A 124,568-nucleotide genomic window follows, 5' to 3' on the forward strand; every position below is an offset into this window, starting at 1 on the left:
CGAAAAGGCCCCACAAGCTCATCTTTGATGATACCAGCCCAAACCAGTACTCCACCTCCACCTTGCTGGCGTCTGAGTCGGACTGGAGCTCTCTGCCCTTTACCAATCCAGCCACGGGCCCATCCATCTGGCCCATCAAGACTCACTCTCATTTCATCAGTCCATAAAACCGTAGAAAAACCAGTCTTGAGATATTTCTTGGCCCAGTCTTGACGTTTCAGCTTGTGTGTCTTGTTCAGTGGTGGTCGTCTTTCAGCCTTTCTTACCTTGGCCATGTCTCTGAGTATTGCACACCTTGTGCTTTTGGGCACTCCAGTGATGTTGCAGCTCTGAAATATGGCCAAACTGGTGGCAAGTGGCATCTTGGCAGCTGCACGCTTGACTTTTCTCAGTTCATGGGCAGTTATTTTGCGCCTTGGTTTTTCCACACGCTTCTTGCGACCCTGTTGACTATTTTGAATGAAACGCTTGATTGTTCGATGATCACGCTTCAGAAGCTTTGCAATTTTGAGACTGCTGCATCCCTCTGCAAGATATCTCACTATTTTTGACTTTTCTGGGCCTGTCAAGTCCTTCTTTTGACCCATTTTGCCAAAGGAAAGGACGTTGCCTAATAATTATGCACACCTGATATAGGGTGTTGATGTCATTAGACCACACCCCTTCTCATTACAGAGATGCACATCACCTAATATGCTTAATTGGTAGTAGGCTTTCGAGCCTATACAGCTTGGAGTTAGACAACATGCATGAAGAGGATGATGTGGACAAAATACTCATTTGCCTAATAATTCTGCACTCCCTGTACATATTTTATGAGGTTTTTTTACTCAGAAGTACCACTGCAGGACTTGGTTGTGCATTAGCAACAAAAAGTTTAATTTGAGCCTGAGAGGGTTAAGATCTTTGGTTAATGACGAAATCTAGCAAAACCAAGACGTGATGAAAATGTTAACTATGAAAATCTGTATGCTAACAGTCACATGATGATGCTAATATTTATTTGAGGTGATAAGTATGTCCCAATTCATAGGCCGCATCCTTCGGAGGACGATTATGTCACAGCCAAGCGTCCCAATTCGAAGGCTGCTCCAAATCGATTACCGTGGATTTGAAGGATAGATCAGGTGTATCCTTCGTGGCCCAACCTATCCCAGAATTCATAGCTTTTAGCTGAGGCTCTGTACCATACCTGACCATACCGTACCCTCAGTAAACATTACAGCATGATGTCAAACTAAGAAATATAAATACAGCCCATTTACATTAAGTGCATTACTTATCTAATTAATCTCTTTAACCTGGAGATCCCTGTCAAAGGGTGAGGATGTATCTTCAAATCACACTTTAAGAAGTTCTCACACTTTAATTCACAGCTTGAGTTTTTTGGGCTGCTGCCATTGGGGATATCATTTGTGCTCCTTTTAAAAAAATAAAATAAAATAAACTGTTAACACTTACATGTAAATAATATATATTTATGCCCATATCTATGAATGTTCACAGGTTGTTAAACTCAAATTTCTGACTTTTAGATCAGTTCAGATAGAAAATATTTAGTGTCCTGTTACCTATCAGAGCATGTTCTACTTGTATTTGGTGTTTTATATCCCATGCAGTTTTTGTTGCATCTGTCCCTGCTGTTTTCTGCATGGTGAGATCCAGCTAGCCTTTCTGCTTTACCAGCTGGAAGCCTTGTATTTACCTTCAACACTAGTTGATGCTGGCTTGTTTGTTATAAATTTCTCTACTAAAAATGTCGTCTCAGTGATTTTAAAAGAGAGATTTTACTGAATTAAGAGGAGGTCTGAAGTCCTGCTTTAGGGCAATTTACTGTAGCAATCTTTCTCAGATTGCTGGTTATTGACTAAATGCAAATCACTAGTCCTTATCATCAATCACCAGCTAGCTACAGTGCTAACAAAGTAATATTTCTGTGACCCCAAAATATTTTAAACAAATATACTAAATAAAAGGCTTCCAAAAAAAGAAAAGAAAATTCAACTCTGCTATTAAATTTCTTTCTCACATAGTTCACCTTGGACGTGTTCTGCTGCAGAGTGAATCTGAAGAAACCCCTACACATGACCATGTTTTCATATTCAAGCTGATCTGGTTGTGCAGCACACCTCTGTGTGGTCCAGACTGGAGCTGGAAAACTGCGACTCCATGCAGTTATTTTGCTGCTTACACTGATCAGAAAACATTAAAACTGGGCCACATGAAAGAAAAACATCAGAACTGGGACACTTTGAGCTGTAGCGTGTATGTATCCTAAAAAAGCCTGTAAATTCTGGGAACACGCCACATTACATGACCTGACTCTAAGGTAAGGCGATAACATACATAAGGTCATATCGCTGCTTTGTTGATAACAACAGCTGACATGTACACATCCTCACACTGACAAATGGGCAAAATGTACAAAGTAATGCCAGTTATGCTGCTCCAATAGAAAGCTCTGTGTGTGAAAGCTCACACAGAATATTCAGGCTGCGCTGAGTCCTTATGAAGGCAGGATCAAAGTCGCTCCAACAGGCTTTCATTGTTTCCATTGGAGTTTTCCTTTCACTGAACGATTGCTGTAAACAATGCCACGAAAATGCAATAAATCTGTTACTCCTTCCCTCTTTTCTTCTGCTCAGTAGAGGATTTCCAAATCAGTTCTTTAATGATCTGAGCTCATTACGAGCTGTTAACGGTGTAATTTATATTGTAAAAGATTCTCTTGCTTAGTGATCAGTCAAAGAAACACAGTGTTATTAGCTCCGTTTTACGCCTCTGATTAAAACCAGGGCCATCATTTTCTGCAGTAAATGTACGATGCCAGCATTTTAAGTGGATTAAAACACTTACAGAGTGTTTGGTGCCACTCAAGTAGAGGTTTTCACACGCAGAGCCATGCACTCTTAAATGAATTACTTCGCACATCATAATGGCTCTTTATAAAGAGTGTGTCACCACCTGCAGCTGTACCAAAAGAATGAATGAAATAGAGGTTTTCAAGAGTGGACGATCCAAATTATTGTACAATCTCTGACCTGTTAGCCAGTACTTGAAATAAAACTATTTGTCCCTCACTCATAGCTTTTTTTTGTTTTGTATTTTAGTTGAGAAGCAGATATGGAAGCAGATTGTCAGGCACTTGAAAAATGTTTAATTTAAACTTTCCAAACTTTATCTTTGTTGCTTATGTAGCTGTGAAGGGCTTGGGCTGACTTAATGAGCCATAACTCTGGGGAGAATTGCTTCCACACTCTGAAAAAGTATATTTTGCTTTCATTCAGTTTTAACTTGTAACCAAACTTGACAGGATACAGATTTTCTTTTTCTTTTTTTACTTATTTATTTTTTAAATTGTCCCTGCCTCGGTTGTGTAACCAATCATTATCCCTGCTACCTTTCACTGTCTGGTTCCTCCAGTCAGTTCCTCCTGTGCCGTTTTGATGCATGCTTCACAGTAACACAGATCAATAAGAAATCTGGAGTTTGGTGCACCAGCTCTCCCCAGTGCCTCGAAGCTCGCTGATGATGTACAGACGATAATGAAAGGTCAGTCGCTAATCGAGTCGGTCCGCAGAGATGGCAAGTTCGTGCCACGTCGGACCCCAGAAGACCCTCTGAGACAAAATGTAAAAGTATAACGTTATAGTTTTGATGGGACTAGCGTTGAACTCGTGTAATAGAAGCTGAGCCCTGTAGCTGAAAGAATCCAACTAACACAGCAAAGAAAAAAGAGTTGGAAACAGTTGGAAAACTGATACTTTTCAGGATGTTCAGACCAGAAGAAATTGTTCATTTAACTGAGTAAAACTTAGCTACGTAAAACAGATGGAGCCCTAGATTTATAATTGTGTTTACAAGCTCCTAAAGCTGTAGCTTGGCATCTTTGAATGAGTTTAATTTGAGGTGTCCATGTATCTCTGAGGAGGAGGATAGCAGAAGGAAGCGAATATTATCTGATAAGAGGATGAAAACATTCACATGCTGTTTCTGTGACCTTTTAAAGAACAAATAACACATTCATATTCTAACAAACTAATCTTAATTTCATAAGATTTGCTTACCTTAATACGCTTCAGAGTTTACTACTGCAGCTGCTTGATTGTGTATGACCTGTAATTCACCATAATTTTAGTTTATCTTAATGAATTTCTGTTTTGCAGATACTATTTTGTCAAAGGTTGTAGTCCTAGACCACATTACACACAAAGACTGTATATAAAAATGGATGTGGCTGCCATGGCAACACGCACTGGTACATGAAGTCATGTTTTAAAGCTCTGTCTTGATGATTTTGACAAATACCATGCTGGTATTTTGAAATCTGACTTTACAAGTGAGTGGTGGATCTGATTAAGAAATCTGGTTTACTGCACACTCTCACGGTTGCAACTTGTTGGTTACAAAATAGCTAAAACCTAAAGACTACTTCAAGCTTGCAATGGGCGTATATAACATCATCCTTACCCTAGTGAGACTAGGCATTCGAGAGGGGTTCAGAGTAGAGTCACTGCTCCTCACAATCAAAAGCAGGCTTTTGAGGTGGTTCAGGCATCTGAGTATGATACCTCCTGGATCCTCCGGTGTGATGTGAGGCAGGAATTTTCTACCAGGAGGAGGCAGGTAGAACTCGGAAAGACCCAGGATCTGCTGGAGCACATATATCTCTCCGCTGAGGTCTCAGTGTGGTGTTGTTCCTATATCATTGTAATTGGATCATGTTGGGCCTGGATCAACATCGCAACTGGCCAGTTGCTAGCTATTAAAAACTATCCCAGTAAATCCCCATAATACAGATGTTTTTACACGTCTATTGCTTGGAGTTTCTCAGTTGCTAACATGATGTCAGAGCACAAACTAATTTGCCGTTTTACACTGCTTATCAAAAAAAGTCATGAAAAGTAAATGTCATTTAAATTATTTCTGTTCATGGAGATAAACATGTTAAAATATTCTAGAGGAAATGACGTCAAGTTAAATCGTGAAGAACAGAATACGCGATGGACGTGGTTTTTACGTTGTTTCCTGTAATTTGTGACGAGAACATGCACATTGTGATTTATTTAACGAGTCTGTTTCCAGCGCACTTTCTCACATTTCCTTAAAATGATCAATCTTTTTAACCTCAGCCACAATAATTATTGCATTCTTTTTTTATTCCATGATTAGATTTTTTTCAAAACTCAAATTAAAAACAAGAATGTGATACAAGTGCCACCGTTTTTTGTGAAAATGTAATTATGCTTCATGCTTGAGATAAGGGCATTTTCGCTCAAACTGCAGTGATGGTGAAATCACGCTTAGCACCGGCCTACTCTCGTTTAACCCCGCTCTGGTCAGAGTCGAGCACCACTCATTTCATCTCGGTGGAATTGCCCCATTAAAACACAGCTTGTGGCAAGTGTCAGCGAGAGGTGCACTGTGAAAGATGAGAGCAATAACAGAAGAGAAGCACATCACATTGCGTCAGTAGTCAACCCTCCAGGGAGTGGACTAAATTGATACGTCGCCCAAAGCTCTGGGGGGTAGGAAATGTTCAGTGTGACGTCATTTAAAAGACGTTCTCACCTGAGTTGTTTAAAAGTAGGCAGGGGCGCTTATGAATGGGACACCTGCCCTGCAGGATATTACATGTGTATATAAAAATCACCACTGGGTGCCTGTAGGCATACAGTGAGATTTGCGCTGAGGCCATGGAGGATTACAGTCACATTAGAGATATCCTCTGGGCTTCACTTGTAACCTGTGTGAACACTACAGGTTACAGCTACTGTGAGTGCTCGAGCTGGCTTATACTGCAGTATTGCAGTAAAGCCTAAGCCATAACTTTATTTTAAAAGATAAAGGATGGTCCAAAAACATGACATTTACAAATCTTGTCAGCGCATGTTCACTATTTTTTTTTAACTGCAGTTTGCCAGAAAGTGAAACGAATGATTATAAATGATTAATTTGTGAGTTATGACTCTGTGCCCTGCTTCTTCCCGCTGACACTAAATCACAGAGGAAGAAAAGCAAAGCTAGGTGCTGATTAATTCAAACATTAATTCTCCTTTACAACAAGCCTTCCAGTCAGCTTTAAATAGGCCCATTGTTCAACTGAAATCACTAGACACAATTGTCTTTCCATAGCAGCGTGCTTGTCAATGAGTCACCAATTAATTGGGTGCATTCTGGAGGGCTGGCCAGTGGCAGCTAGTTTTACATCACTCACTTGTATTGCAGATCTGTTTAAGCACAAATATCTGGACTACATGCAGGTTACTGGACTTTTCCTGGTATACTAACAATAGATCTGATAAGTCATTAATTTTCCTGAGATATATCTCTTTAAACTGCAACAAACATCGGGGGCACGTATTTGCCCAGGAAGGATCCACACTGGTCGGCGGTGGTTGTCAGCCAGCAGTCAAAATGATGAGGCAGAAGTCAGCCTCTTCAGGATGAAGAGGTCACAGCCATGCTTAGAGGTTCAGGAGAGCTAATTAGACTGAATGAATGACAGGGGACCTGAGGGGGTAAATGCAATTATCAATAGATTGGACGACAGAGATTTCTGCTTATAAATGCTAACATGTTATAAACCCTCACCCACCTGAAGTTAAACTCAAATATATGTACTTCTTTGTCCGCAGAGTTGAGAAAGCAGGAAGCTTGCAGCACAAACAGCTCTTGGCTCATTACCACACTGCACACGCTCCAATGATAGTTAGTCCAATATGCTTCCTTTCTGTCAGGGAATTTATGGACAATATGACAGCTGCAGTAACTATTTGAAAATTGCCCGCTTGCTAAATGAAATGATAAGCCAAAAAGCTGCAGTGCATCGGGGTAACAAGGATCACCTGCTCCTAAATATACACAACTCTGCCTCAGCAGGTGCTGCAAGATGAGTCGGACTGTCACTTCAAGCATGTCTGCAGAAACAGTCTGAATAGTCATTATAGTGTGTTCAGCTTTTTCCCAGAAAGGGAGCAATAACCAGAAGAGATACCGCTCCCGCATGTTTCATGTCTGATTGTTTGATCCGGGATAAAAGACGCACAGGAAACCCAGACGGCTGTCTCCGCTTGGCTTGCTTCCAAAAAAACGCAGTTGTTTGGAATCTACTGGGAGTCCCTTAATGTCTGAGCAGTGTATAGGAAGGATGTCTGGAGGAATTAAAATCTGAAGAAGAGCAGAGCTGACACTAGTGTCTGCAGGCACAATGGTGATAGAAGCAACAGGGGATGAACAAAACCCTAAAAAATTACAAAATAAAAATTAAAAACACATAACGCACGAATCGGTTTGAGAGCTAAAACACTTGTATAAACACAAGTAGGATTAAAGAGGTTGTGATTTAAATTAGTCTGAGATTTATTGCGGAATGAAATAAACTGAATAAATCTGTATAGATAGAGACAGAGATATTCTGCCGGAGGATTCTTCCTTTTAGAAGGGATTTTTTCTTCCCACTGTAGCCAAGTGCTTGCTCATATGAGGTCATGTGACCATTGGCGTTTTGGCTTTATTACTGTAGGGTTTACTTTACCTGGCAGTTTAAACTGAATTGAATTGAATTGGTTTGAGGAAAAATCTGTATTTCCTAACCAGTTGGTAGTTGTTCGGCTGCTCAGAGTCTCTTTCTTTCCTCCCCTCTGTATTGGTTTGTGTATGTGTGTGTCTTGGTGGGTGGGTGTGTTTTTATTTTTGAGAGGCGGAGCATGTTTGAGGTCTCCACCCTGCTTTTCACGCACCTGTGTGACACAGCAAGCTTGGCACAGGGTGCTGCACTAAAACCATTTTTGCGATTCCTTTCTTGCTAGTAGATTGCTGTGATTGCATGCAAACCACAGGTGCCTCTGGCTATCTGCTATCATGACCAAAACAACTGCAAGGTTTTTGGTGTTGCACACTTTTTGTGACCCATTTTTACCAAGGCTACTATTTTTCCCCCAGTTCTTGGTAGTTATTAACCACTCTCCTAGCCTTTTGTGACCAGAATCTGATGTAGGTTCTATCCTCATTCACCCCAACTTGACAGCAGAAATGCCTCAATAGCTGATTTGCTATTGCTAAGCTTCACCTTTGCTAATCCAGGCCACAGAAGAGAAGCTCTCAACTGCGTTTGTGGTGGTAAAGTATGTTTAATGCAATGATCTAACAAATAATGCGGCTTGTCATGCACTCAGATGTTCAAACAATCTGCCTTGTGTGCTACTTTACCAAGTGTCAGTGTGACCCAAGCAGTCGGGGAAGGGACTTTACTAATCATGGGGGCTGGCTTCATACTCCACCCTCATCCAAATATGGGTGGCTCCTGGCTCTAAAAAAGAAGTTGATGAATGCCTTAGATTACAGATTTAATAACAAATAACTGATGATGAAGTGGTGAAGGGCATTTTTGTTGCCACAGCACATTTATGATCACACACTGGTGACACATCAAGGGCACTTCTTATCTTGCACAGGGAGACTTCGTCTGGAGCACCTGGGGATCGAACCAAAAACTTTGTCTGTTCTACCTGAAAGCTAAACTTTAAAGAAAATGGCAAACAAACATATAAAAAGGAAGCAACTCTTTTTGTGTTGGGATTGGACACAAATTGAAAGTGAAGTAGGGGATGTATAATTATCCAAAAGATACGCAATTCTGTGTCTACCTAGTGCATTATACACAACAGTCGAATGCTGCTATTGTTGTCAGTTCTGTTTATGCTCTACTGCTGAGGTATTCTTTCTGAGAAAAGCAACTCCAAGTGCCACTGCCACTTAGAGGGAATTGGGAACAAGTTCAAAGCCATTGGGGAAACTTTGGTCTTGACCCCAGAAAATCTGCATGGGACAAACACCCTTGAAAACCAGCGGGGTGCAAGGAGAAGCAGTATATTCAGGAAGGGTGCAGCTAAAATAGATTTTCAAGTATAGACGTGTTGAACTGGGAAACAGTGCTTTGTTACTGAGCTCTGGGTGTCACAGGAAGCTATATTAAAAGCAACATGAAAGAGAGAAAGTTGGTTAAAGTACTGAAGAACACAAAATATTTCCCATTAAATTTTTGGTACTATAAATTTGCAATCATTCATGGCCAGTTTTAATAAGATTAGAAAGGAATATTTCAGATGGACAGCTCAGGTTTATCCGTTTGGAGACAGAGTGCTCAATGGCTGCCAACTGAAGGAAAAGAGGAAGACCACAGAGGAGGTTCATGGATGTAATCAAGGAGGACATGCAGAAGAACAGGATGAGATGGAGGCAGATGATCCACTGTGGCAAACCCTAAAGGAACTAGCCACAAGAAGAAGGTTCATTTCCAGTTTCCTATTGGCTGCTGCTGGGTTGGAGATTAACGGTCAGAGAAGAGAGCTTCAAAATCTGCTTAAAGAGGCACATACAGTGGGGCAAAAAAGTATTTAGTCAGCCACCGATTGTGCAAGTTCCCCCACCTAAAATGATGACAGAGGTCAGTAATTTGCACCAGAGGTACACTTCAACTGTGAGAGACAGAATGTGAAAAAAAAAAAAATCCATGAATCCACATGGTAGGATTTGTAAAGAATTTATTCGTAAATCAGGGTGGAAAATAAGTATTTGGTCAATAACAAAAATACAACTCAATACTTTGTAACATAACCTTTGTTGGCAATAACAGAGGTCAAACGTTTACTATAGGTCTTTACCAGGTTTGCACACACAGTAGCTGGTATTTTGGCCCATTCCTCCATGCAGATCTTCTCGAGAGCAGTGATGTTTTGGGGCTGTCGCCGAGCAACACGGACTTTCAACTCCCGCCACAGATTTTCTATGGGGTTGAGGTCTGGAGACTGGCTAGGCCACTCCAGGACTTTCAAATGCTTCTTACGGAGCCACTCCTTTGTTGCCCGGGCGGTGTGTTTTGGATCATTGTCATGTTGGAAGACCCAGCCTCGTTTCATCTTCAAAGTTCTCACTGATGGAAGGAGGTTTTGACTCAAAATCTCACGATACATGGCCCCATTCATTCTGTCCTTAACACGGTTCAGTCGTCCTGTCCCCTTGGCAGAAAAACAGCCCCATAGCATGATGTTTCCACCCCCATGCTTCACAGTAGGTATGGTGTTCTTGGGATGCAACTCAGTATTCTTCTTCCTCCAAACACGACGAGTTGAGTTTATACCAAAAAGTTCTACTTTGGTTTCATCTGACCACATGACATTCTCCCAATCCTCTGCTGTATCATCCATGTGCTCTCTGGCAAACTTCAGACGGGCCTGGACATGCACTGGCTTCAGCAGCGGAACACGTCTGGCACTGCGGGATTTGATTGCCTGCCGTTGTAGTGTGTTACTGATGGTGACCTTTGTTACTTTGGTCCCAGCTCTCTGCAGGTCATTCACCAGGTCCCCCCGTGTGGTTCTGGGATCTTTGCTCACCGTTCTCATGATCATTTTGACCCCACGGGATGAGATCTTGCGTGGAGCCCCAGATCGAGGGAGATTATCAGTGGTCTTGTATGTCTTCCATTATCTGATGATTGCTCCCACAGTTGATTTTTTCACACCAAGCTGCTTGCCTATTGTAGATTCACTCTTCCCAGTCTGGTGCAGGTCTACAATACTTTTCCTGGTGTCCTTCGAAAGCTCTTTGGTCTTGGCCATGGCGGAGTTTGGAGTCTGACTGTTTGAGGCTGTGGACAGGTGTCTTTTATACAGATGATGAGTTCAAACAGGTGCCATTCATACAGGTAACGAGTGGGGGACAGAAAAGCTTCTTACAGAAGAAGTTACAGGTCTGTGAGAGCCAGAGATTTTCCTTGTTTGAGGTGACCAAATACTTATTTTCCACCCTGATTTACGAATAAATTCTTTACAAATCCTACCATGTGAATTCATGGATTTTTTTTTTCACATTCTGTCTCTCACAGTTGAAGTGTACCTCTGGTGCAAATTACTGACCTCTGTCATCATTTTAAGTGGGGGAACTTGCACAATCAGTGGCTGACTAAACACTTTTTTGCCCCACTGTACATGCCCTTCACATCATGCATCATCCCACCACCCAGTGAGACAGAATAAGCATGTAAGCAGCAGTCAGTCAACTCCTACGCAAATGCATGTTTGTAACTGAGCCTGTCCAATCACAAATTGTGTGATCACAGCAAAATGGTAGAGCAAGGGGCAGGTGTTTAAAGGGCTCACAGCTCGCGGCATGACAAATAAAGCTTAATGAGCACATGCGAGGCATGAAATCCCAGCACAAACATGGAGAAGAGGGAGGTGCCTTTATGCCAGACAAAAGTGCAGCAAAGATAAGATTCATAAAAATCTTTCCCCCCGCAGTAAATATCTGTGAATACATTTTGAAGCAAATCAATCAAACCTGAAGTGATGCATTTAAAATCAAAGAGGTACACAAGCTGTTCAAGGCTTTTAATTTTAACCCCCTGAACTTGCCCGTGTAATTCATCTCAGAAGTTGCCATTTAGAGAAACACTTATTGATTTGGTTCTTCTAAATACTTTTCTGGTGCTGGCCTTTGTATTGATCTCATTCAATGTTTTGGAAGTTCTGGCAGAATATCACGAGTGAAATCAAGCTTATCATAGCAAGATGATGTCAGAAATGAATGCCTGTCAAACCTCTCCATAACTTTTTATATAAATTGCACTTCCAACAACTTTCAACGTTTACACTTCAGCAAACCTTTGGTGAAATTCACTTTTATTCACCTGAAGTGGAACAAATTTTCTTTAAAGGCTTTCACATTAACAGAAGCCTTGAGCTCAGATTTATTATCCAGACTTTGTCGACATTTTATCGTCTTTCATCATTTGAATTTTAGGTAAATATGCTAGTGCTTTTCATTTTTGTTTGAATTTAGCATAACATGATCACTTCAGCGTTTTTTCCGTTTTTCCAGTAATACCAATACTTGATTCATACTAACATTTACTTTATTATTAGTAGAAGCAGTGTTCTTGTTTTTTACACTTAATTTTTAACTGACAGTTCAGCTGCTTTCAATATTTGTCTGTTTAAAGATTTCAGCTGTCTCTCTATTCTCTATTTTCATACTATAATACATGAGCTTTCTGTGTTCATTGTCTGGACCATCTTAATTTGTCATTTGGTGACTTCCTGTTTTACTCTGAAAGTTAGTTTTCCAATGAGCCTTATTGAGATTTTACTTCCTGCTTTTGTTTCTTGCCTTCCCTTGTAGTGGGTGCAATACTGTAAATGTTGGTAGTGAGCCAATACCAAGTAAATACAGAGACAGTACTGCTGATGCTTTTAACCTATAAAAGTTAAAAGTAGGGGAGAGCTACTACAGATAAGGGGACGGTCTGCTTGCCTTCACCCCGGAGAGAAGGGTTACATCGGTTTGCCCCTCTGGGGACGAGGGTACTTGGACCAGGGATATAGAGTATGTTTGGGGAGCTAGTTTATTGTGATGGTGTTGTATTTATTGTTGCTCTTTTTTGTTTGTTTTCTCTTCTGTTTTGTTTTCTTATCTCCATACAGGTGATCCGGGGTTTTGTTTTGGGGTTTTTTTTCCTCTTCCCCCCTTTCTCACCATCTCTTCTCCCCTCTATTTTTCTTTCTCTCCCTCTCTTTCTTTCATTCTTTCTTTCTCCCTGTCCTATTCCCCAGTCATGTCTGTCCCGTCTGTAACAACAGAAAAGAAAAGAAAAGAAATACATAATTATAATAAAGGTCGATAAATGGGCCAATATGGCAACTCCATGATGATCCACTTGGTAAAGTAAATCCACTAGGCATCTTTCTTAGCCTTCAGACAACAGTTCTGATGGCTAAAGATCCAAACTGGACAGGCAGAAAAAGTAGGAAAAAAAGTAGGGGAGAGCTGTGTGTCATGATGGGGGAGGCAAGAGATTAATTTAGGGTGGCATGTGCAACCCCATACCACCAGTAGATCTGCCTCTGTTTACGACTGCATTTAAAAAAAAAAAAAGAAGTTATGTTTGTTATTTAATCCAAATAGTAAATTTTTTAAAATGTATGTGCATTGCACATTAGTCAAATAACTCAAGCTTTTTTGTTTAATTTTGATTCTAATAACTTATAATTGATGAAAGTACAAATTAAGAGTCTCAAATTATTACCTAAGCTCGACCAAAAAAGGGATTACACAGAAATCTGTAACCTCTGAAAAGTATGTTTATTTATACAGTCGGTGCTTGGTTGAGGTTCCCTCATCATGAGTTACTGCATCAGCCATGGAGGCATCTTGCAGCAGTGCTGGGGGGTTATTGATTTGATAGTGGCCTTCATCTCATCTGTATTTTGGGGTTGGGAGGTTCTGATCTTCCTCTTGAGAATACCTAATTCCCTGCGGGGTCCAGATCAAGCGGGTTGGCTGGCCAATCAAGCCTAGTAACATTATTAGTTGTTCAAACTATTTGGTAGTAGTGTTGGCAAGCTTTCAGCAGATGGGAGCATAAAGTGCTCTAAAATCTCCTGGTAGACGCTGTGATGTACGTGATAAAACACTGATGCACCAGTAACACCAGCAGATGACACGGCATCCCGAATTACTGCAGACTGCAGAAACTTCACCCTGGACTTCAAACACCTTGGACTCTGTGCCTCTCCACACTCCAGGACCTTGAGTTCCTAATAAAATGCAAAATTTACTTTTAATCTGGAGAAGAACTTTGGACTTGCGATGTTCTCTCTGGCTCAGCAGTGCCTCAATATTAGGAATGTAACAGCTGTAGCATCTTTTGTGTAGACGTCTTTGCATGGTGGCTCTTGATGCACTGACTCTAGCCTTAGTCCACTCCCGTGAAGCTTCCCAGACTCTTGAAATGATTTTCCTTGATAATATTCCACATTTATTGCTACACCCTTTCCTCTCCAGCTACAACACATCATCGTCATTTTGTTTCTCATAAACGGCTGCGAATCTTCCCAAAGAGACACCAATGGAGCTTTTTCATATCTTCACACTATGTTAATTTCTCATAAATCAAACATCTTGTTATACCAAGAAAGAACAGAAAAGGTTTTACTTGCAAACATTGTCTAAACAAGCTCATTTTCTTTAGCTGTTAAAAATTTGATGTTCACGTGACATTTAGCAGCCTATTATTAATGCGGTTATTACTGGCAGTATTTAAAGCCCCTGTGTTTTGTTCATCATAGCATCTGATGATCAGTTTGAGACACTGTACAGTAGCTTGCAGTGCGAGTCTGCCTAGCTGTCTATTCCAGAATGCTTCTTTTTTTTCAGACTCATTATAACGATTGGCCTGTGGCAGCGAGCCACAGTGCAGCTGGGCAAGAGAAAATGAGTCTCTTTGAAGTTCCCTCTTTTGAATCGCAACACAGATCGTTGTTGTTGTCTTGTTTCAAACCTGGAGCCTGCATTGAAACCATACAAAGAGATTGCACTTATTATAGCCCAGCAGCCTGTCCATACTTTGCTCTTTTTTAAAAAATTGAAAAGTAATATGAATTGACAGGGTCACCCTTTAATAAATATAACAGATCCTCGTGGTCAAACCCGTGTGATTCATCCCTGTTATTTTTCTTCTTCTGCCCATAGTTGCAATGTCTGTTTGTGTCAGTGTTTCATGTTATCTGATCAGATATATGTCACTGTGCACAACACTGCATTCACTAAATATGTACATATTTTTTTTCCGTCTTTTTTTTAACCCAGTACATCTCAGGGAAAGATAGAAGAGCTGGGTTTCAGAATTAGGAAAGCTGGGATTCATGGAGGCCCCAGAGGCTGCTCTGAGGGCAGTTTTGGCCCATTTCTCATGGCCATATAGGTTAGCGAGGAAAGGGCTGATGTTAAACCGATCCTGATGGATGCTGGCGGTCGGCATCAGGCTGCCAGCCCGGACAGCAACAGGAGCCCATCTGTCTGTCTAATGTCAAATGAAAAGAGATGCTGTGCTGTCACTACTCTCAATCACGTCTCCCTGAGAAAAAACAGTGACACTAATGAAGTGAACCACAGATACACAGACACAACCACAGACCCCCCTAACCTCAGAGCTTTAGAACTGATCATTCCTCAGTTATGGTAAGTCCTCAATTAATGAGGTATTTATTGTGCCTAACAGTGACTTACTGAGACGCCATTAAGAGACTAGATTACCTCCATCAAGGCTAGAAAATGAACACTTTTACCTTAAGGCTCACTTGACAGTAAGTAGATGTCATTTGTTTACATTTAAAATGAGAGTGAAAATATAATGCTCTATTTAGTGTTTTCACAAGACCTTTTTAAAGGAGGCTGCAGTTAAAAAGACATCTCAGTGGTGTTCTGTTTGAGATCTGGTGATTGTGGACACCATCTGAACTTTCTGTCATGCTCAAGAAACTGGTCTGGTTTTTAATGGTTTTTTAAATATGATTCAACATGGGCACAGAACATGGGCACACTGTGTTCATAAAGGGATGGGCGGGGATAGCCTCAACTATTGACACAAAGCAGGATGGATCAGAGCTTTTATTTTGTTTGCACAATTTCTGACCATATCATCTGAATGATGCACCAGAAATCATGACTCATAACAGCTGGCAACATTTTTACAATCTTTTGCTGTCAAATTTTAGTAAGCGTGTGTGAACTGTAGCATCGGTTTCCTGTTCTTAGCTGACAGCAGTGGCTCCCGCTGTGGTCTTCTGCTGCAGTAGCTCATCTGCTTCAAGGCTTGATGTGCTGTGTGTTCCAAGATGCTCTTTGGGAAACCTTGGTTGTAAGGTGGTTATTTGAGTGACTGTTGCACTTCTATCAGTTCAAAAAACTCTGGCCATTCTCCTCAGACCTCTGCCATCAACAAGGCTTTACCCTCGAGACAACGGCTGCTCAATGGATATTTCATTCTCAGTAAACCCCAGAGGTTGCTTTGTGGGCAAATCCCAGTAGATCAACAGTTTCTCAGATACTCAGACCAGCCATAGCCTATTTTGCACCAATAACCATGCCACATTTAAAGTCACTTAAATCACATTTTTTCACCATTTCGAACTTCAACAGGATACTTTGACCATATCTACATGCATTAAATTGCTGCCACATAAATTGACTGATGTGATATTTGAACACATGTACCTTAAAAAAGTGTCTGTTTTATATTGATGCAAATGCAAAATAAAATGTAACTCCTTTAAAACGTACTAGGAGGCATTTCAAGAGGGCTACTAAGATGAGACTTGGTTCTAGAGTACTCTGGCAACTGAAGAGGTCTCTATCACATATATACTGTCTGTCTACTGTCCCTCATTTTAAATTCATACATAGTCATGTCTACAGTTGTACACAGTTACTGGGTCACCTCACAAAAGGGATCCAACCACTGCAAAAACTTGGGGAAAAAATCTAAAACGCTAGTCTTGCTGTCAGAATGAAGTGATTTTCATCCATTACACTCTTTATGATATCAAATGACCGACTGTTGTGCATGACATCCATTTTTGGTCCCAATCCAAAGCCAGTGCCCTATGTCTTTGAGATCAGGACAATGTGCAGTCTGAACCTGGCGGGAAGCATCAGTGCAAATCACATTATCACATTTAACAGATTTCTTTCCTGATGGGAGTGATCTCGTCCAGGATGACAATGCCCCCATTCACAGCGTGCGAGGTGCCAGTGAGTAGTTCTATAGTACAAAAACAATGTGATTCACATCCTACAGCCTTTACAGTGATCACATTTTAACTGAGTTGAATTGTAGATTTTGGGCCAGCATTTTAGAGAGACTTTGCTTTCCACCACCATCGCTGAAACACAAACGGAGGGAATATGATTTGAAAAATGGTGTGTAGCTCTCAACTGGTTTTCAGTGACCTTACTTGTTTGTTTTGCCTTCATTTTTTTCACCTGCCTTTATGTTCATAATGATTAATGTAGTGGCGCTTTATCTTTAAATAAATGCCCGGTCAAATGTGGGATGCTCACACTATCATCAGCACAAGGGTCAGAGCATTTTGAACGGTTGGATAAACAACTTTGCTGCTAATAATGTGTGAAACTGTGAAATAGAGTGGTCCATGTTGTGAGTTTATTACGACACATTTAGATAATTGACTGGTGATTTTTTTTTTCACACTCGTTAAACTGAGGTGTGATGGAGGGGAAAGGCATCACAGACGCATTTGCCTCTTACTCATTAGGGCACATACGGATCAAATGACAGCTGAAGACGACAGCGCTACTGCCTAAAAAGTCTGCTCGCCAAGTTGAGTGATGAGCTAAAATGAAAGAGGAGGCGTGTAAAACTTCAAATAAAGCCTTTCTACTGTCAAAAGACAACACAGTCTACACTGACAAAGCGCTAGTTCTTGCAAGAGCAGAAAAACTGAGGAAGATGGTAAAATGCTGTTTTCATAGACATATAAGATTGGTTAAGCCCTTGCATGAGACCTAACAAAGTGGCTGTTCAGTAGGTATACAACTGGAAACAATAGAATGCTGTGGATACAGTATTAACTGCAGGATAATATTTATATGTCTACTGGATATGTGGAAAAGAATGAATGTAAGGCAGCACGGTATACAGCCTGCGATTTCCCAACCATTACCATGTGATTCTTCTGAATTTATACTCAAAATATTGATACAAAGTATCCTAACCTTATTTAATTGTATAGTAATAATACACTATTAGAAGTGCAGGCTATATGCTTTTTATTTTATGGATATATAAAAAAAATTTGCCAAACATCAGCTTTAGTCTCATTTTTGTTAGCATTAGCCTTCACATAAATAACTGAATGTTTTAATTTCTCTGGAAAACATCAGTCATCTGATCAGATAATAATTAAATGTGTAATTTTTACATCTCTTTCTCTTTTTACAAAGTTAACACCAAAAGTAACATGTTTTTTTAAACTATTGGGCAGGTTCGGCATATTTCAGCGATCCAATGCTATGCTAATGTCTGTTACAAGTGTAATAGATTGGTATTAAATCTTCTCAGCTAATTCTGCTCAGGAAACCAATTAATTTTCTAACTCTATTGAAGGTTTTCCTTTAAAACTCAGCTGACATATAACCAGATCAATGCTTAGACAGAAGGACAAATTTTAACATTAATGGTTATCTAGTTTCTTTACAAAATATCGTAGGCAGAGAGTTATTGTCTTACATCTGCACACTTAGTGTAATGAGGATCAAATGTGAAATCAATGCTGAATCTGAAGCAGCTGGGATGTAACACCTCCTAGAGGAGCAATGTGGGCGACAAACACGATTTTCCAAACCTTGATCCTGGTGTAAGAAAACCTGCAAGTAGCAAAGTAATATTTTTGGGTAGTTAGAGTGCCTGTTTGCATCACTGCAAGGGCTACAATCAGAAAACACATAAAAAGCTCAATCTAATATGTACCATCATCACAGAAGGTGGCTGGCAAGTGGTAATAAGAAAGGCTTTTGTGGGAGACATAAAAAGCCAAACATTTCCCCAAGAACCTTCACATAGTTTGAAGATTAAAAGAATTATAACATGAAGGGAGAAGATCCTGAGGCTCTTCTATGTAAAGCACGGTGCTGAAGTACAGTGCATTAGCATCCTTTTAATTAGGCATAATTAGGGTCAAAAATGAAGGCGGCTCTTAACCTCACAGGTTCATCATCACAATAGAAGATGTTCTGATAACACTAGTTTCATTTATGGACAAAAAAAGATTTTGTATCAATATTAAAATGAAAACTACACATGTACAGCTAATAATCATTGAGAATTTTGTCTGTGAAAAATGAAAAGAGGGGACTGTTGCTCAGACTTAGACAGGAGCTGTTGCTGCAATGCTTTTCACAGACTGAAATCTCATCAGTATAGCAGCCAGGGGGGACACAATTTGGAAAGGCTGTTGATGGTCAGTGACCTTGAAAACTTCAGCTGGAGCCAACTTTTTTCTTTTTTTTTTAAGCTGACTGCTTGGCTGACTGTCCACACATTGTCCAAGTCCGCTGTTGCTGAGCTCCATAGAAAAAGGGACTCTCAGCAATAGGCTTACTGCACACAGAGAGAAATGCTGTGACGGGCCACAACAGAAAGAAACTGACTTCACTGAAATAATATTCAATATTATTAGGGCCAGTTTGCATATATGCTATGCAAATTTATTCCAGCTAGAGGGTAATACAGTCACGACAGTGGGTCTTAACTCTGGCAAAATCAGATAAATTGTAACAGAAACATGGCTGCAAACAATTCTGTTGACTTTCATCAGCAATAAAATAAAGTGTGTTTTTAGTTTTACCTAATGTTTATTAAAATTCTATGTAGTGGAAAATAATAGGACACCAAAATGGCCAAAAACTGTAGCTGCTGTAATAGCCTTGTTTTGTGACCACAAGGTATTCGTTTTATTCAGAAAGAACAAGGAAAATGACAGCTTGAAGACAATTGATCTGTGTAGTTCCACTGACTTCTAAGACATTTAAAAAATGAACAGTGTTAATTGAGCTTAACACTGTTCAGATGTTTAGAGAGGGGTGTTTGGATTGCAGCAAGGATTTTCATGTTTGATGTTACAACCTAAACTCTTCTTCTTTTCACTGTAACCTCACAATTATTGGACTATAATGACTAAACTATTCCCTGTCAAGCTATTCCCTTCAGGACAGGGAACAGCTTGACTTTGAAAGGTGCAAGCCAGTGCAGAAAAGCTCGATAGACGAACTAGAGCAATTAGAGAGGCCAATGGTTATGAGGTAAAACACTTGAGATCCACTCCTCTATCAATCTGTTGTGACTTAAAATTTATCAGACTGTTTACTTTCGGGTTTTCACTGTGCATTGGGACACTACAGTATAATGTAAGGGAGGTTTATTATAGGATTAGGCTTGAATGAAGACAGCTGCTTACTATTTGTAGTTTGCCTATTACTAGTGTACCCTCTGAGATTTGCACTCCTGAATTGCAACAGAAAACAAGAGGCCACACAAGCAACTGAAAATAGTCTGACTGAGGTGGACACAGAGTATGAAAACTATTACTAGCCCAAGTAAGATAGAGGAATGCATATGGTTAGATGGTGATACGGCCATAGCATTTTAATCCTTAGTTGGAATTGTAATTAGTGCTGACTGTTTTCAGGAGCAATTCAGTATCCTAGAGCCATTTAGAGCCAGCATCAGTTGTCCCATTAGAGTCGTGCAAAGACCATTTGGAATAATATTGTAAATTTGTGTGCTTACAGACAAGGATTAAGTGTGAAGGTATCTTGGTTGTACAGCATTCAAACAGATTCCTGTGATAGGGAGGGGTTAACTGGAAAACTGGTCTCTGGTTGTTTGAAGAAGAGAACCTCAGATTTTTTAGCCTGCTCTGAAAGCAAACAAAGAATGAGGATGTTTAAAATAAATAATACAGCAATGTTAACATCGCCAGTTCAGCTTGTGGGGTTCTGCAGCTAGAAGATATTGTGCAGTTCACACATGTATAATGAAAGGGAGAAAAGAAGGAGTCAGTAACCATTATTTATAGTCAGCATTAGCCTTGGAGGATGAAATTAAAAGGCAAACACAATGTGTGGGGCCCGCAGCTACATCCATTTGTATGACCAGGCTCCATGTAAATGAATTAAAATAACTCATTTTCTGAAGGTAGCAGCCTGGAATAAAAATGACATCATTGACTCGCTGTAAACTGCCATGTACCGGTCGCTAGAGGTCGTCGTTTACCCCTACCAATGACGTAAGCCTGACGTAGTAGGAAGTGTGCTAACGATCATAACAAAATTGCAGCCAAGCTGCAACTGGCTAATCGTAGTTAATGTAAGCTATGGCACCAACAGGCAAAAATGCAATGACTTTTCATTAACACTGAACGTCTATCTTCTGGAACCGCTGTGGTGTGGCGTTTTCAACATCCAAAACACCGAAAAAGTAAGTTGTATTGATGTCGTTGGCTCACGCTAGTTAGCGGGTTAGCTTTAGTTAGCCTATAATCGAATAAACACTACCTGCATTTCGTTTCTTACGCTCTTATTCTTAAAGTTACACATATTAACTTCCAGTCAAAATTTACGTGGAGATTACAATCTGTGCGTCTGAAGTATAAGGTTGTTTACGTTCTTTTTAAATTGCTGTAACTATTAGACGCCAAACTCTGTTTTAAAAGCTTTTAATTTAAATGTAAATTTGATTGCTGTTGAAATGTACAACTATCTGGCAAAGTAATAACCTCAAGCCTCGAATAAGCTGACATTTCTTGTAAATTCGGCGTGCCTGTAATCAATATAATTCTTTATTTGGTGGGATAAGTTGGCTATATTTCACCTGACCTGTAATCAGTGGGGGATGGAAATGATGAGAACGAATGTTTTCTCTGAAATTAAATCCAAGTGCAAGCTGTACAATCCGAACTTCACAGAAGACCAGGAAGTCTCAGAGGCTTTTTTTGAGTGAGCTTGTAACGTGTGTGTAGTCTGCCAGAAATCTGAATATGAAATGACCCCTTCTTTTTACTGTTTTCATGAATGCCTGTAGAAAACATCTTTTTACTTTCGACATTGGTCAGAGAAGCAGAAGTTGCTTTGGGGCTGGTCTGTGAAGTGCAAACAAATCAGTTTCATTTCCACTCACACTTTTTTTTTTGTCCTGTACTTGTAACATAAACAAAGGGGTTTCTATGTTTCAGGTTAATTATAAGTGATCCTTGAAGACCTGTCCCAATGTCTTCCGGCTGTCCACCTCAATCACCTGCTGTGGCAAAGTCTGAAGTAGCGGTAGAGGGAGAATGCCCGCTCCTGGCTGCCACCTTTGCCTACTGGGACAATATTCTGGGACCACGGGTGCGCCACATCTGGGTACCAAAGGGTGACCAGTTGATGTTCCTCAGCGATGGAGAAGTAACATTTTTGGCTAATCACACACTCAATGGGGAGATTCTGCGTAGCGCAGAGTGCGGTGCCGTGGACGTGAAGTTCTTTGTGCTGGCAGAAAAGGGCGTCATCATCGTGTCTCTCATCTTTGATGGCGAGCTCAAGGGGGACAAGAACACATGTGCCTTGTCCATTATTCTGCCTCAAACAGAGCTGTCCTTCTACCTCCCCCTGCACACCATCTGTGTGGAGAGGCTGAAGCACGTTATCCGCAAGGGACGCATTTGGATGCAGAAGGTAGCCTTGACTTACAGGCATTTGGCCTTAGTGTGCACTGAAGAATAGGCAAAGTATTATTCTTTATACTCATAAAACCTGCCTTTCAGCTTTAATTATTACATTTAAAGGAGTATTAACTTATCTGTCACATTTGTTGTACCCATTTGGGATTTCAGTAACATTGCCAGAATAATAAAATTGTATCCTCCAAACACAGAGGGGTTGCTTAGTTAATTAGGTCTGAGGGATCCTACAGGGGAAGCTAGTGAACAAGTAATAATAGCGTTGGATAGAATGATTTAACACACCAGTAACTGGGAGAGAAAAAAAAACGGCTTTAAAATGCATCACTGGAGTAAACATTCAGTTGGTTGGACCTTTCTTTTGGCTGATGCACTTGCTGTTTTTAGAGCTTTGAGGTTTCCTGGAATACTGAATGCACTGATAAAGTGCTAAAAGCAGTCAAAATCTGGTCAGATTTTTAACCTTGTGTGTCTTTCTATGTAGGTTGGATACTTCTTGTTCTTTTCTCTCCTTTTTTTCTGTTAATTTTAGGGTTACAATATCATCTCAGTGCTGAGCTTAGAAATTGTCCCAATCATGGAGCTGCTGACCTCTATGAAGACACATAGTGTACAAGAAGATATAGATGTAAGTAACAATTTTTCAGTCTATTAATACCAACTGCACAGTAACTAAGAGACAGTGAAAGATGTCATTCATTTTGCATTAGAAAAACTGGTTGGCATTGTTGGCATCATTAAATTACATTTAAATAACAAAATCAAGACAGAGCCAGTAGTATTTTATCCTATATCATGTTGCCAGTAACTGAAAGGAGCTTGAATTCCAGCAAGTGAAATTTATTGACAAAACATGAGGAAATTGTTTGTCTTTTTGTGGTTTTTCTTGTTCAAATGACTTCTTTTTCCAAGAGGTTTAACTAAACAAGGTTCTCTCCCTGCCTAGATTACCACCCAGTGTGATTCAACACATTTGCTCCCTTTTAATATGCAAATGTAAAAGTACAAAGAAGCTCCCCAGAATCTTTCACTGTCTTTTTTTTTTTTTTAACCCTCCACTTTCATTACAATGGCTTGCAGATATGCCCGTCAGCACTTTTGTCTTTGTTGTAGGCCAATTTTTAAAATGACTCATTTGTTTCGCTCCTGCTGAGCAGATAAAAGACACGGTGCTAAATGATGATGACATCGGGGACAGCTGCCACGAGGATTTCCTACACAAGTAAGCAATCCGGTACAGGCAAATGGAGACAGATGATGAACAATGCCCATTTAACACCCATCAACCTTCAAATGATGAGTAATGGCTCTTCACTTAGCTGAAGTTATCTCCTGAGAAAGGACGAAAAGCTTAATCGCTCTTTAGTGTCGAGAGTCTACAAAGTCCATTCTAGCAATGAAGCGCCAAATTGCTCAGAGTTGAACAGGATTAGCTCAGTATCCTGTGACGACGACACGAGCATCTGGAAAGTGGAACTTATTTGCTGGGATCTGATATTTATAGCTCAGGCTTTAAGAAAGAACACACTCACTGTGTATTACTTGAAATAATCTCAGGTTTAGAAGTAATCCTTTTTTATGAGCAATCAAACAAGTCAATTCAAAAAGGCTGGAATGTGAGCCGAAGTCGATGAGTCAAAAGGTTTAAGGCCTCATATTTTTAGCGGGGAGGGATGCCGTTCCTTAGTCTCAGTTGTTATTCCTAAAAACTTTTCGTTTCTAATCAGAAGAATTCTAATGAAGCTAATTGGTGCTAATCTGCATGATGTTGTCTCTGTGTTTCAGGGCCATCAGCTCTCATCTGCAGACGTGTGGCTGTTCAATCGTGGTTGGAAGCAACCCGGAGAAAATAAACAAGGTAAATGTGCTGGATTAGTGGCTCCACACAGACGCAGCATCTACATAATTTTAAATGTTTTGAAGCTTGTTGTTATGTTTGTTTGTTAATGAGCCCCTCTTGCACTTCTTTTAGTTTCGCATCAGTATTTTGATTTTCAGTCGGGTTACTTCTTCAAGTCTGCTCTTTTCAGACTCTTTCAAGTTTTCCTCATCTTCCTGTGTTTCATACTCATCTGAAAATGAGCCTGCGTTTTATTTTTTCCCCTCGTCAGTCTCTGCAAAACACTTCAAAAACTGTTATTGCGGTGTGACGCCTAAAATCTATCAGTCGTCCTTGAGATGCTTTTACAGCTCAATTGGAGTCAAGTAGGGAGGCTCGCAGTTATCTAGAGAGGTCAAGATGATGTGTGAGAAAGCATTGTATCAACTTAGAGATTTCAGGGGGTACAAGGCTGTTTCTGCAACATTAAAAGGAACCGAGTGCGCTTTCGCTTCTATCATTCTTTTGTTATCATTGGTAGAGGTTTGTGACCATGACAGTCTTCTCAAATCTGGCCACTGAGCCAAACTCGACTATAAAGAACAGAAGGTAACCGAGAAACTAATTATCTCTGTAACTGAGATCTGGCTGTGCTTTGTTGAGAAGAGAGAGCTTTACTAAATGAAAACCATTATGAAGGTAGCGCTCAGCTACTACTTGATTCTGAGACCATAAGAAACAAAATCATCTAGTTTAATGAAATGAAGACTAAACTGTGCAGATGCTGAGCGTCACCTCATTATTATTGTCAAATGTGGTAGGAGCGTCTTATTGTGTGGATGGTTTCTCTATAAATATGGACGTTGAGAATAGTTGGGATAGAGGAAAGACACAGGCAGACAAATTCAGAGAAACCTGATCCAGAGTTCCCCTCAGGCTGTAGCAGAGGTTTACATTTCAAAACTGACCTGCAGCATAAAAGCATCTCTTGGGAGTGCTGAAAATGGCTGTGCACTCATCATCCAACCTAGGTGAGCTTGAACAATTCTGGCAAGAAGAAGAGTCTTTTTTTTTTTTTTTTTTTTTAAGTGAATTGATTCAAAAGTGAAACAAAGTGTGAAAAACTTAAAGTATGAAAACTTTCTCCATACAGTGTGTTTGAAAAACCACTTTAAATCTCCAGGTATCTGATTTAAAGAAAGATTAGTGGTGCACAAATATAGCAGCTCCAGTTTTTCCCAGTGAATATCAAAAGCACGCAATGCATTAATTTGTAGGTTTCTTGTCTCGAGGCCCAAACTGAACACCAATTAATTAAAGATAAAGCTTTTGTTGCATAAATTCTTCAGTAAATAATCAGACCCGGTTATCTTCAGGCCTCATTAGTTAGAAAGTCAGACTGTGGGTTGATAAATCTGACCGTCTTTTACAGATTGTGCGGACTCTCTGCCTCTTTCTCACTCCGGCTGAGAGGAAGTGCTCTCGCCTCTGCAGGGCCGACGACTCCTTCAAGTATGACACTGGCCTGTTTGTTCAGGGTCTGCTCAAGGTAGCCACCAGCTCTTTCTCATTATACAGTACACTGTGGTTAGAATTAGGATCTGGCTATTGTTTTGTTTTGTCTGCTGATTTGATGTCGCCCTTGTTTGTTGCTCTGACCTAATTTCTTTTTCATATCAGGGACGTAATTCAATAAGACTTTCCCTTTACACTGCATGAGATTCATCTGCTTTGAAACATACAACCAGTGTGACCATGCAAAGGAAAACATGGAGAAGCTACATATTTGGTCATAATTGTGACAGACACAATTTTAGGTTATGAAAGAACATATTCAAAAAGAAGCCTTTACTTAAATATTTCATTTATAATTGAAATGGTTCAGCTTCTCTGTAAGCTATAAAATTAAAGTTTTAGACTCTAAACATTCATTTTTTTTTAACTTTTTCTCTGCTCTTGGATCTATACGTCAGTGACAATTCCAAATATGGTAATCTCAGGTATATCAGGTGTACCACCTACCTGCTGTTTCAATTTGTTGTTTTGTGTCAATCAGAAAAAGCTGGCTTTAAAAGAAGGAAGATGATTAAAGAAGCGCTACGATGGTTTGTTTCTGACAGAGGATGAACTGAGGGACTGCAGAAAGTCTTAGCATAAGATTAATGAGGATTATTTTGAAATGTGAATTGTGCAGAGCTATTCAAGTCCAAAAATAAAAATAAGGACTTGGAAATGAGTATAATAGATCTGCTTTTATGATAGTCCATGGAAAAGATTAAAGTTAAAGGCGCCAGACACATTTTAAAGCCGTTTTGTGCTCATTTTTTAATGTACAGAAAGTTTAAAAAAATACAAAAACCATCATAGTCATAAAGTCATGGAGGGTTGCTAATGTATATTGTAGAGCAAATGCAAAATCTGCATCTTATACATTACTGAAACTGACCGAGAGAAAAACGACTAAAGCTTCTGTGTTTCTAAAAGTTAAATTATGTATTAAAGCTGATCTGCATGTTGTATCTATGGATATGATTGTTCTTTACCAATGTTTTGCATTTTACTTTTATGTGCATCAGAATTTCTAATATAAAATTTTTTGCAAGCACCGAGTTTAGCTTTTGTGCTCACAGGTGCAAACAGGAGCAACTCTTTCACCTTTTTTCCGCTCTTAGGACTCGACCGGCAGCTTTGTTCTGCCCTTCCGCCAGGTACTCTACTCGCCCTACCCGACCACACACATCGACGTGGACATCAACACAGTGAAACAGATGCCGCCGTGCCATGAACACACATACAACCAGCGGCGCTACATGCGTTCTGAGCTAAGCGCGCTCTGGAAGACGGATAGCGAGGATGACATTCCTCCAGATACAGTCATTCATACTGACGAAACCTTTACACCTGACCTGTAAGTGATACTCATATATGTTGTGTTTTTACAGACGTACTCAGTTAGGCATCATATAAGCCTGAACCTGCCAGCTCTGTAATATAAAGACAGTTTAATTCCCACTACCATTGCGTCACAGATTTGCATTCTTACATGCTCCTTTTGGTGACAACTATAAATGTTCAGGGCTTGTGTGAAAACAAGCATGTAACATTTAAGTTGAAGCTTCCTTACACTATACTTAAAAACCTCTAAAATGAAAAGCACTAATGCGATAACCTCTGTGCTCTTTTTCTTAGGAATATATTTCAAGACGTCATGCATAAAGACGCTTTGGTCAAGTCATTTATAATTGAGGTAAGAATCTAACAAAAAAAATCATCTCTCATTATATATAAACTGCTTTAAGATGAAGATATTAAAGATGTCTGTCTTCGTGACATATTGATATAGTAGCCCCATTAGTAATGTCATAATTAAATGCAGAAAAGCAGTCCTCTCTTTGCTGTCATTTAAAATAAAATAGAAATAATGATCAAATAAGAAAAGGCTCCTGTGGTATGAAATGATTTTCGGTGACCGTATACATTGCTCCGTGCTTTATCTTTCCTAAGATGAACTCATTTGTGACTGATTGTTATATGAGCCAGTCTGCAAAATCTTTCCTGTAATTGCTTAAATAAATCACGTTTTTGCAGGTATGTGTCATCTGATTTTGACTCACAGTCAGCTCTGACTCACAGAGATGAAAATTCAGCTTTCACTCTCCAGCTGTTATGTAGGAGATTTGTACATGGCATCTACTTAAAATATCAGTGAATTTAACATTACACACAGTTTTGTTTTGTTTTTTGTTTTTTTTTTGTTTTTTTAAATAAACAATTAACACAGAAAAAATTTGGTTCAGTTTTAATTAGATTTGAGTCATAGAAATGTTCAAGCATTTCAGTTCATGAGCATGAAAACAGAGCAGTCATTGACTCAAACTTATAATTAGCAAAAGCGATGCTGAAGCAGATTTACGGTGTATGCTATTAATTAATACTTGTTTTATAATCACTGAGTTGCTGGTTTTTAGAGGGTTGTTGTGTAATCACCAATTAGAAGATATTTTTGCAATTATGCCACAGCTTCACTCACAGATGGCTGCATGCAACCACCAGAGCATAGTTGTAATTTTACTGCTGTGTGTATTATTGTGAAGTTAAAAGTGGTCGAGTCACTGTCATAGCTGGTGAGAAAATCCAGATCAGATGTGTGCCCGGCTTTACGGCAAATATTTGAAAGCCGAGTGGTCACACCCCATCATTTGTTCACCTGAGAGCCAACTTAGAGCTGCTGTTAGGAATCTCCCCCCAAGACGGTAGCAACAGCATGATTGTTTCTCAAGGTTAGCACAAAGGAAGGGAGGAGTGTATTATTCTGCTCTTCTTCCAGCAGAGCCGCGGATCCGACTACTAATTGACATCCTGTCTCGTACCCAGGTGTTCATGCTGAAGCCAGGCCTGTCCCTGCGGAGCACCTATCTGGCCCAGTTTCTGCTGCTGCTCCACAGGAAGGCCCTCACTCTGCTCAAGTACATCGAGGACGAAACGTAAGAGCTGTCACTAATAAGTCTTTAATCCAAATAAGAAAAGAGATTACCGTGTGGCACTCAGAGACACTGCACCACAGGAAGATTCAAGAAAATCCCCAAAAGGAGAGCTGATGATTTCCTTGTTTTTAGCCATTGTTTTTGATTCGACTTTGCATTCTAGCTGCTCACCTTGCTTTGACCCACCATCACCGCTGGGCATCCATAAAGCACACAGCAAGAGGTACCCTAAAGCCCTGTTATCAAAATAGTAGTTTCAGTTATTGTTGTCTCCAGGGTTTGGCTGTGCAGTAGTGAGGGTGCAGCAAGCTTGGAGGGACAAATTACCAGAAAGTGGATAATTAGGATCTACGACACATTTGATGAGTTTTAGTGAGGACCCAAATGAAACCAGTCTCAGGGCATGATCGGGTAGATGGACAGTTGGAGAGGAGAGACGGTACCACGATGAGCCCACACCCTCAGAGTACTAAACCAAAACTATACAGAAGGAGAAGTGTCCCTTTATCGGTGATGTTAGATTGAAAAACACAGGAATATAGGCAGCTCAGATTCAGCTGACTGCAGGTGTAAGCCTACACTTAAATCAAGATGAAGAGGAGTGTGTCAAGAAACGCGCAGAGTGGAACATAAGGTCAGGGGAACATGGGGGTTGGCTCTTTGCAGGAGAAGTAGTGCAAAGAATACAGACACTGTTCTGCTGAGCAGGAGGCAAAACAACTCCTGTGATCAGATGAGTCATCCTTCACACTGGTCTCAACAAGCAGGCTATGATGCATTTCCCAAGGAATCTATAGGTCTGAGTGCTTGTTTTCCCCAAAGTGCTGCTTTTGGAGGGATTTTTTTTCTACTATGCATTACGTTCACCCTTTTGCCCATGAGCAGAAAGCGCAAACATTGCTGCTGTTGGCTTAAGCGATTACATCTAGAGCTCATCTGCATATTGTTATTCTACAACAGGCAGCAATATATATCCCCAGCTTTCAGGGGATACCAGATGCTAGTCAAAATAATGTATTTTGCGACCTTCTACCTAAGAGTGCTTATCTTCCTAATGTGTATTCGCAACATCTAACACATAAAACTGTACTAGTGACATCAGAAAACCTTCCTTAACAGCTGCTATCCTTTCCCCAGGACTGATAGAACATGGAGATTATGTTTTAATAACATAGTCACTAGTAATCTGTTTTCATAATCTGCCATTCTGTTTTGTTCATAGAGTCTGTATAAAGGATGGCTGTAGCAGCAGTGACATATCATCCAATAGTTTGTGAATTGCATGTAATGAAGATGAAGCTTGTCTGCGGACTGGAAACTTATGAGTTGTGTCATATCGTCAACCAAGGCACAAGCTTTACTTTGCAGGCAAATGTTTTCCGTTTCCAGTTTGCGTGGCACTTTCTCCAAGTTTAACTGCGGCTAAGTGATGCAAGTATATGATTAGTGTTTGCAGACAAGTCAGCGTCTTGCCTGTAAACTACTGGCGACTATGACGACCTGCTAGCAACCGAAGCCAGGGGATCACTGACTGGTCTCTATGCCTAGCAATTCGTTTTGTTGCAACCACTTGCCAACCACTCAAGGAGTAATGATTGTTGCCTCTCGACCAGTAGTTGCTAGATGGTTGCTGACCGGTCTGTTGGCCCATGCGTCTTGGGCGTGAGCATCCATAAACCGTATGTGTGCACAGCAATGGCACGGACACCTGTTAATTGAAATTTTGCTCAACAAACACAGAGCACAGACGTTTTGGACTAGAAAATAGGCAACATTATCTGTCTGATAGTTGGTTAAAAATGCTCCAAAAGATGCCACGAATACAACTGTGGGCAGCCTCCCTGCTCCGCAAAGCTTTCAGGCCTCCTAGTACTGTAATCTTTAAGCCTTTTAATTTCAAGCTAACCCCTGTATAGTTTACTGTTGTCATATAAAGGCCGTTATTGTTACTTTTATTTATGTATTTTTGTACCATGCTATAAACCCACCTATTTCTGCCTCATAAAGTTTGGCATTTAAATATTGAAAGATGGCCGTATCCACTGCGATGTGACGCTTCAAGCTGAGCATTTTCACTGTCGCCATCTTGTTTGTGAGACGAGTTTTTAAAACTAAGGATGCATCTGCATGTGAAAATGCGCTCTTATTGGCTAATGACTTGTGACAAGTTGCTACTCTGGATAACCCTACATTGCTAATAAGAAGAAATGTGATAAGAACTTTACTCATCCTGAGGACAATTTTTGTGCCTTTTTAAATAAAAGCTGTAAAATATAAATAGAAAGGACGATTAAAAACAAGAGGCAGATTAAAGAAAAAGTGGAAATGTAAAAATGTGCTGTATCATAAATGCTTGGCTAGTGGTGTAAATGGGCAGAAAGTGACAGACTTTTCATAATATTGATGCTGTTAGCAGCAGATGGAGGTAAGAGATGGCAAAAAGCAGAAAAATGAGATAATTGTGTAATCCACCTATCCAGTAAAGAACAGATGAAACTGTCTAAACAGTGTAAAGTACTGTTGAGCACATGATGAGTTTCAAACTGTTTATAAATGTCCCCCCTACAGGATGGGGAGGAGTTAAGTAGTCTTAATAGCCACAGGCTGAAGAGATCTCCTGTAGCACTCGGTCCTGCACCTCGGGGCAATGAGCCTTTTACTGCTTCTGCTTCTGACACTTCTAATGACTGTAATTTACTAAATGAACTTCATGTTTTATTCAGTCTGACCTGAAATAACTGAGTGCATAAAGTCATCAGGAAAATATTTAAAGAGGAAAAGAGCTCAAGAATGTTTTCTGATTTTTATACAATTTGAAGTTTTATTTTCGGGGCTGTTTTTGGAAACCAGAGGAGTCACCCTCTATTGGCCTGAAAAAATGCAGGTTTAAGGCAGTTTTCAAACCCAGAACTTGGTACTACATCGTTTGTACTGTCTATGGTAGAAGTGTGTGAGGACTGGGCGCCAGTTTAGCTCATGAGCCGGCGACCATAGGCCACAAAGACCAAATGCAGTGGCCTGACCTTGATTTCAACCCTCGACCCTTTGCTACATGTCTTCCCCCGCTCTCTTTCCCCACCTTTCCAGTCAGCTCTCCACTGTGTTATCTGTTGGAGGCACTTTTGGGCCCAGCTTTAAAACAACAGCCACTTATTGCTTTACATAAAACATTATTATCAGTGTTGAATTAGACATTTCTCATCTTTTCCAGTTATTTTCCAGAAAAGTTGGAAAGTTGTTCTGTATAACTGGTACCTTCACATTTACTTCACTCCATTTATATTTAAACAGTGGCCCAACTTTTTGAAAATTAGGTTATTTGGAAGCTGCTGAACACTGATGAGTTTGAATAACTTCCCATCTTCCATTTTTACCCCATATCTTCAAATAGTGTGCCTGTATGCGGTGGAGAGCACAACATGTTTGTCCTGTAGTTAAGCAGCAGTAAAATGTGTTTACATTGTGATAGCTCAGCTGAAGGAAAAAAAAAAGATTGATTCACTTTTGAGGCAATTTGTGCCCTTCCTTGAATATAGTGCATCAGAGCTTTAATGCAGATCCAACAAACTGTGACAAAGAGGGCTGAAACATGAATAGAATACATCTTATGCATTTAGAAACCAAAGATTCCTGCGGTGTACTACTCTTTACACCCTTGAAGACACAAATTTTAAGTGCTGCCACACAAGAGTGCGAAAAATGGTGAATGAAAAAATTTTATGACATCTGCACATATGTATCTGCTGGGGGCGGTTAGTAGAGATATGATCTTTTTTCTTCTGCTGAAGAAGTAATTTATCAGAAAGAATACTGAATGCTTGCTTGTGCCAGCCTTTCCAATATTAGCATTGGCTTTTCTCTGCAGAATGTGTTTTAAAAGAACATGATTTATTAATAAAGAGAGGAAAATAATTTCAGCTATAATATGTGTAAGGTGTAAGGAGGAAACTGGGGAGAGGCCGACTTTGTAGCCACACAGCGTGATAAATCTTCAGCATCCTCCCAGAAGGACAGCTTCCCCATCTATGTAGTGCATGAATAATGTTTTTGAGAGGAAATGGTGCACAGACATTGCGTTACCTTCACAGGTTACCACAGCTAAACCTCTGAAAGGGCTCTGGAAATTGCATTTTCCTCCCATCATCATAATCAAAACACTAAATGATGTTTTTATGATCGCCATTTGATCCCTGAAAATAATTTCTCGTATCTCTTTTACCTCCCGGCCACAGAAATGTGACACTAGTCCAGGTTGCAAGGTGACCTGGTGGCTTATGGTGGCCTCGTTCCATACTAAAGCTTTAATTAAGGCAGCGCGTGTTTGAAACCAGTACTGAAGCTTTATGCTCACTATATGCTTTAATTACCTCCCCCTTTTGCTTGGTCAAGAAAATAAATAAATAAAAGGGGACATAATTGTATGTCCAGTCACACTCTGATCCCATCAGGCTTATTTCACCCATCTCTGGTTCGTGTCCAGAAGCGCCTTCTTAAGCCCTTCAATTCATCTGAGACTCTAAAGTCCACCATATTCCTCAGGCTCGCTGAATTGTTTCATGCCTCCCACCCGGTGGTGACCTGGTCATCGCTCCATCTGGGCTTGACTCATCTCCTTCTGTGCTCCACAACAGTTGACTGACCTTCCCCAACTCCCGTTGCTTCTACAAATAGTTACTTTGATTTTTGCTCCCCTCCTGTCCAAAATGCTTAAACTGAGTCCAAATGAATTATTTTGAAGCCTACTCCTTCCAATGCATAAAAACCGCCCAAACATATCTCACTCCAGAGACGACACTAACTACACAAGCAAAACCATAATTTGTGGGCTCGTGTGAAAGCATAAAACCGGTCTTGTTTATGGTGCCGTCGACAGCCTGAGGTCTAAGGGCATACTATTTTACAGGTGCCTTGACAAGGCTGTTTATGCTCAGGTAGCGTGCTTTAGCAGCATACATAATTCATCATGGCATGGCATTCCTGTGCACAGCTGCAGCCCGACTAAAGGCTAATGCAAGTCCCCCGACCCTGAGTTTTATAGGTTAACAGTTGCATTATACTTCAACGTGTCCACGTCTCTCTCCGCAGGCAAAAAGGGAAGAAGCCATTTCGGTCTTTGCGCAACTTAAAGACAGACCTGGATCTGATGGTGGAGGGAGACCTGAACATCGTGATGGCCTTCGCTGAGAAGCTGAGGGCCGGACTTCACTCGTTTGTGTTCGGGAAACCGTTCTACACGAGCATGCAGGAGCGAGATGTACTCACGAGCTTTTAACTTTCACTCGCACTTTGTATCGTTTTAGGTTGGTGACTTTGTTACATGAAAGCATGCGCGTTGATGCAAGGCTACCATCATGTGCTGTGTCTGTTTCTGCTTTACTGAAAGAAGTAGTCTTCGCCTTCCTTTTACGCCTTTATCAGACTGATTGTTGCTGCTGTTATGAGCCATCACTATTAAACTTGTGTTATATTATCTTGATCAAGAATACTGTCAGTATGTTTTCAGTAGGCTGTTTCTCTGTAGGATGGAGTATTAGTGTTTTCTCATCCTTCTGTTAATAGAAGATCTGCATTAAGTTATTGTTAGAATTGGCTTAGGTGTCCACCGGGATGTTTACAATTTAATTTAAAATGATATTTATTCAAACATGAGTTATTCGTTTCTTCCCTGCCTGCATCGTGCAACAGCCTCCGCTGACCTTTGAACCTCTGACACTTGCCTTTTTTCTTTTTTTAATTATCTTTGTTCAATTAATGTGAGCGGTGTCGATTGCCTGACTTTACAGAAAGGTTATGTAATCAAAGCGCCCATATTTCAGTATGGACAAAGACAAAATGAAATCTCCTCGTAATCCCTCCTGACAGACTCAATGTGTGTGTTTAGTTGCCATTACTGAATGCATTTCCCAGTTGTATGTAAAATAGATTTTTTTTTTTTATTTCCTTCCACAGTAACTGCCTAGTTATTGGATTGTTGGAAATGCCCAGCTTTACTGCAACCCTAAATTTGCTTTTGTCTTAAAATCTTGTTTGCGTGGCTCTGTAATAAGCTTACTCGATGTTGCGCCATATTACATTTTTATTATATTTTTAATCTTAAACTTTCTTTGTACTTGCATATTGGAATTCTTTTTTTATTTGTCTAATTGTACATTAACTTGTGTACATTAGTTCATGAATAATAAAAACAGTAATAACAAACAAAGAAGTATCTGGTTGTAAATCTTTGCCCTTCCAAGTTCCTCAAAAATTAAGGTCTGAAAGCTGAAGGTCCCTGATAGGTTTAAAAGCTGAGATGTTTCGTTTTTCATGCTCCTTAACAAAAACAGCGTTAATAAGTTTCAGCAGTTTTTATTTCAATACTTTTGGTTAATTTTGCAAATGTGTATTTATGTCCAAATGTATTTTACAATGATTAGCTTATCGATATATTTTCATTTTCTATTTCATATTAACCTTTAAAGAGACAAAGAAATTAAACTCTTCTGCAACTGACTGGGTAAAAATCTGAAGCTGAAGCTTTTTAAGGTGTCTGTTCTTGCAGAGGACTTTATCAGCTTCTCATCATAAACTCGATGCTTCTCTTAGCTATGCTGTGCCGTGCCGGGCAACTACTAATATCTGCCAGACATATATATCCCATAAGCTTTAGTGTGGAATTTCACAAAATAGTGTGCAAACACCTGGTGTTCCCAGGAGATGAAGCTGGTGCATGTGCAGAGCCGGTTCTGTTTTGGCAGGATAGTGTGCAGCAGCAGACGTGATAATATGGCTTATGGCTGGGGACTCCAGTCACCCCAGCCATAAACTGTTCAGACTGCTTCCATCAGGAAGGAGGTTCTGCAGCATCCGGTCCCGTACCAGCAGACTGAGAGACAGCTTTTTCCATCAGGCCATCAGACTGCTGAACACGTCATAGACACCTCAGCTTCACTACTGGAACTTCAACATTATGCACTCCACACTGTATATAAATGCCACTTGTTTTGCACATATTCAACTCTGTATATTTTATATATTTTATTATTATTATTATTATTATTATTATTTTATTTTATTTTTTTACTATTTAATTTGTAAAAATTAAATAGTAACACACACACACACACACACACACACACACACACACACACACACGTAGGAAAATATTTAGTATACACATCCAGAAATGCATACACTATTATATATTGTACATATATTTATTAGTTTCAGGTTGGCCATTCTTGTATTTTGCTCGTTTGTGTTGTTGTGTTTGCACATCTCTGTTGCTTGTGGGGCTCGCACACAAGAATTTCACTCGCATGTGCTGTGCCAGTGTGCCTGCACATGTGATGTGACAATAAAAAGTGATTTGATTTGATTTGATTTGATTTAATAAAAAAATAACAATCTGCAGGGTCCAATTATTACCTTTCTTAACCATGTATCAATTTCAGGGACATAGGGTGTGGGGGCCTTCAGTCTATCACAGCTTTGGGCACGAGGCAGGGTACACGCTGAAGAATTTGCTGAAGTCCATCACAGGGCCAATACAGAACGACCAAAAGCATTAATGATCATGTTCACACCTACAGCCAATTTAGATTCACCAGTTAACGAGACATGTATTTGGACTGTGGGAGGAAGCTCGAATACGCAGAAAGAAGCCACACAGACATAAAACGAACATGCAAACTCAACATAGAAAGCCCCCAGCTGACCTGCAGATTCAAACTCAGGACAGTGCACTGCAGGAGGTATCATTCCTGCAGGAGCCTCTTACACTTTGGGCCCTTTTTGTCATACTTTTCATTTATTGACTTTGCCTCAGTTTCTGCTGGAAAGTAGAACATTTGCAGTTCTTGGCATTATTGGATGGATAGTAATGAAATGTCTTGCAAAGTATTACGGCCCCCGATATGCTGGCACCATTAAAATATTGGATTATGACCAATGAGCTTGCAGCTGTACTTGTTTTTAGATCGTTTCCAAATGTGTGCATCATTGTTTTGTTTAAAGCAAAGCTGAATATAGCTGAGAGTGCAATCCCATCTATTGGGAATGTATATGCACCATTGATAGCTGGGGCCTCTCTCATCAGCAAGTTTTACAACTGTGCTTTTGGAAGTGCTCCCAAACATCACTATGATTTTTACTGGCAAGCTCAGTTTGACTGACTGATGACCACGAGAGTCCTCGATGTAACTGAGTGTGCCAAGTGTACTTTAGCCAGTCAGTAATTGATTTCCTGAGATGAAGTGGTTAATAAATCCAAGTTATAATATCAGGCAAAGTGTTCACAATGAAATCTGATACTCTGATGAGACCGAGTGGAGGTCTTCAGTATGCAAAGAGAGCCGCACCGGACCTAAGACCCTGAGAATACACATGGCTGATCAATCAAGCGGATACAGTAAACACCAGTGGGTCTGTGTGTTTCAAGATGTTCTTGCTGAATAACATTAATGACATTTGAATAATGCAAAACTGCTCAATGGTGTCAGAGAATGAGGCCTGAAGTGGAGGCCTTCGTAAGCTAAGTGCAGCTTCTTTTAGATTGGACCATCTTTAAAAATAAAAAAATCTGCTTTTTGTAAACCATTAGAGGAAAAAAAAAGACAATTTTGAAGTTCATAGCCTTTCTGTAATTGCCTCATGCAAGAAAAGTCTAATTACGTGTCCTCTAGAGAGCCTTGAACTGCTGCATGTTTAAAAACAAGAGGGTAATGAAGCAAAAGTGAAGGAGCTGTTAATTACTAATATAGTATTTGTAGCTGCGATACCACGGACATCCTTCAGGAATTCAGGTGAAATAACACTCACAAGACAGGAAAAAGGATTTGTGTGAGATGCGGGTTTCCGTTAAAGCTACGGCAAAAAATAGGCTGGTCTTGTGGGAAGGGCTTGATTGGCAGGGAAGAGCTTTGAACCTGATGTTTGCAAGCTTTGCGGTAAAGCGACTCCCACGTGTTCTTTGGGGAGGCTTTGTTGTTGTGACTGGAGGAAGGCTTGACAACATCCTCTTACATTAAACAATACCCAAGAGTTCAGGCAATTCCTGGAGATAACAAAGAGTTGTGGCCTGTACTGTTTTCTGGTGTTTTTGAATTTTTATTTTATTTTTTAATATAACAGGAATCAAATTGCTTCTTGTTTTTCTCTTTTAGTATTATTATTTTTATTATTGTTGTTGTTATGGCTCCCAGGCTAGAAGCATTTTCATCAACTTAAGGTTCAAATATTATTAACAATTTCATAATATTGGTTAAAATGGAGGAAGCAATTCTCCAAGAAGAAGTGAAGACCAGCACGGTTTAGTTATGGGAACGGAAACTGTCAATATTTCAAAACACTTTGCTACAAAATGATTTAATTTTGCCATGAAATTTTGAATAATATTCATGATCCCTACAGAAGCAAATGTATTTGAATAAAGTGATTACATTTTTGAATTGTTCTAATTTATTATATTTATTATAACTACTTTATAAACAATCTGCTAAACACATAGATTGACTGACACATAATGAACATCGGTATAAAAGTCTAACATGGGAACATGGCAGATTTCTTCGGACCTTCTAATTCACATTCAGAGTCCCTGGACAGGGTACATAAAGCTATACAATACAAGAAAGGTTAAATACATAAAAACATAAAAACAAAAATTCATCACACTAAATTGAATTCTCCCTTTTCAAAATTCAGAGATACAGAGATCAGAATACTCTTCTAGTGCCTATAATTTAGCTTTCAATCTCTGGACTGCAGATACAAAGAAGGGGAAACAGTATAATCATTTAAACTAGCTCTTCATCATGTGAACTACCTGCTGCTTGCTTTTGCAATATTTTTCTTACAACATCCCCAAACTGCTCAAATGTCAGTCATTTTCTACTGTGCAGATATTGCCATAGTCTATAAGAGCAAAAATATCCAAAGTTAATATAACAACTTGGCAGAAAATTACATATATTCCTAGAGAATGTCTTACTTTAAACATTCTTTGTAAGTTTGTAACAGAAAAATGTTATAAAACCATTTTGGGACCATTTACAAATCTAACGAAGAGAATTGTTGAAAGGTCTGGAAGAATAAATATGAAGTTGTTATAATTCTTTTGACTAAAATATTTCACCATCCCCAAGACACAGAATTAGCATAGAGGAGCTGTGCTGCTCAACACACTGTAATATAATTTAGAAAGAATTTCTTCAACCAAAAAATCTAATTAAGATTGTGGGACAGGCTGAATGTATAGTGTTGAAGTCTTGGCGTGATCAGCCTACACATTACACGTTCTGTTTTGATGAGATGCCAGGAAATAAAGTATTAGTATACTTCTCCGGAATAGCCTGCACTCAGCTGGCAGTGCACTATACCTGTTTATAACCATCTAACAATGTTCAAATGTTGACTAAAAACACAAGCAATGCTGTTAAAGGTAAATTCAAGTTGATTGTAGTCATATCAGCAACACAGCTGATAGGAAATTGTCTGCCAATTGTTGCCAACAACACACAACAAAGGGTGTAACACATCACTCCCTAGAAGCAGTGCAGTGTATCAGTGTACCTAACTTTAAAGTGCTTTTAGTGCAAGAAGGTAGAGCCCAGATTACAGAAGGAAACAACATAGTGCAAGAAGTGTAGTTAATATTGCAAATACATGATACCTGAGTATATGTTTCATGGCATTCTGAAGCAATCTGTGCAGCTAAACTGAATTAGCAGGAGGTTCAGTGCATATTTAAATGCACTGAACAGCTTGAAGGTAGGTACCATCCGTGAAGAGTGATGTTCAAGTTATAGTTCACAAAAACAGAGGACTAGGCAACTGGAAAAATAAAAATACATTAAATTCAATATTGTATTATTATTATTATTATTATTATTATTATTATTATTATTATTATTATTATTATTATTTTTGTTGTTGTTGTAGTGATTAAAAAATGAAGAACAAATTCAAGATAATGAAAACTAATCCGAAACCGACAAAAATAAAGTCATCATTTATGAAAAATATAAGCATCTCTGATCAGTATGTGCTCTTTGTTTAATACTCTAGCAACTCACAGACTAATGTGTGTATTATTTTAATGCATGAAGTAATTTTTATGTTACCGTATATCGATTTTATGTAACCAATACGACGTCAAACACCATTGTCACAAATACAATCACGCTGGGAGGCAGGAAGAATGTCTGTCAGCTGTGTGTCACGCTCTCATCTAATTGGTCAGAAGCTGCCTTGGCTCTTTTTTCCTATTGGTAGTTTTTGTGGCCGGTCTCGTCACAACAGGAAGAGATGCTAACTGGTCGTCTGCCTGGCAGGTAAATAGTACACACCGGGGATGCTAGCTGTGGTCATTTCCGACACTACTAAAGGACAGAAACTCCGGGCTAACTGGAGCAAAGATGAAAGCCCATTCTTTACTGAGGATATTAAGGTATGTAAGGAACACCAGCTGTTTTGTTTTGACAGTTCAGAAAAGGAGAAGTTGGAGGGCGCGGCCTGCTGTCATTAGCATGCTAGCTAACCTCAGTGCTAACGTTATGATATTGAGCGGCTCTTAAATTAATGGCTTAATACGTCATTAGCAAAGAAGGAGGCTGACTGCAGAGGACAAATCAGTAACTCAGACTTTTGCTACGAATGTTTAAAAAGAAGATAGGAAGATAAGCTAAATTCAACAACAGTTTTTGTTTGTTGTAGGTAATGCTCAGGAAATTGCTCAAGACTTGGGATTAGCTAGGTGTGTGGTTAGTTTCAGGTGTCTCTGGATTCCAGATTACACTGAGCTGGAGTGAGTAATCGTTTCACACCTGGCCTTCTATAAAATGATGCAGCGATGTCCTTTTATGTATGTCATTACCTCTGTCAACAAAGGCAAACTGACAGACAACTTCCCCATTATTTTTTATTTTTTTTGCCACGTTCGGTTCATCTTGCAGTCCGACATTTATTTGGGTTAAACGTCTTAATTGCTCTTTGGTTACCTGTGTGCGCTAATATAATGCTGATAATCAAATTAATGCACATATTTTGGGGCTTTTAATCTGCCAGTCATCTTAGCTATGGATTCTCTGTATAGCCTTTTTCAACTACGGCAATGGGACAGTGCGCCTCGATTGTTTGTGTACCTTTGTTTTTTTGTTGTCAGAATCCCAACCACAAGCTAGCATTTATAATCCCTCCTAAATAAAAATAATGATGTTAGGAACAGGTGCATCTGTGGCTGATAATTCATGCCCGCATGCTTATGAGTTACTTTTATATCAGTAAGTGAGTATTTTTTTCAGTCTATTTAGAAGGTTTGAATTGGACATAAAAAAGTACTGTGTAGTTATAACAGGGTTTTGTACTTTTATTTATCCACTAGGATATGAAATTGTAATGAACGCTCAGTGACAGTAGACTCACTAAGTATAGAAAGAGACTTAAATTGCACTTTTTTCTTAAGACATCCCAGTGTGTTGTACATTTGCTCATTGTGTAAAAATGTGTATATGTTTATAATGCACCTCTTTAATGAAGAATAGAAGGGTGTCGTCCCCCCCCCCCACCCATGTACTGAATTATGCAGTAGTTCTGCTCAGTGTGCCCATTGAATGGTCGTTGGCATGAAAAAGTTAGTTAACATAATTGTTGTTTACAAACTAAAGACTGATGGGTGTTGTTTACTTCAGATGATGACTTCTTGCTGTAATCTAGTTACCATTATGAACCTAAAGTGAAAACACTGAGCTTGCAGAAAACAATTATGAGTCAGTGATTGCCAACGCTGATCTTTCCTGAAAGCCAGCATCTCATATCATGTGCTAGATTGTAAAACCTGAACTTGCCTTACAGGAATGGATACGTAGTCTGGGTATTTCCAGAATACAGTTTTGTTTTTGTTTTTTTGTTTTTTTTTAAAACATATGATTTAAACATCATGATGGCTGATGATCATTCAGACTTCTGTGTTAAATTAATGCTTCAGACAACCATGCAAAATGTGATTTACTCTTAACAGTGTAGAGTCTATGTTTTAGCTTTGCAAGTGGTTATATGTTCTGTGGTTTATCAAGTCAAGTTGATCCCTTTTTTTTTTCATTTGATTTTAAAAATAGCAGCGAAAGTCGTAGTTGTTCTAGCTGGAAATGCATGTCAGAATATGGTGTGAGTTAAAGTATTTTAGAGAGGTTTGGCGTTTTAATGTATTAACACTTTGCTTTAACATGAGAGTGTAAATCTCACACCAGGAGTGATATGAAAAGATGAGAGGGGAGAAGAAGTGCTCAGTGCATCATCATAATGTAATGCTATGATGACTTTAATGTGATGGGAACACGATCATTGAGGAAATTGTATGTTAGAAGGAAATTTTTTTTAATATCACTTCTCGATTTAAAAGGGAGCCACTGAAGAGAAGCTAATATGAGAGAAATATAATCTCTCTTTCTGTTCGCTGTTAGTACTCTTTCTGTGTGTTTTGGATATACAGAAGAGTGAGGTAAGCTTTATGATAAGGAATCATGGTAGGCTAGCCAGGAAGTAAGATTCTGGAATGTGGGCAGGTTTGAACACAATGACCTAAAGGATCTTTTGCCCATTTCCTTATAATTTGCTTCAGAAGAGAAACCGACAGCCACAGCAGGATTAGCATCTAGCAGGTCCATATGAGATCAGAAACGTCCGTTAATTTAAAGTCTGTCAAATGTGACAAGCAAACACATGTAGTTACATGTAGTATCTGTCAGAAAGAAACTTTTAGAAACTGTGTTTTCTGTTGGAAATTGTGCTGGGATTGTTTTCATCTCACTGGTTTTACAGCCAACAATGTTTGGGGTGGATTAGATGAGGATTTGTGTTTGTGTGTACAGTATTGAAGCCTTTACGCATGGGGTGACTGAGATCACAGCATACACGGGCACACATGAGCCTTTCACCAGCCTCCTGTCACTAATAATCATTGAAGCAAATACAAATAACTGAACGAGCCACAACATGCAAAGTAGTTACGCATTTTCCTAATTATGATTGTGCGTCATGTTATGCATACTGTACTGTACTGTAATGTACTGGAAATATGCATTATGTGACTGGTTTGAAATCTTAAAAAAAACCTTCACAGTAAGCTAACTATATACTAATAACTAATGCTAATTTTATTATTTTCATGCTTTGGGCTTGCCTGTCTGTACATGAGTCCCAATGGACTCAGACAGTTATGTTCTAATGTGTGAAAATGTCTGCTGCATCTTTGCTTCATGTCTACAGGGATGTGAACTATAACTTGGAGGGATATGACCACAGGATATAAGATGAAACAAGCAATGATCCTTTTGCCCGCCAATCTTGTTTATTATTTCTCTTTTACAGAATCATATTTGCAAATTAATCTGCCAGATTTTGTGATGCAAATTTTATGCCAAATATGATGCAGCCCTGCCAGTGTAGACATAGTGTAGTTCTAACATGTAACTTGCTGTGTCGATGCAGCAGTTTTGATAACGCACATTTATCATTATGTACGACACAGTTTGCAAAATAGTTAAGACACTATAAAATGGAAATAAAAGCAGAAAAGCAAAAATTTTTGACTTATTTAAACTCTATATTAAAGAATTTTAAAGGAAAACATATTAGAGCCAGAAACTTAATTATTATTGTTATTATTATCATCGGGGTTTTTTTTTGTTTGTTTTTTTTTTTAATCATTTTGAGTGTGGTGCAGTTGTGACAGACATATTTAGTGTTTTGCATTATTGCTGATTTTAGCAAGACTGTAAACAGGATCTTAGTTGCTCTTCAGGACTTCCTTTGTTGTTTTTTCACAATGAGTCTAAACTTTTCAGCTCTTAATAAGTCTAGGCATGCAGTTCAGACTCATAACATCCAGAATATAGTTTGAACAAGTTTCAAGCCATTGCCTACAAAAGACATCTGGATGCCAGTATTTCTTTAAAACTTCCAAAGCTTGTTCAGAATTTATTCTTCACGGATGTGCAAAATGTTCATGTAGTGACCACTAATACCATCCCGTGCTTCCACAGATGCTGGCTTTCAAATTGTGCACTGAGAAAGTGGAAGGCCCCTCTGGAAATCTGGAACTCTATGTACCAAAACAGTTCCTGTGATTTCCAAGAATAATTTTAAGTTGTTGACTCACCCCCCTGAGGAGGCAGCTGTGCGGATGCAGAGACGTTTCTAAAGGGGAAAAAAAAAGTTTAATCTTGTATTTATCTGCATGATGGTTATAACAAGTCACTATTAATAGCATTTGTCTTTCTCTGCAGTGATGTAGTTCATTGCATACTTAAACATGTTCATGTGCCAGTGAAACTAATTTGACATTTGATCATTTCAGTTTTAGACACCTGACTGCGAGCCTGTAGCCATGGATGGACATGCTGCCAAAACCAATGAAAGCACCTTCCCCAGCTTTGTGGATCTGGATAATTTCCTTACCAAGCATGATTCCAACTTCATCTGGCTTCTTGTTGGTCAGTAGTTAAAAATTTTATGGAGACACTTAATTTGTATGTGTTCCAAATATTGGCTTTGCAGCAGTAATATTATTTCAGTCAATGCATCTTTATGAGAGTGCAATTTAATTCACTTCACTGCACACGAAGGGCATTTTTTTGGCCTTTATACTCGGTGTTGAATGCATAGCAATGATTCAGCTCAGTTTACAGTACGTTTATGTGTTCTCTTGACATGTTGGACATTTTGCTGTACTGAGCTCTAGGACTGAGTATAGTCCTAGATAAATGTTTTAAAAGCAGGTGTCCTTTGAATTTAAGCTTAATCCATGTCTGGATTCAGTCATTAAGGAATATATACCCCATCTTTTTATAGAGAAGAGCAGGTTCACCTGAATTTGCACTAAAGCAGGTGAAATGGAGTGTATATGAATTCCATCTGCATTACCAATTATAGTGCCTAAGGAAACAGAGTACTTTCAGGTGGGGTTCCTAATGTGTTACTAGTACTCATGCTGTGCTGTTGCAGAATTTGACCCAACAGAGATTAATCAAGCATTGTGATTATATTTGAAAGTGTTGGCCTACTAAATTGTTATGTTTACAAGCAGACAGAAGCTTCTGTAACTCTTAAAATTAATTTTACTGACTGAAATCATGTTCTTTCTTTCCCCTTTCAGCCACCATTCTGTCCTGTGGATGGATTATCTATTTAACTTATTACAACTCACGCAACATTGGCCTCATTCTCACCCTCATCATCAACAGACTCTACAAGGATGGCTACATTCACATCGGTGTGTTCATCAGGAGCTCTGTCGCACAGTGATGAATAGGGAGGAGGAAGCGTTCAGTTGAAGGCGTTAACTCAATCTGCTGAATATTTCATGATGAGCCAGGTTCTCTCAGTGATTATATCCACAGCATCTGAGCAAACAATACCAGACTTTCTAAACATGGGTGACACAATCCACAATCCAATGAAACCTTACTTAGTTTTTAGGATGTGAGCTTCTCTTTCAAAAACGCATATCAATTAAACACAAACTTGAACCTGACTGACAGCATGAATGAGAAATGCAAAATGACAACAAAGGCAGCATGAAAGTTTAATGAGAAGAGCAAGGCGTAGTTGACATCTCTTTGCCAACATATGCTGGTACAAACTGAGCAGTCACCCTTTTGTTTGCGATTGACTTTTCTATCCAGATAAAGAGAATGTATACTTTTTACTGACATATTTGTGTCAGGTGTTAAGCAGGTTCAAACATGCCTCAGGTGTGTTTCGCTATCATTTAGCTTCAACTCAATCCTGCATGAATTTACAGGAAGGCATTAGCCTTTGTGGTTCTGTGTGGATTTTTGGAGCGAGTTAGACATTGTCTCGTCAGTCAGTGGAAAGGAATTTCACCAGTGTGAGGAAGCTTTACATTGGATGATAATGCATGAAGCACTCAGGTGCTGTCGCTCTGTTTGCATGAAGTAATTGAAACTGAGAAAGACATGTTATGAGCCAAAAGAGATTATTAACAGGAAATCAAATTCATCCTTCTCACTCAGTGACAGACTCAGACCCACTTGCTGATTTAGATCGTAATTAAGATTGTTTTTGGGGTGTTTTTTCTCTCTCTCTTTGATAAGAGTGAAAGTGCGATTAAATATCCCAGCAACACCCATGCTGCTGTTATTGTACCAGAGCTTTTATAATTCTGTAATTGCAGTTTTGTAAGGCAAGGCAAGGCAAATTTATTTGTATAGCACAATTCAACAACAAGGTGATTCAAAGTGCTTTACAGAGACATTAGAAACAAAAACAAATAAAAAGCATGATTTAAAATTGATTAAAACAAACTAACTAACTAAACACACACATTTCACACCTGTTCGCGCGATCTGAACCCTTATCGTAAGGGGAGCTACCAGTCCTTCTGTGGACGAGCTACTTTCTATTTTAAATTCCCTGAATTTAAAATCTCTAGACCCAGTCTAGACCCAGTTGGGGAGCTACCCAGAGCTCTAATCCCACACCTGTTCGCGCGATCTGAACCCTTATCGTAAGGGGAGCTACCAGTCCTTCTGTGGACGAGCTACTTTCTATTTTAAATTCCCTGAATTTAAAATACTCTCTAGACCCAGTCTAGACCCAGTTGGGGAGCTACCCAGAGCTCTAATCCCACACCTGTAATGATTCATTTAACTGGTTAAGCTTGAATTGAAGACATTGCAATCAAATCCAAAGAAATTTGCAGGATGTTACTAGTACGGTTTAATAGTAAAACCAACACTTTATGTTGCCATTTTAAAACATGCTTACACTGTTCAACTTTGCCTTTGTGCACAGGCTCCTTCTCCTTCTCTGTTCTGTCAGGGAAGGTCATGTTCAGAGATGTCTACTACATCAACCAAGACATGTCTATCAGGTAATCTGACCGATGTTTCTGTTGTTGCTTCTCCTCCATCCGTCCCACTCTTATCTTATAATTTGCATGCTGATTGTTGTTTGTGTGTGTTACAGGATACAGGATGGCTTTCTCATATTTCGTTGGTGGAAAATGTATAATCCAAAACAGAAACAACATGGTGAGTAGAGAAGTATTTGATGACTGCTTAGATTAAACTTTTAAATGCATATGTTAGTCCACCACAGAAAAAATATATGTATATATTGGAAATCTTGGGTTATCTATGTTTGACTATCAAGATGCAACTTTTCTAACTGAGTTAGTTTCATGTGGCAACATCACCTTGAGTTCTGAGTTGTCTCTGTTTTTGCATCAGATCCCAAGGCAGAGACGAGGCTTTACGTGACTGTCAACGGCTTTGAGTTCCATGTCTATAACCGGACTGACCTCTACGCACGACTGCAGGAGACCTTTGGACTGGAACCCACGCTTCAAAGGCCCAAAAAAGATGAAGAGAGGGGGCGAGAGGACAGAAACAAGACACTGGAAAGGTATAACTACGGCATCATCGGGCAACTTTGCTTTTTATCCAGTGTTGAAATTCTTTGTAAGACATGAGTCTTATTTGAAGTTTCTAAGTTGTTAATTGCTCTAGTTGTGTTACCTTAAAATCAAATAAAAATGCCTTTGGATGATTTGTCAGTTTTTAGCTATATCTGAAACAAAAAGAACACATGCAACAGTCTAAATGCTTGTTTACCTTTTTAAAAAAAAGTGTATATTTTGTTTTTTAATTGTGATAATATTTTTGGGAGTACAGCTTTTTATATTTTCTCAGCATGTCTGTATGGTTTCAGTTCAGCAGAACAGAAATGAGTGAAAGAGCACATTCAGTGGTTGTGAATGATAAACAGCTGCTGAAAAAGTTGCATAATGTCACACCCTTTTCTATCTGTTGTTACCAAGTGGATTAGAAGTGCAGACAGAACAGAGCTACTGTCGTTTCCTGCTGACAGTCAAATTAGTTGAACTGACTAGAATCACACCTCTACTTAAAGATTGTGAAACTGTCTTCTGTTTCTTGTGTAGTGTCAACATTAAAGCTGAAAGTCAGGATCCCTCATCATCTTGGCGGTCCCTCATTCCCGTCATCAAAGTTAACATCAGCACTGTAAGTACCTAAGAACATCTCAAAACCTTTTAGAGGCATGTAATACAATTTAATAAAAAAATAATGTGTGTTTGCTGTCTTGTAGGGCCGCTTAGCATTTGGGAACCACTACCTTCCACAGACTCTGTGCATGAACTTTGAGGATGCCTGCCTGACGTATGCCACCAAACCTCCCTCCAGCCACTTGGACCAGTACATGCACATTGTCAAAGGCTCACTGGAGAATGTGCGGGTCATGCTGGTTCCCAGTCCTCGCTACCTGGGCATGCAGAATGACGAGTGAGTTCAAGTCATCTAACAAAGATAAGCACATAAACAGTATTTCTCTGTTTACAGTGTTGTTGATAATAAAACTTTTTACCTCAAAGCATTTTTAGAGGAGTTGTAGCCCAAAAAATAACTCGGCTTGAAGAATATCCTATTTCTTTATTTCCACGTATTTCTTTAAGCATATTATAATGACTAGTGCTAGTTCTCCGTAGTGCTTCTCATCTATCCTGCCGCATGCATATCTATGGTGTGAATCTTAAGAACAGACAGGATGAGACTGGGTTTGTATTTTTCATCTAGTTTGTACAAAACACAAGTAGAAGATTTTTGTTACCTTGGAATAATTTTATTTTAATGACTGCTGTTTTTTACTCAATTACGCTGCCAAGTGAATGTCGCTCTTTCAAGTACACTGAGACTGAATTGCATTGCATTAAAGATCATGGGTTTACAGTATAGAAGAATAGGCCACAGAGTTCCAAGTCTCTCTTTAACATATTTGCCCCCGAATTGTCATTTTGTGAATTTCTCATCTAGACCCCCCAGACTGATGGGAGAGGGCTTTGTTGTGATGCAGTCCAATGATGTTGACATCTACTATTACCAAGATGAACCAGGTAAGCTCATGCATGCACACATCCGCTGAGATTTCTGTGCTAAGACATTAACATGAATAACTGATAGCTGCTGACACTAAATGTAAAATTTGCCAGCCAGTATGCTGTCTCTATTAAAGTATATTCTTGATTGTTTTTAGTGCAGTTGTGTATTTTTGTTCAGCCTTCTGCTGATACCCAGGTTTTGACGTTTTCACTGTGTATGTGTCCAGGTCTGGTTCCTGTCGAGCAGGAGAGTGGCGAGGAAGCAGAGACGAGCAGTGAGGATGATAAGCTGCAGGACCTGCCTCCTTGCTGGGGTCTGGACATCGTCTGTGGGAAAGGAACTGACTTCAACTATGGGCCCTGGGCAGACCGGCAGAGGTGAGCACAGATGGACAAAACAAAATCAGCATGAAACCTGAACTAATAGGTTTTTAGAGTACAAGCTGACAGTTGGAGGTATTAGTTTTAAAGACATCTCTGTTTTTAATTGTAGTTCATACAGGTCCTGCTCAGGATTTTGTCACTGTAATACCACAAACTTATTATTGCACACACAGAATTTCCTTGGGTGAGCTGCCCAGACATATTAATCCTGGCTCAGTTATACTTTCAAGCATATTTACAGTGATGTGGTATGAACTGGAGAACTGGAGCATAACTCCTTTTCATGTGTTGTTGAGCTCACCAAGGCTACCGAGTAAAAGCGTCATCAGCTGCACACCAAGAAGTTGGAGATTGTCTGTGGAGGCCATCACAAAGTACTAGGCATTAAAAACGTCTGCAAGCAGTAGGCTGCGCACTGATGTTGTGTCCATCTCTTTATTGCCTTAAATCTCTGAACATTATGTGAAATCCTTACTGTTCCTGTGTACACATAAAAAGCTCTTTGTTGCTTGGTTGCTGAAGTTGTTTTCAGGGTCGTTATGCACTTCCATATTTTAGATTTCATTCCAACTAAAACATGAATGAATGTGTTTGAGATGATGACCTATTGCTCACGAACCAGGAAAGAAATTAAATCCAGCTTCAGTATTTGCAGAGGGCTGGCTTCTGGAAGGCAGCCAATCAAAACTGATTGGGTTTGGTTTTGATTGATGACAGAAAGAAAACTCCTGATTTACTGGACAGTTTAGTTTAGAGATGTGCCAGTAGAAACTGGTTGAAGGGGGGGGGTGTCATCAAGTCTTTTATTCTAACACCCCGATGGTATGATTAGTTCACACTTGTAAGTATTTAGACTTGGCTCTATAATATGATTTTACCTTCTTCAGGGACTGTCTGTGGAAGTTCTTCCTGCCTGCAGACTACCAGGCCATGAAGGCAACTGAGGTGGCACAGCCGGGAAAACCCAGGCAGATCCAGGCCTTCGAGCTTCGCATGAACATCATTGCTGACGCCACCATCGATCTGCTTTTCACCAAAAACAGGGTGACTCTTGCTCTCTCTCCTGTCTGCTTTTTTTCCCCCTGCCAAACTCTTTGATCTGTCTTCGTCTCCCTGCTGTTCTCCTCTCCTCTTTATATCTCACCATGTTTGAGCTATTGATATTGGTTCATGTTTTATGCTTTTTCATATTTTCTTCCTGGAGCAGTGCAGGGATCTTCACAAAGCATGTGAAGTGCATACTAAATAACACCATTAATACACGTTGAATAAAAGCCTAAAATTGCTTGAGTCAGGAAAGATTGTCATTTTATTACATCTTTTGAACACATTTCTCTTCAGATTAGGTGATGTTTTTCTTTCTTGTATTTTTATTCTCTGAAGCGCCCACTCATAATTTGACAGCATGTATGATATTGCTGCTTGCTTTCTCTCTCTTCTGATACGTCTTCATCCCTGTTACTAGGAAACCAATGCCATTCATGTGAATGTAGGTGCAGGCTCTTACCTGGAAGTCAACATCCCCATGACTGTGGGAGAGAATGGTAAGTGTGTGTTTCACTGAAATAACAGCAGTAGACCAAAGTATGAGTGTTCACATCAGCAAATATCCCCCTGGCTCAAGGTCAGCCCTGGTTAATGTAGACGCACGCAGCAGTTTTCTCATCATGTAGTAATCATCTTTTACACTTAATAATGGCTGAACTGCTACTGTGATAAGCAGCTTTATCAGATCTCACTAGAAGTTCATTTAAGTGTACAGCGATGGATTCTTCAAGCTGCTTATAGTATGGCTAATGATGAAGATGAGGGTATCTCTGTTTTTATTATTATTTCAGATATTTATTACCATTGATATTCATCAAATTCATTTCTCAATAGGGCTGCCAGAAACGATTATTTTGATAGTCGACTAGTCACTGATTATTTTTGCGATTAGTCGACTAATCAGATCATGCATCTATTGGACATAAAACGTACAGCTTATTGCACCAGCATGCATCTGCTCTTATATAACTATCATTAGCTTACAGCTTTAAGTGTTTAAGGAATGTGCTAACTAAAAATAAAGACAAAATGATAGTTTATTAAATGTTAATTACATTTGCAGATTGTTTCGGTGGAGTTTAATAAACTGAGCCGTCTGCTCCTTGCGATCTAAAATATAACAGCACAGTATATTCTCGAGCATCTCACACTTCTGATAATCAGTTGTCTGCTTGACGTTTATTCAGCTGTGTAAAAACTACAACTTTAATCTCAGCCAAACCGATTTACTCAGGAACAAATAAAATACTGAAAAAAGCCAAACAATAACATTTGTAAGTTATCTAAGTGACATATATGTTTCACCTGAGTAGCGAAAGACGGCAGTGGGTTTGAAAACGATTTGCCGGGAGTCCGGTGTTTTCACTGGCTCTAGTGAGCCTTGAACCCCGGCTAGCTATCGAGCTGGTGGGTAACAGACATCTCCGAAAACGTCGGAGCGCTTTTGCAAATACGTGGTGTCTTGATAAACTGAGCAGATATTTGAGGTTTACACAGCTACATTCTCGCCTGAAAATATGTTAAACTTTACTTTGTGACCCAAAAAGAATAATAAGAGTAATATTAAAACTAACTAGCTGTCGCCATTGTTGACAACTGTTCTGGGCCGCGCTATGAATTATGGGACACAGCTTCTTCTTCGGGGTTTAACGGCAGCTGGCATCCTTGTACACGCAGTGCTGCCATCTTCTGTTTCAGTCCGTTATTACACTCTTAAATCCTACTACTCATTCCTGCATCTTTTGTGATCTTACAAAGCTTCAAACAACGCGTCGACTATTAAATTAGTCGTAGACGATTTTAATAGTCGACGTAATCGTGACTAGTCGACTAATCGTGGCAGCCCTATTTCTCAATAATGTTTAAGTGTGCTAAATTTAATTTTGCAGTTTCTGCTGGCAGTTATTTAATAAATCATAATTTACTTTTTTCCTAAACATGATTTTTTTCTTAAAGTGAACCAATGTAGTAAATTGTGCAACATCCTCCATATAATTTAAATTCAATTTAGGGGCTGTAATGATTTAAACTATTAAAATCTTTGGTACGTTAGTGTGTAGAGTGTAGGTTTACTATTATGGAAATCATTCTTATAAATTGCACTGTAAAAATTCTAAAATTACATTACGTGCACTTTTGTTTTGTGATATTACTCAGCTTACTAAGACCTAGAGATTGTTTTCTTTTCCTTTTTCTGTAACTAAACTTTTAAATACAAAGTTTAGTTACATAATGCATCTTATTACAACACTAATCTTATGAATGATTTCACAAATATAAAAATAGTTTGAAAAACAAAATGAAGACATTTAAACGAGAGTAAATAACAGTTGTTTTAACTCAACTCCTGCTTCCTTATTTAGTAAATGACTAATCGCTTATTAAAGATTGCTGAATGATTGCCTAAAGTGATCACTTATTGGTGTATGTGAGGTTAACCATGCAATGCTAAGCTGCAACTACTCAGCTCCTCTCTTCTGTGCGTTGCACACAGACTGAGGCTTGCCAACATTTGTTAAGTCATGGCCTGTAAGGAACATTGTTAACAACTATTTGCTTTAGGACTTGTGTAACTGTAAAGTTAAGGTTTTATCATTCAGAATCATTGTTTTGTACTGAGTAAAAAGGACAATCAGACCTGGCCACGTTGAAATCATAGAGTTGACCATGAACTCCTCTGTATACCAAAGTATTCTAGAGTCAAATGTGAGGCCATCAAACAGCTGGGTCATGCAACAGGACAGTCATTCCCACCACAGTTGTAAAACTACAAGTTAAAAAAGAAAAGAATCAAGGTTGCAACGGCCCAGTCAAAGTTCAGACCTCAGCACGACTGAAAAACTGCATAAACGAATGACAATGAACTAAAGCAACATTATAAAACTCCTCCACAGCCAAACCTTTGTCTCACCTTGAAAGCACCCATAGTTTTTGAGATGTAACGATTTGTCACACAGAGCAGATGAAATTATGTCAGTGCTCACCTCTGTTCCCGGAAGTTAACATAAGCAGCTTTGGTAAATAACAGTGTTTCCAAGAACTTAACCGTAGGTCTAGCTTTTGAAAGATGATTGCTTTTGCCTTCAGGATACTCTCCCACCATCAAAGGTCAGCTGCTTCATGTGGACACCACCAGCAGCATGCAGTACAGGACCCTTCTGGAGGCTGAGATGTTGGCTGTAAGTAGCAGGCAATCAGCAACGAAGCTTTTCATTTGACGTTTTGGAGAGATTCTCGAAAGTTATTACATTTCCTTCAGCATTCAAGGAGAGCGGAGCCAAAGCAGACACCAGTGTTGCATACACACAAGGCGCCTCAAAGGTTAAAATTTGTTTTGTCTTTCCCATTTTTTTATTTTTTAGTTCCACGTGATAGCCAGCTACCCCCGGGTATGGAACATGCCCCAGTCGTGGCAGTGTGAGATTGAGGTGTACAAGGCCACGTACCATTTCATCTACGCCCAGAAAAGCTTCTTCACTGGTGAGCAAGATTTCAGATTCTTTTATTTGGCCATGTGCGTATTGACACATCAGGAAATCCCAAACAATCTTGAAAGAAATGTGTCTACGAGAATCACTTTTTCTTTTCCCTTTCTTTTTTAGATTTGATCCAGGATTGGGCGAGTGACAGCGCCCCCGATATCTACTCTTTTGTGCCGTATTCCTGGAAGTTCAAGATCCTTTTCCATCAGTTTGAGATGATCTGGGCAGCAAACCAACACAACTGGATTGACTGTTCCACCAAACAACAGGAGAATGGTAAGACAGATCCACCGAACAGCTGATGTTCATTTTAAATGAAATGTTTTCAAGAAATCACTTTTAATTTGTTTAAAAAACATCTTGAGCAGTTGTGCTTTCTGGAGGTGCTGCAGCCATTGAGTAACTGTCACTTTACGGGTCGAGCATTCATTCTCGGCAAGTTAAAGTAGTTAAAATGAAATGAAGGGTACTGTACGGTTATAAAAAGATGAGATTGATAGGGCGTTTTAGATGCTTAATTAGATAAGCCTAGAAGTTTAAAAACCTCATACTGAATATTTACTGCAAATGTGTTTAACGATGTCCTGTACCTTTCTGCGTGTGTCATTTTAAAGGAAGTTATGTGTATTTGAAATAACACAGAGCCTTTGTAATAACAGTGATACAGTTCTACAGTGTGTCAAATAAACCTGCTGTTTATGCTTGTCGTGTCTACGCTGTGAGATAAGTATAAGAAAAACATCCAGGTAGAGCACGAAGGCAATCGACGCTTTAGTACCTCTTTAACGTTGGCAGCTAATGTCCAAGGCATTTTAACTCTATTAAGTCATGATACATCTTACAGTATATGTATACTCTACTTAATCCTAGGAGGACAGCAAACTAATCAATTGCATTATTGATCTTCTATAGTGTACCTAGCAGCCTGCGGCGAGACGCTCAATATAGACTTCACTTTGCCTTTCAATGAGTTTGTTCCAACCACCTGCCATACCCGCTTCAGCTTAAAGGTGAGTGAATCGGTTTATAGTTTATTCCAAAAATAAATATCCAATAGAGAACAATTTTTTTTTTTATGTAGTTGTAAAGGATTTTCTTGTTTAAAAAACATTTCAAAGCAGTATTTTATAGATACAGATTTATTTGCTCTTTACTCACAAATGTGACTCCAGAAGATGTGTAGGTGCATTAATGTTCGCGTACTTTGTCCTCCTCAGGCGGAAGATACAGACATGCGACTTTCCCTGCCAGAGTGCCATCCGAGCCGCTGCCCCCTGCTCACCCTGGCCAAAGACTACCAGAACATGAAGCTGCCCCCAGACATGTTCATGCCGGGGGAGAATCAAGGAGCTCCTCCTCCCAAAGCCGCCAAGTCGAGGTGGAGGAACATCACCCGCGCAGAGTGAGTTAAGGCCAGGAATCATTTCTCTCTAGTTGTGGGGGAACAAAGTGAGTGCGTTAGCAAAGAGTATGATGACTCACCACCGTAACATCTCTTACTTCTGAGGTAAAAAGATAGTAGGTGGTAATTTCAAGTAAGAGTAGCACTAACCTGCACTTTTCATGCTGTGGTCTGATCAGTTGTTGCTGCCATGTTGGTTTGAAGTGACATGAAGTAGACTTTGTTTTAATGGAGCTCGTTTCTACTCAGAAAAGGGACCTTTTGAGAAGCATGAATACATCTTATGCAAGATGAAGCTGCAGTTGTGTGCCATTTAAGTCAAAAGTAGTAAATACAGACATTAAAAATAAGCCTTGCACTGTTGCAGTCATATCTTGTTATTTCATGAACAGTAATTGTAAAAGCGTGGATAGCTTACAGATATCACATCTCGCAAACCCTCCGTTTTTTTTTTGTTTTTGTTTTTTTTTTTGTTTTAACCCCCGAGGGTGTTTCTATTCTCGATTTAGGAAATATCACCACTCTTACTTGCATATCTCGTGTTCTGAGATATTTTAGGGTGTCTTGCATGCACATGTTTAAGGGCTGCACATCAAATTTTTAGTGATGTTCAAAGCAGAGTAATGCGCGGGCTGTTCCAAAAGCTTCAGTTTGTATTTCTTGAAGTAGGTGATGGGGGATTCTGAGGTCTCCTTTTTTTTTCTTTACGCCATTTCTTTTTATTTATTTATTTTAGTTTATTCACTGCATGAATTAAGATTTGAATCCAGAAATGGCGTGATACATGTTTTCCTTTTTGTTTTGTTTGCTGTGGAACAACCTCAAAGATTTTATACCCACATTTTTAAAAAGGCAGCAAACTGTTCTTGTCATCAACTGTTATCCTTTTCTCTTCCCACGGAGCTTTGTTTTAATACAGTGCCTCAATTCTTACCTGCATCTGGTCACAGCACTTGTTTCCAAAATGATTCTACCTTCTGTGCAGATGTTGTTTTCTTCTGATGACATAAAGAAGTGGGGTGCTGCTGCTGTACTATCTAAATGTTCTTATATGTGTAAGCCTTACCCAAGCATTGTACTGGTCTGAGGTGGAGAGGAGAGAGCGGAGCGGGAAAAGAGAAACTGCGATTAATGGTCAATCTATTGTTTCGTGTACGGCCACAAGCTGTGGGTAGTGACCGAAAGAAAGAAATTGCTGAAATGAGCTTTCACCAAAGGGTATCTGTGGCTCTCGGTTAGCAGTAAGGTGAAGAACTCGGTCATTCGAGAGGAGCTCAGAGTAGAGCAGCTGCTCCTCCACATCAAAAGGAGGCAGCTGAGGTGCTTCAGGTGTCTGAGTACTATGCCCCCCAGATGAGGTATTTCAGTTGTGGCAAACCTGCCCAGGATACACTGGAGATATTGTCTCTTGGCTGTCATGGGAAAGTCTCTGTCCAGTTAGAGGGGTTGGTGCAGGTGACTGAGGAGACGAAGGTCTGGTTAGACTCCTAGCCCCACAAAGATGTATGTATGGATGTGTAGCAAGGTTTAAAAGCTAACTTACCTATTTATCAAGCTTCAAATTTATCTTGTATTGTGATATTTTGTACAGTAAATGCTTTACTTGTCAAAACTCATCAGGTTATGTGTTTTGCTCACATTAGAGCTGTGTGAGATTAGTGTTGACAAACTAGGAATTGAGCCTGGGCTTGTTATGCAAATGTGTAAACCACTCGGTCAGTGGGAGTTTAAAGAGATTGTAAAGATCCTTTGCTATTTAGGCAGCACATGCACATGCCTTGTGCACTGGGTACATGATAACCAACATCCAGATCATTTATTATACATGACCCACAGGCGCAGCACTGTCAGACACCCAATAACCCCCTGGGAGGTTACGATCGAATACTTTCTGAGCCGGCACGCTGTGTGCTACCGAGAAATCAGGCGTGACCTATTTGCTGCGTCTGCTGTGTCCTCGGATGAACGGGTCATGAAGCAAACGATAAAGTGTAAAATCCATCTGAAATGGTGATAAAGCATTATGACTGTGCTCTGAGTGTCCGTGTTTCTCGTCCTTACATCAGATCTGGTTGGGTAGATTGCTGGAGTGTGCCCAACTTTTTGCTTATCATTGACTACACCTGGCACCCCATTTATCCCCAGAAGGCTGATGAGCAACTCAAACAGTCATGTAAGCTAACTGCTCAGTATGAGTTCTTTAAAATCTGTCATCATTGTTTACATTCGTGTGTAGATACTGTTGTTTTACCTCGCTCTGATTATTTTCCCAGTTTCTGAGATGGAGGAATCCATGCTATCGGCTTTGCGGCCCCCAGAACACACCTCAGTGGCTCACACATCTGCTTCAGCGCCCCACAGTCGGGCAACCACTGACCCCTCAGAGCTGCCCCCTGACAGACTTCATGTGGAAATGGAAATGTCACCAGATTCTCAAATAATTCTCTATGGGCCTTTGCTCCGAGCTCTGATTTCCATCAAGGTACCGAAATTCTTACTATGACTTACTATGTAGTCACTGAACCAATTTATTAATAGACACTTCATAACATAAGCACCAAGTAAGCATAAGAGGAATGAAATCATGAAAAAGTTGCCCTTTTTTTTTAAACAATTTTCTAATCCCCCTCATATTTTGTTCTCACAGGAAAATTATTTTGGCGAGGATGACATGTACACAGACTTCGAGGAAGCCGTGTCGAGCCCTGTGTTGTCCACTTCTACTTCCTCGGGCCTTGGCTGGTCTCCACTGGGAATGGAAGACAGCGAACATAAAGAAACCTCAGACATCCATCCCCTTGACCTGCGGCCCTGGGACATCACCGTGCTCATTAACCTCTACAAAGTTCACGGCCGGCTGCCAGTGGTAAGACTGATGACACAAGTAGTTGAGAACGAGGGGTGGGGAGCAGAGTTAGTGCACAGAATATGGTTATGAAGCATTTGCTCACTGCAGTGGGAAACAGTCAAGTGTAAGACGAACAAAATAAGCCATTTTTAAAGTACAGTAATCAGTTACTAAATATTGTGTTTTAATTGGTAAAAGAAAAATGGAAGAATGTAAATTTGCATCAGGTAGACAGATTGTATACCTTCGATAATATACATTAATTATCTTTGATCAGTAGGTTTCCATCAGTGTGTGTCTGTGCTGATGACTCAGTATGTTTGCTTACTGTATCTGGGCTCTACAGCACTGCAGCAGCGAGGGTCCCGAAGCTCCATCCGGCTTCTTGGAGCGGCTGTGTTTTGAGATGAAAAAGGGCTACAAGGAGACAAAGCTTCAGCTGCTCCTGTCCCCTGTTCACATCTTTGTCAGTGACAACTACCAGGTATTAGACTCACCTACCTGCTGACGCTGGGCTCCTGTGATTTATGGAGTTTCCTAAATATATAAGTATTAGACTAGATCTGATTGGTCTTAGACACTTCTAGTCCCATCTTTGTGTATTTCCAGCAAACAATTCTTCTATTTCACTCCCTCTACGCCTTTCAGTGACGCAAGGCACCTGCATCTTAGTGCTACACTATTTTTGGACTCCCAGACCACATTCCTATTTAGAGGGCTGTCCTGCAGGAGAGCACAGAGTTACACTTTATCATGTTAATGCAGCTATAGTGAGTAAACATAAATGAATAACTGAAGTTAAAACAGCATTAGAGCACATCTGCTCAACTTCTCAGTATTTCAGCTGAACCTTCAGATTGTTTTTATACAAGCTAAGATTAAGTATCGTCACAACAGGCTAATTCGATACATTAAGTAGATCTTAATCACTGGTTGGTGAATACTATGCAACTCATGTCTACCTTTGTGGTTTTTAAAATATTTTAAAATATTTACAGAAAATTTATATTGTTATCGGGATGATAGATGTCTTATATTGGGATATGAGATTTTGGTCATATCGCACAGCCCTAGTGTCCACACACATATATGTTTGTTGTTGTTGTTTTTTTTTTTTTTTTTTTTTGTTTTTTTTTTCTTCTTCTTCTTCTTCTTCTTCTTCTAAATATAGATATACAGCTTTAGTTTAAGAATCTCTGCCCTCATGAAAATCCAAACACCTTTGTCAAGTTCTGTCAAGGAAACAACAGGTGATGATATAACCCCTAAGAAATGTTGGCCTATTGGCAGCCTGATGGAGCAGTAACACAGTGCAAAGTCTGATGTCAGATAAGGAGAGGTGTAAGTCTTTGTTTGTCATGTCCACATGTAAATGCAGAAACTGAGTTTGTGAAAATCTCCACACTGGAAGGTGTTTTTCAAAAGCTGTTTACCCAAATGTGGACAATAAACTGAGACGTCCAGGGTGGTGGTGTAATTTACTTTTCTCATACTAATCACATTTGGCCAAAGTTCTTTAACTTAAGCAAATTCTGCCATTTCTTCACTCTTTCCTTTAAACTGACAGCAGTTGTGTTTTGTAGTATTTTCAGTGCAATTTTGCTATTAACTTGAATTTATTCAGATATTACTTGAAACCACTTAAGTCAAGCAACTATATGGCTTTGCATTTTAATTGAGTCAGCAATAAAAAAACAAACTGACTTTTTTTTAAAAATTTAGGCTGAAAGGGCAATTCAGTCCTTCAAAAACCATAAAAGCTGCTGTAGATGTTGCATAATGTGAATCGCGCTTGCTATAGCCGCATATTTACATAAGCAGCTGCATATTGTGCAACTGCACAGAATTTGTAATCTTTAGCTGTGTTAGATCCTATTTGCTGCTGAGTTAATAACTTTCACTAATCCTCAACAGAGAATGTGTTTTCATCTCCCTCCCTTGGCTAGATAATATGCACTCTTTAAATCTGGAATACGGAAAATCTGGAGGCTTATTAAAGAACGTTGTCACAGGTTACACGTTAGGGGGAAAAAAAGCATCGTGTCATATCAATTTATGATGGTTTTGTAAGTGCAAATCCTTTCTTTTGTGACAGCGTCCCACAGCTGATGGGGTGTTGAGAGACGGCCACCTGAGTCTGTCTGGCCTACAGATGAGGGCCCATGCCATGTTCTCCGCTCAGGGCCTTCCTCTGGGCAGTGACACACTGGAGTATGCATGGCTTATTGATATGCAGGCTGGGGGGCTCACTGGGAGGGTCACTGTTCCACAGGTGTGTGAGTCTGTTTTATTAACTGGAATTAAACACCAGTACAGTAGAAATCAAACCCGCGTTTGCAAATTTTAAAGAAATGTGCAAATTTTTACTTAAAAGCTTGTCAGAGTGTGCTGTGCTGTAATGTTTTTCATGCTTCAAACCCCCGTAATCACTGTATCTATTTTATTTTCTTGTTACTGTTTTTCGTGGTGATTATTTAGGTGGCCAGCATGATTGAGTGGGCTAAGACTTTCCTTTTCCACGTGTTCTCCCGGGAGTTCCAGCTAGAACAACCCAAGCCCTCTGTCATCTGCCAGCACGGTGTTGATCGTCGCATCTGCGATGCCAAGGTGCAGCCAGACAGCATACAATGAAATACTGCGTGATATTTGAGACTCATTTCTAAACACATTTTCACTTTCTCTGCTGTCAGGCTCCGGTTTGAACTAGTTAGCAGTCGTGTGTCTGAATTGCTTACTGGAAGCTGCTAAATTAGATCATTATGGCTGCTTTTTGTGAGATTTGAATGCTGGTCCGAGCTGTCCTTTGTGAAATGAAATGTTCAAATGAGACCAGAAAATAAACTGAGACCACTTTGAGCCTTTCTTTAATGATGCATGACTCAGAAAGTGCACTTTTTCTCACAGAAAAACAAAGTCTGAGAAAAAAGTCTAACCCGTATCTATTTATCTGCTTGGAACAGCTGTACATACACAGCACCATGATGTATAAAATGATGGAACATGTCTCACAAAGTGTCTTGTCTGTATACGAATACTAACAAGGATATTTTTGAAAATGCTGCCTAAAAGCCCTCATTAGTGTCTAAGCCACTGTGTCTACAGGCTGTGCAGCAGTATTTAAAGCATAGTCTAACACTAAACAGCAGCTTGGCTTTTAGTAAAGGTTCAAAAGTTTCTGCTACTAAATGATGGTTGTCTTTCAGTTGAGCTGCCTCCCCGGTCACTGTCGCACATCCGAGGAGCTGAAGTACACCATGACCCGCCTGGCCATGGATGGAGTTGACCTCTTCATTGTCGAGCATGGCTGTGCTGCCAGTATCAAGGTAATGAGCGTAAAAAAACCAAAACTCTGAAGCTATAACTGTTTAACTTCAGAATGTTTCTTTTTCTATACTTTTTGAGGATCTTCTCTGTTTTCTCTCTTCTTCCCCACCTCCAGACGGGCATTATTCGTGTAGCCAACTGTAACCTGCACAACCAGGCAGTGGGCGAGGGCATCAGCGCTGTGGTGCAGGATGTAAACATCCGGCAGTACATTGAACAACAACACGCTGAAGTGACCAGGCTGCAGCCGGCTGGACAGGGTCAAGGTCCGGGTCAGCCGTTGGGTCTCGGTCAGCCGCCTTTGCTGCGACGTTCTGTCTGGCTGGAGGCGGGTGCAGTCAACCTGAACCTCATCACGGCAGATATTGCCCTGGCTGCTGACCACCCAGCCAAATGTGAAGTGCAGAGGCAATTTCTGGAACTGCACGATGCTCAAACCAAAAGGTAGAAGAAAACAAATCTAAGCATTTTGTTTTCCAAGCCACTATTTAAAAAAAGAAAAAAGTTAAATTTGTTTTTTTTATCTCAGCTTTCCAGCAGTGCGGTCACTAGCACCCATGAGATAAATGGGAGACCAGTAATAATTGCAGGTTTTGGAGAATGTAAAAGCTGACATTTCTTTTCAGAGGGGGACTGACTCACACTTTGAATCACACTCCTCTAGAATGTGTCACTGAGACAGTTGTGAAGCTATTCAACTCATTTACATGTTGTTCATTGTATTTCGTCATTTACAGTATCCTGACTCATTAAACATGATATCAGACTAGAGTTTTGGTCACTTGCTGTGATTCTGAATGGAATAATTAAGAATCTGTTAAGGAACCAGTGCTAGTGAAGTGCTTTGTTTTCAGTCTTATATTCCAGCATGTGTATTATTACTGTAGGTAAATGTTACAGGTACATTTTATTGTCAAGGTCCCAGTATGAATGACTGGATAAAATCAGGCGTACAGCAGGGAAAGAAACCCCCTTTTTTTTTTTTTTTTTTTCAGCTAAGAAAGAGAGCCCCAAAACTATTTTTCTTATTTACTCAATTTCTCTTATTTTATTCACTCCTCTTTTCCTCAGACTCTGGTTCCTGTGGCCAGAGGATGCCAGCATTCGGAACAAGCGAAACAGGAACCGCTGTGGCTGCCTCGGTGGCTGCAGGTTCTTTGGAGGTACCAACATGGGGCTGGACTTCTTCAAGCTAGAAGATCTGATTCCCTCCTCCTCATCTGCATTCTCTTCATCCAGCACCGAGTCAGACATGTGTTACGGCCAATCTTTGCTACAGCCTGGGGAGTGTATCATTACAAAGGAAACGCCCAAAGTGGATGGTAAGATTTATTCTTTATTTTCTACTATCAACAAGAGTGACTCTCCTTTTAAGGAAAAAAACAAAGAATAATTGCAATCTTTTTAATTCATAAGCAAACGAAATGGAACCTCTCTGACTAAACAAGACCCTGCAGGAAGAATGCGTTTCCTTTTCTGTCCAAGGTTCGATGACTGAGGGTGTTTTAGATAAGCAATATGTTGATGTACATACATTTTTTAATCCCTCTCATTTAGGAGGGAAGGCGGTTGGACTGAAAACAGACACACACTCTCCTTGTCTGCCTCCTGAGCTGCCTGAGAGACATGGTCAGCAACACCTGAGTCTCCAGGTGCCCCAACGATCCCACAGCTCGGCCTCTTCCTCTGAAGAAAACAGCTCCTCCAGTGCTGCCTTACCCTTACTGGCAGGAGAGAGAGATTCCCCCTCGCCAAGCACAGAGGAACGCGTGTTCCCCATGAATGGCAAAAGCCCTGCTGAGTGAGTAGCACATTCATGCAATTTACTGTGGTCCAAAAATTCTGAACCCCAAATATTGAACTCTTCTAGTTATGTTCATGTATTAGATATAAAGTGTTGAAGTTTTCCCTCTATATATTTCCTGTCATGCCTCCTGAATGCTGCATTTTCCCCGGTTTCTTTGCAGCACCCTAGGGGAAGTCCCAGAAGTATCACCGGTCTCACCCAACAGCTCCCAGGACCGCTCCTCAGTGCGCTCACCCCTCTGCTCTCCTCTCAAGCGTCAGTCCTCTGTGCACTCTGGTCGGCTGGGCAGCACCAAGAGCCTGTCGGCGGCCGTTTTCACAGATAAGCCGCCACCGGTGTTGTCTGGAGGCGTGCAGTTCAGCAGCGAGGTTTCCCGCAGCGATGAGAACGTCTTGGATTCCCCCCATCAGCGTAGAAGCTACGGCTCCTTTCCCTTCACGCCATCAGCGGACTCGAACACCTTCCATCAGTACCGCTCTGCCGACTCCAGCATGTCAGTGGCCGACAGCGAGGCCTACTTCTCCGCTGCTGAGGACTTTGAGCCAATCAGCAGCGCTGACGAGGGACCGGGGACTTACCCAGGACGCAAAAAGAAGAGGAGGCAGCAGATGCAGCAGCCTCAGCAGCCACCGTATCACATGGAGAACTACAGGTCAGATGAGATGATGACATACTTTAGAAAATGGAGCTTGCAATATTCTCCAAATGTCGCTAAGCCCCAGGGAAGCTTGCAAAAGTTCTCAAAGTTAAAGAGTTTGAAAATTTGAGAGCAAGAGCATGGTCAGATCATGTACAAGGTTAAGCATGGGGATTAAGGAGATGGTAGACTGAAGACAGCTCACAGTAACATCAAAGAGTCTCTCATTTCTCCTCTCTAAGAGCAGATGAATTAATGACCTGTTTAGAAAAGTTCTGACCTTGCTGCATTTCTTTCAAAGTGCTGCCCCTTTTAAATAATAATAATGAGCAGTTGTAAAGAATTTATATATTGTACATGTTAAGATTCAAACTCTGTTGAAATACACCAAGAGAATGAGTGGTTTCACTTGAAGTTTGAAGGTAGCTGGAGTTGGAAGCAAATTCAGAGACCTTTTAAAAACAAGTAACTAGAAGACCTTCAATCTTTACAATGATTGTAAAATGGCTCGATTCAACTATGAGTTAAAATACTTGAACCGTGTTATGCAATTTTTATCTTTAATACCAAACTAGTTGCAAATATCAATGTGTAAAGCAACTTGGCCTGAAGCTGAATACGGTGCAGCTTTATTTTATTACTGCGATTCAATCATACATGCACGGCTGAACGTCATGGAGGGGATTTGAACAAATGAGATGTTTGATCCACGGCAGCCACTCACTGCAGGTATGTTTCGCAAATTGGATTTCGCTCTCGTTCTGAAACTACCTCCTCATTTCTCTGCTGCCTTAAATTGCCCTCGCATTGATTTCAGCACGCTTTTTTTGATTGATACAGCGTCCACGAAAACATAAATAATCAATTCGCTCTCGTGAAAAGTTTCACTCGTGGAAACTATGAAAGCATAAAGCTGAATTCAAGAGCATAAAACTGCACACAGACGTTCTCAACATTTTGGTTCACAACTAAGCTTTCAAAGGATTTTTGCTTTTAGATGAAATGAAAGACCGTTTTGCACCAAAACACTGACATCTTTTTAATCACTTGACAAATTAATTTAAGTCCTTTTTATTCATATTTTGTCCTGCCACAGCCGAAGCTCCATCTACCACAGTGTTGAGGGTCCCCTCACGTACGTTCTCAATGGGGAGCTGATCACTGAACCACGTCCTCTGCCGATGCCTCCTACACTCCCTCCACTGCCGCCTCAGCCCCTGCCCAGCCACACATCTCAGGCCTCCTTTGTCTCAGCCCTGGCAATGGAGGAGGAAAGCTCAGTGGAGGCAGAAAAGATGGCGGAACCGGGCCCGGTAACTCGACAGCCTCACGTCATGGCGTGTTACCAGAACTACCTAGCCCACTACCAGGTAAATTCTTTAGCATTACACCCCTGATGGAAAATTCGTTCATCTATAGCCTGACATTATGATTTGATTATTATCCCTATATTTAACTTTACCTCTGCTAGGTCTCAAATTGGTCTGTCAAACAACCCACCAATAAAAGAACCTCAAAGTCTTCGCTGCATCGCCCCCTTGATCTGGACACGCCTACCAGCGAGGAGAGCTCTGGCTCTTTTGACCAGCTCTCCATCCCAAGCTTTAAGGTCTTTATCTTATAGTATTAGTCTTCATGTAGTGAGATTACTGACTCAGTCCACATGTATTATTTCCTCTGTAATGCTGTTAATGCTGGCATTGTGCCTCTATGTCCATTATTCACTCAGACCATCAGTTTAAGAATGGGCCTGTTTCTTATACATTACAGGTAATAAAGCACGGCCTCTCAGCCAGCTTGCTGTTAGACAGAGGTGTTCAGCTGATGGGTGAGAACAACAGGTATTTGACCTTCATCATTATCAGTTGAAAAATTCTCATAGGAACGTGTGGGCTGTTTTTTTTTGGGTTTTTTTGTTGTTTTTTTTTTGCTTTAAAATCATAGATTTTTCCAATAACTTTTAATTATGAAGTTACTGTATTGCCGCTCAGCTTCATGGCATTGTTTTCTTTTTATCAGCCAGTAATGTGTCAGCCACCATTACTAATTATACTCTACAACACACAAGTTGCAGTCCTTTGAGGTTGCAGCTTCTTCTATGTTTGCTTTAAGCTTTCTTCATATCTCTACAGTACCCCGTATACACCCCTGGATAAGAGGGCCATGGAGAACACAGATGAGGACACAACCACAGATGACTGGTCTCTGGAGCAGCCCCTAGCTCAGACCAGAACCACTGCCATTGTGGAGGTGAAAGGAGCCATCAACGTGGTGCTCACACCTCTTGTGGCTGAATCCCTGGACAGGTAGTTACGACGCTTATCAGACAGAGTTAGCTGGCCTGGAACATTTCTGTTGTCAGGCTGCCTCATTAGCCACATCTCCTTTAGAAATGGGTTTTTAATACTGGTCTGAAAAACCAGATTATAACGATAATCTCATGACTGCCAAAAAACTCTTTCTCACACTGCACTTTCTTAGTTTCCGGTTATTTTTAGCCTGAGGCTAAGATTTGACCTTAAGCCAGTTTAATCCCTCTGCCCAATGAAACTTGGATCTAAAATTCTGCTGACAGAGCTTCAGAGTCTGGTTCTTTTCTTGATTGTTTAGCAGTGGGAATCTTTAGTTTGCCAGAGGCCAGCAGCACTGGGTTGGAAATGTTCTAAAAGACATTAATCACTTGTTCAGTTTGGAGCCTTTACAGTTTTTGCAGATAGATAAAACTTGTATCAACTCTTTCTATAAAACTAGAAGTTTTCTAATAGCTCTGTGTACTTGGTTTGTTTCAGGTACATCGAGTCCATGGCCCACTTTGCAAGCATCCGACACCCAGCAGCTATTCTGGATGACCTGCACGGGAAAGTCCTCAATGAAGCCTATCAGATCAGCAAATCTACCGTCACTGAGTCTGTAAGTACAGCAAGTCACAGCGCAGAGCAACAACAGCTTAACATTTAAAATGTTGAGAGATTTAATAAAATCTCTGCCTTAGCTTAAAAGTGAGTAGAAGCGGGGTTTATTGCCTGTTGACTCTTGTCCCTCTATTTTGGGTCTGGATCCGCACAGAGCCAAACAGGCAAGCAGGAGCATAAGCTGTCCAAGACGGAGGGCACGACCCCTGGTTCCCTAAACATCTCCCATGGCCAGACAGACCTGTCCGTCAAACCAGATAATGTGAAAATCAAGGGCCTCCAAGCCAACGTGTCCATCCCCAAGGTGAGACCTGTGACCCAGAATAATGAGAGGCCAGTGGCTGTCCTAAAAAATATGCTCTAGCCACAAGGGGTCGGGAGCAAGCACAGAATCATGAGCACTACTGCAGATCCCTTTTATACTGAAACAATGAATATGCAGTAGTTTCTGATTTTAATGTGGAGTATTTTAATAACAGCTTAGTGTTATTTAGCTGCTTGTTTATTATTTTCATTTTACTGTGGAGCTATAGATTTGGAAACATGGCCCTTTCCGAAGTTTCAGACGCCATTAGATTATACAAGCATTTTACAATTCCTCTGAATGGAATGTGTATGACTACTTAAATGACTACTATCATACTTGTTATTCTGGACACAAGTATTTCTGAATGTTTGATTTTGAAGAGCAATGTTTTTCCCACACAGCATTTAACTTCAAGTTGGATTTGTGTTTCTTTCTCTTGTTGTCTTTTATGTGCAGGTGAACCTTTGCCTCCTGCAGGCCTCTGTAGAGGAAGGGTCACCATCTTGCTCCAGTAAGAGTGTCACACATGTGTCTCTAGTGGCACTATGCTTTGACAGGATTGCCACCCAGTTCAGGATGAACAGGTAATGCCTCCAGCTCTTGTCATGACATTGTATGTGTTTGTGTGCTTACAGTCTTACAGTGACTAAGCTTTTTGGAGTGTGTATGCCCGGGGCAAATATCCTCGTTTGACACGCTCGGTTTGACACACTCCATCACGTTTGGTTGTTGGATTGCTTTAAAAAATAAATAAATAAATAAATAAATAAATAAATAAATAATATATATATATATATATATATATATATATATATATATATATATATATATATATATATATATATATATATATATGTGTATATGTATATGTATATGTATATATGTGTGTATATGTATTTATTTATTTATTTTTAGGAGTGCTAGGTCAGTAAGATTTAAGAATTCAACCTAATTCAGATTTTTTTTGTTTGATTAAAAACAGGAGATGTGCAGAGTATGAAATCAACTAAATTTACATTATAAAGATTTTTAACATGCACATTTTCCGCTGGTGCTTTCAGGGGAATTGTAGAAGAGACTCCCAACACCACAGAGCATGGCCGACCCTCTGTCATGTTTGAGAAGTACGCTTCAGCCACTAAGATGCAGCCTCAGTCTTCGGGCTCTTTGCGCTCCAACGCTGGCATCGAGAAAGGCAAAGAGATTGCTGCAAGACTTAATATCCACCGAATCCACAGCCAGCTCCGAGGCCTGGACTCCACAGGTTGGCTTTGCAGAACAGAAGTCTTATTTGAGCATCACTCCAACCTCTTTGTTACAACGCTGTGTAACGATGTGGAAAGATTTGCTCTTATTTGACCTTCGCTATCAAGATTCGCTGGATTTTAGCACATGTTGTTTTTATAAGGTTTGTAGCATTTTCTAATAGTTGTGTTACTTCTTCTTCAGCTGTAGATATTGGCACATGTGCTATCACAGCAATTCCTTTTGAGAAGTCCAAAGTTCTCTTTGGCCTGGAGGAAATGGAGGAGTTTTCACTGGTGGATGAAACTGATGCCCAGGCAACAGCAGGCGATCTGGGCCGTTCTGCCGCATCTCTGGAGAAATGGGGCTGGATCATGTTTGAATGTGGCATTGAGAATCTCACAGTCAAAGGTAAGTCAATGCAGGCTCCTTAAACATATATCCTGACTAAGTTTGCTCCTGGAAATCTGAATATTCTGATTTAGATGACGGCTTTTCTGTAGCCATTTATAAATGTGTTACACTTGTTTTGCAGGGGGCCGTCAGTCAGGAGCTATTCTTTACAATGCGTTCGGTGTGATGGGGCGCTCAGACGCAGGAGGGAAGACAGGAATGTCAAAGTCCAACGGTTCAACCGGCTCTCAGACAGGAAGCGGTTATAGTACTGATATGTCTGATGACAACCTCCCACATGATGCTGTCAGTCCAGCCTCTGATGTTAATGAGCACTCAGACTCAGACGACCAGGTGAGAAACCAGAAAGTCTTCTAACCTGTGAAGTGGCTAAAAAAATGAGCATAACTCTGATGGCTTTTTGGTTACGGTGAAACGACTAATTGCCATGACAGTAAGATATAGGCCACTGCACAATAAAGAGTGATACCAAAGTGGTTCTGGTAATAAACAGCATAACAGGAAGTTTAACCAAAATCATAAACTGTAACAATAATGCATTTGTAAGGGGGTTGAAGGGCAGCTGCATTGAAAAGATGAGGTTACTGAAGAAGTGAGATATTCATCTAAAAGGCAGAAGTGTGAGAAACAGCAAGACACAACATGTTCATCTTGCTTGAGCAGGCAGGCAGAATTTTCACAGCCGACAGGTGTTTCCAGATGTGATGCTTAAATTTTTCTGCAGAAGCATGAAACAGCCCGAGGACCGAAAAGCGAGTGAAGCTGGCAAAAAACGCATCAGTCTGACTTTGCTTCAGAATCAAACACTGTTTTGCAGTGCCATCAGCTCCGATCTGGCAAAAAAGCAAACAGTAGGATCCTGTTGCACCGTTTCTTATGGAAGACTCGCAGGAACAAACAAATGCTGTGAAAAACATGTATCTACAGTTTGTCCCCCACGCTCTTGATGAAGAGGGAGTGGAGCACTGTGCAGGTTCCTCACAGGGGCTTTATTTCTGAAAATAGATTTCAGTCAGAATCATTTTAATGCTCCGAATCAAAGTCAGATAAGTGTTCATTTCCATATTCCTCGCAGGATATGTATCATCACTATAGAATTTATCCTGAACAACTAGGCAACAAGCTAACAGTGTCATAAAAAAGTGCAAAAGCTCTGCTGTCTTTAATGGACAACAGTCTGATTCAGATTTGTTTTGCTCACATGAAAGTTAAAACAATAAAATTAATGTTCAGATATGTGCAAAAAAAAAAAGTCAAACTTATTTCTCACCCACGAGAAAAAAAGATACAACAACCTTGCATACATTTTATTGAATCTGAAAAATGATCTGTGATAGGAAATGGAGCTCTACATGGAGGAGAGCCATAAATCCATTACCTCCTGTTAAATCCTCTTCACTTCTGCTCTGCAGGACGAAGGGGTCGAATCAGACGACCTGAAGAAAGACCTTCCTCTCATGCCCCCACCGCCTGACTCCAGCAGCATGAAACTGACCATTAGAGAGATCTGGTTCAGTTTTGCTGCTCCCACCAATGTGCGGTCTGCCTCACAGGCCATCTCCAGGTAGGGCTCTGTGATGCCTATATGACTATACACTGTACAGAAAAGCTGTATTAAAATCACACCAGCTCTTTTCTTTACGTCAGCCACTTTTCATCATCGTCTGTCTGAAGCACGATAAACTGATTAGTCATTCTCTTTTAGTTTTAAGTTGAGTTGTGAATTTCCTCATTATTTAGCCTACTGTGCTTGGCATCTGCACTAGAAAATAAAGAAACAAAGCAATTCTTAACCACTTGCAGTTGCAGGCATATTAATTTAAATGCAGTGCCTTTTAACCTATAAACTTTGCAGAAGTCTGATTATATTTTTGGTTGTAATGAGCAGTGGTTATTAAGGTGACTGTTGTGTCTGTGTGTGTTTATAGGCAGTTGAATCTTCTCAGCACAGCCACACCTGCCATTGGCGCCTGGTTGGTTCCCATTGACCAGCTCAAATCGTCACTTCGGAAACTGGACATGGAGGGCACGCTACGTGTTTGTGCAGTCATGGGCTGCATCATGACCGAGGCTCTGGAGGTTAGGAGCACATATGTGTATACATCAGGAGTGTAGGGTCTCCTGGTTGAATTGCTATTTCAAAACATTTTCTTAAGTGAGCTTAATATAATGGAAAAAACATTTAAAACAGTTATAATTCCCAGCAACAGATGCTTTTATTTATTTATTTATTTATTTCTCAATCCCCAACAGAAAAAGAGCATCCACATCCCGATCAGGAGCAAGTACAACCGCGTGACCAAACGAGCCCGCTACCTCCACGAGAACCCCTCCTGCATGCTTTGTAACATCCTGCACCGCTACCTGCAACAAGCTGACTACTCCGTCATAGAGGAAGCTACTATGGTTAGTACGAGCCCTTCTCTTCTGTTGCACTGCTGCAGGATCATAACATGATCATGTGTAGTGTAGCCTCAAACGTCTCTTTTCTCTTGTCTTCTCTGCATTATTTAAATGAATCTGTTGTGAGTGTGAAACAGTGGCGCTGATCTCTCCTCTCCTTTTACCCCAGAATGATGGGGTTCCAGCCCTGGTCACTCTAAAGAAAGGTTTGGTAGCATTGGCCAGGCAGTGGATGAAATTCATCGTGGTAACTCAGGGTTTCAAGGCTATTGGTCTGATGAGGCCCAACCAGCTTACCAAACCCAAGGAGCCTCAGCAGAACCAGGGTGACACAATTTTGGGACTGGACAATGGAGCTGCTCTGCAGAGTGACACCAGCGCAGATGGAGCTGAATTTGAATTCGATGCAGGTGGGAAACTACAGCTTTCACAGTGCTAATAATATTGTGAGGCACCCATCTGTTGCCACAGATGGGCTGTGAAATTTTTGACCTTTACTTTGTCAGTGTTTGCAAAGATGTGTTATAGACTGATACCACTAGTTTGCTGAAAGGAGCTCTGGGGTTGAGTGACAGACTGTTCAACCTCTTTAAAGGATTTTTTTTTTCAGAGTTTTATTTTGTGTTGTTATTTTTAAGCCACAGTGAGTGAACACACGATGTTGCTGGAGGTAGCATGCAGCCGCCCCCCACCGAAGGAAGCCAACTCTGGTCCTGTGAGCGGAGTGGAGATCATGAGGAAACTTTCCAAGTCGCATACACACAACGAGTCTGTGCTCAGAATAAAGGTATGAGTTTCGGTTTTATGTCATGCATTCGTATACAAAGCAGGCTGTAAAGATGGACGATGCACAACTGATGGACGTACTTTCTTGTAATGAAAAAAATCTTCAGAGATTGTGGATTTCACACGTTTGGATTGTCGGTTGGATGAAATGAGGAATTTTAGGTTGTCGTGAGAGATTCAATGACTCTCTGAAGAGAGTCATTGTTTTTTGGTTTTATTTTTTCTGACATTTCAAAACCCAAGGTTGCATAATGATAGTCTGGTTTACATAAACACTTTGCAAAGGTAGTAGCTCTCCACTGCAGACTGATTATGCTGTCTTGACTGTGGTATGAAGGTGATTCTGCTTTTGGAAAGCCAGGAGGGATTAGAGCTTAACACTGAGTGACGAGGTGACATTTTCCTCTCTCCTAAATTAAAGTGTGATGTGTTTATACAGTATTTTTTTTCTTTTTTAGACAACTCGGCTCTTTTGTCTAAAAAGTATTACCTCAGCTTTAGGTTCAGCCATGTTCATAATGTTGCCAGACGAAGTTTATCCCACCTGTCGCTGAACTAGAACGGGCTCTGGCAGCTTGAGGAAAAAATTATATAGTGTGAACACAAACTCCTCTCAGCAATCTGTACATTTGTCATACCCAGGGTTCGCATCCCTACCAGTCGCTGAGCTACACCAGCGGTGACACAGCAGCTGACTCACCCGCCCATGTGAGCCGCGCAGGCCTGCCAGCCAAGGACAGCCCCAGGAAGGAGAGCCTTCTGAGCAACCTGACGGGCAGCTTTCGGAGTCTGCACAATCTGCTGGAGGGCACGCCCCAGAGGAACGAGCCGTCTGCCGCCACCGCAACCAAGAGCAGCTCGCTCACTCGCACAGGTGCTCGCGCTCGACTGCTATTTTGTTGTACCGCTGCTAACTGCAGTATGGGGAAGGTTCTGGTAAAAGTCGATCATTAGCTTGAACTTGATTTTCATCACAGCTTCAAACAATCTAGTTGCATTTCTGTTCCAACAGTGACCTCTGCTGTTCAGCAATGTCAGTAATGAATAAACTGCGGCGTGCTCTTAAATCCGCCACCAGCTCACTGTGAACAAATATGTAGAGAGAGAGAGATTTGCACTTAAACCCAAGAAGGACAAAGATGAGAAATAAAAGCTGTAAAAAATAGATTAGAATATGTTTTTAAGGTGTGAAAGTGGGAACATTGTGGAAACACCTCCTTATACGCATTATCCACGTGCTGACTGTAAAAGATGAATTATGCATGAACAGCAGTCAATCCAAGTGTAATGTCGAGGTTTTTGTAGTCTGTTCCGTGATGCAATATACTCTCAATCTCTCCTTGTTTAGGGACAGACATGCTGACTGAGCACCCGCTGCTGTCGGAGCCCTCCTCTGTCAGCTTTTACAACTGGATGTCCAACGCTGTGAGCAACAAGACGGGGGCTGGAGTCCAGGAGTCTCCGGTCAACCGCTCCCAGCACAACAGTCTACAGACAGGTGAGACACAATGAGCTTAATAGAGGATGATTTTGTTTTGCTATATAATGCTCTATTTTATGCATTTTTGTTATGATGATATTGGAATAGATAAAACAATTATTAACATATTCACTCTTGCGGTAACAGTTCAAAGTTTTCTGTAATGTTGTTTCAGTAGCCTCACTGGGTTCTTCTGTCAACCCCTGCTACCAGTACCAACCACTGCCAGATAACAGTCCAGAAGGAGGTCAGGGCTAAGTAGTCATTGAGTGCTGTGCTGATGGTGTTGTTGAACTAATTAGCTGACTAGCAGCTAGTTTGTGATTTCCCCCCATTAGTTTGTTAGCCATCCAGACCACCTTCATATATACTAGAGAGATATTTTTGATTTATTGCAATGAAAGAAAATTGGAAATTGCATCCCCTTTTTGGTTTGCACGATTTGCAAAATTAGCACAAAAGTCTGCAAAATTCGTAAAAAAAAAAAGACAGAAACCAGTTTGTTTTACAAAAGTATGGCATGCTATTGGAGACTAAAATGAAATGAGAAAAGGCTCTACACAGTTTCTGAAGCCTCAGCTCTGAATATCTGGCTGTTTGTTTTTTTGTTTGTTTTGTTTTGTCTTTTAGTTTTTTTAAGCCAGATGTGACCTATATTTGGATGAGGGTGGAAGACATGGCCTCCATGATCTTATATGTACGAGTCGTTGTTCTCTTAAAAACTCCATCAGGCTTTACTGTCTCTTGCCTCTCCAAAGTTGTGAATTCCCACCAATTAGAGTGATTAATTTAAATTCATCATGCTAGTCTCTTCTTGTGTTTAGTCTTGTTCTTATAAGCCTCTCAGACGGTTCTCACACCTGAATTCTGGATCGTATCAGAAAAACAAGGCGGGGCCCAGGCCCCTGTTGCCATTTCTTACATGTAGTACACAACAGATATCCAAGTCAAGTGTTCTCACTACTGGAAATGCTCTGTGTGGTTTAGATTAAAATGCTGCCTGGGCATGCAACATCCACTTGGTCAGTGTGAATTCATCATTGTCTCAAAGTGCAGAACACATGTAGGACTGAAATGTCAGTGATGCGACTAAAAAGCGTCCTCTGATGGATGTAGTAGGAGCCGGAGTAAAGATTTTTACTGAGGAAGGATGTAACGATGCCTCTGTTCGGGTAGATAAGGGGCTGTAATCCAGGTGTGCCAAGATGAACCCGTATAACAGTTATATATAAGATACAGACAGACGCTTTGCCCCCAGTGTGTCTTGTCTTTTTACCTGTACCACTGGTGCTATTTCAGGTATTTTCAAAACCTTCACATTGCAAAGACCAAATTTCTCCTTGTGGGACAATTAAAGGATTATTATTACTATTCTATTTTTATGTGGTACTAGGACTCCTTTTTGTTTTGTGAGTCTTGAAGTCTATACACCTCAAGTCATGTGGTAGCCTGTTAGCCTCTCTCAGCGTGAAGCTGTGTAAGAAAAGCTCATGTTGTTTCCTCACTGGTACTTTCCTGCAAAACACACTCTCAGTTTAGTGACCTGAAATTTCTCTTATTCCTCACAACACCGCTCTATCCCTCGCTCTGTTACCCTGTACTCCCACTCATCTTCTAAGCTACAAACTGCAGCACTCTGCATTTTGTTTCACTCTCTCTTAATAGCAGTTTATTACTTGGAATCAGCCATGCAAATGACTGAAAAACATTTGTTACCTTCGCAATTGTGGATACATTTGTAAGTGTGTAATGATCGGATTTGTGCCAAAGATGATTAAGTTCGTCGTTATGTAGTCACCCAAGTGTGAGCCAATGACAGCACAGCAAATTAGCTGCAGCAGTTTCTCACAAACAAATTAAGTAAGTGTGATGTGGCTGTTTACAGTTGCAAATTGTGCATTAAATGGCTGTAAAGTTCCACTTAACGTTCTCTCTTGCTGTCTGTGTAATTCTTTCCAACATGTTTTTTATGAGGAGCTGGAGTGGTAAAGTGCTCTGCTCTCTCACTGCTGCTTGTACGTGTGCCGGCTTTTCTTAATCCACGTGGATCCTAAACCTGCGCTAAACACCCTCAGGTGGGACGTGTAACCTGCCCACCATCCCTTCGGCCTCAGATTTCAACACAGTGCTGTCCAGTGACCAGAACACCCTCGATGGGACCCACTCCCAGCATTCCCAGCACAGCACGAGCCAGGACGACATGGCCGACATTGAAGAGGGGAACCAGTGTCCAGCTGCTGTTCAGCTGGCTGATGCTCAGGTTTGTCTCTAAATCTGTTTTTACACTTTATAATTAGACATGAATTAGTCAGGTAGTTTGTGTGATATCTGCTGCTCACTGATAAGTTTTAGAACTGGTTCAGAAATTGGTTTTTAAATTAGGCTTTTTTATGTTGATGCCGTTAAAGCAGATAAAAGCTAATTCACACTGATTTGCAATTAGTCCGATTTGTTTATCGAGTTAGAAAAAGCTGAATATCGAGCGGGTCTGTTGATAAGGAATCATTCTGTGTTAATATAAATGTCACCTGTCTCATACCGTTCGGCATTCATTGGGCTTTCCATTTCCTTATTTCACCGTTTTATTTTAATTTCATACGCAGATGTCAGACGGATAGAAAGCTTTTAGTTAAGTGTCTACAAAAATATCTTCTTTTCTGTGCGTTGATCGTCTGTTTTCATCCCCTCAGGTTGTTTTTAAGCCTTTACTGAGCTACACAGGCATCCAGGCCCAAGATACCACTCCGCTTAGCTATAAGATGTATTTTGGAGAGCACCTGTCTTTTTCCGGCAACCTCGAGTGCCTCAGAGCAGACATTGCCGACTCTGATACCACCAAGGAGCGCAAAAACAAGCGATCCAGGAGGTAAAACTGTCCTAAAACACGACAGGCACATGTTGCATTACCCATCCCTGCTTTTTGGCTTTTTGAAGCCTTTTTCCTTGGTTTCTTCTCTTAATGAAATTATCTGCTAACCCTTTGTGCTTCTTCTATATTAAGGCAAGGCATGGTGAACCTGCCTCCCCTTGAGTTCAAGCCAGCGTTGCTGATTGAGACTTTCAGTGTGAATGCCGTGGTGATGGAGAAGTCAACCAGCGCTCCTCAGGGCCCCACCGCAGCCCCGCTCTCCTTCCACGACCTCAACCGCCGCCACTACAATACATTCCACTGTGACTTCACTACAGCCTGCCAGGCCATCAGCCAGCGCGTCGACATGGCCCTGGTGCGCCTCATCCACCAGTTCAGCACCATGATCGATGATATCAAGGCCACGCAGACCGACATCAAGCTGAGCCGCTACACCGCCGGCTCGGCCTCCCCGACACCCACCTTCAAGGCCCGGCCGTATCGCTACTTCAGGTCGTCGGACTTCAGCCGCAGCTCCCGTGGAAGCCTGAATGGGGCGGGCCGCAGCGGAACCCAGACTCTGAAGAGCAAGAGAGGAGTGGGTGGAGGATCAGGAGGGGGAGCCGCAAATGCTGGTGGTTTACCTCCAAACGGACCTCCATCGGGCATGGACACGCTGGGAAGAAGGGAACCGAGAGGACGCAGCTCCCTCGGACGCTCAGAAAGACGCACCTCCAAGGTAACGATGATCATGACAGGACAAGATGGGATGGGACACAATGGATAGAAAGTAATGTGTATATTTTGAGGAGCCAAACATAATGAAGACTTTGCGCAGTAACTGTAAATGGCTGTGATGAAATTAAATGAAAACCTCTTGTGCCTTTTCAACGGCTCTGTGAGGCGCACCTGTCCAGACCAGTAGAATCACTAAATTCACTCAGCAGCTGACATTTCCTCCACACAAACCCTAGAGGGAGCCAGAAGATTATAGGATTTTCTCAGAACAGACAGTAGTATCTTAAACACATCTGTGATGTTTCAGTAAGAAATATTTTTTTGTTTTCAAAAAAACAAAAAAGTTTTTAACTTTAGAAATCTTCTTGCAAACATGTTTGACTTGGTGAAAGTTCTTTTGTTTCAGAAGTTGGAATATGAGCTTTGAAGTTTGAGGCACTAAGCACTTTTTAAATGAGATTTTTATTAAAGTAAATGATGTATGAGATACATTTGAAGTATTTTCCACTCTTGGGGAACTCTCCTGAAATAACTGAGTCACCTCCCTGACACTTATTTCACAAGTGTCTGTTTTTAGCTTTCATTAAGTGGCTCTGTCGTGACAGCTTACTGCATCATAACTATACTGTCAGAGTAAACAACGGGGTAATAAAATAAGGAATGAGTCAGCAGGCCTGTTTATTTACCCTTCAGCCCCACGATGCATATTGTGGCACGTCTACTTTCTGTTTCATAATCTGGAATATTGCGTAATGCCCTCAGGTGTCACGGAAAGGGTCCCGTGACGTGGCCGACCACATGGCGATCCAGATGGATGACTCGGACTCCATCACAGTGTCAGAGCAGAGCGAGCCATCAGCAGAATGTTGGCAGAACATGTACAAGCTGCTCAACTTCTACTCCCTCATCTCCGATCCCACTGGCATCCTGGAGAAAAGCTCCCCGGAGAACTGCCTTTCAGGTGGAAAAAAGCTTCCAGCACACATCCAATTCCACATTTCAGTTGTTTAGCTTAACTGTGTCTTTTTCATTATGCTTTACTCTTCGCTTTATTTTTAGAGGTTGTTACTGTCTTATAATCTGCACACTATGCTCTGCAAATCTGACTGACTTCCTTCATGATCACTGTTTTATAAACACCTTTTCATTCATTTCTCCTGTTTGTGACACGCCTATTTCAGTTTATCCTACTAGAATATTTTACTGCTGTAACAGAGGAGGCTATGAAGTAGTGACCATTCCTTCGGAGTGGGAGGATAAACTTTCCCAATTTAATAAAAAAAAAAAAAAAAGTGGTGCATCTGTCATCACCGATTTTATAAGTGAAAGTACAGAAGCAGTTTTTAATGTAACGTGTAAATCTAAATTCACAGAGACGGGACGTCACACCTCAGAGCCGTTCTGTAAAGTGATATTTGAGAATGAGCAGCAGGACCCCAACACGCCCAGCAAGCCTCCCGGTGCGGGTGGAAGGCGACGCAGCCTTGTGAGCTCCGAGCCTCAGCACGTCACGCTCATCGTGTTCGGCATCGGCATGGTGAACCGCACACACCTGGAGGCGGACATCGGCGGGCTGACCATGGAAGCAGAACTGAAGAAGATACATGGAAGTTTCACCCTGAAGGAGAAGATGAAAGGTTAGGCAGGGATTTTGACAGAGATAATGATTTTTTCCATCTTTTTTTATGGTAGGAAAGATCCGATATGAAACTTTAGAAAGTCCCAAAGTAGATCGATGCAGGTGTGCAAAAAAAGGGAAGTTCCTGGTCAGTAGAAGTTTGGTTTGTTTGATCTGATCTCTTTTTTGGTGTTGTTGTGCCTGCAGATATTCTGCACCAGAAAATGACAGAGACGTGCGCATCGGCTCACATAGGAGGGGTAAACATCGTTCTGCTGGAGGGGATAACTCCTGACATTCAGTACGTGCAAACTCTCCTTCTGTTCAGCCTGTCGATTAAATATTTTAGCAGCTATTTAAAAAGAAACCAAGCGTTTTAATCGAAGTGCTTTGTTCCTGTCTGATCTTAACTGTATTGATCCTCACTCTCTCTCATTGTAATGTTTTTTTTTTCTTTTTTAATAATTCAGCAGGTGGTAGTGTTTTTCTTTTCTATTAGTTTGAATGTTTTCTTTAAAAATGTGTCGTTTTTTTAATTCTTAATCACAATTTTGTAAAGTGAACAACTTTTGCAAAATGTACTCTTATCAAAACAGTTGATTGAGTGTTTAAGTATAAACTCCATAAACACCTTTAAAAGCCCTCTAAAACATGGTTGTGTTAGTGCTCAGTGAGAACTATTTACAGGCTCCTGTCCAGCCAGTTAATTTTATTATGTTTTCTTTTTACTGCAAGCAATTTCCTCAAAAGGTAGCCAACCTAATCAGGTTGCAAGCCTTGTATTTATGCTTTTAGACAGGCCAGTGTGTCTCCACACTGTTTTGATTCAGTTTATTACATAAATAGATGGCTTACTTAAGAAATCCTCCCACTGTGAAAATAAAACTGAGACCTAATACTGTTTCCATAATGTACCTGCACACTCTGCCTGTTTTTAAATTTATGTGGCCAAGACAGTAGCATTCTCGAGTTGTTACTGTGATTGCTTATTTTGGCTCTTGTCCTTTTGACTCAAGCAAAAACAGTGTGCGAAGACAGCAGGTCCCAGTGCAGAAGTAAAACAAAACAATGGTGTCTGACATATCAGTGGCTTGTCAGAAGTTGTTGTTTTAGTGTTGCCTCCTAGATGCAGTTTAATTACGAGTATGTTCAGCTGTGGTTCTCTGAGCTGCCTGAGCTCATCTTTGTGTTTTAACTGCTTTGTTAATCCAGAGCCTTATCATAAATAACGTCTGAACTTCTAAAACATTTTAACAGTACATTTAATGTGAAAAATTGCTCTGACCTTCAAGTTTCTCAAATTATTTTACACTTTCTTCTTCTTCTTCTTCTTTTTAATTTGCTTTCTCTTCCAACTACTTGCCTAGACTGGAGGATTTCCCAACATCTCCCACCAGCACTGCTAAACAAGAGTTTCTGTATGTTTATGCTGCATTTTAGGGGACTCATTAAACCAAAAGCATAACTTCCTTAAATGTACATCCATCATTTGTTTCAGTCATCTGTTTACCACATCTGTTTTCAGTGAGCATTTACAATGATCTGTCCCCATTAAGTTTGTGTAAATGAAGCAACTGCCACCTGTGGATTATTGTTGCTGACTTTTTTTCTTCTTCCCCAAAACATAAAATCATCTGATTTCTTTCTCATCTCACTTTTTTTCTTATAAAATGTCAGAAAAATAAAAGCGAGTCAGTGCAGTATCTCTTTGTACCAGTGAGAAGCAGAAAAACTAAATATTTGAGACGCTGAAGCCAAAAAATGGTGTCTCATTATCTATTCAACTTTCTTGTATTTGTTTACAGCATCCATGTTCTCTTCTAATGTCATCAATCTGATAAAAATCTGCAGTCTATTAATATTTAGTCGACACGATATCATTTTCCTTTAGCTGAGCCAGCCAGGCTTGCAGACCGTACATTCTTTGTTATTCATTCATAGCGTCACTACCATAACCGCTCATTACGTCCCTAAAAAAAACAAAAACCAAAAATGCACACACAAATAATTGCAGTCCTGAATTTGCATGGTGTTTCACTGTTTGGTGTCTAACCCCACCTTCATTCATAAGTCTACGTCTTCTCTATGATTGAGTTTTTTTTGCTCCGCTGCTTATTCCGGCTTCCTCTGTGTTTACAGAACGGTGGTCAAATGCAACATCGCCAAGTCTCAGGCCTTGTACAGCGCCCAGCGGGGTCTGAAGACCAACAACGCTGCTGTCTTCAAAGTGGGGGCCATCATGATCAACATTCCCCAACACCCGGCTACGCTGCACAGTATGATGGTCCGCAGCTCCCATCAGCTCTCCAAGCAAATCTCCGACCTCATCCGCCAGCCTTCTAATGCGTACGTCTGCTTCACCTATTCAGCTTTTCTCACAGCTTTTTTTTCCTCCCCACTTCAAAGTAATCAATTTCAAAATGTGCTCAACTTGAAACCATAAATGAATCCACCATCCAACACGTGCTGTCTCTGAAGTGTAATGTTTACTCATTCAGTTCGTAATGTCTACTAAACAGACACGTTACTACAGCAGGTCCACACTGTCGCCCGCCTTTAAAACCTGTGTGTGGTCTGTTTCCATGGTAATATGCTGAATTATGTTAATATATTTTAGAGATGGCACGATACCACTTTTTTATGTCCGATACCGATACCGATATCATAAATTTGAATATCTGCCGATACCGATATGAATCCGATATAGTGTTTTTTAATCAACAAAACTGTTTTTTAAATATCTTGCTGCATTTTGTATAAGTTCATACTCAAGTTTAAAACAACAACTACACTAAAGCTATTCTGTTATACCTATATGCAAAAAAAAAAAATATTTCATAGTTCAGCAATACTGATCAATCTAATAAACTTAAACCTACACCATCCTCCCTATTCTGGTATTTTAAAGAGTACTTAGCATAAATATTAAGCAACCTAACTAATAGGGTTCCAACTCCCAGCAACAACAAAAATAAATAAATAAAAAATAGGGAACCACCCCTCACGCGCCACCTCATGATGCTTAATCGACGTAATCAACCTTAATTTGATGCAGTGTGAAAAAAAATGCACAGAAATCAATTATTTTTCAAGAAATATTAAATAGATTCAACATCTTTCTTCAACAAAATTGCAGACTGCACAGATGGTACCTTCCCAAAGGAAAAAGTACTATACCTTACTAGGGTATATTAGACTTAATAGTTACTATATACAGTAATTGACTTCTATTCATTTTACATCAAATTAAAACTTTGGGTGTCAGATAATTATTTATTAAAAGCTCGACATTTTAAATGAGAATAAGAAAGAAAAGTATGTCTTTGTGCCCCCTTTTCCCTGTTAATGCCCTATCGGCCCCCCTGGCTAAACTTTGCTAGATCCGCCCCTGCACAGTTACCAGCGTCAGCTACGTAGAAAAAGATCCTGGAGTAGAAAGTAAGATTAAATACATTCTAACAACAGCTGATCAAGCTTAAACGTGCTGCTGTTGTTCAGCCGCTGGTTTCCTCTTTCTGGTGCAAAGTGGGCCAAAAGCAAACTAGAGACACGACTGGCGACAGAAAAGCCGATCAGCTGATCGTTAAGCAGTTTCATGATTGAAGTAGCAGCAAGAAGAAGCAGTCGCTCCATATATCGTTTGTTAAGCTTAACGCAGGAATGCTTTACAAACATTCAGAGATGGACTTACACACTTGCTTTACTTCTCTCGGGGATAACTTTGTCGGAGATGAAATGCCGGGTTGCTAGCGAAGCTCCACATGCTATCCAGACCACAGGTCCTGCATGCCACAGCCGCTCTATCACGTGATGCATACTGCTCCGACGTGCTAACGTTCTGAGGTGAGTTACAGGCGTGTTGCAAGTTTTGTGAGGTGCTTTCGTGATATTTAATGGATCGGATTACATTTTTTATTTTTCTCCGATATCCGATCCAGTAATTTAGGTCAGTATCGGACCGATACCGATACGTAATATCGGATCGGTCCATCTCTAATATATTTATAGAGTTGTAGGTGTGCTTTGGGTATTAAAGAACTTGTCTATAATTTGATTTTCGCTGGAATGGAAGTCAGTATCTGCAGAGTTGTGAAAAATAACACACACATAACTGAATCAAAGCATTAGCAGTGACTTTTCCATGTGCAGCTTCCTTCAACGCAGTTTACCTCATAAGGCTGGGTGGATAAATCAGAGGCGCTGCTTCCCAAATCCAGTCCAGACATTAACATATTACATCATCGCTTGAACATGTAACTATGTAGCACTTTTCTAGTCTCACTGACCAATCAGTGATTTCCACACACATTTATAAAACACACACACATTTACTTTCTACTTAAGCACTGTATCTACCCACACACTGGCGGCCAATTTAGAATCATCAGTTTAATTAACATGGACATTTCTGACTGTGGGAGGAAACCCACGCAGCCAGCCACCCTCCTGACAACACAGCACACATAATAATAAACATAAACTCTATCAGTATTCCACTTTTGAACAAAGTCTCATCCTATGGAAGTAATGAAATCATCTGAAAGAAAAACAGAAATATTAACAAGAGGAGATTATAAAAAGAATCAAACACGGTATTGGGGAACAAGGCGGCATTTATAAACACATAGCAAACATTCATTAACGGCTCGCAGTAAAAGAACGTTTAAGAAGGGATTTAAAAGGCGGTAAAGAAGTTGATGGATGTAAGTGGGATTAAGGCTATGTAATACTTTAAAAGCCAAAGTTGCGGCTAAAGTAGAAAGTCATGCAATCCTGACCTCATGAGTAATTGTTTTTATGTTTTTTAACAGCCAACCTCCTAATAGGGAGGACACCCCCACCCCGCAACCCTCTGACAAAGCATCCAGCATCAACCAGACCCCTGTCGAGGCCAACGAGTTCCCTCAGCTTCCCGAAGGCCTGGAGAAGAAGCCCATTGTCCTCAAGTTCAGCGCCATGATGGATGGCATCACCATTGGCGCAGCCCTGCTCCCATCACTGAAAGCAGAGTACAAGATGGGCCGCATGAAGAGCCACGGCATGACGGGTGTGTGAAAATATATCTGATACAAACTTCTGCAATATTTATTTAAAATAATCGTTTTCCTCCCAGCCTTTTGTACCAATTTGCTGAGGTTAATGAGTCATGATATTCCTTCTCTCACCAACTTGTCTTTAGGAGCACAAACCAGTTTCACGTTTGAGTTGCCGAACCACAAACTTTGCTTCCAATCAAAAGTGTCCCCGGTGGACATGTCCCAGCACACTATGTCGCCATCAGCCAGCCTCACGCTGCCGCCGGTTACAATGTCGGGAGAGTACATCATGGAGGATCACGATAGTCACTCAGACCAGGGCTGGGCACCAGACGACTTCCCAGCAAAACAAGGAAACTACCTGCAGGGCAACTACCTGCGATGTGTAGCTGAGGTAAAAAAGTTATAGCAGCAGGTGCTTTAAGTAAAGGCCTGTTGATTTACAATCTGCATTTTAAATCTTTAAAGTTTTGTTATTTGTAACATCTAACTGATCTTTGTGTTCACTGTCCTCTCTCGTGCACAGATTGGCTCTTTTGAGCACAACCTGACCACAGACCTGCTCAACCACCTGGTCTTTCTGCAGAAGGTTTTCATGAAGGAAGTGAACGAGGTCATTCAGAAAGTGTCAGGTAATGTAACGTAAACCTTCTGGTTTTTCATTATTATTCTAATTATTATCTTTTACATTTTTAGAGACTTACCAGAATCACAAACACGTTACAGTACTGTATCCTCTATGTGCTGCTGCAGCAGCCGAGCTTTCCTCTTGGATCAATAAAGTTAATCTAATCTCAGACATCTGGCTTTTCCCCACAGCATTCTGTATCCTACAGCTGCTGCTTAAGTTGCTAAAAAATCGTTTTTCCTCAAATATCAATGCCCGATGCACTGCTACAAATCCACCCTTGTTTATTTCCACATTATTGATAGTATTTTGTTAAGCTCACCAAGCTTGATAGTAGTAGTGGTAGTTTTTTTTTTTTTTTTTGCCATTTTAGAGAAAAGAATAACGATGGAGGCGCACATTAAAGAGGAAAAGCTGCAATTGAAGACTACAGCAGATTAATACTTGCACATCTGCCTCCCGTCCACATTGCCACAATTCAGCTATGTTTTATCCAGCTTGTGTGTGACCTGTAAGGTGTGTGTGTGTTCTGTTCTGCCAGGAGGAGAACAACCCATCCCACTCTGGAATGAGCACGACACCTCAACAGATGCAGACAAACCCAAAATCCTGCTTTATTCTCTCAGCCTCAGGTTCAAGGTATCTGATGTTCAGTTTGTTTCAGAAATGCAAAATTATTCTCTTTGGGAGAAGCTTTGTGTTGTTTTGAAGGGATGAAACCAGTTCAAGTTTTCTCTGTGGAGATTTTATTGTTGTCTTCGTGTTCACAGGGAATCCAGATGACAGCAACCACTCCCTCCATGCGAGCCGTGCGCTTTGAGACGGGCCTGATTGAGCTCGAGCTGTCCAACAGAATCCAGTGCAAGGCTCAGGCTGGAGGCAGCAGCAGTTACCTGAAACTCTTTGGAAAATGTCAAGTTGACCTCAACCTAGCCCTTGGACAGATTGTCAAGCACCAGGTACAAATGAAATCCTGCACGTATTCTCAAGCAGTTCGTCTTACTCAGCATACAGACACAGAATCCTCACTTCTTAACAGGTCCCGTTCATCCCGTGCTTTATCGTATCAGATGAAGTCAATTCAATTCAATTTTATTTATATAGCACTAAATCACAACAACAGTCGCCTCAAGACGCTTTATATTGTACAGTAGATCCTACGATAATAGATGACTATTTGATTCCTTTTCTCACTTTCACTTTAAAGGTGTATGAAGAAGCTGGCTCGGATTTCCACCAAGTGGCATACTTCCAAACTCGGATTGGTCTGCGGAATGCTCTGCAGGAGGAAATCAGTGGATCCACTGACAAAGAGGCTGTTCTCATCACCCTCAACAGGCCAGTGGTTTTCGCTCAGCCCGTGGCATTCGACAGAGGTTAGGATTCCTTTTTTTTTCTATCTTTGGTGTATAGGTCTTTTAAAACATGGGCTGCATGATATTTAATCTGTGTTTAAAGGTGATGATTTTTCTGACGTTCAAAGTTTCTCACAGCTTTCTTGACTGAAGCAGGATCAGAAGCCTCATTATGTACAATGCAGTACAGCGGGTGATACGTTATCCTTGAAGTCAGACTTTTCTTAACGTGGCAGCTTTATTGTTAAAGTTACTTTGGTAATTAGAGTGGGCATGTCCTTTATGAAAGTGTGTGTGTGTGTGTGTGTGTGTGTCTGTACACGTGTAATAAAGTTTGGTAAATGGATGTGACAGCTTAAAAGCTGTGACTATGTGAGGAAAGAACACAATGTAATGTGTTGTTGGATCCTTATCAAACCTGTCTGGGATAATTTGTTCCAAGTGATTACGTTTTTGCTTCTTTTCCATGTGTTTAAAAGTTGCTGCTACTAACTGATGTTGCAGTTAATGTAATAAACTCAAAACATCTACAGCTGGAAGCACCTGCTGAACTTCAGCTTCTGTTAACATTTTGTCAAACTCCCATTATACATTATTCATTGTTAGTGTGTCTGAATAATCTGACCCATCAAACACTTTGTAGAAATTTTAGAAACATGTCTGTCTGTTAAGATGACTCCGTCAGTCTTACTTAGTCTGGTTTAATAAGACTCAGACATGTAGCTGACATATTTAGGTGACATTACTGGAGAAAGACTTTCTGTTCCTATTAATGTTGTTGGGTAACACTGAACAATCAACAGTATAAAGTATAGGTTTTAATGTTTTTATACTGTGTAACATTATTTCACACTTTGATGCCAATTCCAACACTGGTGGGTAAAGTGGGATGGGTGTGTGATTTTATTTAAGCTCTGGGAAAAACAGATTTTCCTTATTTAGATCCATATTTGGAGTTTTTGGTTCTTTAGCATCTCAAAATTTGATATAAATTACTTAAATGACATGTTAGATCTTATTTAATGTTTATTCATCCCACCACTGTGCTCTTCTGCAGCTGTGCTCTTCTGGCTAAACTACAAAGCTGCATATGACAACTGGAATGAGCAGCGTATGGCCCTCAACAAGGACATTCACGTGGCCACAAAAGAAGTGGTGGATAAGCTGCCAGGCATTCAACAGACCTCCGCCCAGGCATTCAGCACCCTCTTTCTGCAACTGACAGTCAATGACCTGGGTATTTGCCTGCCAATTACCAACACATCTCAGGTAATATGCTATGACTGAGTCTCCCAAGTGTCATTGGTCAGTCCCTTTGAGCGTTAGATTGTTTTCTTATAAATAATCTTATATATTTTTAAGTTCGGTTTAGGATATAAAGTGCACAACTTATTTTGTTTTGTAAAAGTTTTAATATATGCTGACTTGAAATACACACTTTGAAAAGTTATAAAAAACAAAAATCCCCAACAAGGTGCTCTGCTTGTGGCTCTATGGCTTGCTTCCATCACTGCTGCTTTTTTCAGATCATCCAAATTTGAATGTACTGATGAATCTACTAGTATACTGATCGCTAGTAGATGCCACAATCTGCAGTAGTTTTCAACTACTACAAGTTTTGGAAGACATTGATTTCCTATGTCTGCAAATACTCACTCACCTAGTGTAGCAGTAGGTAAACTGGAAATGCAGACTGCTTGCCTTCAAAGTAAAACTAGTTTATGTTGAAACATGTTGGTTACAGTCATAAGACACTGTCTTTACTTTGAAGGCTGCTGATTCCACCAAGCAGCAGCCAGCAACTTGCAGCAAAAACACTTGCTAACTGGTTAGACAATCCACATTTTTCCCTGGCTTCGGGAGATTTCCAGCTCAACACCAACCAGTCTGCAGGCATGTGAGACTGATGCCAAACTAACAGCCTTAAGAACTGTTCAGTGATGTTGAGCTACTCTTATCAGATCTTATGTCAGTGCCTCCTCAACAATTGCTGTAAATCTGTATACAGTCCCAACAGACAGGCTTCCTCACAGTTACTTTAAGTCAACATGTGCATGTGCATATTGGGTGTCCTATTTTTTTTTTTTATTTTTATTTTTTCCTTTTCCTTTCTCTTTTTTTTGGAAGTGTGTCCTATATTTTACTGTACTCATTCATCATAGTTTGAATTATCCTTATTCTACTTTGCATGCTAGGATTGGAAAGATTTCAGATGCAGACAGTTATGTTACACTTATTTCCATAGAGAGGACAAGAACCAGTTACGGAGGGCACAAACTCTGAAGCTGGGGCCAGCTCTTCAGCAGGCCAGCAAAGAAATGCACGAAAAGTAACCAAAAGTTTATTACATCTCTTGGGATGGCTTGGTGTGAGGTGTTGACTGATACTGAGTGACGCTCTTCTATAAAACCTGTCACACTGCAGTATACTGCATCATAGGTGCTTTGTGGTTTTAAAAAAAAAAAAGCTTCTCTAACGGCGGCATAACAAGTAGTGAAGCTCGGGCTGGTGTTTGAGGTGTGTTTTCATAATAAAAGTTATGCCTGTTGGTATCCAGAGTATTGATTATGTGAGTGCTTTTAAGTTATGTACGTTTCTATATGCGAGACTAGATTAAGAATATAGTTAGGTGCAGTGTTGCACATGGTGGGCTCTCTCTACGCTTGTATGCATGTGGTATTTTGCATTGGCTTATATCTGGGATCTTGTAATAGCTGCCCCAAAATTGTGGTCTGATTATTTTCATCCAGCTGATTGAAATGGGCTAGTAAATAGTTCAGATACAGATATATGTATTTTCCTAATGATAATGATCAGACTGCTATTCTGGGACTAATGTCAGGTTAATCAAATTCATGTAATTTGGATGTGTGGGTTTCTGTTTGTTTGTTTTTTCTTCTTTAATCACTGATTTTCTGCATTTGAACTTGAAATGTACTGAAGAGCTTGGTAACACTTCACTCAGAGATAGATTTATGTCAGTAGCACTTAAACTTGTTCCCTCGAAGGTTTTAAAGTGGACCTGTCTTGTTAAGCTTTTGACTTATTTTCAGGTGGACTTGAATATTAAACATGCTAAAATAACAAACAAAAAAGTTTCAGACCTTTTGGATCTTTATGATGCCCAGTCTTTACGATACACAGTTCTGGCTCCACTCTTTCACCTGCCATTCAAACCTTCCGTTGGTGAGTTTTAGGCCATAAGAATAAAGATGCATTAAAGAGACGGTGCAAAGGGTGTTAAACCAGCTTGTGTGTGGAGACAGACTATACAGAGGCCAGAAAGATGTAAAAAGGATTATTTGTTTTGTACCGTGAATCATGTATAATCTAGAGTCCAAGCTAAAATGTTTAGAGCTGGAAATAAGCATAGCAAATCCCCTTTAATGTGCAATAATTTGCCATTGTGCTATTGTTCTTAATATTTGGTTAAGTTGATGACAGCTGTACAGAATGAAGTGTTGCCAACGCTTCCTTTTCCAAACAAATGGAGGTGGTTTGCCTTTCCTTGTACTCTCCCCCCTTCTCCTCTCTCCCTTGAGGCCAGAGTAACCTTTCTCCCTGCCATTCCACCAGGCCAATCACAGCATAGATTTTGACACGGGCTCTGCGCTGGTCCTGACCATCGAGAGCACACTGATCACCGCCTGCTCCTCCGAGTCCCTGGTGAGTAAAGGACACTTCAAAAATTTCTGCATCCGCTTTGCCGAGGGCTTCGAGACCTCCTGGGACGACTGGAAGCCTGAAGTCCGGGGAGACATCGTCATGAATGCTTGTGAGTGACACAGTTTATGCAAATGTTTTTATCTAAGTGTTGCAGAAAGCCATTTCAAATACAAATTCTGTACTGTGTGAGCCCGTTCACATTTGATTTGTGAGCTAGTGGGCAGAAGAAGACTGTCAGTGTGTCTCTATAGAGATCATGAAAGATATTTGTTTGTATGTACTTGTGTGCAGGTGTAGTCCCTGACGGTACATATGAAGTGTGTTCCAGGACTACAGGGCAGCCCTCTGCAGGCAAGTTCTTTTAACTGTGCTCTGGTCTATTAAATATAGATCACACCCTAGAGCTGCACAATGATATTGAGACTGTGTGGAAAATTTTATTATTTATTGCATTAATTTTCCCAACATCATCCACTGTTTTCCCTCTCACTCCTGGCTTCCTTTTCACCAAAACAGAAAGCAGCAGCGCTGGTACCTGGACTCTCAATGTGCTTTGGAAGATGTGTGGAATCGCCGTTCACATGGACCCCAATATCGGCAAGCGCCTCAACGCTCTGGGCAACACGCTGACGTCCCTGACGGGCGAGGAGGACATAGACGACATCGCCGATCTGAACTCTGTGAACATGGCAGACCTTTCAGATGAGGACGAAACCGACTCCATGTCACCCACCACGCACATGGTCAGACACCGCTCAGTTCGTTTTTTATTACAGTTTAGTTTGAATTCGGAAGATTGCTAAAGAGTAATTGTGTATTTCCGCCACAGCTGGATTCAGTCGTTCTTTCACAGCCTGACTTTAACGAGACCCGAGCAGCTGTTGCATCAGTCAGATCAGATGGTCTCCTTTAGAAGTTAGAAAGTTCTCAAGAAATATCTAAAAATATATATTTCCAGTGTTGAAAGTTGTGAAAAGAAAAACTCTAAACTGAAGTGGGAATATTCAGCTGTTGAGTTTACTGCCAGTCAGTATCGCAGGTTCAGAAGAAGAAGTTCAACATTTAGGGAAATGCATCTATTCTCTTATTTTGCAGCTGGTAATATGAGAAGATAAGTACCACTGTGGTGTATGTAAATTAGATAACAGACTGCAGCAGCAGCTGTTACCTTAGTTTGATGCAAAGACTGAAAACAGGGAATGTGTTGATAACTAAAGCTGCCTCTAAAACAAATTGGTTTGGGTTGTCTGGGGGGCTGTTATGAGTTTCTGCTGGTTTCCAGCAGCCTCACAAGATTGAGGTCACAGCTCCCAGCTAAGAAACACCCAGGCACGTAACCCCTCAGTAAAACAGCAAATTGCTGTTTTTTCTCCTCTTTGGTTTTTGCACAGATTAAACAAACTGATAAAATGTGTTAGTTTGGGTTCTTTAGGACTGCCTATATTCTCCTTCACTAAGCTAACCAGCTGCTGTTCATTGTGGTGTCGCAGGTAAGCTCTACGATATCTTCTCATCGTGCTGTCGACAGGATAGTGTTTGTGGATTTCTAAAATGTTGAACTATTCCTTTAATAATGCATCAGTCCGTTTGAACAAATCCTACCTGGCTTGCATTTAAAAAAAAAAAAGCTTCAGAAGGCAAAGTCTGACCCAGGCTGTTCCACCTTTCCATTCACCTGTCCCTGCTGTTATTTACAGACTCCAGAGTTCAGCCCTCGGCTGACCTTAAGGAAGCGTCTGGTAAACCACATCCTGGGCCTCAGCCCCAGGCCTCAGAGCATATCTGTCCCCATCGACTACTTAAACTGTGCATCTCCTTGCCTACCAGGCAGTGGCAGAACCCAAAGACCCCTCTCCTGGGCTTGTGTATGTAGCCGCCCGCAGTGTTAAACTTTTCTCCAGGCTGGTTGAATCACTTACAAGGTCACATTTCAGGCACTTGCACTTAAGTGATGAAGGCTGTGGATTCCAAAATTCTGAGCTGTGTTATTTGCTTCCACTGCCCTCCTCATTAAGCTTCAATGATGGGTGAAAAGAAGTAGATTAGTGGCCCATAATTCCCTTTGGCAATAAAGCTTTGTTTCCTTCTTTCACTAGGAGTTGTGGTGGTGGTGGTGGTGTCTCTTATTTGTGACATGGCTCCTGGTGTGTGGATAATTCTACAGATAAACTTCTAATGATTGAATCACAAAAATGCACCTTTTAATCAGAAACTGGGACATCGGGACGATGGATTCTTATTGCACAATCTGTTGATCAGAAAGTTTGTCACAGTTGTCAGTCAGTTTAACCACATCTGTGTGTTTCCATGTGTGTTTGGTTTCCTGCTTTGGTGCAACAGGAGGCGGTTGACCCCAGAAGGCCCATGGTGTCAGGAAACCAGATAATTGATGCTCGTGGGAGGAAGTTCACAAAAAGGGTCATTGACATCCGAGAACTGAATGAGCAAGCCAAAGTCATCGATGACCTCAAGTAAGACTCCAGCTTTTTGTAACTGTTCTGTTTAAAGAGTTGCAACAACTAAGTGACTAGCCGTGTCCTCTTCTTACGAACGCAGGAAACTGGGGGCCAGCGAAGGAACCATCAATCAGGAGATTCAGCGCTATCAACAGCTGGAGTCTGTGGCCGTCAAAGACATCAGGAGAGATGTCAGAAAGAAGCTGCGTCGCTCCAGCATGAGGGTGAATACCCCGTCTCTTTACCTTCCCCGAGTAGAAGTGCATTCGCCACAGCACCTTAACTTAAAATAGCATGAAATCATGCTAGGGTGTTAGTCATGTTTATCCTTTTATGGACCCGTTTGTAGCTGTGTTTGTTCTTTCCCAGGCGGCCTCTCTAAAGGATAAGTGGGGTCTTGGCTACAAACCAAGCTACAACCGCTCCAAAAGCATCTCAGCGGCAGCAGGCCGGCCACCTCTAAAAAGGATGGACAGACAAAGGTAACAAAGAAGGGCAGCAGGAGGCACCTTCCCTGGTATCAGATTATCATAGAAATGACACCATTAAGGGAGCTTCACTGTAAACAAACAGGACCATGTGACCTCTGTCTCACTTCTCTGCTGCTGCTGCTGCTGCTGCTGCCATTATGTTTTTCAAACATTTTCCCATTATCTTGCTGACAAAGAGGGACAGAGTGACTCACAAATTAGAATGTAGTGAAGAGGAAGTGCTCATTGCATTTTGTTTATAGTAATTATGCAGATTATCTCAGGATTAATGTAGTATTGATATTCAGGCAGTTCAGACCTTTCACAGGAGAAAAATATTTACTCTAGAGGGGTCAACAAATGCTCAACAATGACTTGAAATGAATCGTACTAATAACAGGCCGGGCTTTGACAAGTGTTGGCTGATTAAATGCCATATGTTCTGAAACAAAATCAAATAAAAATGAGATCCTCACAATGTTGGCTTCAGTTCCAGAATCGGAGATGTGGATGCAGATTTCCCAGATATCCGTGTGGACGTGTCCTCTCCGGCACCACGGGTCACCTTCAACATCCAGGACACGGTAAGCCTGCCTTCTTCATGTGTCAGATATCCATTGCTGTAGCACATTAATAGATTGCATTGTACCTCTTAATTGATTTATTTATAAATTAAAGCATTTCCAAACAAATCAATATTCTGTTTTTTGTTTTTTTAGTTTTGTGCAATTTTATATGCGATCATCTGCATCTCATCCATCATTTACATGTTTGTTTGTTACCATAACTGATCTCTGTTACAGCTGATTTGTACAGTATGTTGCAGTAGAAACAGAGGGATGAACTCTTGTTTTAAAAATAACTCTTCTGTCCAATTAAAGATTAATAATCAGGCTTTGGAGTCTGCACCTGTCAGTCCAGGAGATATATTCAAGGTATATGGTCCAAGAATAAAATTTAAAAAATGAAAATACATAACCAATGCTGATCAAAAACTTCTGTTTCCTTCTCTCCTCTGTGATTACCTTGACAGTGCTGACAGGATTTTGAATATGCAAAATCAAAACAGGATGATAAGACGGGAACTTTTGGCTATATGCAGTAGACATTCATTTGCATAATAAGTTAGATTTTGATTTATTACTGGTGCATGAGGATCATCCGGATTTATAATAAAACCTACAGTGGGGCAAAAAAGTATTTAGTCAGCCACTGATTGTGCAAGTTCCCCCACTTAAAATGATGACAGAGGTCAGTAATTTGCACCAGAGGTACACTTCAACTGTGAGAGACAGAATGTGAAAAAAAAAATCCATGAATCCACATGGTAGGATTTGTAAAGAATTTATTCGTAAATTAGGGTGGAAAATAAGTATTTGGTCACCTCAAACAAGGAAAATCTCTGGCTCTCACAGACCTGTAACGTCTTCTGTAAGAAGCTTTTCTGTCCCCCACTCGTTACCTGTATGAATGGCACCTGTTTGAACTCATCATCTGTATAAAAGACACCTGTCCACAGCCTCAAACAGTCAGACTCCAAACTCCGCCATGGCCAAGACCAAAGAGCTTTCGAAGGACACCAGGAAAAGTATTGTAGACCTGCACCAGACTGGGAAGAGTGAATCTACAATAGGCAAGCAGCTTGGTGTGAAAAAATCAACTGTGGGAGCAATCATCAGAAAATGGAAGACATACAAGACCACTGATAATCTCCCTCGATCTGGGGCTCCACGCAAGATCTCATCCCGTGGGGTCAAAATGATCATGAGAACGGTGAGCAAAGATCCCAGAACCACACGGGGGGACCTGGTGAATGACCTGCAGAGAGCTGGGACCAAAGTAACAAAGGTCACCATCAGTAACACACTACAACGGCAGGGAATCAAATCCCGCAGTGCCAGACGTGTTCCGCTGCTGAAGCCAGTGCATGTCCAGGCCCGTCTGAAGTTTGCCAGAGAGCACATGGATGATACAGCAGAGGATTGGGAGAATGTCATGTGGTCAGATGAAACCAAAGTAGAACTTTTTGGTATCAACTCAACTCGTCGTGTTTGGAGGAACAAGAATACCGAGTTGCATCCCAAGAACACCATACCTACTGTGAAGCATGGGGGTGGAAACATCATGCTATGGGGCTGTTTTTCTGCCAAGGGGACAGGACGAGTGATCCGTGTTAAGGACAGAATGAATGGGGCCATGTATCGTGAGATTTTGAGCCAAAACCTCCTTCCATCAGTGAGAACTTTGAAGATGAAACGAGGCTGGGTCTTCCAACATGACAATGATCCAAAACACACCGCCCGGGCAACAAAGGAGTGGCTCCGTAAGAAGCATTTGAAAGTCCTGGAGTGGCCTAGCCAGTCTCCAGACCTCAACCCCATAGAAAATCTGTGGCGGGAGTTGAAAGTCCGTGTTGCTCGGCGACAGCCCCAAAACATCACTGCTCTCGAGAAGATCTGCATGGAGGAATGGGCCAAAATACCAGCTACTGTGTGCGCAAACCTGGTAAAGACCTATAGTAAACGTTTGACCTCTGTTATTGCCAACAAAGGTTATGTTACAAAGTATTGAGTTGTATTTTTGTTATTGACCAAATACTTATTTTCCACCCTGATTTACGAATAAATTCTTTACAAATCCTACCATGTGGATTCATGGATTTTTTTTTTCACATTCTGTCTCTCACAGTTGAAGTGTACCTCTGGTGCAAATTACTGACCTCTGTCATCATTTTAAGTGGGGGAACTTGCACAATCGGTGGCTGACTAAATACTTTTTTGCCCCACTGTACTATTCCCTTAGCTGCTGAGTGTGAGAGTCAGCAATTCATCCCTGCTTTTATTTAGAATGACCTCAACCCAAGAAAGTTCTCAGAAAATCAATTGTTTGCAGAATAAAAACACTTTACAGTTGAATTGCTGCTTAATGAATTATAGTTTCACACCCCACACACACTCATCCTGTCTTGAAACTGCATAAAATAATCCAGCAGCTTTTTTCTTTTTTTTTAACCTTAGTATATTGAGTGATTTCTAACAACTATGCATGGGTGGCCACTGAGTCACAGTCTGTCGGCTTTTGTTTGTCACAACAGCAGGTCCTTAATCGCCCCCAACAATACCAAAAACTTCACGAGGATAAAATAAATAATACGTTTAATATAAAGTCACCAGTTTACCTTTTAAAATGCCACAATCACAAATAATAACTCAGACATTCTGGGGAAAAGAATCCATTCTCTTTAACCCCACATCCCTGAAGCGGCATTTGTGGCTCATACTGTGAAGACGGCAGTCATGTGTGTTGAGGAGAATAATAACTATATAAGAAAACTTGCTTATTATTTGCGGGCGTGACTGCAAACATAAACTGCAAACAACTTTCATAACTGTGGCTCCCAAACCTTTTTCAGACAATCCTCTCTCTTCAGAAGCCACAAGAAAGTTCCCTCCCCCTACCCGACTGTTTTAATTACTTATTAACAATTTTTTTTAAAAAGTCCAAGTGAAATTTTAGGGTTAAACAGGTGGTCACAGGCATGTGTGAACGTCACATAATCCATCATAAAAGATGATTTTATTTAAAAAAAATCATTTATTTTTACTTAATTTTAACAAAACCAAGAGATTGAAGTCTTATAATGAAATGGTGACCTTATTATGTAGTTGCCAAGCAACCTGTAGCCACTTAAAATATTCGTCAATAGCGTAATCAAAATTCCTTTGATGACATGAGTTATTTAATCTCCCAAAGGAGTTTTCGTTGGGTTTATTTGCTCAGCACTGTAACTGAATGGTGATGAATCTGTTGTGCAGTTGTGTTATTTTCTTGGTGAGTGTAAATCTTTCTCTTTTTTTTTTTTTTCAATAAAATCATTAACGGTGAAATTGATAACAATAATCCTGATATTAATTAAAAAATTATAGTAATCTCTAACTCTTTGATGAAAGAACAAGACTTGCTCAATAAATCAATACCACATTCATATAAAACTCTATATTGTCCTATAAGGAGTATTTGTGTCGCAGATGGATTATTTCTAATTTAACTGATGCTCACCTCTGTCAGTGTGTTTGGGATCTGTTGACCCTACACAAATGGGCTTTGTCCCTGGCTGTCATAAGGATACTTCTACACTTTCTTGGGCATTTTTCTGTTGTCACCATCTTGAGACGGGGTATGTCATCTACTCATCCTCATCTTCTTCCTTTGTTTCAAGCTGTCATTCCTCTTCACAGAAAGTGCATGACCTCTGAGCTCCTCGGTGAACCGTTGCAGGCAGTAGTGTTCTGCCTCTGGACCTGCAGAAGTAAAAGATTAAATTTGATTTGAGGAGTAAACACAAATTTCAGAACTGATCAGTTAAACTAATTAATAAGGTCCAGTCTACAGAACACTACTTCCTTTTTTGGGTGGATTTCTGCTGAAGACATCAGCTCCAGCTCTCAGATTCCCTGGATCGATGTCTCCACGTAGGAACAAATTTAGACAGACATTAAACCATTTCCTGTGTGAGTTTGACCTTTTGTCCTTTTCTAAAGTTCCCTGAGGAGTCAGAGGGGGACCTGTCGACAGTCTCCATTGACGATTCATCCCATCCTCATCACCTCCATCTCCATCCCCTATCTGTTGTCGATGGTCATCACTCAGTTTTCAGTGCCCCCGCCACCCCTGCTGTCTTCTCACCCACACTTCCCTTCCAGCATGACGACATAAGGCGCGATGACCTGTCCTCTTCCTCCTCGGAAGACTCGGACAAGGACGACTTCGAGCATGACAGACAGCAGAGCTATCGAAGGCCTGTGTGAGTTTATTGCGTTTGTCAGTGCAGGCGTACTTGTTATGACAGTTAGGAAAAGAAAGCGCCATTAATTTCTTTTTTGTCTAAAAAAGAAAAGCTTTTCAATTTTCAGCATTCACTAAACGGTGCTGTCCTCCCTGATTCTCAGCCAAACGTCTCAGAGAAAGTCCTCGGGCTTTTCTGCTGTGAGTCAGTTGTTCAGTGAGCGCTGGCCAGGCACTCCTGCCAACCGCAGCTTCAGTGGCCCAACGACGGAAAGAAACATCGACTTTGAGCTGGATGTCCGTGTGGAAATCGACAGCGGGAAGTGCGTCCTTCACCCTACTACTCAACAGCCCGAGCACGAGGATGTTTCTTTGAGGAGGTGCAGTAAAAAGTTCATTTCTCAATCTGGGAAATGCAAACTCCTATTTAAAGTTGGTCTCACATTTCCTCCCAAATGTAGTATTAAGCATAGATTAAATCAGACTCTATATTAGCAGAAGTACCTGAACAGCTGTGATGATTTATCCTCACTGGACAGAAGAAATGAGACATTCTATATTCAGATCAGTAATTTGGGTTTTATAGGAGCTGTGAGCGCAGCCTCCGAAACCTGGACCAAGAATCTCCTCCCAAGAAGAAGAAGCTCCAGCCCAACTACCCCTCTTCCAGCCATCTCCTAGCTGGAAAGAAGTGTCCCTCCACTCTGCCGACTAAATCCAATGACTTGGAGACTACAGTTTTCTACATTCCAGGAGTGGACGTGAAGGTCAGATTCTCCTACATCATCCAAACTGCCAAGGGTTTCTTTTGTGCTTTAAATAATTATTTTTTCCTTTATTTTTCCCTGCAGTTGCACTACAACTCAAAGACCCTGAAGACGGAGTCACCCAACGCCTCGCGTGGATCCTCTCTCCCTCGCACTCTCTCCAAAGAGTCAAAGCTGTATGGTATGAAAGATAGCGGCCCTCCAAATCCTCCCAATGCTGTCCAAAGCAAGACTAACTCGCTCCTACCTCCCCCGCCCCCACCTATTCCATCAGGTACTGAGCATTCCCTCATTTAATTGCATGCCCTTCTACCATCCATAATCGCCGCCGACACTAGAGTGCCACGCCTCTTTGATCCGATGATTTAAATCTACACGTGGACCGTCCAAATCAAATGCATGCGATTCCATCCCTTTTTATTTTTTTATTTTTTTAAAGGCATGGATCTAGAGGGGCACCCTTTGATCAAACGGGTTCATGCATATTGATGCGCCCCACAGAGGGAGAGACTCAAAAAGACAGTTTAAAAGAACCTCTGTTAATATGATTCCAGTTTATTTGAAGTTCAAGAAACAAACTTTTGAAAGTGCTGTTAGAGTGTGGAGATGACTTTAACTTTCATGTGTCTTTGCAGCTAAAGGTAAGAGCAGTGGAGGGGTAAAGACGGCCAAGCTGTATGCCTGGGTGGCCCTCCAGACCCTGCCAGAGGAGATGGTGATCAGCCCCTGTCTGCTGGACTTTCTGGAAAAAGCACTTGAGACAATTCCTATCACTCCAGTGGACAGGAACTACACAGGTGTGTTTTTAAAACCAGTCCTTTGGGACAGTGTTCTTGGAGGAATTGTGTGTCTTGATATTCATAGTAAACTTCTTCTGATGCCTTTCCATCAGCTGTGGCATCCCAGGAGGAAGACATGGGTCAGTTTGATACAGTGGAACAGCTCGAGGAATCGACCACCTCCCTGGTTTCCTCTTCAACGTCGGCATACTCCTCCTTCCCCGTGGATGTGGTTGTCTACGTCAGAGTCCAGGTACTGATGAGCTGTCATTCGTGCAATTTCTTCAGAGCTGCTTTGGAATTTAAGTCGACTGTTTATATAAATAATAATTAATGTGTTACATGTAAGAAAAAACTAAAAGCACAAGGAAAGTATTATGACAAATAACAATTACAAGTCATAAATTTACACTAAAATGAGAATTTTAGTGTATGAAAACATCTACTGTCTTCTGTTTCCAGCCCTCTCAGATCCGCTTCAGCTGCCTGCCAATGTCCAGGGTGGAGTGTATGCTCAAACTGCCTTCGTTAGACCTGGTCTTCTCCTCTAACCGTGGAGAACTGGAGACCCCGACAGGAGCCCATGTGACAGACGGGTCACACCAGCCCTCCTCAACTCCACCCGGGCAGCATATCCCCAAACCACCTCCCAGCAAAGGTATCTAGAGCATGACTTCCCCGTTTATTTTGGCAGAATAATGGCGCTCTAATGTGTGCAGAGATACGTGAACGAAACAGTCTTTTAAAGTCTTTCGCACACCGTGAGAATATCTATTAGCTGCCACTCCATGGCATGTCTGAGCCCTGTGTGAGTTAATGTTGCTCGCAGCATGTTCTCCTGCATTCATTACTCTTCTCTCCAGTCTGTCTTTATGCCAGATGATGCATGTTAAGATGCATCTCAGGTCTTGGAAATCTGTGAGTCACTAAATGCACAGGTTTGATAGCTGGTAGCTCACTCCTTTCCATCCTGAAATTGTGTTAGTGCTAATGCATTAGAGGATGTTAGACTTATATATATCACAAGTGTATAGTGCTGTTAATGAGTGTGTGACTGGATGATTTCTTTTGTCTCTCCTGCCCCCTTCCAGCATCTCCGTTGTTGGGGAGCCCTCTGGGCAGAAGCCGTCACAGCAGCAGCCAGTCCGACCTCACCGGGCCCCCGAGTAACTCCTCGGGCCTCAGCTTTACAGCCTGCATGTCTGACTTCTCCCTCTACGTCTTCCACCCCTACGGCGCCGGAAAGCAGAAATCTGCAGTCACGGGGTTGCCTCCGGGCCAAGGGCCGTTAGGTATGCTAAACATTTGTGTTATTCTTATCTGTTAAAGATACAGGACTGCATTTTATCCACTAATAAATGCACCTCTTGTAGATAGGATTGATGTAAAACAATTACATGCCAGCTGATCCCATCACCCATATCTCCTCCCCCTCCCGAAGGTACCGTGGATGAGGAGTCGACTTCAGTGACAGGAAGGAAAGACTCTCTGAGCATCAACCTGGAGTTTGTGAAGGTCAGCTTATCGAGGATGAGGCGAACAGGAGGCCCCACTTTCATTGAGAGCTTTATTCCTCCTAAAGGGGGTAAAATGGACACCACCCTCATCAACATCTCAGGTACACGGTCGTCTCCAGAGAAAAACACCTGTCCATTAGACAGATAATAACAATATTGGGAAGTTGACACAATTCCTGCAAAAGTTGAGGTATATTTATCAAATATATGCTTTCTGTTATGCAGCACAAAGTTATACAAAGTAAAAAGTTGTCAGTTTATTTTTGGGTTTATAGAAGAGTTTGCAACAGCAAAGGAAGGTGTTTGTCAAAGTGCAATGTTCAGGGGGGGACTTGTTAAAAATGGATTTTAGGGCAGAATTATCAAAAGCTGATTTGACTTGTGATTATTTTCAGCATTTTTATGTTCTCATGACTGCCCACATAAATACACTGAGCCATTTTAAGATGGCTGCTGAGTCGTGAGGCCTGCTTCTTGAAGGACTTTGCTCCAGCATGGTGCTGTGTTGATTCTGCTTTGATACTGAACCACGCAGAGCTTTGAAGATCCATATCTTCATGTTGTATCTGTCGTCTGCTAACGTGGGGGGACTGTCAAATATACTGTATGTTGAACTACTGGAACTGAACACTGCTAAAGCTGAGGTTTGTGCTGTTGTCAGTCCTTTAGCTTAGTTATGGTGTATATATAGAACTGGTTTTGCTGTGTGTTTAAAAATGATTCACTCTTTGCACTCTGCTTTTCATCAGTGCTTCTTTTTTTTTTTTTGTTAATTTTTAAGCCCCGATTTTCAGCCCATCACCTTTTCTTCTACGTCACAGTGTTGGCTTGTTAGAGGATGACGCACAAGCGAGTCAGTGTTGCTAATCCGCTGGTTAAAATTCCCACAATCCTTCTCTGTGCACAGGGAGAGTGGTAGGGAAATGAACACTGACGCGGACCATAAATCAGCTTTTAAGTGCATCACTTAAATTGCTTTTAAGGTAAAACATCAATCATGCAGTTGGGGGTGACATTTGGTAAGCAGCTGCAGTTTTTTAGAAGGGTTAACTAAACCTAAATTAAATTCTGAAAATAGGCGTAAGGCAAAGAATTTTAGTTAACTGGAATAAATCCGGTTGCATGTGTCAGCACGCACAGCCTGAGGAGTCCTGGGCAGATGTGCTTAACAAGACTGGGACTCAGTGTTTTTGTTGGCCATCCTTTCTGTGAACTGTCTCAAAGTTGTCCCAGCTCAGCAGGAACTTTCACAACGTTGTGTTTTTTTGGAACTCCTGCATAGTGCTAAATATTTCATGTTCACTAAAAGTGGGAATCGAGAAGCTTGCCCCTTTCTTTCTCTCTGTAAAGCAGTCAGAAATACAGCCAGAGTATATGAAGTGGAAGTGACGTACAACAGATGCGAACCCTTTCAGAGAATCATCTTTAAGGGATATGAAACTCTGTGTTGAGTACTCAATCATATCAGCAGCACCGTGGGAATGTACTCCAGCACAGAAGCAGGCTGTTGTGACCCCAGCTCATCGGAGGGTAACTGCAGTAACACAAACAACCAGATGGAAACAGCTGAAGGCAAAAATGTTATCTTTTTATGAAAGTGATGAATACAAACAGTGAAGCCAAGCAAAGCACAAAGTAACAAAAGAAGTGGTGAAAGAGCCATGGGCAAATGGTGCTCGTCAGAACAAAGAAATAAAGGGCTCCGAACTTGAATTCCATTTAAAATTTACCAACTGATTAAAAAGAAAATTGGAAAAATAGCGAAAGAGCTTTACGCCATTAAACAGCCAGATTAAACCCAAACAGTTAGAACAAGCAACCTTTACAATAAAGTTATTCAACAAACCCTGTCCGGTCTCCAGTGCACAACCTTTGCAACATGCAGCTGCAGGTATGCACGATAAGGTGTCTGCAAACTAGTAAAGAGAAAATGAGCATCTGGAAGCACAAACTGCTGACAAGCAAGTTAATAAAAAGAGAGACAATGACGAGCTGCTCATACCAAATCAGCCTCCCTGACTGACAGATCACAGCCACTTTTCAGAGCAGGTGTTGGAAGGGCTGGTGCACAGGCCTGGGCACCAGTCCAGTCATTCAGAGGCGGGCCAGAAGCAGCAGAAAGGCAGGATGTATGGTGAGTGTAGGCACCGATCCTGGAGAGCCTGCGTGTTCAAAAAGAAACACTCCAAAACGGTTAGCCACACTGTAAAAAGCACATAAATGAGACTGAAGAATACGTCTTTCCAATCTGTGAGAGTAAGTGCATACTTTTCCCCCTGTAGCTTTTAGAACTGTGGCCTTATCCTGTGCAGTCTTATAAAGAAGTCTTTCACATGCTCACTAATGTGATATTCTTCCGTCAGCTGTGTGTGACATCGGCTCGGCTTCCTTCAAGTACGACATGAGAAGACTGAGCGAGATCCTGGCCTTCCCGAGAGCCTGGTATCGTCGAAGTATCGCCAGACGCCTCTTCCTGGGGGACCAAACCATCAACCTCCCACGTGAGTGCTCAGCGGTTGCACTCGGGTGTTGTGATGGCCGTGTGTTGTTTACGTTGCCGGCTTTTAAGTTGTTGTAGAATTTCAGCTTTTATGTGGCATCTGACACAGGGAACAGTGAGCTTTTCCAGGCTTCTGTCAGTGCTGATCTTTATTTGAAATGATCAACAAACTGATGTGCTTTTACTAAAGCGAGATATTGTTGGCTTCTATATAAATCTCTGCACTGCCTCTCAGATGGGTTTCTAAAAACAAAATCTTTAACTCGGTGCAGAAATGAGTGAACATTTCTCCCCAAAAATTCTGATATGAGCACCAACATCCACCTGCTAACCTCTGTGCATTTAGCCTTTTTTCATCTAGCTTGTTCTTAAACTTGACAATAAATTTGTTGAACTCTAAACTGGAACACCTTTGGGATGTAGAGACTGAAATCATGGATGTAAAGATGACAAATCTGAAGCAGCTGTATGAGCCCATCATGTCAGTATGGACCAAAATCTCTGAGGGTCCAACATAGTCCTAGCAAAGTGTAACTAATGAAGTGATCAGTGATTGCATATTAGATCTTTGTTCATTGAGTTTAATATCCTGTCTCACTGGCAGTCCTTTAGCAAACATTTCCTGCAGTCACTTTACGTTGACATTTACAAAGGTGTCCTTTACTTACCTCTTCGAACCTTTACTTCGCTCCAGCTTCCGGCCCCGCCACTCCTGACTCAGCTGAAAATGTCACCCATCACCTGTCCCCCGAGTCCAGCCGGAAAGCTTACTGGAGAACGTGGGACGGCAGCACCGGGACGCAGCACGTGCCCCAGTCCCCCAACGTCTTTTCGGAGCACTCCACCGGAAGCAACATGTCCCCAGGCAGCCTGGGGCACCTCAAGTCCCCTGCACCTGGTCGCACCAGGAGCGTCTCTGACTCCTCCGCTCCAAGGAGAGGTAACGGGGAACATTAAATGCCTTTTGTTACCGGAGTACGAATCTTCACACCCAAAAATCCAGATAAGGAAGAAAAAATAACTGCAATTAATTTTTTCCTATTTTTTTTCATTGTTTTTTAGATTCAGTCACAAAAACATCGACTCCTTCATTTGGTAAAAATGGGAAGGCAGCAGGTCAGCAGGGGTCGCCGTGGGAGACGCTGGTGGTGTTTGCCATCAACCTAAAGCTGCTCACCGTCCAAATGAACATGAGCAACGTGATGGGAAACAATACGTAAGTGCATCCAACGCTGTGCAAACACGTGCTAATAATTAGGATTTAATGGTTACTCTGGTAACTCAAACACAGAAGCGATTTAAAATTATTGACTATATTTTCATTTATAGAATATCTTGGCCACACTTGTCCAGTTTCACAAATCATGAAAAAAAAACATTAAAATCAAAAGAACATAAAAGAAACTTTAGGAAAACAAACACAAAATATCATTAAAAATGAATTAGCAGGGGGATTATGCACTAAAGGAAGAAAAACACTAATTAAATGGATGAGAGATAAAAATCTTTCATCTGAAAGTATCTCATGATTTTCAATCAAAGTATATTTTTTGGCTGCCCCACTTTAACGCTTGTCGATGGCTACAACAGACTCTCATCTCATCTCAACAAGAATCAATTGCCAACAACATATAAGTGCCTCAGAAAAGCCAGGCATTTTCACAGCCACACATCAGACAAAATCAGGCCTATTTACAACTACAAGGGTCTGTATTTTCTTTAGTATCCTAACAGGTGATGCAATCATTGAAACCAGCCTTACACTTAAAGTTGCTTTCAATATAATCCTTAGTTATCTTATACCCGGCCCTGTTGCAGTCCCTCAGTTCATATGTGGTTTGAAACCAGCTGATTTAGTTCCCTCCTGAGAGCCTGAGATGTCCACATTATATTATCCTTTCCTATTATGGTATCATTAAGATCCAAGAGGAGAAAAGCTATTGGAAGCTCTCTTATAGATTGGTCTGAATCCTTAAGTTTTTTGCTCGCATGCTGATCTAATTGTAGCAATTTTTGCTAGTGTAAGATAATGACTTAAGTGAAAGATTCCACGCTTAAACAGTAAATTACTGACTGGAAAACACTCTTCATCATGCATTGTAGCTCTAAAAGCAAAACTAAAGTTATAAATTTAACTTAAGAATGTTACTGTCTAAATAAAACATAGCCAACATTGTTTATTTACCTTTTTACTGCAGTAAACAGCTGTTAAACTGGTGTACAGATGCCTCTGGGGTGCTTCTCCTGCACTTCTTATCACCCTTTATCGTCCACTCTTATGGGTTCAGTTTAACTCTACTGCACTGCTGGATTTTACCGTTCACCACAATATGGTGTCAGTACACCCCTGATCTCTACGGTTGAGGCTGAAGTGCAGAAAATGATGCTGAAGCGGTGGCAAACACAGCACCCTCATAACTAAGGCTGTACTGTTTTATGAGCTCTGGGTCTCCATAAAGTTAAAAAAATAACCCTCTTCCACAGTGGAAGTGTGTGGGCTCCACAAACAACACACACCTTCTGCTTCTTTCTCACCAAGGCAAGACGGTACACTTCTCCAGCTCTAATTAAATCATTTATGAGCTCAGGATATTCTTCCTTCATAAAAACTTTTATGCAAGGGTGCAGCCTGGATTTAAAGCGAGAATTGTATTGTCAAAATAGCTGCACTTGGATATAAGCAAAAAGGCAATAACACATCAAACTGATGAAGGTGAAACGCACAACGACACGTTAGAAAACACAGTTGACATGTTGACTTGTGAAAATGGGTTTAGCGCTCAGAACTGGCTGTTCGTTTCTTCCTCTGTTACCTGTGTTTATTCCTTGGAAACTTCTTGTGATGAGTCATTTATGTTTCATACAGAAGCCTTCTACATTATTCAGCAGCATTTCAGGAGCGCTCACAGTTGTTTGTCCCTGCAGCTGGACGACCAGCGGGCTGAAAAGTCAGGGCCGACTTTCTGTCGGAAGCAACCGAGACCGAGAGATCAGCATGTCTGTCGGCCTCGGCCGATCCAAGCTCGACTCCAAGGGCGGGGTGGTGGGTGGCAATATAGACGTGAACACCCTGGAGATGGTCTGTAAGTAAACAAGGCATCAGCTTTTCAAACATCTGGTGTTTTTCTCCAACTCGTTAGCAGCTTTTATTCTAACAGAGTGTAAAGTGTGGATGTGGAGCTGAGCCAAAGTTCAGTGCTAGAGTTCTTAAAACACTGGGAGCAGTAATGTAATATTATGCACATACAAAAATGTTTACTCTGCTAAATAGGCATAAAATGCATTTTATTTTATATATTACATTTAATGTTTAAATAGGCTAATATATAGATACAGCAGCCACTTGGAAGCTGGAAGCAACTCAGTGCATTTAGGCATGCAGACATAGTTAAGGCAACCTGCTGAAGTTGAACCTGAGCATCACAATGAGGATAAAAAGGGGATTTAAGTGACTTTGATGGTGGCTGGAGCATGGCTGTTGGTGTCAGACGGCCTGGTGTGAGTATTTCAGAAAAGGCTGATCTGCTGGGATTTTCCTAAACAACTGTGTTTTAGAAGTTTAGAAAGGCTGGTCTGAAAAAAGGAGAAAATATTGAATGATGAACATTTCTTTCAACAGGTCAAAGGAGAATAGTCAGACTGTTTCAAACTGACAGGAAGGCAACAGTATCTCAAATAAGCTTTGTTAAAAAATCAAAATGTGCAGATGAGCATATATTCTTAAAGCGCATGGAGTACAGCAGCAGAAGACCACACTGGGTGCGACTTCTTTCCGTTAAGAACGATAAACTGAGACTAAAATTCACTTTTGCACAATAGACGATTGGGAAAATGTTGCCTGGTGTGACCAGTCTCGATTTTGGGATAAAATCATAAAACGACCACTTTAAAAACAACAGTTGCGGCTGCTGGTGTAATGATGTGCAGGATATTTTGTTGGCACGCCATGGACCCCTTAATACAGCCTAAGCATCATTTCAGTGACACAGCCTGCCTGAGTGGCCACACTGTGCCCATATTCTGATGGCTATATCCAGCAGAATATTACAAAATGTTATAAAATGCAGCTCTAGCTTGTTCTTAAACTTGACAATAAATTTGTTGAACTCTAAACTGGAACACCTTTGGGATGTAGAGACTGAAATCATGGATGTAAAGATGACAAATCTGAAGCAGCTGTATGAGCCCATCATGTCAGTATGGACCAAAATCTCTGAGGGTCGAACATAGTCCTAGCAAAGTGTAACTAATGAAGTGATCAGTGATTGCATATTAGATCTTTGTTCATTGAGTTTAATATCTAAGCACTGATCACTGATGCTTCTGCTTGAGATGCAGTCAGCTAAAGAAATTACTTGTTGCCTGAAATCGTCCCTACTCGGTGTCCTCTCTAGATGAACTAAATCTGCCACAGTGTGTGTGAAGCACACGTCACCTTCTCGCCTGTTCACCTTCAATAGTTTATAAATAGACACAAAAGCGAATATTTACAGCAAAATGAATCATTTTAACTTTGGTATTTTAGACTAAAAACATAAGAACAAGGTGCTGAGCCATTTTTATCTGAGAGGAGGCTTCACAGTCAATCTCAGCATGTATTTAAAGACACTGAAGCCATGAAGCTGTGGCTGGATGTGTGTGACTTTATAAAACTATTATTAGACCAAACATATTGACATGTACCAGTTGTGGTTTGTACCTACCAGAAGCCTAAAGCGTTTTCATGAATGCCAGTTGAATATCTTAACACAGGTTAGCACCATTTTTAGATGATATGCCTTGTTGGTTGTGGAGCTGTGAATTTAAGCTTTCAGGGCTGTGGAGGAGGGCAATCATGCTCAGACACCATACAAAGCAGCCATGTGTAGTGTGAGTTCTGCTATGTATGGTTGCCCCGTTGCTGTTGTGGTCCAGCAGCAATAAACAGGTAAACCAGAAGAAGAAGAAGTCAGTCCTTACTTACTAGAATCCACTGATTTTGATGTTGAGAGGTATGGGATTGCTTGTGCGCTCTCATTGGTAACTACTATCGTGTGGTTTGCAGCCCACATCTCAGAGCATCCAAACCAGCAGCCCAGCCACAAGATCCAGATTACCATGGGCTCCACAGAGGCGCGAGTGGACTACATGGGCTCCAGCATCCTAATGGGAGTGTTTAGTAATGCTGACCTGCAGCTGCAGGATGAATGGAAGGTCAACCTGTGTACAGTGGACACCAGCCTATCAGAGAAAAGGTGTGGTATGATGTAAGCGTGACTGCACTGTTCGGCACAACACGATCAATACAGCACTTTTAGATGAGTCATGTTTAGTGCCATTTATTCATTTCATTCTTGTGGCCATCAGAGATTAGCCTGCTTCACGTCTCCATGTCTCTGTACTTTGAAATGCAGATGTTTTCTCTACAAAGAGGTTTGTATTCAGTTTCTGAAGTGTTGAAACACAAAGCACACTAACTAGAGAGCACAATTTCAAAGCATCGCGGGTTATGAAGAAAAACAGACAATTTGCTGACCGAACAAAATTATGTCTGGACTCGAGGGTTTGTGTTTGTATCTAGTTTGAACACAAGAATACACAAATTACACGACATTATGTCGAGAATATATGCCATTTTCTTTCATCTGTGAGCCATTTATGCCTGCTCTCCTTTCCTTTGTTTCTTGCAACAACCTTTTTCACTCATCTGCTCCGTTTCCCTCCCCATCTTTTCTCCTTCCAGTGAGATCTTCATCCACGGAGACCTGCAGTGGGACATTTTCCAGGTGATCATTTCACGGTCCACCACACCAGACCTCATCAAGATCGGCATGAAGCTGCAGGAGTTTTTCACTCAGCAATTCGACACCAGCAAGCGGGCCCTCTCCACCTGGGGCCCTGGCCCCTACCTGCCCCCCAAAACCCCCGTCGTCAACACTGACAAAGGAGCTGCAGAGCTTTGTAAGCATGCCTCGTTCCATACTGCTGGGTGAATGTTGAGCACAGTCTGTAGCATAATAAGGCGCGCACAGCAAGCTGTGCTGCTTGCAGGAAGTGAAATGATTTGTAATTCTAATAAGCTTAATTTGTAAACAACTTTTTCAAATAGTTGAAAAGGTTGTTTAGCAACTGAATGTAATCAGCCTCGCTCATGAGATAATCAGTAACGAAACAGGCAGCATACATTTTAAAGATTGAGGGCTTTATAAGGACAAAAACAACATGACACACTAAATCTGATCCTGTTAGCGCCAGCAACAAGCCTCGTGTTCCAGTCAGAATTCATTTGTCCGCCTGCTTCTCATTTTCCCTCCTAACTGTCTTTGTCACGCAGACATGGATGCGGCCCATCACCGCCACTGGCCCGGGGTGCTGAAGGTAATCGCCGGCTGCCACATCTCCCTCTTCCAGACGCCCTTGCCTGAGGATGCCGTGCAGCTTGGCGGGTCGATGAGCCTCCATGGCAATCACATGACTCTGGCCTGCTTCCACGGGCCAAACTTCCGCTCCAAGTCGTGGGCCTTGTTCCACCTGGAAGAGCCCAACATCGCCTTCTGGACAGAGGCACAGAAAATCTGGGAGGATGGTGAGACTAAATGTTCTTTTTAGGGACTCGTGAATATTAATATTATTCAGTCGAGATGATGCTCAGTCCTGATGAACAGATCAAAACTAAATATATAAAGGTGCATCTCTTTATGAATTGTTTCTGTTACACACAGGCTCAAAAGACGACTCTACCTACATCGTGCAGACACTGGATTTCCATCTCGGCCACAACACGATGGTCACGAAGCCGTGTGGTGCTCTCGAAAGCCCAATGGCCACCATAACCAAAATCACACGACGGCGACATGAAAACCCTCCACATGGTGTTGCTACTGTCAAAGAATGGTTTAGCTACGTCACTGCAATGAGAAACGAAGGTAAACATTTCAGCAAAATTGTGTCATTCATGTGTGCCCATTTGTTTAGTGGAAAGCCTCGTCAGTGGGCCGTTGATGCTCGCTTATTTGGGATCGAAAGGCTTGAACGCGTATTTAAAAAGAAAATATTTGGGATTGGAAAATACAGGGAAACAGTTGAATCTGATTACTGTGGTTTGGTTTTGGAGCTGTCCAATCAGAGTCAGCGTGGGCTGATGGGGGACCTTAAATAGCCTGAGGCTGAACTTAAAGTATCGGATAGAGCTGGGCGATAGAACGATAACGATATGTGTTGCGAAATAACTTTTCCTCGATAGAAAAGTTAAACTATTGCGATAGACCTAGTCTCTCTTGTCCTCTTTTAAAAAAAACAAAAACAACAACAAACAAACAAAAAAAACCCAACAACAGCCAATCCAAATTAAGTAGCGCAGAGCTGAACCAATCACAGACGCAGTGTCACGTCACGTGACTTGTTACGTACAGCACAAGTGCCAAGCCGCACATGTGTATTTGTTTGGGACGCAGCCAGCCGCCGTATTTTTAGAATTAATATTTTGTTTCTAAGTGGAATTGACAATTTAGTCTGTTTCGTTTGTTCTATTTTGAAACTTAAACGCTTTAGCGGCTGCCTTTTGTGTAGTTTGCAATATTTGCCTTTATCTGAAAAAGTCTCATGTTTCTTTAGTACATCTACCCTGTTGAACTTATTATGGGAAATAAATATTTTAATCAAAACAAGCTGCTGATTATTTCACATTTTACTTGTGAGCAACGGCACATTTAAATCTTACAAATATAGTTATTTGGCTTATATCGTGATAGATATCGTTATCGTCTGAAATGAAAAAAACATCAAGCATAACATCTTATATCGCCCAGCTCTAGTATCGGATCAATTTGGATCTGTAAATCATGCAGATTAATGCCAGTAAACCCCCAGATTTAAAATAACGACCTGGAAATGTGCAGGATATGTCCGCTTCAACTCTGTCATCAACTTGGCTCACGCTGTCCTTGGAATCTGATTATTCCATGAATATGGGAGCAGTTTTCAGTTGGATATAATTGTGCCTTCTGTCTGTAGTAGCCAAGAAGAGATCCCTCCAAACTCAGTCACGACAATAGAAGAAAAGAGGAACAGAATCCAGAGTCATTGTTCTGTGCAAAAATGCATTCAGGTGTCTCTAAAACGAAGCTTTCATACTCTGAGTGAACCAAATCAAACGGGAATTTTCCAGGATCGCACCCTTTTTCTCACAGAATTGATGTGTTTGTGTTTATCTGTTTTAGTTCTGCAGGGAAACACAGTCTAGGTAAACAAAGCGAGAATCTCACTTCATACTTGGACTATAAGTTTAGAATATACTCACTTGATTAGTCTCACATCAAGTTCGGCTGCACAGAATTCATTTTTAGCCATTGGTCACATTAGGATTCTTGAGACCGAGTGAGAACAAAAAGATCAATTAATGGGACCAAATGCTGCTTTAATGTCATACGAGCATGCTGGGAGGGGGGGAAGAGCAACCACTTCAAATGTTGATGAAAGCCAGTTTGGGACTGTTGCAAATCAAACATCCTGTATTCTTTAATCAGTGACGTAAACCTAGTAGAAGATAAACCGAAAGGAAGGAAAAAATGAATTTCGTAGCCTTAAGTAGCTTCAGAACTGATTTACTAGGCTAGAAGTGTTAACTGGGGGTATCTGGGGAAGAAAAGATTGCTTCAGACTTTAACCTTTTCTTCACTCGAGACAGCTCAGACTAAAAGGAGAAATTTTCTCTTCTCTCCACCGCGCAGCAGCCGCGTCTTATCTTAAATGTAAAATAGGTGGAGATAGCATTTAACAAAGCGGAAAAGCAGAGCGTGAGCGTGACCTTAAACTCAGGAAAAGAGTTCCCACGTGTTTTATCTCCTGTCGCAGAGCTGAACTTGCTCAGGAACGTCGAGGCCAACAACCAAGAGAGCGGATCGGCTGCCAAGAGCTCCAGTCTGCTGAGCAGCTTCCGCAGCACATCCAGCTACAACCACGAAACAGAGACCATCTTTGCACTACCCAGAATGCAGCTGGACTTTAAGTCAATTCACGTACAAGATCCGGATGAACCTTCTCTAACGGGTAGGTGACAGTAACACCATAAAAACAATCTGCTAATGAATGAGCTTTTTGTGATGTTTTAGTTCACACAAGTCTGTAAATGAACTGTTGGGATCACACTCAGAGTATGGGAGTGTTTATAAAATTACCTGCGCTTCCTTAAATAAATTAATAAATCAACGAATAATCAGCTCCTCTTGTTTGGAGCATCTGCATCCCAGCTCCGCCTTGCACTGCAGGAAGTGACGGCAGCCCTTCGCTTTGCTCCGCGAGCCTCAGATTCCTGTGACCGTGAACCAGTTCTCGCCCTGCTGCAGGTTCTTGTTAGTGCCCGTCTAGCTTGCAAAGCAATTTCAGAGCAAAACCAGCGCAGTCTTGTGGCAGTGTTTTCTTTGTTTTTGTTTTTTTTAATAGTCGCAGCCCGAATCTGTTTATTCGTATTTCTGAACAAGAACTTAATTATTTCATCGTGTCTCTGGACATAATTTGTACTATTATTTGTATTTCATTTTTGTCCTTATCCACATTTGGAGGTTGGAGGGATTCATACCCAACTCAGTTATTAATTCTAAATGAATTACTTGGTTCAATTTAGACATTAAAACTTGGTTGAGATTAAGGATTAAAACCTCCCAGGTTAGTTTTAGGGGAAAACAACCAAGGTTTAGGTTCCTGCTGCTTCTTACACATCTGGTTTTTGTAGTTGCTATGGTGACATATCTCCCACTTTGCCTGGACAACAAATTATACTCCCTACTGAAAAACATTACTTACAAATTCATGCTGACACAAAAAAAAATCATAATTTTCTTTGTCAAAGAACAAAGAGTCAATCTGAGTAACACCGAGGACTCACACAGTCAGCAGCAATGGAAACTTCAAAATAAGAGCGAGGAGATTATCCCATTGAGTTGCATAATATTCTCAAGTATGTAGGAAACCAAAGGTCGTACTAACTCTACATCGATGTGTTTGCTGAAATTGATTTTCTTGGGTTTTTTTGTTTGTTTTTTTTAAATATGACCTTACAAATCCAATCTCTGTGTTTTCATTTGTTCCAGACTCCAGCAGCAAACCCAAAGTGGAGTGCAGCGTGGTGACAGAGTTCACCGACCACATCTGCGTCACCATGGATGCCGAGCTCATCATGTTCCTGCACGACCTGGTGTCGGCCTATCTAAAGGAGAAAGAGAAAGGTTTTGTTTTTTCCATGTTACTCATCGATGTTAGTCTTTCAGTGAATAGAAAAAAAACCCCCAACAACAATGTTTATTCATTTCAACTGCCCACAAATTTATGACTCAACTAGTCACGAAAAAAACACCCTCCAGAGTTCCAAGCATTGTACAGTCTGTCAAGAATATGAGTCATCAAGCCATCGGAGGAGAAGACCACAAGATTAAGCACATCTGTCTGTCTCTGTACTTGTGAAGCTGTCCGCGTGCTGTGGGACAAATTTTTGGGAGCAGCGTGACACGTTGTTACTTTCACACACAGCAGCCAGGTCAGGGAGCCCGACGCACGCAGCATCCTAATGGGTTTCAAGTCGTCACAAAGGAACAAATTAGCACTCTTTATGCCGGCGACCTCGCTTTCATCACCACAATTAAAACAGCCGTGACTTTGTTCTGTTGATTCTGCAGCAAAGTAGAAAGAGAAGCACTGCGAGCGCTTCAGATTTTCACACGTTGAATAATTGAAGTAGGACGCATCTATGTTGTGCTCTGATGTTGTTGTTCACGAATGTGCTAAAAGAGAAAACTGGAGCGTTTCAAAGCAGAGACCTGATTGCCTCTCTCCCTCGGTGTTCTCAGCTCTTTTTGCCCCGCGGATGTTCGCACCTCGGCCCGGCCAGAAGAGCCCCACCGCCCTGCACGATGAAAGCTCCGCGGATAAAGACAAGGACGACAGCATCAACTACACCACGGTGGACTGGAGGGAGTTCATGTGCAACACCTGGCACCTGGAGCCGACTCTCAGGTCAGCTCAGCATCTGTTTGTTATTATAAGACGCACACTTTCACATGATGAGCAGGAGTCCTAAAGCTCACTCAAAAATGTTAGAGGAGAAAATAAAAAGCATCTTTTTCTACGAGTTTGTTCTCAAAGCAAACATGATTGCACAAACCAACAAAAACAAACAATGCAGCAAAGGTTTAAAAAATTGCTTTCATTTTCTGTTTAGTTAGTGTTTGTGCTGGAAACCATCAAGAAATGATTGTGCCGTTTCACCAAGATGTGGAACAGCTGAGCCCCAATTATGGCCTAATTTTGTTCTGTTTGTTGGATTTTTGTGGGTTTTATCATCTTGTAAAGACTCTTTGAATATTTTCGATTCCACAGAGATGCCGATGAGCTATTTAATGAGCCGGGTTGTAAAAAGTAAAAGTGCAATTAGCCCATTAAAAATGCAAGTTTTGAAATGAACAGAAAGATGCGCTGTCAGTGCTTGGTTATCTAAATGTTATATATCGATTTTTACTAATATTAGTAACTCTTCTATATGTGAGAAGCAATGTGTGATGCTAGTTTAGGTGGAGCCAGTTAAAAATTAGATTCACATCAATGAATTTATAGCTGTATGATTAATAGCCCCAGTAATACAGTAGGAAAAAGACAGTATCATAGAGAGAACCCGACTCACGAACAGACGACCTCTGAGAAGGCACTTGCAGGTGATTGCAGGAAGGAAGAACTCCTTTATCACAGGAAGAAATGTCCTGCAGAGGCAGGCTCAGGCAAGAAGAGGAAAAAATAAGGACCAAACTCAAACTTCAGGAGAGAGAAGACCAAAGTTAATGACATGCAGAAGTAGAGAAGAAATGCTCAGTGGGAAGTCTCCCAGCAGCCTGAGCCTGTAGCAGCGTAACTAAGGGATGGTTAAGGGTCACCTGATCAGCCCTAACGATAAGCTTTATCAAAAAATAATGAACAGAGGTATAATTTCACAAATGGCCTGTACAGGATGAGCAATAACTTTGCAGTGCAGTATCTCTTATTAACCCCCTTAGCCTTTTTCAGATGCTAGTTCATAATTACTAATCGTTAGTCTTTTGTGAATTTGTACAAATGCAGCACAAACACTAAATAAATGAAGCATCTTAGTCCCTTCACAAAGACTTTGCTTCATTAATCCAGGAAAGAACAAAGATTTTAATTTAAAAAAAAGAATATTTTTGAATCTTTATATGAAATATCTTTGTACAAAGCAACAGCTTCCCCTCTGAGATTCAAAAGGAAGAAGCAAATCCTTTAATGGAAAGAGACGTGCAGCAACAGGGAGTCTTTTCATGCACCTTTAGCAATGCTTAAACTTCACCTCTACCTTCAGGCTCATCTCCTGGACGGGTCGGAAGATCGACCCAGTTGGCGTGGACTACATCTTACAGAAACTGGGCTTCCACCATGCCAGGACTACAATTCCCAAATGGCTGCAGAGGGGTGTGATGGACCCACTGGACAAGGTGCTGTCAGTACTCATCAAGAAGCTGGGCACCGCTCTGCAAGACGAAAAGGAAAAGAGAGGCCGAGACAAAGAAGAACACTGAGGAACTCAGTCATGCCACTGGAATCAGAGCTGTGCAAAATGTTTCAACACTAGTTTTCTGTATTTAAAAGGCCACTACTTTACGATGTCCAGCATCCTGCATAGTTGTTTACTGTGGTGCTTGCCTCTAGGGGTTGCGACTGAAGCGTTTTGCACTGCTGTTTTTCGTTTTCTGTACATTTTGAACAAATTAGCAAATGCTAGCATTATTTGATTGCTTTATGGGTAAAACCCTGCCTCTCTTACCTGTTGTAAATGACCTTACTGAAACCGCTTCAAAGTTTATTTTAAGGCTTACCAGTCGTTCATGAGAAATGATTTCTTAAACCATTGCCTTTTTCTCTGTTTCCCATGGAACACATGGTGGGTATGCTTGATGTAATTTATAGCGCAGCTTCGCGATATTTAAGAGGAATTCAGTGACGTGTTCTTCATTCTTGACACGAACAAATAAATCCTGGGAGATTTTTCTTAAAATCATCCCCTCACTCATGAGGATGATATAAGCTTGTAATTATAATTTGATCATTATTTATGACTATGTGAAATTCAGCGTCTGTATGATGTATTAGCTTGATGTGTCAAGCTTCTTTGTCTTTTTTTTAATCCACACATTAGAACCAATGTATATAGTTAAATTTCTTAAATGTGTTGATTTCGTAACTTAATAAAACTATTGCCATGAAGTTTTAAAAAATAAAGCTCGAGTCTGTTCATTTTACACAGCTTAAAGGTAGGCTACCTGTTCCATGAGCTTTAGGAGTTTTGTTGTAAATCACAACCACCAGTCCTGAGAGAAAAAGTGAGTTTTCCCCAACTGGTTATGAGTGGTAGCTGGGAAACTGATTGCTAATGTCCCAGTAATCCAGGCCTACAGATCGCTCAGTGATTCCCTGTTAAACAGCTTTCATTGTATCCTCCATCCAATGTCCACATAATGTCACATGAGGCAGCTTAATAGAAGTCCATGGGAAAATATCCCTCAGCTCTAAAATCTTTAAACAGTTTCCAGATGACTTTATGGGTTCAGTCGCCGATATTTCATATCTTGTTTCAAGACCCCAAGATGCCAGCAGGACTTGATGGAGGGATGTCATTTCTGCTGTCTTTGGTGTCTAGACCTGCCTCTAGACGGACTGGTTCACAATTGGATCCAGTTTAAGAAACAAAGCCCTTTTTTTTACCCTTTAAATCATAGATTACATTTGGCCCGCGAAGCCATACCAAATTACTATCAGAGCTGGCCTACTGGTATTATACAGCTAATATATATATTGTTTAGTATTAAGCTTTGCTTGTTCCATATTCAGTTTTTCAGCAAAACGTGTTTGAGTCCATAAGAAAAGATTCATTCTTATATCTGGAGGAATAAATATATTTCAATAAATATTGTCAGCCCACGACTTTGTTCCAGTTTTGAATTTTGGCCCACTGTGTATTTGAGTTTGACACCCCTGCTTTAAATGAAAGGGCAGCACTGCTTTTTTTTTTTTTTTTCGTGTCTAAAAGCCACTGACTCACGAGCACTTCATTCTCAGATCTATGAAATGCATCTTTTGTGTTGATACTTTTCCAGGAAATGTCAGTCAGGTGTTACAGGAGCAGTGTCTGATGCTTTTAAGTGCTTCACATGGTTTAAATCAGAGCTGTAATGGTATCTGCATTAATACATTTCCTTTCTTGAGGCAGTAATTTGCTTCACCTCTGGATTTTTGGAGGAGGTAATGAGTGCTCCTGTAAGACTCTTTGTAATTGAACTCCTACTAGTTTCCACTGATGTCTGTGAGGGGGGAAAAAAAACCTCCCCACATGTCACCGGCTTTGCTCACCGCGGGGTTTTGTTAATACATTACTCTGACTCTAAGACCCCCTTCCCCACCTCTCCAGTGCTAATCTCTTCCTCCGTGCCTTTCCCCCCTCACCACGAGCCATGTTCCACTTTTGGTTCCATGCCATGCTTGTTGAATTTTTGATGGTGCGTTGGCGGGTGGAGCAGGGCACGCGGCAGCACAGCAAAGGGGGAAGAGAACTGCTGCGTTTCCTCTGTGATGTCTGCTGTGAGAATGCAGAAGTGTCACCTGAGGAAAGGCAGACTGCTCAGTATGAGAGCACACTCAAGTCTTTGGTCTCGCTCGCCAGGACCGGACATTATTTTTGATTTTTTATTCTGCCTACTCCACGCGCTCTCCTTTGAAGTGACTTCCGATTTGCATATCGTTACTGCATATTTCTTTTATTTCCTTCACTTCCTGGAGATACAGTATATACATATAAACATGAGAGCCAAGCAAATGACCAGTAGATGGAGTCAAAAGCCAGTCGTCCTACAAACTGAACACCTTAATGACACCTCCCTTTAGTGTACTGCTGTGTTCCTGAATTATAAAATAGAAACGGAATAGAAGACATTAAAAAGTCATGAAGTGGCCAGAGATGTCAAGCAGCTTATATTGGATCCGTCTGGCTCAGACGCTCTTTGCTGGAGTTACCAGGTCCAGGAAGACTAACAAAGACCATTAGGTCGCCTACATGTGATGACAACAATCTCCATTTGACAGATTAGTGTGCAAAACACCGTTCTGAAAAACTAATTGTAGAATTAATTTCAAAATCACTGCCAACTCTAAGTGCAAACTTGGTGGTGGTGCAGACCAGTCGCTCTGGTTTTCACCAAACTGAGCTGGACAAAAGCACCAGGGTTCCTTTTAACCTCACAAACTGGGTGAGAAACTACATGAAAGTTGTTAATTAGCATGTTTTTTTATATCTTCTGTGTTTGATCACAGCAAGAAAAAAAATGCAATTGCAAAAATTGCAAGTCATTGCCACATAGTAATGCCGGGCATCTCCGCATGAGAGCCACGCTCGAGTCTTTGTTGAGGTGCCAGAGTATGTCTTGAGTTTTGGGACAACAGGAGAGAATTCACCTAGACTAAAAGATGAAATGAGTTTTTAGCCTTGCTGTTGTTGTGCATCTCTTTAAGGTTATTAAGTCTTTGTTTCATTTTGTGTTACTTTGCACTGTTTTTCCATCTGTGCTCATTTTGTCTCTTTGAACCCATTTGTATTCATTTTGCAGCCTCATAATCGTTTGTAGTTACTTACCAAAAGATCTGGTGACTGTGGAGCACATTTGAGTACACTGCCGTGAACATTGCCATGTTCATGAGACAGTTTCAGTTTTATGACATTGTTCGTTGTCCTGCTGGAAGCAGCTGTCAGAAGATGTTCACCATGGTCAGCAACAGTACTCAGGTAGGCTGTGATGCCCAGAGTGTGCCAGGATAATATCCCCCACCCCATTACAACACTAGCAGCAGCAGCAGCCTGACCCATTAATAAAAAGCAGTCCAGATCCATGCATTCCTGTCATTTATTCTTTAAAAAGAAACCTAATTTAAAGTTCAGGTTGGATACAAGCTTTTCAACGTGCGTTTCAAATTACATTTCGAATAGTAATACTTAAAATATTGTGACAATTTCAATTTCAGCCTCGAGTAGTTTTGACCTTGGGAAGATGAGATGGTAAAAAAAAATAAGCTGAAGCAAAAGCAGCATACAGAATACAAGTGAGAGCATAGCACTATAAAACAAGTATATCACCTTGAGCTAGTTCAAACAGCAGCAGCTTGACTTCTTGTTTATCAGATGTCATCACATCACCTCCGACATGACTGCTCTTTATTGGATCCTGCAAGGAAGACTTTACTGGTCATTTTTGGTCTCTTGCCCCGAGCTACACAGCAGAAAGCCTGGGTGTATGTGCTTACATAAAGGGGGGGTCTAAAATTTTGACGTCAGGGCCCTTGGACTTTAGGAGGGACCATAGATACATTCATGGACAGCAGCTGGATAGCGTAGTGGTAAGACTACACATCTTTGTAGTGGGAGTCACAAGTTTGATTCCTGCCTGGGGTGTCTGTATCCAGTAGGGTCCTAGACCTAGAAAGTGCTACATATGCTACGGCAAGGAGGAGTCAGGACGCCAGAACAGTGGGGGTAATATCACAACCCCCCACTCAGAAGAACAAAGCGAGTCAGAAGATCTTTATCTTGGAGGAAGTCTAAGAAGCTGAAGATGGAACTGGAACCTACAAACCATCCTCCTGTTGTATCCCCCCTGTGGCTGTGCTCTAGCACCACTTCTCTAGGCTCAGGTCACCCTATGGATTCAGGCAGTAACAATCAACTTTGGTGGAAGATGCAGAAGGTAGAGTGTACTTGTTCATGTCTTGGCAGGAAACACGTGCTTTGACAGGTCGTCACCTCCTTGGCTTAGGTAGTTTATCTTCTTGTGGTTAGTGTCCTGGTGATGTTTATGAGCACTATTGGTCTCCAGCTGATCTGAATAGCTAATATAAGTAACTTGCTTTAATCAAGCTGGGGGGGTGGGGTTTTTTTTTGGGGGGGGGGGGTTTAAAAAAAAACAAACAAAAAAATAGTAATAATAATAATAATAATCAACAAATAAATAAATAAATGAAGTCAAGATATATATATATATATATATATATTTTTTTTTTTAACCAAGTATGTTACTCAATAAGTTTGTGGCCAACAGAACAAAGAGCAAAAACCATGTTGAAAGCTTTATTCGACCTTCTTTGAGCAGGTACCAAAATCTGTCAGCATTCATGCACAAAATACTTCAACAAGCAACAGAGACTGCGATACCAACATTTTGAAGAAAGAAGCAAGTGAATACAGTGAAGAATGAAACACTGCAGCATTGCACTGTCTCTTTTCTTAGACGTGTTGACACGAAACGCTCCCCAGGTCCAAGGAGTCGGCTGCAGGTTTTTAAAAGAGATGTAAGTGTTACCAGCGTATGGATTTGGGAGCACAAAAAGGTAAAGGAGGGTTAGGCTGGGCACACATTAAGTTCTCTGCACACCTACCCTACAGATAAAACAGTGACTACAGCAGATTCAAGTCTAAGCAGACAGGGAAGGCTTTATCATTTGAAACCCACAATGCAGTAAGAGTAAAAGAAAAATAGAATAAGAAGCAAAGGATAAAAGCATGCTTTATAAACATTGATGAGATTATTCAAAATAGCAATATAAACATTAGTGACAATAATTATCAGGATCAGTTGTAAATGTTACCAGTTCAGTGTCACAACTTTTCCACAACTACACAAATAGTCCCTGAGAGCAGTGTGGGGTTGATCTTTGAAAAATACTCACAAGTTTCCCAGTAAAACTGGAAACGTACTTTTGCTTTAAATTGTGCTCGCTTCTTCTGTTGGTATGTTGTATTTGTTGTAACCTTTGCTTCCATGACGGCCAGGTCTCTCTTGGAAAATTAAATCTCGATGAGACTTTTACCTGGATCCATCAGCCCAAGCTGCGAAACACTGCAATTATAAGAAGACACCCATAAGTGATTACATCCAGGAAGTGGTTTTTTGTTGCACTTTTCTGTTTTTTTTTTTTAAATTACTGTAATTTTCATGTGCTAAGAATTTAATTTAACTGATTTAAGATCTCACTGCTTCTTACTTAAGGTTTTTTGTCTTTTTTGTGTACAAATAAATTCACATAGAAGGTTCAAACACACAGATCTGTTCATACACACTACTGACTATCACAGCATGACCAATAACGAGCCTTTAAAATACACTAATTACAGAGTGTACACAGTCTCAGTGGGTACAGTGAGTCACAGGCTCCCAGGTGGTGTGTTTTGGTTGAAAAGCTGCTGCTGTGGCACACTTCTGGATCATCTCAACACTTAAACATTTTTTTTAATCAGTGTGTGATCAAATATGGAACTTTTCCATCTTTTAACTAGCCAGTACTGAGACATTTTTTTTTGTAGTGTCTGTCCCAAATTACAGATCCTGATTCTCGTTGATGGTGAGAGAGACCAGTGAAATGTTCAGGCTTTTATCTTTAATAGTTTCTCAAATATTCGTGTTCGAGCATTGCCTCAGATTTCAATGTGTGAAAAACAGGAAGTGTGTCAATAAACAACTTTTCAAAATAATCTATCTTGAAAACTATTTGATATATGAAGCCAAAATTTCACAGCAATCATAAATGTTCAAAATTATTTATGCAAATCGATGGTCAAGCAGAAGGCTTGGTTGATTTGAAATGGAACAACCCCCTCTGTCCAATAGAGGCCATGCCCCCGCCCGGAAGCAAAACTTTGTCACTGTGTCCTCTGACGGTGGTTATCAAACCCGTGCATGGAAGAAGACTCGTTTAAAGACGAAAAATACAGAAACAATGCATCAAAGTGCATTCTTCCAAGATTTATGCATTCACATGGGATGAATCCCTGTAAAACTCCACATCAAAGACGGCTCCTAGATTGCTGACCGTGTAGCTGGTCAAATTAGGAAAAGCATGAAGTAAGCAGCTCTGCAGTGCAGAGCAGTTAACTAAACTGTGTGGCCCAAACACAACATGCTTAGTGCTGCTGGTGTGGGAAACAACAGCTGGGATTATTCTCCCTGTTCTGTTCTTATGCCACAACATCTGCTTTCTGTGGTTTTTTTTGTTTGTTCACACAACATTTTATGAATAAAATAGCTCACCTGTCTCTCCTCCACTCCTCAGTAGTTCCTCCCCATGCACAGTGGAGTTTTTCACTCTCAAACAGCCACTGAAATTACAAGTTGAGGGGAAGATAAACAAGCGTCTCCATAAACGCAGTTGCATGAAGCTACCATTTATTCAGACCAACAGAAACACTATTCTTCTGATTTCTTTCATTTTGAGAAGAGAGAAAAACATGAAGAGTAAAATATTGAAATAACATTTGAACCAAATAAGTCACTTCCTGCCACTGGAAATGCCTCCAGTCACAACTGTTAGAAATCCCACAATGCACCTGTAAATTTACAGGTCAAATAAACTACCACAAGCGCCCAGAACTGCTGTTTGCAGATGTTACTGCATTTGTGAAATATAGCCTGATTACTGTAAAATAATATATTATTTTATATATATATTGACATCACATCCTTGATGCCACTTTAGAGCCACAAGACCTTGTCAAAGCAACACTAACAAAACTATATAGAGGAATACCCATATTCCCAGGCACACACACTCTCACACACCTTTTGACTAGGTTGTTTCTGTGCACATTAGCCCTTTTTTTGTTTTTAGAAAAACAAAATATGCAAGAAGGATGGAATGATGGCTGAATGAGCAGAATGCCAGGAAAATCTATTCAAATTCTGTTGAATTTGCCAGGGATGTACTTAAAAATGTAAAATCTGCCAATAGACTACAATTACAATGTCACAACTATTTTACAACATACTGACTTAAATGACACATCACCAACAAAAGGAGTTGGTATCTACAGCAGGAAAATATTGATCTTTAAAGATGAGTAAGAGGCAACAGGAAAGAAGTATGTTACCCTATTTTAAGGGGAGAGGGGGTCGGCTTACCTTATTTAAAGTGAAGATCACAACATCGAGTTTTCTGGGATGCAAACATGTTAATCACCCTGTCGTTGAAGTCAAACGACACCAAGTGCTTTAGAGTCTAAAGCAATGCGGTGTCCTTCATCCAGGTGGCAGGCGATGTTAACTTTACCCTATTTCCAATGTGACTTATGCTTCATTCGTGTTTCCTAATTTTGTCAGATAAATGCTTCAAATCCACAATTCCTTGTTGAATTCAAGCTGTGTCTCCTCCAAAAAGCAGGCATGGGACACAGTAAAGTGAATTCCTGCTTTCCGTTAGCTAGTCCTTTCGTTGAAACCACATAACACAAACTTTACGATTCTGTCGTTTGTGTTATTTGAACATCGTTTCGATGATGTGGTCCCAGTCTCTTAACCTTTTCGTCCAAAGATATAGAAGAAAATATACAACTAAGTAAATAATCCACTTCGGTTATGCTAACGCTCGTCGCTGCCGCCATATTGATTTCGCTTCCTGTCACTCGTTCGCCAAAATTCCCGCCTCTGGGCTGAACAGCAAATTAAGGGGCCGTGACCTGACGCCTGTCACTCACTACTCCATGAAGATGAATGGTAGCTGATGCTGCGGTGCATATGCTTTGAGAATTGACTATGTGCACGAGACAATGCTAACTTCCTGAATTTTGTGTTTTTGTTGTTTCCTTTATCTTTTCTGAGTTCTCTCCTTGTTACGAGAAAATATTGTTCGGTTTCTTTAAGTACCCCATGCACAGGGCAAACGAATTTTATTTGATTAATTTATTGATATTATTGGCTAAATTTCATATACATAAGTCGAAATTTTCTAACGCAAAACCATCCTTTCAGTACTTTTTAAATGAAACCAAACAATATGTTAAAACCATACAACATTCTCAAAATCAAAAAGCTGTCAAAACCATAAACCTATGTTCCCTGTTCAATATCACTGTCTATTTTGCTTTTTTATACGAACCCCCTGACATTGTGTTTGCTATTTTGTATTTGTATATCTGTATTTTGTGCTTTGTCAATAAAACGTATTTAAAAAAAAACAAAAACACAATGCTAACTTCCTGGTTTGAGACCGGATATGGGGTTGTGCATTTCCGGTAGCTTTACTTTGCGGTCAATCGCTACTGCGAAGATATACTCCAAAATCATGTCCAAAACTCGAAAACAGAAAGATTGCGTTAAGTTACAAAGAGCAGAAGGTGGGAACACTCACCACTGCTGTGTCATAAAAAATCTAATGATCAATTTTGACGTTTAAAGAGTTTAGATCGATCAGTTGTTTACATCACTCAACACAAGCAGAACTGCATCACTGCAGCAGAAGACACATCGTCCACATTCAGAAGCACATCTCTGTATAGTGACTGGTCTCATGATCTAAACAGGCAAATGTTCAGCATTCAAACTACAGGTGAAGAATAGTCAAACCAGATGTTTCCCTGTTATGTCGATATCAGCTAGTCAAGTACACACCTACACAGCATGTTAACAAACCGTGAAAAAAGCCACACAAAAAATGAATGATTGCTGGTAAGGGTTTCTATACATTAGTATTTACGAAGGGTATGTTGTGACTTACCTTCAAAATTACAGCGGTCCCTCGCTATAACGCGGTTCACCTTTCACAGATTTTTTTAGTGCAAGTTTGCATGCTTATTTTTACATCACATTGTGTCCTGCGTCCTGATCGCTGCAGACGATCTCCTCCGTGACGTCTCTCCTGTACAGTACAGAATCGCTGCAGTGTGACTCTGAAGTGCAGTACTGTATGTCCACGATGTCCAGGAAACGTTTTGCACCGTCAAAAAATAAAATTGGCTACTTGATTTCACCTATCGCTGGTTATTTTTAGAACATAACAGCTGAGAAATATAACATTTGAATCCCTTTTCTCTTTTTCTCTGAGGCGCGGGGGAAAAATATCGACAAGTCGATGAACATCATTTACAGATATATTGGGTAAATGCCCGAGACATCTATAGACATGTAAATCGCCGCTTGATTCATTCATTTGCTTAACTTGTTTTAGACAGTAAACAGGGCGCGAATAGGACACCGGAAACAAAGCTCCCCACAGGAGTTTCCGCACCGGAAGTAGCATATGCTAACGTGCACATAGTCAATAAGCCAATGTAGCTAAATCCTGTGGGGGTTTTTTTTTCTTTTGACTATTTGGTGTTGTTGCTGCACTTCGTTACACCAGCGTTTAAGTAATCTGTTCTAAGATTATTTGAAATTTATATAAATATATTTATTTTTTATTGAAAAACATAGGAGGGCTTAGCCCTGTCAGCCCATTCATACCAGCGGTCCCTGCCTGCATGTGTGGATAGCAGGGTGAACGGTGGCCTTGTCCCTTGCACACAGAGATTTCTTCCAATTTTCTGAATATTTTGATGTTATTGTAACATAAATGATTAAATAAAATTCTTCTCATAGTGATAAAACATTATTCTAAATTCATTCCAATATTTTTAGAGGCTATTTCTTTGATGCTCTTTTTATACTCAGTCTTGTTTCTAAACCTAATTAGACTTGAGCTCTTCGTTTTCACAAAATATTGAATTTCTATGTTCTCTTGGGAATAAAAAATGGCCTTATTATAGTCACAGTTGCATTCTGTATTTATTTACAAGTTACGCAGCTTCACAACTGTTTTGGACCTGAGG

At 40.8% G+C, this 124,568-nt stretch overlaps 2 protein-coding genes and 1 long non-coding RNA gene across 10 annotated transcripts; 2 read left to right on the forward strand and 1 right to left on the reverse strand.

Moving 5' to 3' along the window:
* Nucleotides 1-20,625: 20,625 nt before the first annotated feature.
* On the forward strand, nucleotides 20,626-34,578 carry c9orf72 (C9orf72-SMCR8 complex subunit). Its single transcript, XM_082516613.1, has 10 exons — nucleotides 20,626-20,839; nucleotides 21,594-22,074; nucleotides 22,612-22,707; nucleotides 23,237-23,301; nucleotides 23,865-23,937; nucleotides 25,331-25,447; nucleotides 26,571-26,806; nucleotides 27,088-27,145; nucleotides 28,273-28,382; nucleotides 33,468-34,578. Exons 2-10 carry the CDS (start codon nucleotides 21,628-21,630, stop codon nucleotides 33,652-33,654), a joined length of 1,389 nt encoding a protein of 462 aa, XP_082372739.1. The 5' UTR covers nucleotides 20,626-20,839; nucleotides 21,594-21,627; the 3' UTR covers nucleotides 33,655-34,578.
* A 5,070-nt stretch (nucleotides 34,579-39,648) lies between these two features.
* On the forward strand, nucleotides 39,649-115,159 carry kiaa1109 (KIAA1109). Of its 7 annotated transcripts, none has more exons than XM_082517164.1 (90): nucleotides 39,649-39,810; nucleotides 43,717-43,852; nucleotides 44,515-44,631; nucleotides 46,176-46,254; nucleotides 46,350-46,414; nucleotides 46,613-46,787; nucleotides 47,326-47,407; nucleotides 47,493-47,686; nucleotides 48,215-48,294; nucleotides 48,507-48,657; nucleotides 49,551-49,707; nucleotides 50,129-50,207; nucleotides 52,798-52,889; nucleotides 53,073-53,190; nucleotides 53,313-53,468; nucleotides 54,105-54,202; nucleotides 54,410-54,594; nucleotides 56,661-56,767; nucleotides 56,868-57,076; nucleotides 57,242-57,460; nucleotides 57,789-57,926; nucleotides 59,538-59,714; nucleotides 59,921-60,049; nucleotides 60,646-60,765; nucleotides 60,882-61,210; nucleotides 61,838-62,088; nucleotides 62,324-62,567; nucleotides 62,734-63,225; nucleotides 64,307-64,580; nucleotides 64,682-64,819; nucleotides 64,981-65,051; nucleotides 65,343-65,516; nucleotides 66,000-66,120; nucleotides 66,277-66,426; nucleotides 66,886-67,013; nucleotides 67,491-67,693; nucleotides 67,879-68,085; nucleotides 68,210-68,421; nucleotides 69,501-69,652; nucleotides 70,017-70,167; nucleotides 70,342-70,494; nucleotides 70,661-70,901; nucleotides 71,130-71,278; nucleotides 71,920-72,151; nucleotides 72,626-72,775; nucleotides 74,833-75,017; nucleotides 75,448-75,623; nucleotides 75,759-76,344; nucleotides 77,106-77,304; nucleotides 77,717-77,980; nucleotides 78,169-78,262; nucleotides 80,101-80,307; nucleotides 82,773-83,008; nucleotides 83,141-83,391; nucleotides 83,524-83,629; nucleotides 84,167-84,264; nucleotides 84,396-84,584; nucleotides 84,833-85,001; nucleotides 86,038-86,249; nucleotides 87,226-87,309; nucleotides 88,557-88,755; nucleotides 88,938-89,001; nucleotides 89,167-89,389; nucleotides 90,344-90,511; nucleotides 90,987-91,117; nucleotides 91,203-91,326; nucleotides 91,472-91,584; nucleotides 92,063-92,156; nucleotides 92,454-92,507; nucleotides 96,114-96,376; nucleotides 96,522-96,737; nucleotides 96,944-97,124; nucleotides 97,209-97,398; nucleotides 97,760-97,921; nucleotides 98,017-98,156; nucleotides 98,366-98,561; nucleotides 98,995-99,195; nucleotides 99,345-99,521; nucleotides 101,784-101,921; nucleotides 102,615-102,860; nucleotides 102,983-103,136; nucleotides 104,846-105,003; nucleotides 106,965-107,154; nucleotides 107,643-107,860; nucleotides 108,234-108,485; nucleotides 108,622-108,825; nucleotides 110,753-110,947; nucleotides 111,988-112,122; nucleotides 112,741-112,906; nucleotides 114,258-115,159. In XM_082517164.1, exons 2-90 carry the CDS (start codon nucleotides 43,747-43,749, stop codon nucleotides 114,472-114,474), a joined length of 15,480 nt encoding a protein of 5,159 aa, XP_082373290.1. In that variant the 5' UTR covers nucleotides 39,649-39,810; nucleotides 43,717-43,746; the 3' UTR covers nucleotides 114,475-115,159. The 7 variants fall into 7 exon arrangements, with proteins under 7 accessions (XP_082373290.1, XP_082373294.1, XP_082373291.1 ...); XM_082517168.1 differs by having other exon boundaries at nucleotides 97,209-97,305; XM_082517165.1 differs by having other exon boundaries at nucleotides 71,136-71,278.
* A 2,794-nt stretch (nucleotides 115,160-117,953) lies between these two features.
* Nucleotides 117,954-123,053, reverse strand: LOC309694881. 2 transcript variants are annotated; one of them, XR_014272980.1, is made up of 4 exons: nucleotides 121,888-123,053; nucleotides 121,021-121,088; nucleotides 119,691-119,832; nucleotides 117,954-118,164 (listed from the first exon to the last, which is right to left on the reverse strand). It is a non-coding gene; the product is annotated as an uncharacterized lncRNA (long non-coding RNA). The 2 variants fall into 2 exon arrangements; XR_014272981.1 differs by lacking the exon at nucleotides 117,954-118,164 and adding an exon at nucleotides 119,050-119,263 and having other exon boundaries at nucleotides 121,888-123,049.
* Nucleotides 123,054-124,568: the final 1,515 nt, after the last annotated feature.

This window comes from Aulonocara stuartgranti, assembly GCF_965226115.1.
Source record: "Aulonocara stuartgranti genome assembly, chromosome: 19".
Lineage (NCBI taxonomy): Eukaryota > Metazoa > Chordata > Actinopteri > Cichliformes > Cichlidae > Aulonocara > Aulonocara stuartgranti.

Bases quoted from the DNA above. Each gene is read 5' to 3' on its own strand.
- c9orf72 (XM_082516613.1), top strand. From the start codon at position 21,628: ATGTCTTCCGGCTGTCCACCTCAATCACCTGCTGTGGCAAAGTCTGAA. The intron at 22,075-22,611 runs GTAGCCTTGACT...TGTTAATTTTAG, and splicing joins GACGCATTTGGATGCAGAAG to GGTTACAATATCATCTCAGT. The intron at 27,146-28,272 runs GTAAGAATCTAA...TCTCGTACCCAG, and splicing joins TCAAGTCATTTATAATTGAG to GTGTTCATGCTGAAGCCAGG.
- kiaa1109 (XM_082517164.1), top strand. From the start codon at position 43,747: ATGGATGGACATGCTGCCAAAACCAATGAAAGCACCTTCCCCAGCTTT. The intron at 98,157-98,365 runs GTACTGATGAGC...TTCTGTTTCCAG, and splicing joins TTGTCTACGTCAGAGTCCAG to CCCTCTCAGATCCGCTTCAG. The intron at 99,522-101,783 runs GTACACGGTCGT...TTCTTCCGTCAG, and splicing joins CACCCTCATCAACATCTCAG to CTGTGTGTGACATCGGCTCG.